Raw genomic sequence first — 120270 nt, forward strand, 5'->3', positions numbered from 1 at the left:
CCCGACCCCTAGGTCGAGAAACACCCGACTAAAACGAATAAAGTATTTAAGACTCACTACAACGTGACCCACTACAGCAGCAAATCATTGCATCAGCATCAGTATTAACCATCTAAAAATCAATCTAATAATGTAATAAATATATCACTCACAGGGGCCATATTTCTTTTCCATACTTTAATTACATTTTGTTGATAATACTTCTCTATCTTCACTTTTACTTGAGTAAATGCTATAAATACTCCACCGCTGATTATTTTGAAGGATCTCTTGAAGTACACATGTTGTCAGAATGATATAGGTCAACACTGACACACTATCATACTAGTTCCTCCTGTTGTCTGTTTGAAAAGGGCAGCTGACGAGGAACGAAAGAAGATAACACTCACACCCGCCAACTCTCTTGTGAATTCCCTTCCTTAATTAGAAGGCTGGAGTTAATTGATTGTTTTGGCTTCCCATTCACGTCAAGAGAGAATAATGTTTACTGTGTAACAGACTTCACCCGAGCTATGCTACTTTAAAGTCTACCTCATCATCCCACCTAAACCCGCCGAGCCCTCCTCCACCTCCCTCTTTCCTTTCCCAACCTCAAACCACACCCGAGTGAAAATCCATATAACAGCAGAAATTGCAGGGAAAAATGCCTTTGAGCCATACTGATTAAAAGACCCAACAGCCCAATTTCAAAGAGAATGTAAACAATGTTATGAGCACACTGCCTGCAGTGACTCACCCCAAACTGTTATTACATCTACCTTATGAAGCTGTGCAGCGTTTCATCTTTATGCGGTTTTCAGCAATGAGATAAGCCTGAGATCGCTGAGGTAAGCTAAGTGGCCTTAAAAGCATCCCTAAGCGGTTAATAAGTATGTACTAATGACCCCCAAACACATCTTATCAACATGAAAAAGCCTGATAAAGCTGTAAGATATCCAAAGGGTGAAATGTGTTTTTTTCTCTGCAGCTGTCAGAAAAATGAGAGTAGGTTTTCAGGATGGCTGCAACAGGCAGGTATTGAGCTAGCTGCTTAACAAAACACATCAGTCCTCTAATCTTCTTGTCACTTCGCCGGTAGCCCTAATTAGCAAATGCTAGCATGCTAAACTAAAATGGTGAATATAGTCAACGTTACACCTGCAAAGTATTGTAAAGCATGTTAGCATGCCGACCTTAGTGAGTAGCGTGTAAATGCCATTGAAGAATTCTGTCCATTCAGTCCACGCCGACTCTTTCTGTCTGTCAGCACAGCATCCAATCAGACTGTCTTGACAGAAAAGAAAGAAAGAAATCAGCATTGTTTTTATTACTTAATTCACTGATTTTTATTTCCCACTGTGGACTGACACATAAAGAGGTACCTGTTCCCTGAGTTGGGCAAATGATGGATTGGCCTTTGTTCTGTATTAAATCAAGACCTTGATCTTTCCCGAACTTTAACCAAGTGCTGTGAATGTCTTAACATAACCATAAAACATTTTAATACTGCTGTAATTGCTAGGAGTGATTGTTGAAGGAAAACAAATCAAATATGTTATACATATACTTTCCATATCAACATCCTCTCATTGGGCAAGTAAAAAGAGTAATCCCGGTGGAATAAGGTGTTCCACAAAGCATATTTACTGACAAAGGTAATTTCTAGGAGACGGGGTTGTTCTTGTCAAGAGTTAGATAATATTATTGATACCACTCTCGTGTTTGTACAGTAAATATTGAACTACAGCCAGTTAGCCTAGCTTAGCACAAAGACTGACAACAAAGCTGCAGCTTAATATTTACTGTACAGACAGGACAGTGGTATCAATCTTCTCCTTCAGAAAGAAAGCGAATGAGAAAATTTCCTAAAATGTTGAACTGCCCCTTTTTAAGTTTAACTCTGTTCCCTTTAAAGGTCTGTGGAGTTTTCCCCAAATCAGTCAAGAGGAAAGCAGCCAAGGTCAGTCACGTATTTGTTGCTCCCCAGTGCTCCATTAATTACAGCGCTTTTCCAAATGTCCTCATCTGATGGGAAATCACTTCAGGTGATGTTCAAGCAGTAAATTAGCTTGTGGCTGCAAAGCAACCCAATCAGCAGGGTATCTTTCGTGCGATAGCCACAAATTTTAAGGATGGGGTCAGCGGGATAGTCCAGGGAGGAGGCTCAAGTAATGACACAAGTGAGAGACAAAGGCACAGGCAAAAAGTGAAAGAGAAAGAAGAGAGGAGCCATTGTGTATCCGAGGAGACCTCCTCAGACTTAATTACCTCTCATCCATTTTCATTCAGCCTTCTCACGATAACGCAGGGGGAAGGGCACATGCTGTGGAGGATAAACAGAGGACTAATGAAGTCATGCATAATTGAAATGAAATAAAAAAACTTACTTAAAAATATTATAAGAGCTACGACAGGTTAAATGGAGGCTCTGATAAGGGAGGGATTTGAAAATGTGTGATTTGAGCCTTGCGTGACTCTCTCTATTCAGCAGATGCCATTTCTTTCCTCAGTAGGTTATCTCTTGAGTCTGCCTTTTGGTTCAGATAAGCAGGATCAGCTGCAGGGCTTTTGAAAGGACAGTAAACTTTCTTTAAAGCAGGCGGCACTTTACCTTTACAAATTACCTCCAGTTTGAAACACATTTGATGTTGTGAGAAATATGTAGAAATAGGAGGTAGCGTCAAAGACTGACAAGACATTTCAGCTCTGAAATTTAAAGTTAAAGAAGTTAACTTTTCCATAAGAATATTTTTGCTTTAATTTCCTTTTCAAGACATTTGACAGCAACACACTGGCCTCTGACACAGTCCCCTTGCCTGAGGCGGATTGGTCCTCAGCTGCCTGCCTGAATGCTGATGCAACTCAGAGGTCAGACTGAGCACAGCCCAGTGGATGGCTCTCTCATTTTGAAAACATCCCTGACATGATCACAGTGTCTGTGCTTGTGTGTCTGGAATGGTTTAAACCAGCTCCACCCTGCATAGTATGAATATTTTTTTTATGGGTGGGCGAAAGCTTAGGAGCTCACAGGGCTTCTTCAACTTTGTATCAACCTACCTGCACCTCCACCCTGCTGATGAAATCCTCAGAAATCCACAGGGAAAAGGTTGGATCTGTATGATCTTTTTTGTACACAATCTAATGACAAATATGTAGTATTTTCTTTCTGCGTTCTTTATTATTCTTATTGTCAACAAATCCTAGGAAAAGACCAAAATCAAAGATGAATTGGTCTTGCTTGTGTATTGTGCAAGAACAGAGTGTAGGGCCACAAATCTGAGATTTTGAGTCTTAATGTCAGAATATAACATTCATAACATTTTGAGTATAAAGTGGTAATTTACAAGAAAAACGCGAAAATAATGTTATAGTAATATATAAATAATATGTCTGGGCTGTCTCATCCACTGTATTACAATAACAATTAAAAATATTTTGACTTTATTTGCTGAATCTTATTTTTCTGGACAGTGGCCCTAAGATACTCGTAGCAAAAGCCTGAAAGCTATAGCTTGTTGTTGGTGCCATTGTTGTCTTAAGAGTACTAAAAACACATCTATGTTCCTTCTTTAGCATTTAAACAAGCACTGTAATACATGTTTGGTTCAATCCCTTATTCACTGTCCTGAAGCTGGAAATACCTATTAGAGCACCAATTATGTATTAATCCACTGTCGAAAATAGTCCCCAACAAATTCATTACATTCCCCCTGTTTCATTAATGTTTGCTAAAACCTACAATGCCGACCATGGGAAGTATTTCTTTTTAGAAAAATCTATTTTTAAAGATTTACTTCAGGGGGTAACCAATGGGCTTGGTGCTGAGTGCCATAGACAGAGGCATTATGTATTGAGAGATGGACCAACACATTGTTGGAATTGGTCTTTTCATGGGATTTGTTGACAGTAAGAAAAACATTTAACAACATATTCATCCTTCAAGACTTGTTCTTGAAAACATTATTGTTCAGGGATACCATTAATGTTCTCCACATTCAAAGTTGTTAAATAAAATACTAAAAACACAAAAAATGTATTGTTTAATATTTTGTAATTTATCTTATTATACATAGCAATTCATGTTTGGCCCTACTTTTTCCTGTATCTTTATACTTCTTCTAAATCTAGACATAAATAACTGTGACTAGATATCTGCTGACACTGCTGTGGTTTAGTGTAAGGACATATAAAACTGAAATTTATTGTAAAACATCTCAGTCTCTATGTGTACGTGTGTGCGTGCGTGCATGCGTGCGTGCGTGCTTGCATTACTGAGTCGCGGCAAATGCCTATGTTGCCAGGCGACAGTGACATGTAGGTACATTGTTTTTATCACACTCGGCCACACATACAGACTGCCCACACAAAATACTAGACTTTAGTCCATTCAGCCAAGCTCTGCATAAGCTAACAGCACCCAAAGGATTCACAGTGTTGAAGGGTTGAGCCATCAGTGGTATGTTCTGGATCGGGGGGGTAATAAGACTCACTTCCTGGTGGACAGGAAATTCAACTTCCTGTCTTGATTAATGGGGGGACTGTTGGATCACACAGGGGGCACTGAGGGGCCTCCCACACACAGACCTCCTACCTTTCACCTTGAATATCAATCCTTTTTTCTTTGCTTTTTCTCAGCCAGAGAAAGCTTGAGAACTCCTTAAATATCTTGAAATAGTGTAGATAAGATTTTAACAACTCATTCCAACTTGTCAGCACATATTGTGAAAGAAACAATGCTTTATTTCTCAAGCTACCCCCTTCCCCCATTTTGTTTGTGAATGCATGAGGGTCAGGATCCAGAAAAACTGGTGTTTCTCAACCTCTGTCACCGGTCAGGGGTTGTGTCAGGGCGAAGAATGTAAATAGTGAACAGAGCTGGACTCTTCAGAGCTGGAGGAATGCAGCAGAGAGGCAGTGTTCTCTGCAGTCACTCACTAATGGGATGTTAGACTTGTTACAAACCAGGGAATGTCAACTGCCACAACTAGCGAGCCGCTTTGCAATGCATTTCACTGATGAAAAGTGTGAGAGGAAGGGAGAGGGGAGGCAGACCAGGGAGGGAGGGAGGAGGGGAATAGAGAGAGGTGTTTTTTAAGATTTCATGTTCTCCTCCAGCCCCCACAGTTTGCAGATAAAGGTTGCCGTTGCCAAGGTGACTTGACAGAGAAAGGGAAAGTATCTGGCTGTGTTTCGCCTGTTCTTGTGCAGGAAGCTTAGAAGCCAGAGGCATAGATAAGATGATTCCAGTCCCTCCTCCACAGAACAAAAGCTGTACGCATGATATACTGCCTTAAATACCTCAGGACACTTTGGCTGCTGCATTCACTCCAAAGCTGCCTAAATATGCCAAACATGCAGTAATGAGAAAGCACCCTATGCTGTGCCGAAGCTGCTTTTCTCTTCTAAATCTACACTATTATATTAATACATGTAGCCAGACAAATTATCTCCACACTGAAGACAAAGACACAATGTTTTACAGTCAAGAGGAAAAAACTCTTATGTTTATTAGCCATGAATTTCACATTGTGAAAAAAATCACATGTACAAAATAATGCCATAAAAAATAGAAATAAACTCTTACATGACAAAAGAAATGAAACTGATGCACACTGACAGTGGGGGGGGGGTTCTGTCTAATTTACAACATTATGCGAAGCAAGATACTGTGCTCCAATCTGAGCCAGCTGGATTTCCAGATAAAATAGGGGGATAAGAGGAGGGCAAGAGTAGAAATGGGAAATGCCACTCAGCAATTAGGAGCAAATTGAAGGGGGCATTCATTACTTGCTGTTGCCAGGGAAACTTGGGTTCTCTGGGAAAGAAACGCTCTTATCAGATTGGTGGGGCCAGAGCCTCTGTGTTCAGTGGTCGGAGGAGGTCAACATTACAGAGCCACAAGGGTCTCCATAGAAGTCTTGAAATTGCCAATAAAAGGATGGACTTTTGGGTGGCTTAAGGAGCTGAGCAGGAATTTACAGAGCGGTTTACCAATTGATCCCCACAGATTTGATTTGTTTCATGAATCCACAAGAAATGACAACTGAAAAAAATATATACATATCCCACCAAAACATTACCTCTTACATTGAAATTCAATGATTCCATTAATATTCAATTGCAAAACGTCAATGCTCAGGTCACCTAGACAGACATAGAGACAAAAACACTGATTAGAGTTACCAAGTATGTCATATGCTGCGTTTAAGACATTCTCTCTTTTTGGTCTTTAGGAGCTTGCTTGTTTTTTTCTTTTTTTATGTGCATCATTGACACTATGGTAAAAAGCACTGCGGTGTCTGCCCTTATCAATGCACAGCTTACTGGAGTCAACTCTTTCTCAACCTAATGGTGAAGAAGACTGTGGGTTAACGCCCCGAGGAGCCAAGTTAGCACATGTGACAGTCCTCCAGCTGTCCCAAGGACAGCTGCAAAGACGGTCGCATTCTTAACCATGTCAGGGGTTATTCCGTGACGTCCCTGATAGTTACTGGGTCACATACTGCATCATTCCAATAGCCTTATCTGTTTTGTGGTTTGTATCTTCTTGTTTTGTTGGTACAGTTTGAGCCCTGACATGGTGATTTAAGACAGGTTTGGATCCAGGTTAGAGCTTAAAGAGAATCTATCAGAAGTAAAAATTAATATTTCCTTCAACCCCATTCAGTCTTCTTTTTTGGACAACGACTCTGTGGTCTAAACTGCTTCACACCATCAGTAATCCAAGCCATTCTTCCTCTTCCATTCATACACTGATATAAATGAAAAGCCTGGGAGATCTGCACCTCTGTCTCTTTTAAAAGAACAAGCTCCTCCTGGGAAAGACTGAACTGTGCAAAATGCAGCCCAACTAAATTCAAATAATACACAACACCTGGCCATGCATGACATAACCCAAACATACATTCACATCAGAATGCAGGCAGAGAAGAAATAAATAGGATTAAACATATTAACATAACAGAGTAATCATTGTCATATAAATTAAGACTACATTGCAGCAAGTTTTAAAAAAAAACAACTGATTAATTCTCAGTTTAGGTTAAGGTGACAAGATTTCTGTGACCACAGAGAAGAGTTCATGCCAGTTTTACTGAATCACTATAAGTGGACGTGCTCTAAAAAGGGTTCAGCTATGACTCAGCAAGCGAGCTTTACTTTTATCAGAATAACAGAAGCACAGCCGGTCTTTTACAGCATTAAGTGTACAGCTGAATGCGACAGCGTTGAATCCAAACACTGAATACCGCCCCTGTGTGCAGTTGGTTAGTTAACCGGCGCTCAGCGGGCGTTAATGCGTAGCTGCAAAACAGCAAACATGTAAGGTCGTGACCTCGAGGCACCTCGACACCCACTGGCCATGCACAGATCCCCTCTATCCTCCTCAACCTCAGCTGGTGTTGCTCATCAACACCTCGTGGCTTGCAGTGACAGCAAACTGCCAAAGCCTTCATAAGAGGAACACTCAAAGGTTTGTTTCTGTGTCCGAGCTGTTAGACGCATGTCTTTGAAAGAATAAGGGAAAAAAAGATACAAGGGGTCAAACAAAAGAGCTTATTAGAGGAGAGAGGGGGGAGGTTTGCTCCTTCATTGTGCCTTTTATAAATCAGCTATACTCAGTTAAACTGAGTTGCGTTCTGTTCTTTAGCACACCAATCACTGCATTCTCCCTCCCTCAATCTAAATAGAACATCCATCATGCTATACATTGCAGTTTCATGAAAAGAGCATTTTTTTTCTTATTATTATTTATCACAGAGAAAAACATCAATACAGATCCTCACAAGCCTGTCATGACTAAATGAGAAAAATGCAGGTTGTGTGATATGTTTGCATTCCTCATATGGCAGCATGAAAGCACTGAAATGCCAGATGTACACAAGGTTGGAGTTTGTGCCTCATATAACATGCAGCAGTTTGTTTGGTTTGTTTGCGATTGTACTGCATGTCTCAGCTTCCTTCTCAGAAAAGAGATGACATAATTCCAGTAAAGTGTCCAGCTGTATGTGGTTCTGGATCTGCCTCTTTGCAACATCAAGATGAATGCGGGTGTCTGTACATCACTGGTCGGTGTCTCTTTTTAGAGGAAGATGATGTGTGCTTCTTCACAGCTGGAGTCCAGTAGATGATGCAAAACAGGGATATCTGAGGAGGAAGAATAGAATAACTCGTTAAACAGGCTAATAAGATGTGTGAAGATGCCTGAAAGCAAGGAACACTCAACAGTTTAAAGGTGACTTTTTAATTATTCAAAGTACAAAGGAAGCTTCAAAACAGAGAATGATAAAAACAAGGCTCATGCATAAAGCTCTTGGATGACCTCACAACCTTGAAGAATCTTTTGTTCCTGCGATGTTTTTGTCTCTTTAAAGAGTTGGGGTTGGACAGAGGGGATATGAAATAAAATAAATACCTGTACAATGTAATACAATGCAATGCAACAGCGCTGTGATTCTATCAGAGTGCCGATAGAAGATTTAACACTCTTGAAGCTCTTATTTGCCGTAATGTTGACTTGGACTGCATTTTATTTACTCCCTGTGATCTAATACAACACCAGCACAGCCTGCAGCCTCAGTAATCACCATAGAAATAAACTTACACCTCTCTGACACAGTCTGAACAAGAAAAGCTACACTATTACATTACATTGTAAAAGTATTGCTGATATAGCCACTCTGTATTTCCTGCTAGACTGATAGATTTGGTAAATCCACCCACTCTGTTTCCTTAGTACAGTCTGGCCTTCGTCAAGCTTCTTCTCTCCCCCTCAGCCTACTACACTTTTCACATCTGAGTGTGTTTTACTCTCAGAATTTCACTTTGACCTTTCCATTTTTAAAGCTATTACTTAATATCTACTTAGGCCTATCTGTGCAGCACAGATGGTTACAGCCTTGGCAGCCCTCTATGTGTATAATGTGAATGTAATATCATCAGCTATCTCTGTTGGTGGAGGTGGGTCTTTCCCTTGCTGCTGAGTGAATAAGAACACCCTGAAGATCACATTCTACCCCATAGAAATGTGGCTGGGAGAAAAATTTCTTGTTGCTGATGAAGCCTCAATCTGCCTTAAGGTTACATTGATCATCTCTTGTTAATTCACTTGAAATCCAGAAAACTTGCTAAGCACTGGATTCTAGTTTGTTTCATGTCAGCATTTAGAGAAATACATTTATGAATTTATTAATCAAAGTAGTTTGAACAGCAGAGCGGGATACTGCTCACTTGTGCATTTTAACTACATGCTCTCACGCTTACCCAAAAATGAAAGAGGATTCTGGGATGCTTACTCTCTCGGAGAGTTAGTTTGATACCACTCTTATCGATCCATCAATTGGTTAAATTGCATAAAGGATTATGGTTATTTTGACCTTTTTTAACTTATATATTTGTTTGTCATCACATAAACATTTCTCTTAATATTTTGTGTGCCAAATCTAATATTTAAAACCAGTCAACCTGAAAACATGGCTACATTAGCAACATCGAGGAAGTCAGTCAAAAACAATGCTTTATTTGATTTTCTCAGTACAATTCGCCCCTACTAAAAGCTTTCCCAGGAAAGAAAACTAAAAAGGAGGAATCTCAGACAAGTTAGAATTGTTCCCCTGGGAAAAACTGAGAGAGAACTTCTTTTTTCTCTCACAGCTACAATCTCCTTCTGTGAGGTCTAACTTACTTCCTTCCCCTTTCATTCCTAAACAGTCAGCCTTCTTTTCCGTTCCTCCACATTTTGTCTTTTCACCAAGTTCAGTGACTGTCAGTTGCCATGACAGGCAGGCGCAGCAAAAACAAATTCTGTATTAAATTAGTGGCAGGATTATATCCTTCACTGAGCACTGTGTTGCATTGGCTTAGAGATAGTTAAAACCTTCAGTCTAGTCTCTCCTTTTCAGAGATGAGTCACTAAAAAGAAAGGGAATAATAAGTCTTAAAAAATATTTCATCCTGTGGAGAGGAAGAACATCACAGTGTCACAGCATGTGAAGCTGCTCTGAGCTGCTTCCTGGTATTATCAGATAGGAGACGGTGCTGCGCTGGACAGCTGGGGAGTCACTCTACTTCGTTCCTTCACTTTCTCAGGAGTTGAGGGCCCACAGCCATTTCAACAAATACAGCTAAATGAAAAGGACTGCCTTCATGGGTATGCGTGGGGGCATCAGTGTAGGGTGTAGGGATTGTGTGATCTGATGTGATTGTGAGCCTGCAGCATGCAGAAAGATCAGGTTTGCCAGCTGACTACCCATGCTCTACATACGTCTGGCCTGTTTATCATCAGACCAGGAGAGCAGGGTTAGATCGAGGCCAGGAAGACATAGATGGAAGCAGAAGAGACTGTCGAGTTCAACAGTAAATTTTCAGAGCAAGACCTCTACTATCAAGGATGATGTGTGTCTGACTGGGGTGAGGGGAGGGGAGTGCTGCCACTCTGTAGCCCTACAGTTCTCCCTATTCACTTCCCCTGCTGCCACTTCTCTCAGTCACCTCTACTTGTAACTGATGATGAATGGTTTCCGACACTGCGTGAGTCGCCGGCTGCCTCCCTCTCACCCAGCATTTAAGACCATAACCTCATCAAAGGAAGGCGACTGAGAGTGGATTAGCCTCGCCAGGGTGTTGTAGCCTGCTGGTGTGTGGTTGTCTAATTGGCAGACCCCCTTTTTCCTCTTAGAGGGATTTCCCCCACAGGAGCAATAAAAGTATCCTATTCTCTTTCAATTACCCTCTCTGTCCTTCGGCCCATCCCCACAGCCACATAACTCACTTAACTAACGCACACAAGCCCCTATCAATCCCCCCACAGGCCCACTCTCCCTCCTCTAAAGCTCCTAGAGCTCCTGCTTCTCTTCTTCTGAATCTTTTTCTTAATTCAAGTAAAGGAATCATTTTGTTGTATTTTCTTATACATTTTTAACTTTATCTGAAGTCATTTTATTTACTGTACTTATTTGATAATAATGTTTTTTAGTTCAACTCTAAAATGTGCTGCTTCAAGATGTATCTTTGTGAATCTCCGCCAGTTTTGAAGTATCACTGCCAAAATGATTGTTGATGTTTTTGTGTTTGTGTGAAAATGGAATATCAGCCAATTTATCATTCTGAAGTCTTTATATTGGTCTCCACCACTGATATTCAGATAGACAAAGAGATATAAGAGGTCAAACTCACCTCATGGAAAGGGTGCAGGTATAGGGTTTGGGGTTCAGGCAGGCAGATGTTTCCAGGTGCTGACGAAAGCAGTGGGAATGAGCGAGTATGGCACAGTAGTGATGCTGTTCCAAGCATCCAGTGTGGGATCATAGCAGTCCAGAGTTTTACACCGCTGTGTGCCAAAGTAACCACCCACTACATAGAGTTTGTTCCCCGATGCCACAGCCTGGCAGCTCATCCGCTTGGCCGTCACATCGCCCACTTTAGTCCACTGGTAGCTCTCACTGCTGAACTTATAAGCCGAGCATGCAGAGAACTCAGTATCCCCACCCATGACAAAGATCTGGTTTCCCAGTACGGCAGCAGCAGTGTAGCGCCACGGCTGCGGGCAGGAGGCGGGCACAGTCCATCGATTCTCCTGCGGATCGTAGCACTGCACCTTGGGCAGCTTGTCGTGGGTGACGCTGGTTCCTCCAAAGGCAAAGAGCTTGAGCTTGACGCTGACCACTGCTGCATTGCTCACACCTTCTCTCAAAGGCGCCACCATGGTCCACTTGTTCGCCACTGGGTCAAACTGCTCTACCTGTTTGAGAGATACGGACGGAGAGGCTGGGAGGCAGCCAGTTGCTGCGGTGTGACCTCCTACTACGTACAGGCAGTGCTTCAGCTCTGCAGAGCCATGGCCAAACCTGGCAATGAGCATGGGTGCCGCCTTCGACCATTCCTCATGGACGGTGTCATAGACCCATACATCTTTGGACACACCATTCTCTGAGCCTCTTCCACCGGTGATGTACACCTTACAGCCGATGGCGCAGGCGCTGAACTCCTTCCTGGGGCTGGGAATGTCTGCCTTGGGGATTATCTCTTTGGCTTTCTGATCCACCAGATACAACTTGTCACACATGAAAGTCTGCCCACCCAGAAGAAAGAGGGCGTGGCTGGTTTTTCTTGGTCGAGCACACGGGCTGTTAACAACGCCATCATTCTGCAGGATCTTCAGCTTACAGCGGATAGCTTCATCCACCAGCTCCTTGCTCTTGGCCTGGGCGTTGATCAACTCTTCTGTAGAAACGTTCTCCATGAGAAAGATGGCAGGCAGTAGGGCCAGACGGACTGTTCTCAGGAGGTCTGGAAGGTGACAGTGCCTCTTTTCTAGGTCATAGTTGATCCAGTTGAGGGCAGCTTCATAAACCAGTCTCTCATCTTCTGTCTCTAGCTCCTCATGTGACAAAAGCTGCACAACCATATCTTTGGGCAGTTGGAGGAAGTCCTCTGTCTTGCAAATAGCAGGAAAGTTGCTGAGGCACATGCCCCAGGAGAGCTCTGACAGCTTGGTACACTGGTGGGCATCAGACAGCAACAGCATACCAAGACAGTTAGATGGGTGAAGGTTTCTCTCTAAGAATTCAGCACAGGCATCCCGGATGTCCTGAAACTCCAGCATGTCCCCAGCCTCTAATAGTGACTCTGCATTCTCCTCGTTGATGACCACACGTGACGAGTAAGCGTAATCCAGCAGGAGCTCTAAAACCTCCGGATGGATGGAGTCACGGAAGTCAACCTCGCTGGCCTGGCTCTCCCTTAACCCGCCACTGAACATGGCCTCAAAGTAGCGGCTGCAGGCAGCCAGCACGGCACGATGGCAGGGGAAGGAGCGGCTACCGGCATGAAGAAGGACATCTGTGAAAAGCCGTTGCTGCCGCAATGAGTTGAGGTGCATGAGGACACTATCGGCATATGAGGACTTGTGGAACAGGTAGATGTTCATAGAGCCAGTGCTGGCTCTAGATTTCCGGTTCTCATGGACGCACACGGACATTTTCATTGAATCCTGAAAAAGAAAAAAAAAGAAAATCTCTCTTAATGCATTTCATATTTAAGGTCTTTTTTTTGGCTGATGGTTGGTGTCAAAGTGCATGTTTTAGGTTTATTTCAGTCTTTGTAGAGAATCCACAATTATCTTTTAAACAAAATCTATGAGGTTACTACGATCATAAAGCCGACACAGCCAATAGAAGGGGCAGTAATGATATAGGAATTTGTCGCTGTCAAGACACAGCATTAGGAAAGAAATGCGATCATCAGAGTGTGCTATTATTCACTCTCCATCTAAATTCACTGAAGGTCTCCTCTTCCAGCATCGATGTCTCCATCTTTCAAGTGTTCTTTCTGCCACTAATTAGCCCTGCCATTTCCCACAGGAACTTATACTCATATTAACTTATGCATTAAGTAAATTTTTTCAATTTACATTGTGATATGTTTACAAAACAAAGCATTCAGCAAATGCATGCAGCTTTTAGTTTTTGTAATGGAAAGAGAGTAAGTGTTTTTGGTGATCTTTTTCAAAATAAATAATTATTATGTTCTAATACATTTCAATAAGCATACAATAACCATTTTAAAAATGACCATGTACACTAATTTTAAAGTTAAATGCAAAATATGCATGAGACACTTGTTAGCTGATATGCAAAAGCAGTGTGTACTCACTGTAAATCAGACAAAATTATGTTGTTTATCGGAGAGCCTAGACTGTTTGCCTGTAAGATTAGTCATGAAAAAGCAGATTGCTGCAGTTTTAGTTTTTAGTCAGATATTCAAGTGGGCCTAATTTTCCTTCTTAATTTGTATTCTCAGACATAACTATATATGCACACACTTTGATGCATGCACTACGCAGCCCTAATATGATGAATGATGTGTATTTTTGAACAGTATTGCAAACATTCCCAAGAGATAGAGACATTTAGCAAAACATTCAGTGATTACAAGTTGCAAAACAGCATACGTCTGGCAGTTACGAAGGTCAAGTAGATAACACTTGTCTTCTTTCAGAAAAGCCTACCGGTCAGCTTTTCCATTTCCAACTCCAAGCAGTACTAATCCCCCTCTTTTCTTTCTCTTTAAGAAAAGAGGAAAGAATGAGACAGCAGGACTCTTTTGAGCCTCTGAGAAATGCACAGAATTTACTCCACTCCCCTCCAGAAAGTCACAGTTCCCATCTTCACTGTCCTTGCCCTGTCCTCACTTTCATTCCACCCAATTTCCAGACATACCAAGTGCCTCCTTAACTCTGTTCACAGAGGCACTGAGTCCCTGTCTGACCTAGTAAATCCACAGCTGTCTTTGACCAGACTTACTCTTTTCCAGGTCACTCCAAATAATTTAAGGAGTGACAGAAGACTGCTTAATCTTAAGAGTGAATCTTGAGACCAATTATACTCCACCCAAATTTGGCATTTTTGTATCAAAACAGGCATGAGGTGGTTGCATGTTTGTAGTTTTCCTATTGACAGCAAACAGCTGCGGCTGTGGTCAGCTTGAATTCTGTCGGTTAAAATTTATTCCAATGATGACAAGCTTTCAAGACAAGACAAAAAAGTATGAAAAAAAATCCATAAAACTTCAAAACATTTCAGAGCTTTGAAGAGAGTGACTACATGATATTGAGTTTTTATTCCAGAGGAACTACGGACGTTTTGGTACTGTTTTTTCCAGCATGAAAGCTTGTCACAATTGTGATCTATTGCCAGTGACTGTAGTCAAGCGGACCACAGCTGCCGTTGTTTTTCTGTCAGTGAAAATTTTTTTTATAATCCTACAGGTGGTCAGTGTTTGATTCTCAAAAGATAGATTTTTGGTAAACAATCAATTTAAGACTTATGGAGCTGAAAGGTTTCAAGGTACCATAAATGATTCCACTACAACCCAGCTGCAGGGGCAAGTTTCCATTTTCTTTCAGTTGCATCATCTACTCCAAAATCCTCCGAATGCTGTCTCGTGAATAGGCAATCAGGAATGAACCCTGCAAATACAAATGAAAGTCCAATGGGGCTTTCTGGTGAGCAGTGTCACTCATACCTCTGGCTTCAAACGAACTGTATTGTTCCATGTCATTCTAACTAACTCACCAAACCAGCTGCTGTATGTAAGGTTATTGTTTTCACCCAGGTTGGCTGTTTTGGTGCAGCTGTCACTGGGGAAAACACAACCGGCAGCCTGTTTTACCATAATGTATTCTGTGTGCACAACTGTGTACACTTGTTTTCAGGTATCTTGTGCCTCTCAGCCAATCTGATAGCACAGGTTTCATGTTTTAGATATGCTAGCAGCATTGCTGTAGGGATGGCAATGTCAGTCAATGCTCCACTTTGGCGCAGACTCAAATATCTCACAGGTTGGTTGTGAAAGCAGCTTATTACAATCCACATTTACCTTTATGGTTTTCCTAAACAAACAACATTAACCACACGTTGACGATGGTCGGCCTGTCGCTGGCACTCTCCAAGTCAACCTATTTGGTCATTTTGGTGAGGACATGTTGGCCTCAGGGCTGCTAACATGACTGTAGACTCTTAGTCTTGTTATTCTATTCTTAATGACTTACCAAAGAAAAATCTGGTTTAATACTGAAACTAAATGACTCATATAACTGTGACCACAAGAATAAACAGTCTGCGAAACATTTCTTAAGGGAATAAAACAATGGTAAATGTTTCACAGGTGTTCTCACAGCTAATACATGTCTTAAGGAATGTATTGCATAATATGTGGGGGGGGAAATCAATTTAAAAAAAATATAAAACCTTCCAAGTCATATTTCATAATAATAATATGAGGAAGAATAACATTTATCACAACTTAATGACATTCAAAACCAACTGTAGCTTTGGTTCAACAGGATTTATTGCATTCCAGCACTGACAAAAGTGGCAACCTGTCATCTTCTGCCCTATGGCTCAGCTATAATGAGAATATCCTAACCTGCTCTCTCACCTGCACAACACCTCCTACACACACAAACACACAGACACTCAGTACCGATACTGCAGCTCATGTTTTCTAATTGGAACTTGTAAGTGGCTTGATTTGAATAAGTGGTCCTAATAAATCATGCACTAAATTGGAGAGGTTTTGCATATACTAATAATTAGCATGTTAATGAATGTAACCTTCAGTAGTCCAGGTCTGAGGCACAGTCAGTAGCTGAATGGCAGATCAACATTTAGATTAGTCCATCAGGAGCTCGGTAGAACAATTGAGAACAAATGAACAGTTGTGATTATTTTAAATGATACAGTATGGTAATTGTCTGCTCATAGGAGAGATAGTGAAAATACAATTCTGTATCACTAACGGCAGTGACCTGCAATCACGATAAGAGGTGAATGCCACTGTTGCAGCCTTTTCCCAAACATATCTGTTGTTTCTGTGCCAATGTTGTTCTGACTTCCAAATTATAATCATTTTCTCTCTGAAATGTCTCAACAAGCTACTTTCTCATCTTGATAATGGCAAGGCATGACAGGGCCTTGCTCTTGGAAATGCCAAATATTTTGGTCTGTTGTCCAAATGAGAGTTTGTGTCACGAAAAAAAAATCTTGCTCAACTTTCTACTTATCCACTCACTCATTTACTCTTGTTAAAATTTTACTTAATTTGCCTTTGATGATGCATTCAATGCTAAAATTATGATAATCACAGTTTGTACATTCCTGTTTTATTCCCCTACCAACATCCCATTAAATTACACACTCAAGGTGTTTTGCTTGTGTAATCTAAGTTTTGCATTTTATCAAACAAAGTTTTGGTGGATGGATGAGGTGACTCACAGGAGAGGTGAATAAAGAAATCACATACTTATTCCATTTGCATATTACAGGATAAAGCCTGGATTACCAAGTAGCCTACAGGTCCTGAAAACCCTCTGTTCATATATTTGTAATTTAAATGGTAAATTTGTCCATTGTTTCAAATTTGCTTGCCCCCCAACATCCGTCCAGTAATAAAGTTTTATTATTGTATGCCAAACCTACAGAATCTAAGAAGACCTGGGATGGTTTTCAGACTTATATTTCCATATGTGGGTTCTTGTAAATGTTTGTATTCCAGTTCTCCTTTATCAGAGGAATCAATTTCACAAACAGTCTGTCAAATGTTTTCTGCAAACAACATGCACACATCCCTCCGGACATTAACCCAACACGTGTAAACACAGATTATTGGGGAAATCCGATTACCACAACCCCATTTAACCTCTCAAAATCAGATTACTACTTTAATCTGGATGTTACAGTAAACAGGTTACATAGTGTGTATAAACATCCTGAAGGTTAACAAGTTGCCCTGAAATTCCTGATGACTGTCTGGCATTAACGTCTCATGTCTCAAAACTGTCTTTACTTGAGAGAATGCAGACTAGAGCTGAAACTATGGATCGATTTGTTGATCGCCAGCTACCGTATAACTGATAAAAACAAAAACGACCAACATTACAGCTTCTAAAATGTGAGGCTTTGCTGCTTCTGTGATTGCAATCTGAATATCTTTGAATTCTAGACTGTTAGTTGGATAAAACAAACTCGGAAGACGGCACTTTAAGAAACTGTGATGGACATTTTGCTTTTTCTGCCATTTTATAGACCAAACAATTACATGGTCAACTGAAAAAAGGTTTGGCCAATTAATATAAAATGGAAAATAATTGTTTGCTGGAGACCGATCGCTGTTAATTATATGGATGTTATTTGTGAACCATCGAGGAAAATGTTTTAAAATGTTGTGAAAATCTTGATAACACTGGCCAATAAGAACAAACTGTTTGTCACAAGCTGTGACAGAGCAAGACAGCGCACACAAACGGCTTTTTTTAAAACCAAAACCACACCACAAGTTTTTAATCTTAGCAGAGGAAAGGTAAAACATTTTAGCTGCCTCACCTTGGTTTAAAGGTGACTTTAGGATTCATTTTACTACACAACAAGTGACAATTTGTATATCATTTACATAACCTGTATGAGGAAATAAAGCATTTTTTTCTAATAAGCTTATGTAATCACTTTGACTTCCGCTGGTTAAAGTTAAGGGGATGGGTTGTTACATGACTGTTTATGTAGCACCACTTGTGAACAACCTCACTGAAACATCAAATAAAAATATGAAAGTCTCTACTTTCAGCGTAAACCAACTGAATTACTGATCAATTAGTTGATCAACTGTTTTGATAATCATTTCATTCATTTTTTAAGCAAAAATAGTGAAACAATGCGACTTTCTTTGCTTCAGCTTCTCAAATTTGCTGCTTTTCTTTGTCACCTATAATTGCAACCTGGCTGTGTTTAAGGTTTTGGACTGTTGGTCAGACAAAGCAAGCACTGTGAAGACGTCATTGTGGGCATTTCAGACTATTTTTTTAACATTACACAACTGACCATTTCCTCGAAAATAAAAGAAAGAAAATAATGTATAAATTATATATATATATAGGCTACTATTGATCTCGATAGTTGCAGCACTAAAAGCAAAAACTATTAATATGCGATACCATCAGTGCTCATGGTATTGACTTCTCTTTGGTCTCACAGGCTATTTTCTGTTACAGTAATAGAGACAGTACATTCACACCAGCGAGCCCTGAGAGGAGGAAAATATGCCAGCAGTGTGAGAATGAGCGGTTGGCTGGATGTCTGGCAGAGTTGTCATCCTCATCCCCTCACAGAAAACAGATCCACAGGCACAAAACCGGAAAGCACATACATGCCACACTCACAAAGCACACAGTAAAAAGGCATGCACACGCACAGCCTCTGGTCTCTATCTGAGGCCTGGCAGGGCTGCAGTCTGTTTTAAAATCATTGCCAGGTGTTCACAGTCAACCATGGACTCAGGAAGAAGGATGGGAGGGAGAGACTTCAAAAGTAAACACGAGGCTTATATGGGCCAGCTCTATATACATCTGCTACTTGGTGGGGGGAAGAAAAAAAAAATGAAACAAGCTGCAAAACAAGAGGACGCACCAGCAGCTATTGATCTGTATGTCTGCATCAATCTTAATCTGACAGAATCAGACCTGTAGTCTTAAACCAGCTGTCCACACACATCTGAGAGAGCTTAACTGTGTTTCAACCAAAAGCCCCGCCACTTAAGAAAACACGGTTTAATCAGTTTATAACAGCAAGAAGAGCACACATCCCACCTGATGTCGCCTTTAAAAACATCTTGAGCGTGCATTCAAGGGAACAAGACGCAGGAAGAGAGCACAAAGGACCGAGAGGAGAGCTGTTTTGCATATTTCATGATAATAAGGAAACAGTGCAATCAGCCGTGCCTCGGTGAATATACATAAAATTGACATCATCATTGAACGGTAACAACAATCTTTTGTCCGTCAGCCTGTTCGCTGTTGCGCTTTCTCTGTCACAGCGCGGAGGTTTCCATCATCAGGTGATCAGAAAAAGAGGGGGGGTGCATCAGTTGTTGCAATAACAATCATCCACGTTTAGAAGCTATGATGAAGATTTACAGTCAAACCTACCTCTTTGGGTGAAAGCAGGAGTTCAATTGCGTCCGCAGTATCCCTCGAACATGCCACTTCTGAAAGAGCCACGATGCAAGCCTTGCGCTCGGGGAGTGGAACAACTCCTTTGGTTATTTCCGAAATACTGGCGGACTACTCGGTTAGAATGAGGCCGTTTCTCCTCAGATAAAGCACTAAACTTCCGAACTCTGGAAGTTATGTATATATATATATATATATACGTACAGCCTATGTATCTGAAAACAGACGGGCTTTAGAGTAAAGGATGAGCTGAGATGTTCGGAGGCGTTCCTCCAGCGCTGCCGCTCCGCTTGTGAGTGTCTGTCCTCCTCCTGCGCTCCCAGTCCTCTCTCACTGAAATCAATGGGTGTGTTTACAGAGAGAGGGGGGAGGACCGTCTCCTCGTGCAGGAAATGAAGTGAGATGTGGGGGGAGCGGGCGACACACACACACACACACACACACACACACTCATAGGCTTACAAAGACCATTTGAATTAGTAGAAGTTGTTTTATTTACTGCTCAACTTTTTAGTCGAACTCCTTATTTTTTTTTAGGTCCCAGGTGAGTGCTCCACTACATTTCAGAGAGGGATATTGTACTTTCTAGCAATACAACAATGTGCAAATACTCCACAACAAGTGAAAATCCTGCATATAAATTCCTAGAAGCAAAATGTAGTAAAAGTATCAAAGTTAAAGTACTGTTCCGGATAACTGATACATTATTATGTGACAGATTGTTACTGATGCAACAATGTGAAAGACATGCTGTTTCTGGTCAAAGGGGTTTTTTTTAACTACTTTTATACAGCTCAATAGTTTTGTCCAGTGTTTCCCAACCCAGGGGGTCGGGCCCCCTCCAAAGGGTCACAAGATAAATCTGAGGGGTCGTGAGAAGAAACAACAGTTCTCCTTCTGCTAGGAAAATCTCTATAGATTTTTTTTTGGATGGACTTTTCTAACAACTTATAGATGTCTGAAACTATACAAGGGGTCATAAGCTGAAAAGGTTGAGAACCACTTGTACGTAACAGAAAAAGATCATCTCATAGCCCATGTTTTTTTTCTAGATTCCATTATGTGTATAGCTCTAATAACTATGTTTTGGTGCATGTGTAGGCTATACCTGTAGTGTTACTGACTGACACTGTATTTGCGTGTGTGTTTTTGCATTACTGTTGGGTTATTTACCCAAATGACCAAGACAAGTTTTACCTTAACTGTCATAAATTGATTGTTAGTTGTAAAAGTGTTCATATAACATTGAATGCACATGTTGTTAAAAATAAAAAGAGCTAGAATATATTATAACAGTTTGCAACCATATACTATATATTTTTAGTCCAAATAACGCAACAAAAATATTAAAAATAATAACACTCGGCCAAAGTTCCATGGTACTGGGTAAAGCTAACACAGTGTATGCTGGGTCAGTTTTGTAAATTTGGAATTTTGCTGAAATTGTTATTTTTAATAAGAAGATTTTTTTAAGATTAAAAAAGAAGTCTGGTAGATATTACAGCAAAACACCTGATGGACCATTTGCCACGGTACAGGAGCTGATAACTCTATTATAGTCCAAGCTTGTTTCCCAGTGTGGATTAACGACTAAACAAGATCCAGCATTGTGAATGGAGCCAGAGAAAATGTGCTTTTGTGGAGTCAAAAACTTGACTAACTGCTAAAAAACAATACTTTCTGAACAATATCATATAGAAAATACCATAATGTCTGACTGAGTCACAGCAAGCTCACCGCTGAACGCCATAGACACATGTAAATCCTATAGGATTATAAAGACATTGTGGTTTTCGGTCGGGGTAGTTGGGAACGGGAAGTCCAATTTTATCCCTGGACATCTTGTCTGAGTCACATCTGTGGGGCTTGTTGACAGTACTTTTGGCTGTGACTAAACTCTTCAGTGGACCCTTGAGGCTGTAATCTTATTATTTTGTTTGTTTTTATGTGTAGTGCACTTGTGTTGTGGTGATCAGGGCTGTTACACACTCGCATCCTGTTTCTTTTCCCATCAACTGTTTTAATGAAGACAGAAATTACACAATTACTGTAGCTTCATATTAAGGATAATACAGAACAGTGTTCCTTAGAGAAGTGTGATTAGTTGGAAAGAAAAACTCATTATGGTGCTTCATAGGTATGACAGGAGAGACATCTAGTGGACAAAATGTGGCTTGGACTAATAGTACTGAAGACTGAAAGCTGAAGCTGAAGGGGCAATAGATAGGAGCAGAAAAAGAAAACAGACAGATTATTCATCTAATTATTAACTCTTGTGTCTGGTTGACTTTGGCTTTACTTCCTCACTGTTGTATGTGCTGAAATAACAATAATATCTGCAAAATCAACCATTTGTTTTTCTTTTTTCTTTTATTCTGACCTTATTAAAAACCATCTCTGTGCCCCAAACCACACTTAACGTAACTTTTGTTACCAAAATCATTCTGTTTCACCAAATCAGGAAATATGTCATGTTATATGGGTCATGCATGTACAAATAGATGTTCCTTTTGTTTGGCAAGAAGTCATCACAGATAGTATGTATTCTACAGATAGTAGAAGTATGTTTAAAGTTGTTTTGTAGCCTCCCTGTTAGGAAATTGTTGTGATTTGAATTGATTGTTTCATATATACAGACAGTTAATAAATAAATGATAGAGGTGCAAGAAAAGAAAAGTTTTATGGGAGTAAATGCTTCATATATACCACAGGAGAGACATCTAGTGGACAAAATATTCCTGGGATGATTGACACAGTTTGGGTAGATCTGGAAAGACAACATACCATTAGATGGTTTATTTGCTTAGACTTAGAGTAATTTAGAAGAAATGTATAAAACAATTGAGAAGCTAAAATTATTCTTGTAGTATGTATTAATTTTTGAAACTCACCATTTTATCTTTGTCCATATTTATTGTTTATATAAATATATTTATATATTATTATTTATAGACAGACTCTTTGAATATGCAAATGTTTTCATTTCAAACGTTTTCCCGATGGACACAAGATGTCTCCTACTCAGCAGTAAAGTCCATTCTCAGTGTCTGTGCACTGGTGGCTTCAAGTTTTTATACATCACACTTATATAAGTGAAAAATAGTGGAATAAATGGACTTCCAAACTATTTGTGATGTAAAAAATCATTCCAGCAGGCCTCGTCATTTAAAGGACCAGTGTGTAGGATTTAGTGGTATCTGGCGGTGAAGTTACAAATTGCAACTAACTGCACACTGCTCACATCTGTATTTGACAACCTGGGAATGAGAATTACAGTGGCTAGTCCCTATCTACAGCCACTGTTTGGTTTGTCTGCTATGGGCTACTTTAAAAACATCATGGTTCATCATGGCGTATTCCATGGGAGGCAACCTACTGCATCCGTAACGAAAACACAATGATTCATATATTCAGGTGATTATACACTAATGAAAACATACCTACGAATATTATATTCCATTTCTGCCAATAGATCCTCCTAAATGTAACACACTGGACCAATAAAATCAGATTTGAGAGAAACTTTCCACTTCGCACTTCCGCAGATTCATGTGAAAACATCCTTCTAGTGTCAAACTCTGCACATACATCATTCTGCAGTGAAGTTCAAACATCCAACTGTAGGAACAAGAAGAACAACATATTTTTGAGAGGAGTTTGTGTTCTTTAAGAGTTTAAAGTCTTATTTTAATTTATATTTATCTCATGTTGTGGTTTATTCCAACTCATGGATAGAAAAGGTCACTAATCACTATTTGTTGTGGGCCAAATATAGGCCAAGACATAAAATATGGGCAGCCATGAAGGGTCACACATGCTGACAGAACATCACAAATGAAAAATAATTGGGCTAGTCGATGCTTGTTATATAATATCTCTTATGTCAGGCTGTTTATAGCTTTCACATGGTGGTTTGAATGTGGATCAGACATGATTCCAGAAAGTCATATTGTTGTGTGTAAGCTGCATCTTTTTCTGTAATTCTGATAGATGTATAAAAAAGTTTTAAAAAAAAGATAAGTTGATTGTCTGGTTGGTTTAACAATATTAGTGGAAAAGAATTAATATAGACACAGCTTGTTTCATACTGATATAAAACACTACGATATACAGTCACAACATTATAAAGATCCATAACTGCATTACATTCTGTTGCTTTGCATTCTTTGCACACTACATTTCACTTCATGTCTTCAAGGACGGGTAAAGAAATACTTAATGTATTACTTTACAGCAGTAGGCCACAGACACAGAACAGGTTGGTTCCCCTTTAAATCTTTGCACAACATTGACTTCTGCGTGTGAAGCCCCGCCCAGGTCACTCAAACATAATGCTGCTGCGTGACAACCAGGTCTTGTGACTCCACTGTCTTCTGTCAACATGAGCACTACTCTGAAGTTCACTGCACTATTGCTGGCCCTTAGCCTCTGCCGGGGGCTGAGGCACGACTACATCGACAACTACATCGACAACTACATTGACGAGGTGACGGAGGAAGAGGCCGAGCTCGTCGCACAGCCTTCGAAATATGGCTCTCTGTGGCCTCTGCCGCAGAAAGTGCAGCTCTCAGAGGTTTCATTCAAGTTAACCAGCTCCAGCTTCAGAATTGTCGACGCCAAAGACTCAACCGCCGGGCCGAGCTGCAGCCTCCTGCAGGACGCGTACAGGAGGTAAGGAGCTGCATTTGATTTATCTTTACTTTCTCTTTCTATGTTTCTAATGAGGGAGATAAAAAGCGCTGTGCTGCGTTCAGGGACTCGCCGCCGCCGCCGCCGCATGACAAGCAATGTTTCCACTTTCTCCCTCTCTCAACAGGTATTATGAATACATGTTCGGCATTGCAAAAAGGCAGCAGCTGAACAAAGGCAGGCGAACAGGCCCCTCTGAGCTGACGGAGCTGCAGGTGTGGATCACATCACCTGACTCTGAATGTGACAGTTACCCCAGTTTGACTTCTGACGAGTCATGTGAGTCTCTTCCTCATTCATATCATCTGCACAGGGTTGCTGGAATGTGAGAAGTACAAATGTGAAATCCTTTACTTGGGTATTTCCATTTTATGCTTCTTTATGTACTTTTCACTTCTCTACATGTATTTAACAGTTTAAAGAACAGATAAAACATATGATGAGCCTATAACATATGATGCACGGTCCAATTGTATGTAAAGTGTGTACTTCAGTGACATTTTCATTCTGGGTCTTGGAGTATTTTTATATTGAAGCTGCTTTCACTTAAGTAGATGATCTGAATATTTTCTCCATGGACTGCTTCTGCAGAGATCAAGGTTGCTAACTGTTATCTGCAGACTGACTAATCTGGATATTTATCTCTAGCTATTGGTGTTACATTCTGCTTTTCTTTTCTTTTCTTCAAATACAGTGGTGGAAATGACCAGGAAGTACATTTACTCGAGTACCTCAGTACAAGATGCTACTTTATACGTCTATGTCACTTAACTTCAGTGGGAAATGTCGTTCTTTTTAGTCTACTTTATGTATTTAACAGAGACATTTCCCCTCTAGACTTCTCAGATTGTTTGATTCCAATTTAATTTGAAACTGTTGAAGGCCCAAAGAGGTAAAATTGTCAAATATCTTACTTAAAACCATTAAAAATAATAAAGAAATAGATAAAAAATATTGTTTGTAGGGGGCCTGAAACCTAGGGTGGGAAACACTGGGCTAAACTACCAAACCGTATATAAAGCAGTTTAAACTAACTCTACCTGGACCAGCTACAACAGTAAATTCTTTTATAGTAAACAATAATTCTTCTGGGGATTCTTCATGCTACATTTTACAACCAGATAGAGGGCCTATGCTTATGACTTGCCTGTAGAATTAGATATTACCTGGATGGTAGATACTAGGATTAAAATGGTTAGTAGAGACCAAATGTCTAAAGCCCACCTAAGTGCTTAAGACCCTGACTTTAGCACAATAATAACATCCTGCCAAGCTTTAACAACCCTGACGTTGCACATGCAATGTTTGTGTCCACAGATGAGCTGTCAGTGAATCAGCCGTATGCTGTCCTCAAAGCACCGAAGGTCTGGGGAGCCCTGCACGGTAGGTTTTTTTTTTTTTTTTGCTTGTTATTGCACCACTTCAAAGTTAACTCTGCATTAGAGCTGCAACTAACAATTATTCCCTTTTTAATAATTAATCAATAGATCACAATTTCTCAGAGCCAAAGATCATATCATCTTTCATCTTTTAAAGTGCTCGTTTTGTTGTACCAGTATTAGAGAATCCAAATACATTCAATTTACAATTATATAAAAACAGAGAAGGGCAGAAAGTCCTCTAATCTAATAAACTGCACATTTTTGACATTTTGCTTGATTAAAAAAAAACTTACAGCAATACGTTTTCACTCTCTTGCTCAAAGTTAGATTAGAAGATCACTACCACTCTCATGTGTGTCTGTTAAATATGAAGCTACAGTCAAGAGACAATTAGTTTATCTTAGCACAAAGTTATAAATATGTACCGGATTATCACTTGGCCAGGAGCAGTGACCACACAATGACGACAACACAAGGCTATTTAGCGAGTTCCAGTTTTTATGCTAAGCTAATGTCTCCTGCAGCTTCGTATTTAACGGACAGACTTGAGTGGTATCGATCTTCTAATCTAACACACAGCAACAGAACGCAAATAAAAGTATTTCCCGAAATGTCAAACTGCTATTTTAAATGATAATCAATTATCAAAACTGGTGTTGGTTTTCATATGATCTTAATCACACACCATTACAAACACATGATCACAAATAAAAAATGCATGTGTAAGCTATATCTCTGTGCATGTATGTCCTGCGTGCGTTGAAAAGCTGTTGTGTTGATAAAATGCTGAGTCAGATGTGGTGTTACACTTTGTGTGGTACTGTGGTGCAAACTTGGTCACTCATTTCAAGATAAAGTTACAGTGTGTGTTTGTTACTGTGAAACTTTGCTCACAGATCTATAATAGGGTGTGTTATCAAGTGACATTAACTTTTATACTTTTATTGCAATAATTTCATGATTTAATACATCCACAAAGAAATGGTCTTCTAAACGCCCAGTGATACAAGCAAAGAGAAAGAAGCTATAACTTCAAATTCACCCATTTATGTACACATGCATAGACACATATGTATTTGTACGCACATGCATACATTCGTCCGTACTGATGTGCCAGAAGAAAGATAAATATAGTAAATTTGAAAAAAATAAGCAATAAGCAAATGTTGTAAATGAATTGACAGTAACTTAATTGTATGTTATCATAAAACGTCCGGGAACTTTACATGATTTACGTGCAATGTGTTAATTTGTTTCCATTGTTTTTAGGTCTGGAAACTTTCAGCCAGTTGGTGTATGAAGATGAATATGGAGCTGTAAGTGAAGGACAATATGATTTGTTTCAAAATGTTTATTCTTAACGAAGACATTTTGTTGAATGGGTCAGGCTGATTTTTAACTTTGTATTCTTTCAGAAAAGCATCAATTCAACAACAATCAGTGATTTCCCCAGATTTGCACATAGGGGCATCTTACTGGACAGCTCTAGGCATTTCCTGCCCATCAAAGTCATCTTGGCCAATCTGGTGCGTCAGTAAGACTTTCTTATCTTGTATTGTCATTTTTAATTTTATTTACTGTTTAATTGTTTTACTTTCTTCCTTCATACAGGAAACAATGGCCATGAATAAAATTAATGTCTTTCACTGGCACATTGTGGATGATCAATCCTTCCCTTACCTGAGCCGAACGTTCCCGCAGCTGAGCCAGCAGGTCAGTGAGACTGAGTATTGGCGTTAAACTGCAGCAAAGACAGATTAGGACAATGTATTTGTCCCAGTCCACCAGAAGAGCTTGTTCATTGTTGTCATCTTGTTCGCAGGGAGCTTACCACCCATACACACATGTGTATACACCTGCTGATGTGAAGATGGTGATCGAGTTTGCCCGTCTGAGAGGCATTCGCGTCATCCCAGAGTTTGACACTCCAGGGCACACACAGTCTTGGGGCAAAGGTGAGTCACCACCATTTTTTCCCCCTGTTTTCTTTTAAAAGAAATTAGATTTTCTTTCTTTTTTTTTAATACTACCTGGAAGCATTCAGCAAGGACATATAAAACAATAAAGCATACAAAATGTAATCTATTCTTCTCAGGCCAGCCAGATCTGCTTACACCCTGTTACTCTGGATCCAAACCCTCTGGCACCTTCGGACCAGTGAACCCCATCCTGAACACCACATACGACTTTATGAGCCAGTTCTTCAAGGAGATCAGCGCTGTGTTCCCTGATGCCTATGTTCACCTGGGAGGTGATGAGGTGGACTTCACCTGCTGGTAAGACTGTGTACAAAATGTTAAAAAAAAACTTCAAAGACCAAAGATTGGACAACAGTTAATGTTGCCGTGTTTGCCCTGCAGGAAGTCCAACCCAGACATTCAGAAGTTCATGGATCAGCAAGGCTTCGGACAAGACTACAGCAAACTGGAATCATTCTATATCCAAAAGTGTGTTGCTCATTTTATTCTAATTTGGTTGCTTCTTCTCTTTTCCTTATACATAACATGATTTTGGCCTTTTTTGATCTGATAGACTCTTGGATATTGTCACCACTACCGAGAAGGGCTACACGATCTGGCAGGAGGTCTTTGACAATGGTGTAAAGGTAACTGAAGGAAAATGGCCTGTGCCATATCAGAAGGTTATTTCCATGTTAAAGTTAAGAATGTAAGACATGTTTATATGCTAACTACACCAAGATGTTTGGTCAAGATTTTATTGATGAGTACTTTATTACCATTTATAAGTCATTTATGTGTTTTGTTTTTCATTAGAAATTGTTTTACATTTTAGGAAATAAGCTTATTTGCTTTCTTGTCGAAGGTAGCATGAAAAGATCGATACCACTGTCATGTCTGAACAATATGAAGCTACCGCCAGCAGCCAGTTAGCTTAGCATAAACTGGAAACCGCTAGCCTGGCTCTGTCCAAAGGTAACACATTCCTCCTCCCAGCACCCCCTGAAATCTAATTACTATATTATTATCTATATATTTATTATCTATATATTTTATTCAAATTACATGTTGTTTTAAAGAGTGGAGTTACTCCAGCCAGCTAACTAGCCAAGACCTGTCATTGTTGGTGGGCAACTAGCTGAAACACCCAGAAGTTACCGCTCCCAGTCAAGAAATTGTCTTTTTTAAGTTTTTGTTACCTTTGGACAGACCCAAGCCAGCTGTTTCTACCCGTTTCCAGTTGTTATGCTAAGTTTAGCTAATTGGCCGCTTATGGTATATTCATACAGAGCATACAGACATGAGAGTGGCATCAATCTTCTCATCTAAAACTCAGCTGGGAAGCGAATAAACACATTTCCCAAAATGTGAGACTATTCCTTTAACCAAAACCAACCACTCATGTAGTATCTAATCTAAGTACAGTAGCGTGGTCTGTAACTATTCCAGCTAAAGCCAGACACAGTAGTGCATGTGTGGATCGGCGGTGGGTCTAATGAAGAGATGGGCAAAGTGACAGCGGCAGGGTACACCACCATCCTCTCCGCCCCATGGTACCTAGATTACATTAGCTACGCACAGGACTGGCAGAAGTACTACAAGGTTGAGCCACTCAACTTCAACGGTCAGTTTTCTTAAACATTGCTCTCAGTCATCTGAAAAATCAATTCATTTGGTGGAGGAAAACTCTGATTTAGGCCTGGTGTATTGGGGCAAAATAGAATTCTGGATTTTGTTCAACAGGCTTACGCTTGGAAACTGCACAGTTGTGACAAGGAGAGAGTCCGAGACAGTGAACATGGGGCTGTGTGGTTGGTGGTTTTTGTAGAATGATTCACCGTTCACCACTGTGGAGGACCAATCCTGGTGTATTTTAGACAGTGAAGTGAAGAATGTGGCATAGTAAGGTATGGTACACCCCTTGTCTTGGGTGTCCTGGGTTCAAATCCACCAGCCAGGGCAAAATAAGTCAGGTTTGGTCCTTCATAAACCTGGATCGAGACGAAAGTTAGACTGAACCTTTTTTGATTTCCAGACAGTTTGGGACCTTTTCGTCTTCGTTCCACAGCCCCTCCCCTCATTTTTCCATTTCATCTTGCTAATACTGATACTATATGTGTGTGTGCTGTGTAGCTGAAACCAGACACACTTATCCACGTTTGGAAAGGAAACCAGCAGCAATACCAGAATGAGATGGCAAATGTTACATCATCAGGGTACCGGACCCTGCTGTCCACTCCCTGGTACCTGAACCGTATCTCCTACGGCCAGGACTGGCAGGGCCATTACAAGGCAGACCCGCAGGATTTCAAGGGTTTGTGTCTGCATGATTGATTTCTATAGCAAGACATTTTCCCTTTATGACTTTTAAAAAAATAATATTTTTTTTTTGTATTTACATAGGGTGTCAGGACTTTGCTCATATGATTCAGTTTTATTGTTCTGTTGTTGGTCTGACTTGGATTTTATTAGCTCTATTGTTTGACTCTTGACACAGATCTGAAATGTCATGAGGATATTTGTCACTGCTGTGCAAATACGTGTAAGCCTGTTGAATGAACAGAGGGAAAATATCTTAATAGTTCACCACATAATTGTAATTCCATTAAATTAAACATTGTTTCATTTATCACTCTAGTTCAGTGGAGTGTTTAGATTCCCTGGACGCTGCTTGAGTCACCTGATCTCATCAGATTATACATTTTACAACAGGAACTGAAGCACAAAAGAAGCTTGTGATTGGTGGAGAAGCCTGCTTGTGGGGAGAGTATGTGGACGCCACCAACCTGACACCCAGACTCTGGTACTGTATGGCTCATGTGATTCTTTCATAAACTCTTATCAGAACATAAATGTATTTTGAACCTTGACACATCACATGACTTTAGACGGGTTTTTCTTGCTTTGCGTTACTCACAGGCCTCGTGCAAGTGCAGTGGCAGAGCGACTGTGGAGTGCCAAAGATGTGACAGACATCAACGATGCCTTCAGCAGACTGTCTGTGCACCGCTGTCGCATGGTGGAGTAAGTATCTGACATGTCTATTATATTCAATTGCATCAGCCTCAGTCTCCAAATGTCTTAACAGACACACTCCTGTTAGAAAGGCTACCAATTTTAAACTAAAACATACTGTAAGAAGCATATTCATAAAAACAATTTTTTTTTTTTCCCTTTTCTAAGCCGCGGAATCCCAGCTGAGCCGTTGTTTTCCAGCTACTGTCCCCATGAGTACAAGGGTATATGAAAACAACTGAGAGGATGCCAAGTGGGAGCAAGAAAAGGGAAGCAATTCCATGCAATCAATTCCATGCTTTTATTTCAAACCGAGAAATCAAATGCTGAACTGCCATTGAAGAGATGTCACTGTACTGATGCTGAGACACATCATCCTTTCTAAATCTCCAGACCTACAAAACTCTTAATCACATCCTATGTCATAAACATCTTGGATTTATGAATGCACTTTTTGTTTTTTATCAATGTTTGTATAACTTCTGAATAAAATCTTTACATTTTATCTTCTAATTTGGTGTTTCTATTTATAAAAAAAAAAAACAAGGGTATGAAATACTTTGCTGCAGATTTATTTTGCATCAAATATTGTCCTCTTTTCTGCAGTGGGTATTCCTACTATAAATAGCATTTTACTCAAGTCCTAAAAGTCTTTTTGCGTATTAGCCATGCCTCTATCCCAGAGGGCCATTGGTCCCATTGCTGAACAGTTGCACAGTGTTGTTGAGAACAGGATCAAAGCAGACCAGACATTCTTTTAAGTAGGATGCTCTGGTCCTGGGGGTTCATGGCCTCATAGGTGTCCAGCGCCAGGGAGAAGGTGGCAGTGCCAGATGTCAGAGTTCGCAGGACGGTGGAATAGCCCTTTAAAAATCGAACAGGTATGAATAGTAAATAATTGTTATGGTGACCCGTTAAACTAAAAACTACGGTCAAAATATTTGAATTGGATGTCATCTCACCATCATCTCAGCCAACGGCACGGTTGCAAGCAGCACCTTGTTGTCGTGTCGACTCTGGATATCTTGGACGGTTCCTCGTCTTTGGGCCAAGTCCCCCAGCACAGAGCTAAGGTGATTCTCCCCGACAGTCACTTCCAGGGACATCAATGGCTCCAGGACCTGAACTCCTGCTAGCCTCAGGGCCTGCGTCCAAAGAAACAGAACCGTGGTTTATTAACAATCCTGTAGTCTACAGGTGTGACATAGGAAGTCATAATGGTTTACCTTAAGCATGCAGCGGGACACACAGGCCGACACCATGACGGGAACAGTTCCTGGTTCCACTTTGACACTTTTGATCAGTGTGGACACACCCAGTAAAGGATAACCAAGTAATGGACCTGAAGGTGAAATCATTGAAAACATTACATCTTAAATCTGGCTGTACAAAAAAAAAAAAGGTAGCACAGATTTGCGAGAAGAGTTTCGTTCAATGATACCTTGAAGATTTGAGGTGTGTACTCCGTTCTCCACTGCTGCTTTCATTTCTGGTGATAGCTGCCCCTCCACTTCCTCTGTGAAATCTAATTCACACAAGCCACCTGAAGAGAAGATGTCCACAGGTCTGACGGCCAGGTCCACTGTGGCAACATGTCGTCTCTCCCCAACAGTACGGTCCAGCGTATCTGTTACAAGTAAAGTAAGAATAATTTCTCCTCCACCCGTAATCTAATGCACTGATTAAGAAATGAGTGTTTGTTGCACCTGTAGTAGAGGCCTCGTGGAGAATAGTCTCCCTGTAAGCCACCTGTAGTGGTCCAAGGTGAGTCTCGATGCCATATTCTCTCCTGATTCGATCGTGGATGATCTCAATGTGTAGCTCTCCCATCCCACACAAAATGGTCTGAGGATGGAGAGTGATATGTATTTGACTCGTTAGTGGCAGATGATCTGACTAAAGGAAATCCTGGCTAATCCAATGATGGTATTACCTGGCCAGAATCAGGGTCAACCCTGACTTTAAGACTGGGGTCTTCTCTCTGGAGGCAGTTGAGTGCATTAGCAAGATCTTTTAGGGAAAAAAATTACAATGTGTGAGTCACCACAAGCTTTCTGGAGCATGTGTAGCAAGGCTATAATCACTGTCAACTGACCAGCCTGTTTAGACATGGTGGGCGGTTCTATGGTGCAGAAGAAGACAGGATCAGGGACCTCCACCCCTGAAAGGACCATGTTGGCATCTTCCCCACGTTTCTTTCTTGCCCCGCCATCATTTTGGGCTCGACGGGCTGCAGCTGTTGCTGAAGCTTTCGATGAAACGATGGTGTCCCCTGTGACAGCCTTAAGTGAAAGTGAAAAACTTTTTTGAGGGGAAAGTCCTCAAAATACCAAATAAGGAATGTGATGAATGAATGTCTGATGCTCTACCTGCTTCAGTCCCACAGTCAGAGCGATGTTTCCCGCTGTAATCGAGGGGGTTTCCACATGCTGATCAGCAAACGGCACTAGCAGCCTGCTAACCCTCTCACTACACACAACATGATACAAAAAATAGAAGTTTTATATTCATAATAATGATTTTGGTCAAAATCGATTGGTAGGTCAGAGCTTGATCATGGTTGCGAGGCTGTAATGAAAACTACGTACATGCTGTTCCGGTTGATGTTGTGGACAGCAGTCTGTGGTTTCAGAGTACCGGAGTAAATCCTAAGAAATACCAGAGGACCACGCTGCTTGTCATGGAGAACCTTGAAGGCCAGAGCACATAGGTCGTCCTTGTACCACCGTCTGAAGGATGATAAACACAGGTTAGACAACAAACAAATGTACATCGAAACATATTTTAATAATAGCATGGGATATTCACAGAAGGACAGTTCAGCATGATTTCCATTTTGGTTCCATTTTGTATCCAGGTTCCATCCATTCTACATTAATTGTGACAGTTTACATGTGTGCATCACAATCGCAGATATTTGTAAATCAGTTCTGAACAATTTCTCAGGCTCAGACCCTATTGACCCATTCGATTCCATTTGATGGAAGGACTACTACTCCACAGACCTCAAATTAAGTCACTACAGATGGGAAGCAGGTAATCACGTTTAACAGTGTTGTCTTAAAGGTCCCGTGTGTAACATTTAGGAGGATCTATTGGCAGAAATGGAATAAAACATTCATAGGTATGTTTTCATTAGTGTTACACGCAGGAAAGGCCACAGGTCAGATTCGAACCCTGGGTAGCTGCAGCAAGGATTCAGCCTCGGTACATGGGTGAGCTATCCGACTTGTGTGTTTTCATCTGGAATAAAACTTCCTATTGACAGCTGACTTTCCGCTGCAATAAAATAAAATTAAAGCAGAAAATAAAGCCTGACTTTACCCAGTCGAGGCTCTCATCCTCTTCCCAACTAGGAGAGTTTCATAGCTGTGGTTGTTTCAATACTTTTTTTTTTTTAAAACAAAAAACAGTATTGAAATGTAAAACCTAAAAGGTTCCAATCATGCTAGTCCTTAACTCAGTATCAGGTGTTAGTTAGTAATAGCTTCTTTACTCACACCAGGTCATGGTGCCGTTCATTGGGGGCAGGCAGGTAGGCGGTGATGGCATCTAAAAGAGGCTGAACGCCTTTGTTTTTCAAAGAGCTCCCACAGAGTACCGGAACGCCTTTACGGGCCAGAGTCACCCGCCGCACAGCCTCCTGTAGCTGGGGACACATTGGCACTACTTACTCTATGTTCACAAGTAACACTGCTACTTTATAGGCTCATATTATGGTACCATGCAACACAACGCTTACTTTGACGGAGGGAACGGCATCAAAATTGTCACCAAAATCAGTCAGCAGCAGTTCAGCAAACTCATCATCCAGATCAGCAACCTGTGTTTGAGAACAGAAATACAAACTGGAGAAGAAATCTGGAACATCTTGACATTTTTTTTCAATATTTAAAACGATCAACATTGCTAAAATGTTACGACGTGTACCTGCTCAATTAAAGCCGTCCTGGCCTCACTCGCCTCCTGCAGGAGCTCTGGCTCATCCGACTGGTCAAGAGGTTTGCTTTCAAACACTCGCCCGTCATCTCCCAGTTCAGTTCTTATCTTCCATATGAGCTTCTGGTTGGTTAACAAGTCAACCACACCTGAGAAGCTTTTGCCACTGCCGACCGGAATCTATGAAACAGGATAGGCTCTCCATGAGACAACTCAATGACGTGGTGACATACTCCCTTTGGGTTTTTAGGTATACCTTATATAGTTTTTCCAATTGTGTGATTACAAATTATACTGTAATAAAAATAGTTTAGACTTAGTGGGCTTCTTATTAATAAGCCTGCTTGTTGCAAAACCACTTGTAATAATCACACTTATTTACCTGCATTCTTATCAGTAGTTGCTGCTTGAATGCTACTTGTAATGTTATAGTTACCCTTCATTTATTCTTACTGTTACTGTTTTTCTTAAAGACCTACCTGCAGGAGGACTGGATTGGCTTTCAACTTCTGTCTGATGCTCTCAATGGAAAAACTTAAGCTGAGAGGAAGAATGGAAGGTTTCCAGTCAAATTTTGAAAAATAAGAAAATAAAAACTTGTATATGGTCAGATTCACTCACTTTGCTGCAGGCTTATCCATCTTATTCAGGAAACAAACACAGGGAACATGGTGCTTCTCTGCTTGTCTCCACACAGTTAGAGTCTGAGCCTGTGTTTTCAAGGTAACAGAGGTTGTTCAGAGTGCACGCAGTTATATATATATTATATAACACAACAAATGTTTAAATGAAAAGAGCAGTTTGAAAGCAGTGGGTTAACCTCAACACCAGCAGAAGCATCAAACACAGCAACGGCGCCATCAAGAACGCGAAGTGCCCGCTCTACCTCAAGTGTAAAGTCAACATGTCCTGTAATCACACGCAGATATCATCATATTTCAGTGGCTGCTCCTTCTCGTTTCCACTGGAATTTTGTTCTCACAAGGATGCCCATCTACCTGGGGTGTCTATAAGGTTTATTCTATAACTTTTCCAATCAAACGTGACTGCTGCCGACTGTATGGTAATGCCACGCTCCCTCTCTTGAGCCATAAAATCTGTGACTGTATCCCCATCGTCCACATCTGAAAGCAACCAAGTAACAGAAATAAATTAAAGAGACGGGAACAAACAGGAAATCCATGGGTAAGAAACGGTAACTATGACCACATCTTGTTTTCACCATCCTACACACCTCCTAGTGCTCTCGTATAGCCGGAGTAATAGAGCATCCTTTCTGTGGTAGTTGTCTTTCCTGCGTCAATGTGGGCCATGATGCCAATGTTTCGGATCCTGCAGATATAGTGCGAAGGTTAAGACAGAGTCTGGAACAAGGTTGAATCAGAGAAAGAGCAGAGACTGCAGAATGCATTTACTTACTTGGATATATCAGGATTAACCACAGCCCGCAATGATTTGACATCATCTATGACAGGGAACATTCAGTATGATGATCTGACTGAATCAGTGATGTTATGTATAGCTTTCTATATTGACTATGTTTTCCATTATCTTACTGATCTGACTGAAATAATAACAAATACACATTACAATTTACAACAGTCCAAAGTAACATATTAAAACTGTAGTTGTGTAGTTCAAACACACCCAAAAAAAAGCACATGTAAACCTATACCAACCCAGTAACTGATTACCAACACTGGAATCTACTAGTTTCCTGCTGCTTATCAATTTATCAACTAATAAAAGAGCTGAGTCAGCAATTGACAATCATCAACAGATCAAATTAAGAAAAAAATAAACCCACCTGGGAGAAAGCTGTAATGTCTTATCACATGACAGCTCACTCTACATCTGCAGCACTGGAGCCCAGCAGTTAATAAATACCTTCCCTGTGAATGACAACGACCCTGTGAGGAAGTCAACATCATACTAACACTATGTATCTCTGACAGCTCTTATTTTGGCGGATTATATCTTACCCCAATCATCTTGCTTAACGTCCGAAAGTCTCCAGCACGAATCTTTGATGTCTGCTTCGCTTTCAAGCTTTTCCCTCAAGAGTCAGTCAGAGGTTTCAGACGGACCATTGTGGAGCAACACCGCAGTCAAACGCAGACTGTCCGCCCACCTGCGATGGCTACAACATTAACAATATATACTGCTACGAAGAGCAGATATAGAACATATTTATTTATGTCCTACAAAACAAACACAACCGCTGTCAAATGTCACGCTTTCATAAGGTACAGCTCCAAAATAAGTCCCGAAGAACAAGAAGCGTGTGTGGCTGATATTTCCGGGCACGAAAAACAAAATTGTTCCAGTCAATATCAACAAATGTATTTTTTTTTATATATATATATACGTACATAACGTTATCCATATGCTATTTAGTTAAATGTATACGAAGAAAAACCATGTATTTTGTTGGCGTTTGAAGCCGTACGTATTAAACCAACGGACAACCCGCAACGTCAGGGTGACGTAGTTCCTCTAAGTGTCGGCTCCGGGGAGAACAACACCTAAAGGACCCCAGCCCCAAACAAAAACACCGAATACTCTGCGTCTTTACCGACTGTTACCACCCGCGACGTATTCTCTGTGACACCGAACCACGCACACACAGAATGGTAAGAAGACACTCCGCTTTTGTTGCGTTGTTTGACTTTTATCGGGTCGTTTGACAGGGTAGCGCACTGTGCTAGCGTTAGCTTAAGTTCACATGTGGCCGGGTGACGTGCGGCTCTGCTCTGCTGGTGTGTTTGTTGTTTGTTGTTTGTTGTTTGTGTCATATAGACAGTGTGTGGTTCATATTTAAAACCAGTCGACCTCCACTGACATGAGGCACAGGTGAAATTACAGGTATATGAGAACGAAAGTTAGATTTTTGTGAATGTTGGCTAACTTGTTTACCATCCATATGGTGTGTGTACGTTTGGACCAAGTTGTGTTTCTTAAAATGTCATGGCCTTTTAAATGTTGTGCTTGTTGGCATGTGTCCTTCCACCCTAATAAACAAGGAATGGAAAGATTTTTCTGCAATTATCAATATTTTTGATAATGGATTAAAAGATAATTGAAGTCCAAAGGGACATCTTCAGATTGCTTGTTTGTCCAACAACAATCCCAAAACGCAAATGTATTACATTTACAAGGATTTACAGATAAACACAGTTGTCCAAATGGCAATTTAGCTGTAATTCGACTGAAGAAACCAAACCAATTCTGTGCATTTATTATACTTTGTAATCAGTGACCTAAATTGCATCTTTTGCTTCTTTTTTTGTAGCCCCAGAACGAGCACATTGAGTTACACCGCAAGCGGCATGGCCAGCGCTTGGACCACCATGAAAGGAAAAGGAAGAAGGAGAGCCGTGAGGTTCATGAGCGGTCCCACAAAGCCAAGAAGTTGATCGGTCTGAAGGCCAAACTGTACCACAAACAGAGACATGCAGAGAAGATCCAGATGAAGAAGACGTGAGTATAGACAGAGAAAAAATGTGCTGATCTGTTTTAAAAAGCTTGAAAACTACACCCAACGAACAGTCAAACAATTCTGACTTCTATATTTGCAGGCTCAAAATGCATGAACAGAGGAAGACCAAGCAGAAGAACGATGATAAGACCCCAGAGGGAGCTGTGCCAGCCTACCTGTTGGACAGAGAGGGACAGTCTAGAGCCAAGGTCCTCTCCAACATGATCAAACAGAAGAGGAAAGAGAAGGCTGTAAGTACCTGAGCTGAAATATGTTCATCTGCACTAGTTGTCCAGTAACATGCCACAGTGATTTCCTGTCTTTGGGCAAAATATATTTCTTATTTGTTAACTTTATAGTAATTATATATATATATGTGTGTGTGTGTGTGTGTGTGTGTGGAAATAACTTGATTGGTTTCTAAACACGAATGTGTAATGTTTTCTGTAGGGCAAATGGGAGGTGCCCCTGCCAAAGGTGCGTGCCCAGGGAGAAACAGAGGTGCTTAAAGTCATCAAAACTGGAAAGAGGCAAAAGAAGGCCTGGAAGAGAATGGTCACCAAAGTTTGCTTTGTCGGTGACGGCTTCACCCGCAAACCGCCAAAATACGAGCGTTTCATCAGACCCATGGTAAGATCGCAGTATAGTGGAAAGTTTTTAAATGTCAAGGTACATTTTTACGCTTGAACTAATCTGCAACACCTTTTGTTTTTTACGTGCATTCAGGATTAATGTTAAAGTTGAAGTCTGTTTTAAATTGACTGACCTCCTCTTTATTCTGCTTTAGGGTTTGCGTTTTAAGAAAGCTCATGTGACACATCCAGAGCTGAAAGCAACATTCTGCCTCCCCATCCTCGGAGTGAAGAAGAACCCCTCCTCACCTCTCTACACCTCTCTGGGGGTCATCACAAAAGGAACAGTCGTAGAGGTCAATGTCAGCGAGCTGGGTTTGGTTACACAAGGAGGAAAAGTTATCTGGGGTGAGTGCCCTTAAATTACATGCTCCACAGTAATGTGGCAATCGCCTACTTATGGAAATAATTCTGAAACATCAGTGTATACAATAAATCTATCTTCAGTTCTAAAGGTTAAACTTTTTCTGTCAAAATGCAAATAGTTGGAAATAAGATCAAGATAAATGTGATAAAAGTCTAATGAGAACCATTTCAGGTGTGACACTCAAATATATATATATACACGTAAATATTGTATTTACTGTATGTCAGTGAGGTATGTGATAATGTAACCAAAATCTTTCTTTTCCTTCCCAGGTAAATATGCCCAGGTGACAAATAACCCAGAGAACGACGGCTGCATTAATGCAGTTCTGCTGGTTTAAGACTCTTGACCTTTTTTATACAGACTGTGCCTGGTTACCCTGAATTTACACGAAATGTGTTGACTACAACAAAGAACACGAAGATACAACATGCAGTGGGCTTCCAATCACAGGACCACCAGGAAGACCGCTGATGCTGCACTTGGCAACGTAACTGTTGTTGTAACAGATGGACGCTCGAAAGAAAAGAAAGTGGGTTGATTACTGTGTTAAATGTGACACAAATAAAGAAATAAGAAAATAATAGTTGAGCCATTATTTGCCCATGAAAACAGTAGCACAGAACTTTGTTGATATTCTTGATGGTTCAGAGATGTGTTTAATAAAGGATGCTCAGGAAACCAGGGCTGATTGGGAAGAACATGGGTCGAGTGATCCTAATGAAGTGAACCAGGATAAATGTATTCCATAAAATCAAGCATGTACAGTATGTAACAAGCAGCGCAACGCATTAAAACTGACCAATGAAATGGCAAAATAAAAAGGACAGAACCACCATAAGTAAAGCAAAAGGAAACCCTGTTTATGTTCTAGACAAACAACAATATATTGACCCTGCAATAAATATGACCGTATCTGTTCAGACTTTGCCACGTTGTATAATTTTGTGCTGTGTTGTATTAAGTTGAATGAAAACATCCAGTGTGCTTGTAATATAGATCCTAACAATCTCTTATGTTATAAGTTGAGTGACTTTTTAATATTGTACAGAGGCACAAAGAGGCCAGAGGGGCACAGTATCACTTTGTACAATATGAAGATATTTACACAGCGGTCACCTTATACATAAAAGCAGTAGACTGATCCCATGATAGTTATCTGAAGTAATACCTGGGCAGTCATTGAATATTTGAATGTTGTTCTTTAAATATGGAAGCAGACAAAGGGGGTGTAATTAAAACATGGACAAGTATAAAGAATATTCTTCAAGTGAGCTGACTCCCCTGCATACAGTGTGAGCTACCAGGTGTCCAGAACTAAAGGAAACTAGTTGAGCCTAACCTCTGCTGAGAAAGTCTGACATTAAAAAATGGCCCAGCTTATGATTTAGCCTGTTTAATAAAAGGTGGATGCCCAACAGGGGTGAGTGGAAACGCAGTGTAGCAGTGTTTTATCAGCATTACTGTAATAATCTTCTAAACTGTTTACTGTAATCTATTATTTTCATAGAAAGTCGCAGCCCACGAGGGAGTGAAACAGTGATTGTCTTTACTAACAAGGTTCTTCCCTTTCCTTCCCGTGTCATTGTGTGGCACTGTACTATGTTGTTTGAGGGTGGAAAGGGCAGGAAGTAGTGTGCAATACATTTATAGCTTCTAAAAACACACAAGATCAGGAGCAGCAGGACAAATTTCAGACTTAGGCCCAGGCTGAGCACACATCTGTGCATTCTGGACCAGATATGTGTTGGAAGCATACTGTCAAATTAATGATAAACCTATGACTGGGGAAAGTCTTATAGGGTGGCATCATTCATCTGGTTAACTACGATAATTTATCCAACTAACTATAATAAATGCACTACAACATGAGAGCTTAATAGGTACAGTAAATATGCAAACATAAAATCTAACTTAGTTTTCATAAACATGCTCTTTCACTGTCTGCAACATGTACAAGTATCTACCAAATGATGTCACAACTTAATGTCTCTTCTTTATTTTAGCCCTGGGCACAGAGCTGCACTTTGCACAGCAGTGTTTTGCAAGCGGTTTGAGTATTACATAACTTCTCCTCAGTCCCAAGTGTTCAGCTGCTACTTTAGACTTCATGTTCATCCGTTCAGTAAATAGATGAGAGTCAAATCTGAATTATTCGAGTTCAAAAGGAAAGAGAAATAATTGTGGGATTAATAAAGTTTGGTTCTTTGAATAAGACACCAACAGAAGGCACATGAACATGATTGCAACTTGTGTAAATGTGATGTAAAAACGTGAAGCAGCCAGTGCACATACACTGATAATGGACTTCACAGTGAAATAGGAGACATCTTGTGTCCACCAGGTAAGCCATTTGTATAGTCATAGATTCTGGTATTTTTAATGAGGTAGAAGGAGTAGATGTAATCTTAATGTGGAAATTATGCTTTTTTTGTAGTAAAAACATAGCAGAACATTTGTATAGGTCTTAATACATGTCTGGAGGGGATCTCTTAACATTTTTATAAATTCAAATTGTAGTGTAACACTTAGGAGGCTCTATTGGCAGAAATGGAAATTAATATTCACAGGAAACTTCACATCTAGATGTCACTAAGTCCTACACACCGGTCCTTTAAAGGTTTTACCTTAAACATAATTTCAGCCTGATGTGAAGCGTGCATCAGAAACATTGACACAAAGAAAATTTCAGATTTTATTTTTGATTTGTCTGCCTGGTGTTTTACAGCAGAGAAGTTTGCTAGTCTTTGCTTTCCATCCACACCAACAATGTTCCATCACAGTTCACTAAAACATCCTTCAACTACAGGTAACTGGGGTCAACTACATAGAAGAAGCTTCCTAACATTTTTTTTTTTTTAATGGTTTTAAAGAAATTTTGAGAAACCAACAGAACATTTCCTTCCACAACAAAGTTATGTATGACTTAACTTGACCTCTCTTTAAGGACATATTATAGTACAGGGTATTGTGTTTTGAGAGAAACCCTTTGGCTTTGACATTTTAAATCAAACTTATTTGATAATCAGCCACTCTGTTAAATACATTACCATTTGTTTTGTATTCTGAACAGTTTAACATTTTTAAAAATACAAAAATCAAGTTTGTTCAAAAGAAATTTGAATTTGTGAAAATTCTATCCTGAGTTCTTACAGTGTAAGGCCAAATTACATCTGGGAATATTTCACTATGGACACATCCAAATCAATTACAGTGTATACTACTCTTATATAACAGAATCTATTTGTGATGTATCATATCAATCAAATTAGATATTAAAAGTGTGTGGCTGCACTGTATAAAACACATCTCGCTAATGCTGATTCTTATATGATACATATAAACAGTACACTTAAAAGTTTTCTGCATTACGTGTGTCTGTATTTGAATGGTGAGACTTTGCTCTAAGCAGCTCTGCTGTGTCCAGTGGACATGTGTGTGAAATAACTCAGTAGATAAAAAAAAAAAAAAAATGAGTGGGAATTTAAAAGAATTAAGGCAGGAGTTTCCAGTAATCCACATATATGGTGTACACATTAAAAAAAAAAAAAATGCACAGCAGTGACATGCCCATAGTTTCACTGACAGAAGGACACCCTGTTAGTCATTAAGAAGCTCTCAGGACAGCAAAACCGTCTGAGACTCTGACTGCTGTGACATAAAGTGGAGATCAAACCCTCTAATCAGTCACACGGGATAGCATTTCCAGTCTTATTATTTTTTCATTCAACCGTCGCTGTGTTCTTTCATCAGCCGCCGTGTTCAGTGTAAGAGAGATGCAACATTGGAGAAGGCCTGCCGAAATCCTCCATGTGGCCTCAAGGTCAGACAGAGAATCCTCCGCAGAGACCTCTGCAGAGTTCAGTCAGCTTGACTTCCTCTCTTTAGTCATTTGGCTGAGAGCGTTTTTTTTTTTTTTTTTAAAAAGTGCACATAGTGATCCGACGTACTGTCCATCAGATGTTAGCATTATGTGTAGTAGTCCAACTTGCTCTCTATTGTTTTGCAGCCTTTGACAGAGAACACTCTGTCAGATTTGGGGAAATAGACTACATCTCTGGCCACCTGGTCCGCCACATCCTGGTCAGGCTGAACTCCTCTGGCCTTCATCTCGGCCATGGCACACTGCACGACGTGCCGGTACTCCAGGGGCAGAAACGGGACGAAGAAGTCCACCAGGTTCTTGTCTATCAAGCTTGTATGCCACAGGCCACCTACAGGAAGAGATTAACAGATAGTTCAAAAATCATCAAATCTAGTGTCTGAATGATAATCACTCCAGAGTATACTATAAGTTTATACTCACTTTTCTTGTTGTTGAAAACTGACAGAGAGAGCGATGTTTCCAGGTCTTTGAGCTCGATTTCTTCTCGATCTCGTCCTGCTCTCCAGAAATCTAAAGCCGTCTGTATGATGCTCTCCCCTCCAGCGTTGCTAAAAAGGAAGATCAGAAACAGGAAACATGTTAGATTTGCCTCTGATTATCTGTTGTTACCTCTATTTTAGAGTAAATTGTTGGTATTAGTTGCCATTATAGCAGTACATTAATGTAGTTCTATATCATTATTAAAGGAATTTCAGCAAACGTTGAAAGTGAAGGGTTAAATACATTTACCACGATCAATAGTAAAGATTCTGCTTTAATTACAATAAATATCACTGACGTGCACATACAGTTAGGTGTTTAAGTGAAAGAAGTAGCAGAAAATGCTCCAATTTTATACGTACATCTCTCCTTACTTACTGCATTATTGCATACAACTGTTCTGAACTGGGGCTTTTCCCTTTATAGTACATGCCATTAACCCTATAAACATACAAGATACACTTCTGTTCCCATGACCGACACCTTTCAGCTTTCTACCTGAGGAAGATGAAGATGGCTTTCCGATAAGAGACTCCATCCAGCTTGTCATAGTAGTCCAGGTACGGCTTTATGCTGTCAATCAAGCCAGGCTGCATCTTGTCCATCTCATCAAAGACGAACATGGAGCGTCCACAGTTGGAGACATTGCCTTTGATCCACTGCTGCAACTGAGTCTGAGGAAAAAAAACAATAGTACATTCATATATAAGAAAGGCAGAACAAAAGCCACTGTGTTTCAATTCAAAGTAATTGGATTTTATACATTTGTCATCATACCTTGTAAGTATCAAATTGGCTCGAATGTGGGAAGTGGAGCTCGGATGTGAAAATGTGAACAAAGCTGCTGTCCATCCCCTCCTTGTAAACGTTTTCAGCGATCAGCTGACTAACAAAGTTCTTCCCTGTGCCGGTCCATCCGTGCAGAGAGAGCACCAGGGGCTTCTTCGGGTTGTCGTTGCTCATGAATCCAGTCACAGCTTTCAGGATGATGCGGGACGCGATGTGCTGCCCGAACAGCTTGCTTTCCAGGTCAGCTTCGAGACCTAGAGAGTACACAGCAGGAAAACGAAAGGATCAGTGGCTGCAAACACCCGACTGAAACACCTTTTCCAACATTTCTGCCACGGAGTTGTTTAGCTGAGGTGGCAATTCACAAAAATCTTGCATCCTCTTGTGTCACGAATGTTCCATTTAGTTATTAGGTGACTGTTTAAACAATAGCACTCACTAAATATAACCAATTTGTATAGCAGAATTTACAGCAGGTAATATCTGACAATAAGACATAAAACTAGAAATGGTAACATTTAAATAATGAAAACAATAAAACAGAGGATTATAAAATGTAAATAGAAAAACAATGTTCATACAACATTCATATGAAAAGCCAGGCTGACGACACGGCTTTTAAGTTTATGTGTATGTTTAAAGACAAACACTTTTAGCTGCCCTCAGATCTGAGATCTATAAAGCCTTATCTCATCCTCAAACAACTAAAAGTCTTATGAGAGCACCCGAACAGCTGTCCCTAGTTCATACAAAAGCATGCAAGCCTATGTAACACTTCAAATGGGCATTTGTGGCATCCTAAAGATTCAGGTTTTATTTTACAAAGAATATTCATTTTAGAGATAAAATCAGTAGTTGGTAAAGGGATTCATTTTAAAAGATCTGCACATATTTTAATAAGCGACATTTTAAGCACAAATCCAGATTGTCTATTGTGCTGGTCGAGCAAAACAAGAATTAAAGAGACCACCCAAGGTTTTAACGAACTGTGAGGGTGTTTATGGTTGAAAAGCCAGTTCAGAATATAACGTTATTCCTCTCCTCGTCAGGTTCCGGTTGTAAAACTCTGGACTTTTCATTGTTATCCAGACCACACGGGTTAATATTTAAAATAAAATCCAGCTGTTTTCTCCCTTTAGTCGCGTTAGAAACCTCCTCCATTACACCGTGTGCGCCTGAAACAACCCATGTGCGCAGTTGAACCCGCTGCCCGCTGAAGTGCCGCACACACTCACTGGTTGCATTGAAGGCTATCCATTTTGAATCACAACTTTCGTGTAAATAATTGTAGATCGTTCGCCCAAGAGTCGCACCGAGTCCCACAACCACTGTTGTTGTGATCGGGTCAAACGCGTTAACCAGCACACTGGCGGTCGACAAAACGTGCAACAGCAAATACAAGTGTGCCGGTTTCATCGTCGAACCCGTTTAAATCCGGACATTAATCGTATATTACTGGTAAAAAAACAAAAAACACACACACAGCCATGTAAAACCGCGCTGAAACTGCTAGCCTGCTAACACTAGCTTCGTTACAACGGGGAACTTCCTGGCACGTCATGAAGACGCGACAAAGCGCAGGAATGTTTGGGTAACGTGTGAGCTGGGCCCTAACCTGTCCTGTTGAATGAAATCCACTCGGGTCGACAGCACTCGTGGAAGTAGTAGAGGATGTTCTGGTAGCTGGCCAAAAAGCCGGTCAGAGCCGCGGCCATCCCGACCGCTATGCTGGTGCTGATGGGTTCGATCGCCTCCGTCGTGCCCGAGCAGACGAGCATCCACAGCAGCAGGACGAGGCGCCCCCTCGGTCTCATGTCGGCACACAGGGGTCACCGCCTCATTAAAGTTACACCGGGAGAGCAAAAAAGTGAGAGATAGAAGGGTTTTGCCAAAGCGGATTGAGTCAGTACAGTGGAGAGTGGGTGGTGGGAGGAGGAGGAGGAGGAGGAAGAGGAGGAGGAGTTGTTGTCTGTCTGTCGTTGTCATGCGCACCCGGAGCTGATATGACGTCAGGGTCCAAAGGTGAGGTTCACCTGGGGGCTAGATCGAGTCCCACCATGGTGCCCACGTTTTTGATACTTTTTGGAAAGGTGGGATGAAACAAACTGAAACCAAAAGTTCAGGTTTCATCAACAGGTTCTTAAAGCAACAAAGTAATGCTTTATCCACAATTTCTCTCCCCGCAGAGCTGTTAACGTAACCAGAAAGAATAAATCACTATATTTGCAATGTTGGATTGACAGGAATGTGATTTTTCTTTCAGACGTACAAAATGACGAAGCTCATCTTCTCAGTTATGAGAAATTTCCCAAATTCTACAAGCTTTCCTGTGGAATCAGTCAGCTGATGAAATGCACTCTGCAGCTGCCGTATACCAATATGCTTTCTACCACATGAGTGCTTCACATTGAATACAGCTGAAAATTATTTTTTTTGGAAGAGTAGATAATGTGTGATAACGAGGCAATCAAGTTATTTATTCTGTAAGTCACCCACTCTCATACAATTATACCAGCAAGGCATACCACCTTGGATCAAAGGTAAAGATTTCCTATTAATAAATCACACAACAAACAATATATTTATTATATAGAGACTCATTACACCTCCTTTTAAAAATCCTACCTTGGACCATCTTCTGAACTGGGCATACAAGAGGAAACATCCATCTCATTAGGGTACAGATTAGCAAAATAAGAAATGTGGTGAGAAAAAATTAAAACTGTTGTTTGGGTGAATACATAAATAATTAAAAGTGTGCCATGACCAAGTAGAGGAGTAAAATAAATCAATTTTTAATGTATTTTATAAACTGATTGGCTGATTGGAATTGGCTTTTGATGAACACTATTCAACATACAGCATTTAATTATTTATTTTTGACTTACCTAATAGCCTTTTACTAAAATGTCTTAGTTGTGAGACTCCATAATCAATGCTTCACAGTTACAGACTAAGGTAAAGGTAAAAAGAGAATCAGGAACACCTGAAAGCCGCAGAGACCAACTAGCACACATGCAGTGGCGGACTCAGGCTGTCTGAAGGGCAGGGGCATAAAAATAAAAGGGCAACACAAGAGCAGAAAGTCGTGATGCATTTAAGGTTTTTGTCACTGAAATAGCACGCAGAGGACACTTGATCAAGTTTTCTTGGAAGAACGATATTTGAGTTGTAGTCATAATTTTCTTTTGACGATCTTATAAAAGAGTTGAATCCAAGGATAACACATCCTGTACTGCGCAGAAGTTGACTCAAGTCCTCACAATGTAGACACAACATACATATTATCATTTAAACATTACAGGTTACAAGTTGTACATTTAAAGGAAACATTATTCCAGTTGACCAATACTAGGATGAGAGATATATAATAATTTATTTGCAATATTTAGCCCACTTTCTACTTCTTATTTAGCTGAAAGTATTTCTCCTTGTTAAAAAAGTACATCTAATAATTATATCAGATTCTGAGATTATATGTAGAAGTCCAGCCTGCTTTCTATCGTCTTGCAGCCTCTGTTAGAGAACACTCTCTCTTCTTTGGGGAAATATTCAAAATCTTTGGCCAACTGGTCCGCCACATTCTGATCTGGCTTAAGTCCTCTGGCTTTCATCTCGGCCATGACACACTGGATGACATGGCGGTACTCTAGAGGCAGAAAGGGGACGAAGAAGTTCACAAGGTTCTTGGAGATCAAACGTGATTGCCACCAGCCACCTATAGGAAGAGATGGAGAGATACTGCCAGTATTAAAAAAAATCACCCAGGTTTATCAATCTTTTTTGGTATGAAGACCAAGAATAGAAGAAATAGGCTGTGTCCGAAATGATCCACTCATTCACTACTACTACTCACTACCTAGGGACTTGTATATAGTAGATTATGTAGTGGGGTAGTGAGCGTTTTTGGGCACAGCGATAGTCTACTCACCATCATCATTAAAAGCTGATGTAGAGAGTGACATTTCCAGATCTCTGAGTTTAATCTCTTCTCGTTCTCGTCCTTCTTTCCAGAAATTTAAAACTGTCTCTGAGATGGCGTTCCCTCCTGTGTTGCTAGGAAGATCAGAAACAGGAAACGTGTTCAAATTGGCCACTGATTATTGGTTGTTGCCACTATTTTTGGACAAACCAGTGAGGGAAGCAGAATAAGTTGTTGCTATTGCAGCAGTAAGGGAATTTCAGCAAACATAGAAGATAAACGTTTTTTGCATTGGAGGTAGATCCAAAATAGGCAACATATTAGAATTAGCTTCTGATTGTTATCACATTTATATTTACCAAATATAAAACAAAACATAAAAATCCTTTACATTTTTGTTGCTGGTATTTTATACTTAACCAGGGTTGTGTAGTATAAAATTTTTTTTTATAGAAAAATAAAAAAAAAAAAAAAAAAAAAAAAAAAAAAAAAAAAAAAAAAAAAAAAAAAAAAATAAAAAAAAAAAAAAAAAAAAAAAAAAAAAAAAAAAAAAAAAAAAAAAAAAAAAAAAAAAAAAAAAAAAAAATAAACATCCACGTGGCACCATTAAATGCAAAAGATACCAGCAAGTGAATAACCTAAGTGCTAGTGAATAAACTGGATCAAATAAAAGGATGGTTCTGGTCTCCACGTCATCAAGACTGTTTTCACTAATTGCGCTATTGTGTTAGAGTTAAATATGTTTATTCTTTCACCTGAGGAAGATGAAGATGGCTTTCTGATAAGAAACTCCATCTAACTTGTTGTATGAGTCCAGGTACGGCTTTATGCTGTCAATCAAGCCAGGATGGATCTTGTCCATCTCATCAAAGATGAACATGGAGCGTCCACAGTTGGTGACATTGCCTTGGATCCACTGCTGTAACTGAGTCTGAGGAGAAAAAGAAACATACTTAATTCATACAGTATGTCAAACAGATAATGTCACTGTATTTGAATTGTGTCTACTTTTTTTATCATACCTTGTAGGTCTCAATTTTACTTAATATGTGGAAAGTGGAAATCAGCTATGAAAATGTGAACAAACTTGCTTTCCATTCCTTGTTTGTAAATGTTTTCAGCGATCAGCTGACTAACAAAGTTCTTCCCTGTGCCGGTCAATCCGTGCAGAGAGAGCACCAGGGGCTTCTTCGGGTTGTCGTTGCTCATGAATCCATTCACAGACTTCAGGATGATGCGTGACGCGATGTGCTGTCCGAACAGCTTGCTTTCCAGGTCAGCTTTGAAACCTAGAGAGTACACAGCAGATAGTTAGTCAGGACCACTTTGTAAAATATATTTTATTCCAAAGAGAATATTACATTTTGGCGGTATGGCTCTGTTCTGGGACCTCCTTGTCCTTCCACGTGCTTACGTGGAAAACCTTAAGGCAGGGAGAGCACACCTCCCTGCCCTCTCATGTGCATACATGGAAAACTTTAAGACAAGGAGAGCGGCAGCAGTGACCCCCCAAGGGTACAGAACAGAGCAAGCATCAATAGCAATCAGAAAGGTGGGTTGCAAAGGCTTGTAGAGGAGCAGCAGAGATAGGCAGGCTAAAGAGCTTAAATAAGGGCCATGAATGATATTTGCCAATTGGATGCTTGAGGCAATGGGTGAGCTGTCGTGACTGTGTATGGTTTCAATAGGAAGCTTAGAGGAATGCTGATCCGTCGCTGATGTATGTTTATGACAGCTGTGATCATTGTATAGCTGTACTGGGCTGGCTACTTCTTGCTATTTTTAACAAGAACTGTACAGTTGACACCCAGGGGTTCAGAGACAGAAATCATACATTACAATGCACAAAAACATTAAATAGAAAAGATCTAATAACACATAAATGCAGTATTTTAAAAGCTGAAGGGTCAAAGGTTTATTATTCAACCTGTCTTACCCTCCACACCAAAATACTGGTTTTCAGAAGACTATGCCAAAATCATATTAAAGTCTATATGTTCATCCACATTTCATTGTCATATTTTATAATATGACAAGAGTCATAATATTGACAATGATGATCTTGGTCAATATTTTGTTTTTTAGTTGTTTTTCCCTTTATCTGTTAGTCTGACTGTTTGTATAGTTAGCCGTTTACTGGGGGTAGTATTTGTGTTTGTAACATGAAATAAAATTTTTGAAAAGGGTATATTGGTTTAAACTGAAGGTAACTATAACTAGTCAGATAACCATATTTTTTGCTTTAATCTCCTAGACCAGCAGTACTCAAATACAAGTTATCACAGGTCCACCTCTCCTTTCTTTAGATGGCTACTTTTGAGCATGTTGTTTCACTCTTTTATCCCGAGGTTCCTCCCTCAAGCTTGCTAAATGTGACGGAAGGCATCTGAAAAACTCACCAGTGACCTGAGACAGGTTACTTTGAAATTTTGTTAAGGGTCCAGATCTTGGTCTGGATTTGGACCAGAGTCTGCCTATTGAGTATGTGGGCTCTAGACTATACATAAAATATGTTTTTAAAAGAAGAATTACAGATGTTTGTCCCTCAACTAACTCTATAAACACAATGCAACTGTCTTCCCATTTACACACCACACATACTCACCTTCTGCGTTGAAGGAAATCCATTCCGAATCACAACTTTCACCTAGGTCAAACAATTCACACGCAAAATGTTACATAAGCGCAATTGGAATGGATTAAATGTGTGTACCAAGACACTGGCTGTTAAAATAATATGTAACAATAAATATATTTGTACTGCTTTCATCGTTGAAACCACTTAATTCCTAAAGTCAGCAGCTCTTTACCGGTAAAACAACAGTTAGACCTCACTGATTCAGAGTAATAGCTCCTTAATGGCGGTAACTTCTAGCAAGGCAAACTACTAAACCACATTTTTGTGAGCTGTTGTCTATGTGTTACTATAAATACAAAACTTGCCAAACAAGTTGAATTACCCAACTGATCACGTACCTATCACAAGTCTGTAAACCTGATGTTGAGATCATGTCTTATCCATCAAAATCTGTCTAGAAGAACAAAATACTTTGCTTAATTAGAGCATACTCCTAAATTAATATGAGTTTAAAATGAAATGGCCACACAGCATACAGGGAGCTATGAAATATTCCAGCATGTGAATACTGAGTGGGGGAGGGACAAGGAGTTAATAGGTGCCCAGTTAACACATTTTTCCCCCCCTGGGCCTCTTAGCAGGTCAAATCAGCCACATCTTTAAGTTCAGCATCCACACTCATATGCAGGAGATGTCACATAGGCTAAGTTTGGAGAAAGGAAATTGTAATTGAACATCACCTGCCAGTAGAGGGCAGTTGCACACTGCAAATGGAGGATTATATGGGCTCAATAAATGAGTTTGGTCATTCATCTCTTTTAAGAATTTGAATACTAATTGTTAATTATAGTAAATGCAGTTTAGATGTGCAATGCCCTGCAATAAAATGCAACATCAGTTTAACTAAAAAAAAAGCTTATCTTGTTGTATCCTGGTGCAAGAGACACAGTACAGTGCAATACAGCACTTCCGCCAAAGAGGATAAACAAAACAGTTGTAGGGATGCAGCTTAAATAGTAATACTAGCTAAAAACCACTGTATACTGCACCTCAGTAGTGGCAAATTATTAAAAAAAATATTGATAAAGGATGCATTAGGCGCTTAGTAGGTAAGGCAGGGCCTAAGTAAACCTGCTTAATTTAACTTTTACACTTATAGCACTCCTTTCACACAAAAGAACCCTGAGAGTTATTTGGTATTGGTATTGGTAATAAGCTGAAGTTCAGTTGAGTTTGTGACTTTACTGACAATTAATGTCATTTCTTGGGCCCAATTTTCATTACGATATTAGAGTTATTTGATAGGATTCATATGTAGAAAAAAAACTCTCTGAAGAAGGTATATATGAAATGGTGTATACATGACACATTTTTAAACAAAGGTATGGCCCACTGAACCAGAGCTTTTAAAGCCACACAAAGAACAGGGAAATGTATTTTGTTGTGACATTTCTAATTCAGTACTGACTAAGTAGAACCCTTGACCTAGTTTGTATTTAGGGAGTTTGTCTTCGTCGAGGGCTTGGGCTGGGTCAGGAACCGTTGCTGCTGTGGCCTTTAAAGCCCACTGAGACAATATGTGCAACGCTAGGCTATAAATACCCTCATCTTGACATGATTTGATTTATATCTGAAATGGCAGACTCAAACGTTTTTGTAGTTATTTTGACAATATAAGGTAATGGCCTCTTTTTGCTTTTGGATCATACGGTCAAACTCTCCGGGAACCCTTTGACTTCATGTTTATTATTTTTTTCTCTATGAATCAGACTTGTCTATTATAGAAAAATATTGTAGATACCAAATGTTTTCTCCAGTACCTCACCCTCAAGCCTCTGTAGCCCCAGGCTCTGCTAGGGTTTTGGAGCGCTTTGAGGACACGGTGCCGACGGTGACAGTGTAACCAACAACAGGTTTGAAGCTGATCTTGCACCTCACCCATGTTTTAGATAAACTCAGAAAGTGAAGTAAAGAGCAGTGATGAACTCACATCAGGCTCTAGATACTAGACTCTAGATCTTCCTCCATAGCACTCCGACTCCCAGCACAAACTCCTGATCAGGATGGTGATCATAAATCTGCCAACACAAACTGTCTCATGAGGCACAAGGCAAACAAAGGACCTTCATTTTCTGCTGCTGCTGGTGTTTTTCCTTCCTCTCCTCCAGCCTGTCATTGTGCCGGCGTGTCCTTCCTGGTGTGGACAGGGTTAGATTGTGTTCCTTATGTTCCAGGATCAGGGCTCTTCCTCGAGTTCCTTGGGGTGGGGAAAGAGTGCCGCAAGGGGACCGTGACACATGATGAAACCCAGACTGAGAAAATTCTGACGGAAGAGGGATTTGAGCTTTCTTTGATAATGCTGTGAAAGCTATGGTGTAAAAACAGGTTGAAGGTGGCACAACACCCGCTCTGTTATCCCCGTTCTAAGCAGTTTCTTGTGTTATCTGCAAGCACTCCGGAAAACAAAGTACTCAGATTTCTTATTGTTTCCCAAAAAATTAACAAACTTTTGAAATGAGAATGAGATTACTGCACAGTATTAAATATATTTACTTATTAAACATTAACAGTATAAGGGGCACCGTTCATTCTGGACTTGATATTTGTTATATGTTATAATAATCAAATCCAGGTTCACCTATTAAGCTATTCCCAAAATGTTCGGTCATAAGGATACACAGAAAAGATGTTTTGTCTGACATTTATTAAATTATATGACAATACTTGCTTTGAAAGTTGGAACTGCTTTTGGAAACAATGTCAAACAGCTGTTCAGTTAACCTTCCAGTGGAGAAAGAGCCCTCTGGAATACCAATCCTAACCCTGACTAAGCTGTTTTGCCATAAATGCATCACAACTTTCAGCCCTTCTTATTTTACCTCTTGTGATGCCCGTAGAGAAAAAGTCATCCTCTGGGAACCATGAATGTCTGTACCTAAAATCACCCATCCAACTGTTGTCGACATATTTCACTACCATCTCTCTCCCTGTTGCATGTCCACAAGTGCATGAAGTGTGTATTTCAGCCTGTGTGTTTGTGTGTATAATTTTTTTTTTAAAAAGAGTGAAAGGAACAATTTCCCCTAGGGGATTAATAAAGTATATCTTCTTCTTCTTCTTCTTCTTCTTCTTCTTCTTCTTCTTCTTCTTCTAAAACCCCAAAAATGTTCACTGCATATTGATGCCAGAGGAAACATCACAGGAGGCAATAATTATTGAGATATTTCAGACTTGGCATGGCTTAAAAAGAATGGTCAAAATTAAAGCACCAAAGCCCAATATTTAACTTTTATTCTTACAAGTCAGGCCGCAAAAAGTCTATAAAACAATTCCCATACCACGACCAGGTAGCTAGGTAGACCTTACCTGATTGATAAACACCTACGTCCTTGAAACCCCATTCCAAGTGTGCATTGCAGGTTTTTTGTTCAACATTAGTCTGGTTGAGTCCCCCTTTAGGGAGCCATATAAATATTAACACCTAAAAGTTACTTGTGAAAATAAGCTGCATCATTACATGGACAGACATGGCCTTCGTTAACAGTGAATGGAGTCTATTACTTTTGTTTTTCTAAAATATGAGTGTAGTGTTATGCAACAGCCCCCCCCATCCTCTAACTCAAGGACCTGAGAAGTCTGGGCATCTTCTCAATGGTCATCAAGTGGGAAAGAATAACTTCGCCTGCAGAGTAAAAATGTCCATTCACTGTGGATGTTGGAAAATGATTTGATAACTCTACGGAGCAAAATATTTAGCTTGTCTTAAGATGTTTAACTCTTAATTTACCAGGTGGGAAACACAGACCTTCAGTGCCTGATCTAAGGGAACTTTCTTCTCTTTTATTCCCACTAATTTCTCCAGTGCCGGATCATTCAGCGGATAAATAATGGACGAGGGCTCTTGTGGAGGTGTCAGAGCTTTGAGGGGACAGGTCAACCTCTAATCTCACTAGAAACAGAGGGCACTGCCACCACACATTGACCCCCCACTCCCCCTCTGTTCACCTCATCTAACCCTTGCTTCAACCCCCACCCTGTGGCAGCTAGGGCTGGATGGCCACTTAAAGAATCAAACCAGGGCCAAACAACATTCCTGTGAAGTCAACAATGAGAGGACCTGCAGAGAGAAGATTAGGAGGAGATCTCAGAGAACTGATTGGGAGGAGAGATAAGAGTTAGATATACAGAAAGATGAATCCTGTGGTGAATGCTATATATTAAGCAGGTGTGTGCAGTGCAGTTAATTATTTGTATATGCATCGTTATACCCATTACCACCACCAGGAGGGGCTCACTGCTTTTGTCTTTTGTCTGCCAGCTGGTTTGTTTTCCCTTTACAGTGCAAAATTGATGTCTTTTGGGAAGTGCAGAACACACAAATAACTGAATTACATTAACTACCAAAGCTTTCACCATTGTGGTAATGGAAAAAAATAAGAAACAACTCAATATTTGGGCTACCAAGGATACTGAATTATGCACAATGGTCACTTAGAAACATATTTATTACTTCATTTTATAATAAAATAAGGCTGTGGTCTAAAAATCTATTTTTCTGTCAGCACCCCTCCCCTCTATTTTCCTGTCTTTCTCACTGTTAGTTTTCCCTCCAAAATGCATCAGCCTATGTTGCATTTACAGTGGAGGAGGAGGTATTTAGATCTTGTACTTCAGTACTAAAATCACACTGTAAAAATATTGTGTTGTAAATGTTACTTCAAAAAAAAAAAAGTAAGTATAATCAGAAAAGGGAATTAAAGTATTAAAAGTAAAAGTACTCAATGTAGATACATTCCTGCTCCTTTTTTGCTCTGTGCTCAAATAACGGTTGAGCGAGCCTCAGTCATCTTTCTCCTTTCCTGTACTTAGATATGCCTCGTCTATGTTGAAAAGACAACCACATTTTGAAGATGGTTAAAGCATAAACACATATACAGTACAGCCGGCTTAGGAAGGGTCAATACCCTGCTTGTCTGGTAATGTTTCTAAGAGTTAGAGATTTGTTAGATTATAACTTTATCTATAAACAATTTTATTGTAAATATGTTGCCTATGTAATTTTCATATTGTGCAAGAGATGCAATCCAATATAGATATGGATTGCTGGATTGCTGTGAGGAGAATCAACAGTCAATTGTTCAAAAGGTTCAGAAAGAGTTCTGAAGAGACAGATGTAGTAAGTCCAAGTCCGAAATCCGAGCTGTCTTTGATAGTAGGGAGCAAGATCAAAACCGTTATGCAAAAAGATTTGCTTGGTTATAAATACTTAGCTAATAACTACATAAAAATTGCTAAATCTATATGTTATCTTTTTATCTCTCTTATCATTTTCTGTCAAAACTGTAAATATTCAACTCAGACCGAATTTCTGCAGATTGAGTTTCACTCATGAATTTCACTTCTGTAGAAAATTCAAAGAAAACACTGTTCTTCTGCAACAATGTTTTTTCATGTAAAAACCATTTGCATCAGCATTAAAGTTATGACCCAAAATACCCGGTAGATAACTTAAGGATTTGGGTGTTTAAACTAACATATGTTTGCAATACTTATTTGCATCAACCAATTCATTTTTACGTACCTTACCAATTAACCTTGCTCTAATATTATCGCTTTATTGTTTAATACAGTTAAATACACCAGTTACAAGTTATGAAAATCTACATTCACAGATTTCTAATGTGCACCATTCCACTTCTCTTTGTCTCCTATTTACAATGAGCACCTTACAGTCATTCATCATTCGTTTTAAATAACACTGTTAGTGTAAACCCAGAACAAATAATATAGTGTAGTCATGTCTCGCCCTTGTGACAAGGACACACCCCTTAAGTGGGCAAGGAAAGACTTTAAACAGGTGAAACTGAAGGAAACCTTGGGCGGGACCACACAAGAGGAAATCCCCTTCCTGGACTGTTAGGGCATGTATTTATCAAACAACTCAGGATTATTCCAAAGGAATTCCTAGAACTAGTTCCAGTAGGACAAATTTGAATATGATGATTTTCCCATACATTGGCTATAGATAGGGCCTTTCACCTTTTTCACAAGTTTCGTGGCAACCATAGGTTCATGCTTGGAAGAGGAAGGTGAGTCAAGAGGTATTCAGTTGGCTGCAATCTGCAACCCCACCACCAGATCCCACTAAATCCTACATACTGGTCATACTTGTAATGTATGTATTTTTCAGACTGTTTAACTGGTACTTTTACTTAAATAAATGATATGAGTACTTATGCCACTTGAAAATGACTATGTGCAATGTGAATCCACAAGGAATTATGACCTGACTCCCCTCAGAGTTTTTTTTAGCATCTTTGAGCTTTTTGTTTTGGTTTTATAGCCAACTTTATAGTTCCGATTTTTTTTCAAAGCTCTCCTAAGCATCGTTTTCAGCTGCAGGCAGCTGTTTTCTGAAGAAAAGCTTCGATAAACCAGCTCTAAGCTTTATGTCCGGCACTAAGCCAGTAGAGCATGATGCAGCATATACTATTGCAACTAAAGAGCCAGATATTTCCCTTAGGAGTTGGTGGAGAGCAAAACAGATCTAAAAGAAGAGTGAATTTTGAACTTAACATTCATTAGGGCGACACAAACACAACACAAGTGAAGGCTAATGTTGCAACGTGCTGCACTACCTCAAATGTTAATGCAGTTTTAAGATCTAAGTGTTTTATGTGAAGTCAGGGTAAGTGAACACAAGTTATATTACTTATTTTCATAAAAGTGTTCTTACACATTTCTTGTCTGTCATCTGAAATGGATAGTGGTCTGGTCACTGAGGGGTCTTGTTTTGCTTACCAATGGATCGTCACCACAGGGTAGACAAGTTAACTCATCTAAAATATGGCAAGAATCGCCCAAAACACTGGAGAAAATCTTAGCTCAGAGAACCAACTGTGTGTGTGTGTGTTATGTCCTCAGCTTTCTACTCCTTTATGGACAGTGGCTCAGGAGAGCGAAAGAGTCCATCAAACAGACCGAGACACGGCTCAGAGAGGAAGGAAGAGTCCATTTGAAACAGATAACCAGAAACACCTGCTCCCAGGTCTATATGACTGTATCCGCCTGGAAAGTAATTCAAAAACTGTTTTCAAATGTTTGAGAGTCTAGATTATTGTCTGCTCTCAGCAGGAGTAAGTTGTGGTTTCTGTTGGCTGCCAAATAAATGTCAAGGCAATGCTCGTCCTCCAAGTGGTTTCCTGCAGCACCCTGCAGAAAGCTCCCCAGTAGAATAGGAACACAGATATCCCAGCATGCAACAGGACAATACAGAGTAACAAAGGGCTATCTGGAGCTCTACTTGGAGACTGGAGAGAGAGAGAGAGAGAGAGAGAGAGAGAGAGAGAGAGAGAGAGAGAATACATTTCTACAGTACAATGCTTGCCGTCATCCAACAAACATGCCCTGGGCTGTCCCTATTGTGTCAGGAGCCCCTGTAGTCCGCTATGTAAACATCCCCTCTGTACCCCATCATGACTATATTCAGACCCTGAGCAGGAAGTGATTTCATATCCAACATCTGCCTCAGTCTTCCTCTCTCAGGTAGTGAACGTTCCCGGCAGCCAACCTCCCAGACCAAGGGAGGGGTTGCTGAAGAGAGTGCAAAGAGGGGGTTAGGTTGGAATTTTTGGTACGGTACTTTAATGGCACGGCGAACAAACGTTGTTACTTCAGCATTGTTATTCAGTGCTTTCCTCCAGATTAATTTTTTATATCCTGAAAACATGTATACAGTACGTGAGGTACTGCGTGTTATTACAGGACCATTTGTTTTTGTTTCTACAGCGTATTGTTTTCAACTCTTACTAAAGCAGCTATAATAGATATTTTTATAATAACAATATATCATGACAATGTGAAAACCATGTGAAACAACAACAATTGAAATAATGAACCTGTAGAGAGTTATCACCTGAATCTGTCCCCTCAGCTTTATGGAGCTTTATAGTGAGGCTTTACTGTTTTGGTTCACTGTCACAGCTCTCATAGTGTCTCAAGTGTCTCTGTATTAAAAGACATATCAATCAACTTTAAAACAATAGCAGATTCCAGAAATGTTTTGAATTTTGGTGGTGGGGTTTTAGTTTTTGCCAACATTTGGATCACATTTGGATGTACATTTATATCAAACACAGTAAAACCAAAATGATCCAAGAATTCAAGAACATTTCAACCACAATTTATTCTTTTTTGAAGGTGTAGGTACAAAAATTTTTTTGTATTTTTTGTATATTCATAAATTATTCCTTCATGTTTTTACATTTAATGGCAAAAGCCATTGACCAGGATTCTGTGTTGCGTACATGAGAGGTTATTAGTGTAAAATCAAACTCTCATTTATTGTTTTCCCAGTTCATACAATAACAATATAAATAATCTAAACGTCTCTTGGCTTTATATTTTAAATTATTAACCTTAACATAATATCCACTGTGGACCTGTCTTGTTGGCAAACACATTCAACTTCACTGATTACAACAGAACGAGTATGAAGCTGAGCCAAGTAACCTGCAGGGAGCTAAGAAGCTGACGAAAAGGACCGACAGGCCTGGCTGACAGTCATAAAACCTTATGAGGGAGCAATAAGGTTCAAGCTGGGCCAAAGCCAAAAAACTTTTATCGTATTGTATTAGAACATACTTATCCACGTAGACAACTGTGTAACAGGAGGTCTGTACACACACAGTCGGTAATCTGTGCATGGCAATCAGGGATGATAAGATCAGTCAGAGGTACAGTAGGAGTAAAGAAATAACTTGAAGGAGACATAAGGGTTTGACTGATTTAAGTGACATTACAGTCGAGTATAATTCTAACTTTTATTATTTTTTTAAAAACACAAATACCCATTTTTTGGGACATAATATGTTTGTGGAAGAAAATGAATCTCCCCTCCATTCCCAGGTCGTGAGGCCAAGCTCCAAAACAAGCCTTAAATGGGTGCGAGCTAATCAATCCGGCACGTTTACAAAAGCACTGAAGCTGAACAGTGGTATTATTTATTATTTCTAAATAGTCTGAAAACATGACAAATTTGACTTAAAATCCTCGAGCTGTGACCACTATGAAAATAAACTATGAAGAAAGGCATTACAAGCACATAAAATGTGATTAATAGCTCATTTTATGGCAAGGAAATATAATAGAGATTATGAATGTCTTTGATTTCTTTGAATGACTCCAGCCTGTGAGGAGCCATAAGGTCACATGACCAAAACCAAACAAAGGGCGCTGAGTGTTTCAAGGTGACAGCTGAGACAAAGAGGCTGTTTCACATGAGTAGAAAGAGTGAAAGGACAGGGACAGCCAAACACACCTGTGGTGACCTTCAAGGTAACTGGCCCTTTCAGTCTTGTTTGCTCGGGTGTGTGTGTGTGCATGAGTTAGAAGCTAAATAAACACACACTGAATTGGGGTCACAGATTCTTCAAACAGGTGTCTTGAGGGCAACTTGAGTACTAGAGCTGGTTCTGTTAAAACGAAGCCACATAAAGAAAACAGAAATAAATTTTAATTCACAATCCAGTCAAACCAGGTGATCAAAGGGTGTGGTTTTTATCATCGTGTGATCAGAGCGCTACCGAACTTACACTGAACAGGATCAGAAGAGGAGTGACCTATCTATCTACCATCTGTGGATCCCTGCTGGGACGGGGGGCTTGGGAACAACCTGCAGCAGACAGAGAAGTGAAGGATGAAATAAGGAAACCCAAAATAAATGAAAAGAGGAAGCGACAGCAGGTGGGGGGGTGAGAAACAAACAAACACAGGGCTTGCTTTACACCCACCTGTTCCACCGGCTGTCCTTCATCAGCTACCGACAGAACAGACCAGATTCTGACAACTGGGAAGTGGACTGAATTACTAATTTATCTGTTTATCATTTCCCTTTGTTTGAGCGTACCAGTTGTGGAGGAAGTATGTATTATTTTAACCGTGCTGCAGCAATATCGAGAAAATACTTTTAAAACTAACCTTATTATTGCTCATTTCTAATATTTACATTCTTAATTTCATTACTCATTACTACTATTATCAATAATGATTTTATTTCAATGATTTTATCTTACCCGCTTGCAATGAATTGACCATTAGAATCAGAAAATGTTCCAATATCCAAATAGCTGAGGTTTAAACTTTTCTTCATTCTGTACACATTTCAGTATAATTTTCTGCTGTAATAATTAATGGCTTTATCAATGGTTAAAGAAAATATACATTAATGCTGTATAGATCAGTAAGAATCCATTTATAACAACAACTTTTGGGCAGCCAGTGAAAACCATCTGACTGGTGTATCCCTCTCCAGCCTCATTTCTTTTGTTTTGTCTTAAAAATTAAGATTAAATTGAAGGGGGAAAAAAAGAAATATTACAACAAGTACCAAAACCAAAGAGGATTTTCATGCTGTCTGCCCAGGTGGAGGAACTGTCTCAAACAGATAAGTACCCTCGGCACACACACAGTGCATCACTCTCCCAGAAAAAGCTGTGAAGTGACACTGAGGGATTTAATAGACGGTATAAAGGCTCAGCTGTGAGATAAGAGTTAATTGCTTTAAGTTTACTGACGAAGATGGAGAGCGAGAGGTCGCTAAAGCCATCTGCAACCTTCATACCTCGCAACTCTCGGAATCCTTTTCATTTACCCTCCCTCCATGGCACTTTGACCCCCCCCCTCCCCTTCACACACACACACACACACACACACACACACACACACACACACACACACACACACACACACACACACACAGATAATAAATGCTGTTACAGAGAGAAGGAGTCACAATCACAGATTGGTGATTGAACTGTGAAAGTGACTCAGTGCAGACAGCCAATGGACCAAGCTGCTGATAAGAGCTGTTAGTGAGGCTGGTGATCAGTGGTCAAACACCATCTGTATAAGTGTGTGTCTGGATGTTTTGTGCTCCATCCCCTTTACTGCTATGATAAACTGCAACCCACGTGAATAGAAACTAAATGAACAATTCTGTATGCATATCAAAACTTTGTCTTCACAGTTAAGTTTGCTTTACAGACTTTTTTTTCCTTTAGTTTAATGGTTTGTAATTTTTTTTTCTTTTAGGCATTTCTCAACAAGTGATCACTTATTTTGTATTTCAATATTTTCTGTCACATATTACAGGTGTTCCATCACTATATTTATATGTTTCTGTTGTCACATCATTGCTCCCAGTAACATTTCTAAATATTATAAATGCAACAGCAGGTTTCTTTCATAAGAACTGAAATGCCATCTGAAATATGAAAAGCCTATCAAGATAATGAGGAAATATTGTTGCAGAACGTAACTGCCAAGTTGCAAAAATGCAATGTTGATCAAGTGCAGTATTTGATTTGCTTTCTCTGCAATTTTTCAGTTTTGCAACTAAAGCATGGTTTCTTTAGACATCCACAGCACTTCAGGTTCATGAAAGATTTAATATCGAAGCAGGTACAACAAAACTAGTATAATCCAGATAACCTTATTAGTAGCATATAAATAAAATTTTTAGTAGACAGGTTTGTCAGAAAACTGCCCAATCATTTGTTATTTGAACCATTAACATGTTAACAATGGTTAATAAGGCTAAAAACGATCACTAGCAAGGATGGAAAGCAACAGTAGCACATTTCCATATGCATTAGTGTGGTTATGGTTTAGTTCAATGGAAACAGAGTTAACCAGCAGCTGAGCGGCAGCTCTGTGACGGCGACATCCAAAATCATGTTAGGCCCCTTTGTGCCCGGTAGCCTCACATGGCGCCTTTTCATGTGAGCGCCGGTTCATTTTTCAACCTGATAAATCCCTGAGCACAGACTGACAGGCTCTCTGGGAAGACGGATGGGCCTGCAGAGACTTGTTAAAAGGGGGAACTTCACTGCGCTCCTTTGGCCAGGAGCAGGAGGGGGAGCTGCTCTGTAGGTCATCGCCCCACACATTAGTGGCCTTTAAATCTTACCACCAGTCACAAAGCGCAACATGCATTCATATAGTTTCTGAGAACGAAACCTGAACTCACATTAATGTGTGTGCATGTGTGGCATACGTGATTGAACTGACAGGGGTTTTTCCCTGTATGGGATGTCAGCACTTCATTACGTTTTTCATTGAGGGTTTTGCTGCTTGGGAGATGTGTTTTTCTGTGTATACATTACATGCTGGGAAATGGTACAGATGGTGCCAATGACAGAGACCCAAGAGGATGATTAAGAGGTGGAGAGACAGAAACATGAATATCTGCATCCGTGGAGCCGGAAACCCGGTCATCAGGCTTGTTTTGTGTCCTTGAATGCAACCCAATCCAGACCCGGTGTGGTCGGGGAAGAATTGAATTTATTTGTTATTTTCAAAAATAAACTGGCAGCAGGGTTGACCAGCATGTCCACGTACCTCCTGCGGTGAATCATCGTACATATCAGCTCTCTTTCAATCTCTGAGGCCTTCGCTCTACATGGCACATACACAATCCTATGTACACAAGTTTCCCCCTGCAGAAATCACAACAGAAGGTATCTCTTCAACACCCTTTCACTGTTAGTAGAACAGCTACAGATCACCAGGCAATGTTACTGCCCAAACAGACCACCCTCTCTGCCTATCTGCTCTTTTACATCACAGATTTATAATTCCACTGCTGCTGCTGCACAGCGTGGTTTTGTACGGCTTTTATCCCCGTCTCAGTCCGCCCTTCCCTCCTGTTCATCTCCTCATCTATCCGCCCGCTCTGTGACTCATATATTATTGTAGCGTTAACGCAGGGAAGCACCCGTCAACCGGAAGATCTGCTTCTGGAGATTGAGCCAGTAACTAAACGATGCTTCCTGTCTCCCACCCCTTATTCCCCCCTTCTAATGTTGCCTACAGAACCATTACATCAACATTAAAAGCCTCATGCTATAGCCTTGCTAAAGGTTTTTTTTTATCCATTTCAACTGCAGATTAGAGGCCGTAAGCTCATATAACCAACACTGAAAAACAATCATGCCATTCATGCTGTGGCAAAATGTATTATACAGTCAACCAACTGTACCTGTACAGGAAGAAATACTAATATTTTCCATTATGGGAACAGCTAAGGCTTGCATACTTAACTAAAAAAAAAATTAATTTGCATGATGAAAATTTGTCACATTCAAATGAATCGTGACAAAGTAAACAGCTGAGGGGGAAAGTACAGACATTGTGAATAGCAAACCTGATGTGAGACGCCCTCCTTCAGCTCTGCCAAAGACATTGTGCTTACTGCCATTGCCCACCACTGTCCCTGCAGCAGAATGCCATATGAATCAGAGGTCGCGGGTCACAGCAGGTTTGCATTGAATCAAGCGCAAAATACGCCCTGACACGTTACAGATGTATCCTCCACTTCTCACCACCAATACATCTACATTTACGTCAAGGGATCGAGGAGAAATTCAAGTTTAGGCCAAACAGGGCGGATAATCACAACCAGGCCGGTTTTAGCTGAAAGACAGAGCGACGGCTCATACGATGGGGGATCAAAGAAGGGGAACAATTGGAAGATGTTGCTTGCATGATGTTAAACGGCGGGGTTAACAGAACTGATGTGCATGGATAAAAGGCCGGGGCAGCAAATCTGCCCCGCTCCTCTGAGCGTTCGTCAGGGTGGGGCTGCGAGCGGGAGGCGCGGGTGAGCAAGTCTGCAGGATTGAGATAAATTCAGAAGGGAGTTGATAGGAAGTGCTCTCACATCACTTCCTCTCTTTGTTTTAGCCACTATTTTCAAGGCTTGGAATGTAGTTCCTGTCAAGAGGTGAAGGAATTCAAAACAAGTTCATTAACCTCTGCGTAGGGGAGCATCGAGGTGGGAAAGGACACTGGGTGTGTGTGTGTGTGTGTGTGTGTGTGTGTGTGTGTGTGTGTGTGTGTGCGTGTGTGCGCGCTGTTGTGTTTATCAATGAATTAATTTATGAAGAGGGCATCAACGAGAATGCATGTTTTCACCATCTCTGGCACTAAAGGTACATTTTCTATAGTCAGACTTTAATAATACAATCACATGCAACTGGATTCTTACCAACTGTGTGTGTTGTATGTCCTGTGTCCCAGGGTCTGTGGGAGAATGACAAAACTCAAGCACCACACCCTCCTCACATCCTGTGGCAGGCCTGTCCTTGTGTGTCTCAGACCGAGGACATACCAAAGCCCTGCAGTCCCACCACACTGACATAAACACTGACCCTTAAAAGGAAGTCTGTGTGTATGTGTATTTGTGTGTGTACATGTGGACCTGTAGAGTTGCCTTATTGCAGTACAATAAACTACTATAAACCTCATATGTAAAAATGTAGTTAAACATTAATCTAAACTTCATTTGGCTCAACAAGCACGATTCCACAGCTCCGACCACCTGGCACTTCCATTGTGTTGCATCGGTGAAGGCAGGATGTCAGTCACACTGTGCTCACCAACAGTATGTCTACAGGCTTTTATTAGTAAGTGGGTATATCTCTCAGGGGACATCTCAATGATGCCCAGTTCTCTGCACACAGACATCCGGAAATCCACCACTTTTCTCCAGCAAAGACCTCAGGCTCACTAATGACTCTCTAGGAAACTACAGTCAGCAGCAGAGGGATTTGAAGTCGAACACAGCAAACTTTTTCCAAATCCAGTCTGACGGCCTCTCAGAAATTTGCACATTAATTCCCAACCTTTTGGGCTCGCTACCCCATTAACATGAAGCGATGTGTACTTGCAACCTATTGTCACATGCTGTATAAGACTGTGTGTTTTCCCCATCTCAGATACTTTAATTTTAAGTTTTAAAACTAGTATCTTACAACAAAAAAAGCAATCTGCTACTATATATAAATATATATTCTCCATATATATTCATCTTAAAGACTCCCAGGTTGGGATGTAAATGAACCAGAAAAGGAATAGTTTGACATTTCACTGTCTTAGTTAGATGAGACGTTTTTGAATGCATAAACATATAGTGTGTTAATTAGTGAGCGTCAGGGGTTCTAGATTAGTTACCTTTGGACAGAGCCAGGCGAGCTGTTTACGCCTGCTTTCAGTCTTTATTCCAAGTTAAGCTAATTGGCTGCTACCTAAACCTTTATCTTTAACCTACAGGCATGAGAGTGGCGCCGGTCCAAATCCTCAGAACTCTCAGCAAGAAAGCAAATCATTTCCCACAATATCTAACTATTCCTTTAAGAGACAAAATGACAGAGAAAAAGAATAAACACAGGTATGCTGTGCACCACTACATGTGGCTGCTGTTAGTCTGGCAGCGTTAGATGCACCAAGGGTTTGTACTAAAATCTATTTTACGACAGAGGAACCCACTTCCACATTCAACCAAACAATTGTTTTGCTGATGGCTTGTTTATCTTGCATGCGAGCTCAGCCTGCCTTCCCTTGTTTTATCACCATCCCTTGCCTTCATTTATTTCTCATCGCGTGCCGTTCTTACTTTCCCTTCATGCTCGTCTCCTCGGTGCCATCAGTACTGTGAAACTGTGGATGGTTTGTTGATTGGGCAATGCCAGTCGCACTTTGTGGGCACATTAGGGCCCCACTGCTAATATCTTTGACATAGCTATGAGAGTGTTTTTGCTTCATGAAGCCTATGTGCAGTAGCTGTAAACCCCATCACAGAGAGGCCCATTTGTCAGGCTTGTTTATTGAAGCATTTTGCTGCATGCTGGGCTCATCGTAGGTCGTAAGGTCATGATTTCTGTTTTCATGCTCTCTCATAACAATGATTGACACCGTTAGGCGAGAAGCAAAAAACTATAGGTACATTTTTTGAGTGTTTCCAGTCTGTGGAGATACAGTTTCTGATGCCCCTTGTGTTACCCCTCAGTTCAACAGACACATTTATAGAAATGCTGAACAAACTGTCAGTTTTGATTTGCCTTGATTTGCTCTCCATAGCTATAGTGAATAATCGCATTTATACTAAATGGATGTCAAGGACAGTAAAGCCTTGGATCTCGTGTAAAACCGGAGACAGACAGGAGATCAAATAGCTGTAATGTTGAGACTGCTGCACAAGGTTCCCGGGGTTTGGCTGTGGTTTGACATAAATCTCCTCCAGTGTCTCTGTCTGATATACCATTACTGCTTCTTGGCCATCTGTGCTTAGTTAGTGAGCTAGATACCTTTTTAATGAACCCATCATTAAGACTTTAGGAGAAAGTAACAGCATTGGGTTGGTATTCTCTGTCTGTGGTCCAGCTCCTCTGAATACAACAATTCAAACAGTACTGTACTTCATTATAGAGTTGCGCTGCAAGACTGAGCTCTCCAGACAAGCTGTGTTAGTCGCCACTAAGGGGAAAAAAATCAATTCACCACATCAATGAGAGTTGTGTTATAACCTGGCAGAAAGAGCGGGGTGGGGTCTCATACACACATACACAAGAGCTGGATTCTCATAAAGGTCTCATCAGCACAAGGAGTCATGCTGCTCCACTGACAGCAGTTTCACTATTTACTTAAACTATATGTATATCTGAGAGGAAGCTGAAACAGATCTGCTGCTTGCTGTAGGAAAAGTGTTAAAGTTGAGTGGGAGAAATGCCTTCTTTTCAAAAGTCTACTCTAAAATGAACTATGAATTTTAATATTTTGGTTATAAGAAGTTGCAGGTTGTGTAATACCAGAAGTCACTGCTATGAAATAGCAAAATCCTCAGGCTGCTTTTGACATTCTATTTTACTAAAATTGTTCCATAAATCTATTTATCAGTGTGTATTTCACCATGATGTTAATTATATTTGAGATATGTAAAATTACATGTCATGTAATTTACTGTTGCAACAACTAACTGCTTAATCAATTAGTGAATGAAATAATGTATGTTAAATTCAAGGGTAATAGTCAATAACGTTTGTAGAAATATATTGGCAGAAATTGAATACAATATTAACAAGTATGTTTTCATTAGTGTATAATCACCTGAAAAATAAGAATCGTTAAGTTTCTGTTACCTTATGACTCGTTTGTATCTACAGAGGGAGAGGGTCCTCTTCCGTGGAGACCGCCATATTGAGCCACCATGTTTCTACAGTAGCCCAGAATGGTCAAACCAATGGCTCTAGATAGGGTCTGTCATTTTTTGTTTAGGTTTTTTGTGGCCACCACTACACACCTGTCATAGGAAGTTGAGACAAGGACATTTTGTAAATTGACAGTAAACATGTGAATGCTATTAGTTTTACATGTATTTGGATATAAACAAAAGTGTTTAAAAATATGGGGAGGGATCATCAGAGTTAGTAGGAAAGATTTTGATGGGCATTTTTCCCAATTTTCTGACATCTAATAGAGTAACAAATTTAAAACAGAAACCAAAAAACAATTTAGATTCAAATATGTTGTCAATTGCAAATATCTGTTCTACTGCAAGTTAGCAAGAGCTCTGGTCTTACTTCTTGGGAAGAAGCTGTTCATGTGTTGGGTGGTCTTGGTCTTAATGGACCGGTACTCTCTCTCCCAGAGGACAGCTCTGGAACAGATGGCTGAACAGAAACCTTCCTGCTCTCTGCTCCACCCTGATGTTACTCCCTTTTGATGTAGTATCCCTCTCAACGTGGACAACATACTTGTGGCTGTCATCAGAGCTGCTCCGGCCTGGGATGCATCAACAATCTATAAAATTGACCGGTTGAGATTCTTCAGCTGTTGCAGAAAGAGAATCCCTCATAATGAGCCTTAACAAAGTCCTTGCAGGACAGACGAGTTTACAGGTCAGTTTTGAAGCAAGGGTTGAGGACGAGGGGATGAATCTGTGGTTAAAAGGGTCATGTGGGGATCTATGAGCTTCTTGTCTCGTCTCCTGCTATGGTTTACCAGTCAAAAAAGCCTTCACTTCCGATCTTTCCTCTTCTTTCATTGAAGAAATACTCTCCAGTTCTGACATAACTGATGCTAGAAGCATTTTATTTTAGTAGCCACCACTGTTCTCAAGTGAACAGTCACTTACACAGGTTGTCACACACTCCTAGCGTTAAACCAGGCCCGTAGCTAATGCCATAACTGCCAGTATTTCCTCATAGGACACTGACTGAAACAAGTGCGTAGCCTGAAGCCTGGCAAGATGGATTCTCGTGCGATCTTGTGATTTCATGATCTCGAGAAGTCCAGCTGCCTTGCACAGTTAGTGAAATATCTACACGACTGCTATAGTACATGAATGAGGACAAAACGTGGCCTCAACATTCATGGTTCCAATATGATATACCCTAATGACTCTGGCAATCCCCTGACATTTCCTCTAGCAAGACCAGAAAGCTGAAGCCTTTTAAAATGTCTAGCTATCAGCTCAGTACTTTTATATTTATATTTAACACATTTGATTAGACATTAACCAGAATTATCATTTATGAACCATACATTTGTTTATCTTTCTAACCATTCTTGAAACGGAATAATTCTCATGCCACCATGACTTCCCCATTTAGTCTATTTCTGCCAAAGTTGGATAATAATCCACAGATTAGATCTAAGGATACCTTTATGGAAACGACACACAAGATAGTAGAATGCCAAATACTCCTTCCGACAAGCCATCATCAAAGTTGGCAACACTGCAGCGAATTTACAGCCAAGAAATATCATTTTTCTCTTCATGTAACAGCGCTCCTTTCTGTGACACCTCAGCATCTCTGGCAATGCATATTTCTGCGGCAACAGAACATTAAATCATTTTCGGAACAGGCTGGAGAAAATATTTCAGGATTAGTGTGGCAGCGCGGTGAGTGTCCACACTTAACACTCCTGCAGCCTCAAAAGAAGAAAACTTGGGAGACGGTGAGCTGCAGTCGACACAGCCACTGTTCCAAACATTAGCCTCAGAGTGGGGGAATTTGATTACTATGGTAAAAAAGCCAATCAGACTCACATGTGTTTCTGAGATGCAGAGTTTGTTGGAATGTGTATAAACTCCCTAATCTCTCCACACTGTTGATGACAGACTGACAAGGAGAGCTGGCAGCAGGAGGATGGAAATAGGAGAGAGAAAACGAAGGAGAGGCCATTAAAAGGGACATGACAGCATGCGCTAGAATAGTAAACATGCACATAGGACAAAATTAGTCAAGGATATTTTTTGGTATTGGTAAGAATTCTACAGAATCAGTTTTGAATTATGTATTTTGAAACTACCTCTGGCTGTTTATGTGGAGAACAGGAAGTTCCAGGACCACCAGCACAAAGTCTTCGGATGAGGGCATGCCTCGGCTTTGTCTAATGCAGAGGGTGACAGGGGAGTGATGGTATTGGTGGCAGGCCTTGGATATCAGGATGTCCTGTTTGGCTGCTCAGCATGGATATCCTACAGAGCAGAGACGCATGTCTCGTTCTCAGGTCACTTGTGAATCAGCAGAGTTGATAAAATCTGTTGAGACAAAGTCTAAGCCATAACAGTTCGACTTAATATGAATTCCAAAAATGAAGGAATCATAGAGGAAATGTAGGAATGTTGTTGCACTGCTGCAGCCAGTCTCCATATCGTCATGCCCATCTCAGCCATCACAGTAAACCACAAACACGATCACAGAACATTAAGTCTGACTTCACGTCTTTAGGCAGCAGTGCATGCTATAACCGTATTAAAGTATCAAATCTCTAAAAGCTGCAGTTACATAAAACACAGTTCTTTCTGCTGACGTACAGCCCTCCATTAGTGGTGCTGACTAAGTTTTGGCTGTAAAACACTGGCACACAACACTGATTCAAAACTTAAAAGAGGGAGATGAACGGAAAGAACAACATCGTTAAAAGTGGAATTGAAACTTCAATTGTCATCACTTTTTTTGTGGAAGAAAAGATAAACTGTAATGATACCACGGCTATTTGGCATATCTTTGCATTTTTCAAAAGAAGATAAAAACGTTTTTGGACATGTGGAAACAGCATGCAAGCTTAAAACCTCTGGGTGGGCGTTTCCAATGGCAACTGCTGAGTGACATCTTAAAGTTGCTAGGAGACATCCTGTCAACTTCTGTGTATCTCCCAAAAACGTTGATCCAAGGAGACTCCCCCCCCTTTTTCAAGAAATCCACATAACCATTAGCTCTCGCTGAAGGCACGAGGGTTTATTGAGTGGCTCGACATGATGACATGAATCATATCGATGGGCTTCACAGATCCCAGTCCAGCTGACCACAGAAGGGAGATTTTGGAGCATCCAAATGAGGGACTATATTTTGGAAGAATGGTGTTCACTCCCCGATTAAAGCTTGAGAAACTTGTAGAATCAGTAGAAAGAAGCTGATGGCTCCTGCCGGTGCGAGACATGATCAATCAGAGCATCCAGGCGCAGACGTATCAGTGCACGCATGGACACACAGACACACTCGCACATGCTTGTACAAATTAACACAAAAGCGTACCAACAGACTGAAGAAAGCAACGAAAGCCCTGCTTCATGTACACATTGACCATTGTGCATGCAGACATTAAAAAACATTTAATCTATATTATATCCTCTACCTTTCCCTCTGCCATTATTTCTGCAGTTATTATTCCTCTTGTCATTTACTGCATTTATTTAAAGGTTTGGGCGTCACTCGTCTTCTTTGCATTTGCAGAGACGCAAGCCTTGTGCATGCACCTATCTACACAGTGCTGACGTGAAATCTATGCGTAAAAATGCATTGAATGTACTCAAAATTGAAAGAATTGTTGTTGGGCACAGCTGCCCTCTTGTTCATGCCCCATCCAGGGTCACTGCTACTGCCCTTTAGCAAAATCTGTCAGGCCCTCTTTGACGCAGATCCGTTTCCTGTCAAAGTGAGATTTTTATTGTTCCAAGGGAGCAGGCTCCAGAATCTTGCTCCCACAGCCTTTTCCTGTTTCCTTTCAAAGAGGAAGTGCTGCTTTGCTTCAGTTTTTTTCCCTCCCTCCCGCATCTTCTCTGGGACAAATCTGGAACACCGACTGCAACACTTTGCTTGTGTCGGCCAAGTCTTGATTTCAAAGAATGAAAAGAGTTCCTTAAAAAGAGATGCCCTCCCACTTCGGCCTCTCTTACACAAGCTTACACACACACACACACACACACACACACACACACACACACACACACACACACACACACACAGCACATTCACAAACAAGCCCACACTGATTTTGCATCCTATATTCTAATGTGCGCCCTCTGAGCGATCAGCCTTGATGGTGTGTGTTGGTGTGTGGTCACCTGCGACCCCGAAGTGAAGCGTTCCCATGGTGCCTCAGCACGTAGCCTCTTTTGTTATCGCAGAGAAATAGTTCTTTGTATGCAGGGAGTGTCAGATCATATGTTTAGTCAGTGTAGGCCCTTAAATGATCACTGACACAACACCAAACACCAAGTACTCTTCAGCGCCATCAGTGCATAACAAAGAGACGCAAATTTGGGTGTAAATCAAGTCATTTCTTATGATAAATTTAAGTAGCGAAGCAGTCCATGCGCTGTTCCATCTGAGTGATGTTCTGGTTCATGAACCCAGCCACCCAACCATAAAACACACACACACACACACACACACACACACACACACACACACACAGAAAACAAACTGTGTGTGTGGGTGTGCAGTGCACGCTTAATTGTGTGAGCATGCAGTCCGGTTTTGCAAATACTTAGAATGACAAATGAGTCCTGGTTGCCAGACTGATCTCAGTCAAGCTCAGTTTCAGAGGCAGAGGAGGAGCAGCATGGCCGTCTTTAATACATGTCAACTACCACTAAGCCAAAGCTCACATAAGATACCCCATCTGAACCCGGGCACGACCCCAATCCGAACAAACTCCAGACCCTCTTAGATTGCCTGGGAAACATGAAAACAGGTCTCATAGGAGGTTATTTCGGATCATACACTCCGACTGCCAAAAAAAATCCTGCACATGGCGAGGGTCTGAGGACCGAACTGTGAATAGAGTAAGAGCGAACAACAGTCATTTTTTTGGTTCTTCGATCACTAAAATGCTCAAATTCTGCAGTCTTTTTTTGGGGGGGGGGGGGTCACAGTGAGGAATATACACCTAAAATATGACGTTTTAAGTTAATTGTTGAAACAGCAGTTGAGAAAACATCCTCACCCCAAGACCCAAGGTTCATTTAACAGCCGTTCTGTTTGAAAGCTCCAGAACAATACTGACTGGACCTCGCTGTGAGATTGATTGCATAAAATCAGGATCGACACACGAGCACATTTTAAAGCTCCAACGTGGCTTTTACAGTTCACCAAACTGTCTCATGGCATTTAAAATGGTGTGAAGAGGAGGGTCAAAATTTACACTAGATAAGTCTTTACCTTTCCTCTCACTGAGCTTGCACTGAGCTACAACAGAAGCACACCAGCGGAAGGAGGAAAACTTCATTCTTATCGTGCAACAGTTTGGCCTTAACAAGCTGCAATTTGCCAGATTTGATCTCACAGTGACCTTAACCACTGTAAACATGAGCCTATATGAGCTCCCAATGTGCCACCAGCTAACACATTTCAAATGCCAGCAAGTGGTGTTACATTAAACCTGAATGTAAGCTTCAGTAAATACAAAGAACCATTCCAGTACTGGTGATTCCTGTGTTTTCCTCTGGACTGTAAAGGCAGCAGAAGGCCACGGGGTGAGAAGGCTGAAGGCTCTTGCCCCCTTCAAGATGTCTGCGCCACAATGGGGACAGAAAAATGCTTCAAAATCAGATTCGCGAAGCGGTTTGAGCAGGATGGAGAGTGTTTGTGCAGGAGAGGGGTTTTATCAGCGGCAAACACACACAGGAATTCCGGTTTGGGATTGTCCATCCAATTCCTGCGTTCCACAGGAAGCCCAGCATAAAAAGCAACTGAAAAACGCCTTTAGACATTTCATTTGTCGCCAGTCGACTCACAGTGAGCACCTCGAGTTGACCGCACAAGGTTTTTTATTTGAAAACCACCAACCCCAGCTTTAAAAGAAACTGGCACCATGGAAGACTCCTCTAATGCACCGGACCGGCGGCTCGTGCCCATGGCCGCCGCTCAGTTTGCGCGCGCACACGCACCTGATGACCCCATACTGCGAGGGTAAGTTTTTTTTTTTTTTTTACACATTTAAAAAAAAAAAAGGCCTGTGTTTACCTTCCTGTGCAACTGTGTGTGTGTTTTTAAACTGATATTTCGTTTTATTTTCATTTTTCAAAAATTCCAAATAAGGTCAAAATCCACTTTATTGGCAAATGGCGTAGCTCTCAGTATACTTATACAGATTTAAATGCAGTCATAGAGCCAAACAAAGATAACAAGCTTTACCAAACGTAAGAAAATGTGATCATCTATAACTATACAGACAAGAAGTGGACATGCTGTAATAAATAGTGTATGGATAATACAGAGTTGGTTTAATTTGCATGCATTGAGAGTGCATGTACAGTACAGTCAGACATATATATATATATATATGACCTATTACACTTTAACATGGAGGCTACAGTGGAAGAATGTATTACAGCTCCTTTCATTTTGGGAACTATACTACTAAAAATCTGTAAATTGACAATAAAATATAGGGTTCAAGGCCCTTATCTAATAATTACTTAATGGGAATAATGGTCATTTAGCATAGGTAGTACAGGAATAATTCATCTATGTCCTAATATTATCTTTATTCACCATGTTAGGCAGGTCAAACATTGATCTTATATAGGAGATAGCTTCAGAGGAAAGGGTTTGGCACAATAGTGTTGACAGAAAAAGGAAAAAAAAACAATTAAAGCTCATCATTACTATGATTTCAAGTTAAAACATTTGTTTCTTTTGGACATTCAGTGAGGTTTTATATGTCTAAAATGTTATATAATTATTTTTATTATTTGATTTAGTTATTCTTTTTGCGAAAGCCACTCGGCTGAATGATTTAGAATTCACTAGACTGGAAAACTGGACCTCAATCAACATTTTTGTTTTCCTTATAACTTCCTGCTGTTTTCCTTTTTACAGCGAATTAAAGGACAGGTTCACTATTTTTAATAGTAGTTTTGAGTAAATCGTCAGGTGTAGATTAAATGAATACTGACACTGGTTTTGCGTGCTGTAATAATTCTTCTTGTCCATGCTGGCCATTATGAGCTCCTTAGGAATGAATGCGTGTAAGTGATGGGGGACAAGAATCCACAGTCCTCCTTCTGTGCACATAGTCCAGAGGAAATCCTTCCAAAGTTGCAGTCTTTTGTAGTACAAAATTCCCCACTTAGTGTTAAAATCCTTCCGCTGTAGCCTCAGATTTTGGAACCACATGAGGAAGGTATCTCTTAGTGATCACAGTATGGACAGGAGTATGACTGCAGCACCCATACAGGCACCTGAATATTATTTTAAGACAAACTTGAGAAAAAGTGTCCTTTAATTATCATAGCTGCCACCTTCAGACACCAGAACAGGGTCTTTTTTTTTTTTTACCCATGAGCCAGCTTGTATCAGTAGGTTATGAATGAAGAATGAAGTGTGTGTAGTTGATAGCCTTGCAGTGACGTCACTCACGGTAACCCAGCGCAGGCAGTCTGAGCTCCGGGACACCCAGCTGGAGGAGTGGGAGGAGGTCCTACCATCACCCCCCATGCTCTCTGACAGTCTGTCTGAGGAGAAACCTGACTAGTAGCGGAGTTTTTTATCACTGGACTTTGAACTCACCAGCGGAATATAACGGGACTTACTTTTGTTCCAGACGCGGGCGTTCCTCTTCAGTTCCTGCAGCTGTGTGTGTGGTTTTTTTTTTTTTTGTCGGGGGGGTTGATTTATTTTAGGAAAGCTGATAGCTCATTGCACGGTTTGTGATTATTTTTTGATCCATGCATGCGCCCTTGATATTGGCTTGTGCGTGCGCGCTCGTTCGGTGCGGGGAATGCGGGGTTTTCTTTGCGTTTGTTTCTTTATTTGTGGAGTCATCCGTTCAATGCGTGTAACTCTGCGTGCTTGTGCATGTGCGCGTGTGTGTCTGTATGAGTTATTATTCCAGAGATGGTGCTCTGATTGAAGGATGTTGCTCTCCGGAGCTGTACAGTGCTGTAAAACAGCGCCCTCTCTTGGCGAATGTTAAGAAATGTGCTGCAGTTGCTCCTAATGTGTCAGTAGGTCAGAACTTAATACGGTTTGAAAATTACACACAAAAACACAGCAGATGCAGATACAAACACGTGGTCTGAGCCTTGTGATCACACGTGTGCAGCTGCATCATTTTGTATCAGTTGTATTTTATTCAAATTGCTGCTTTTTGCAAAACTACAATGGGATACATTTATAATAATCTTTAGGAAATGTAAGTCTTGCTTCCATAATTGAGCTTTCTACCACTTCCATCTTTGCAGAGAGGCTTTTACATCACTTATGTACACGTTGGTAATGTGCTGTAAGCAGCCAAAAGGATGAATCTTAAATATTTTAACATCCTTCCCTAATAATAAGCCATTATCCAGTCACAGGGACACTGCTATACCACACCAAACTAGTAAACTTTCTGGACATGCATTTTGCCCTGCAGCACCTTCCTCGTTCTCTTCAAAGTGGCCCCCTGCTGCGCTGCGAGTCACACTCGCTGCCGTGATTTGTGAATGAAACACAGGCTTCAGATGTGCGTGTCCTGTCTCCGGGCATCAAGCCAGCGGGGGGATCAGAGAGACATGCAAGCTGTGGACCGAGGCTTAAAGAGTCACCTCCAGGATAAGTGAAGGCTCTCTCGCAGGCTACAGTCCTGTAACCTGCCATCAAACCCGGCTGGCTTTAACGCCCTGTTAGAGATTTCCCAAGGGTTTAGTATCTGGTCTGTTAAAATACATAGCATCGCAGCAGGAGCAGGTCTAAGCTGACTGCCGTGCACTCTGGAACTGCTGCACCTTTCTTCCTTACAAACGGATGGCTCAGGCCTTCTTTTAATCCTGTGCAGTATGTAATAATCCAAAATAGTGTGAAGGGATAAGTGAACATTTCTGTGAAGGGAGAGTTCTTGGTCCTTTTGCCCTGTCCTTTGTCTTATAGTGTCAGAGTTTAGGTGCAGCTGAGAGCTAGTTCAACCTGCTTTGTCCACAGGAAATCCAGACTGTATGCAGTAAATGAATGCACAATGCATAGATGCTTATATATAGGGCTGTGTGTGTGCTTGTGTGGGCTCTATGTGGTTCTGTGAGGTCAGAAGTTCAGCCAGAGAACACACAGGCTGGCTTCACTTCACACTTGTCAGGCCCATGGACGCATCCAGGCATCTGCCTAGCAACAAGTTATGCACTGTTTCCAATCCGACGTCTCTTAAAAAGGTGCTGCAGGGAACATTAACTTCGTATAAATTGTCGAGCGTGTACACTTGAGATTTGCTCGCAGATTCAAATCAACCCTAGAGTTTAAAGCACAGGCAATACATAAGTTTGCCTTTACTGCTGGTCATAAAAACGCTTTAGACTTATTGTACCTATAAATGCTTTCTGACCTTTACAGTCACTCACTGGGGGACTACAAAAATAATAGTTGTTGTTGAATGTTAATAATAAACATTTCATTATCTTTTATGAAAATGACCCAATAAAAATGTCCCCCACAACTATCATATAATTAATTTGTTGGCTGATATTTTAACAATCTCTCCTTTTTACAGACCCATATTGCTCAGTAACAGTGCCGAATCTCTGTTTTAATGCATAATTATATCAAATCTCCCCTCTGTTCCAGATAGCTGGAGTCGTCCTCCTGGAGGAAAACGTACACATTCAGCGTGAGGAGGACTTTGGCTACAATCCACGACCCCCACCCTTCCCTCCCCCTCTCCTCCTCCCCTCCCGACTGGCACAGAGAAGAGTGTGAGAGACCGAGCGAGGGAAACGTGGGAAAGAGGAAGACAATGTACCAAACCCTGCTTCTTTCCTCCTCCCTTTTCATCCTTCACGTGATGGGCACGCCGCAGTTCTTCGCTCACCACGGGTAACAGCTCACTTAATGCTCTTCCTGTGTTTATTACGGTCTGTCGATTGGTCAGCGTGGTCCCTCAGTGGAGCACAGATCTCGCCCTTCAGCTGTCAGTCAGACCTGTTTGTTTTAGCGACCTCTTCGACATTCCTGCCCACCGTGAATGTATACAAATTGGTCGAATGACATTTAAACATTTAGGAGTGCGCTCTCGAGGGGCCGAAGCTCTACCCTTCTGTCCCAGGCTATTAGGCGCACAGCATTAGGGGGGAGTCTGCAGGCTCATCTTGTCATTTTCAGTTGATTTGCACAAAGACCAAAATAAACTGAAAGCCAAACTAAAAGGTCAAACGGAGCCATAAGAGGTCAAAGAGCAACTCTCGACTCTGACACATTCAGGAGTAATCACACGGGTCAGTCAGGAGCAATTAGGCTGCACGCCAACTTTTGGTGACAAACAGAAAGCATGAGGCTCAAATCTGGAGTTTTTCAAGCTTTCTGAACCAGATGGGAGCCACTCAGGGCTAAGTACTTAAACTTCTCATCTAAAACTAGCAGAGCTTCCGGTGCTGACGCTCTTTGAAGCCAAAAGTCTGCATTTCAAGTTTTAATGTCCAATCGCCTGTCTTCCTTTTTTTTGCAGGAGGAGGGTGTGTGGCCGAGACCTCCGTCACAGCGTTGTCATGGCAACAGAGTCATACGTCCAGCCGGTGCACAAGCCCTACATCACCCTGTGTCAGGGGCATCGCCTCTGCAGCACATACAAGTGAGTCTGCCGGCGCACAACAACACGCTCCTCAGCGAATAACAACGAAATCTGGACGTCGCCGGCTTTTGGTTTTTTTGGGGGGGGTGCGAACCCGAGCTGAACTGCACAGCTCAGGGATTTATATCAGGACTCGGGTCACAGCAGTGTCAGAAACGTGTTCTAATTAAGCCGCCACAAAATGTTTATTTAATGAAGAGGTAAACAATGCTCGACATGTTTAGGAAGGGAAAGGGTTCGACGTAAATAGCTTAAATAGACATTCTCCACACACACACACACACACACACACACACACACATGTTTTACACAGAATTGGGTCATGGTGGCACATATTTGGGTGGAATATAAATATCGAGTACTTTGTGTAACTACGGGAAATGAACTGCCTGCCCACAGAGACCGCGGTCATGTTTATTTTGGACTGCGTCTCCCCCCCATACTTACGCACTCTCGATCTCTCTCTCCAGCTCCGATGCTTTCGAGTCCCCCCTTACATTCCCTCCGTTTTAATCTTTTCCTTTAACTCTTCCCTCACCACCAAAATTCACTTTCTTTCTTTTTCATTCTCGTGCTCATTATGTGGGCAGGCCTCAGACAATTACAGGCTTCTCAGCCCTTGGTGATTCCCCTGACTTTGATTACATTTTTTTGTTTTCCGAAAACCCATCTCTCATTGCTTTTTGTTTTTAGCCCTTGCCTCAGTTTACCACCTTGTATCTCTTGCAAAGCAAACATACCAGAGTCTCAGCAGGCTGCAGCGAGATCTCAGAATTTAGATCTGACTTTGCATCTCTTCTCCTGCCCCTTTCTCCCTCCCTCCATCCCTATCTCATCTCTGACACACTCTTGGACGTCAGTGGTCCGCGGTTTCAATATTCCACAAAATTCCCATTCTCTCATCAGCTTTCTCTCGGTTTGACAGAACATGGAAAAGGCTGGACGGGCTCAACCACACACACACACACACGCGCGGGCGATGACAGCATTATGACCAGGAAAACCCTGTGTTTTGTCTCCACAGGACTGTGTACTCAGTGGCGTACCGGCAGGTGACCAGAGCAGCACCTCCTTCGCAATTCTACCCAGAGTGCTGCCCAGGCTGGCAGAGATTTCACTCTCACAACTGCAACCAAGGTAACCTGGAGGGAGGAGGGAGGGGTTTATGTGTTGAGCCGTACCTGCATTACCTGCATCTATTGTGAGGAAAAGTGGAAAAGTGATAGTTTATTTTGGAAAACATGCATATTCATGTTCTTGTCCCTCATCCCTGTGTGGTAAACATGAAGTGACAGCCAAGAGACTTAGCTTTGCTTAGCATAAACACTAGAAGCAGAGGGAAACAGCTTCTGTCTAAAGGTTATTATCTATACAATGCATCCATGTAAAACCAAAACAAGTTATGGGTTAATGGCGGTTATGTGCTGGACTATTTCTTCTTCAGGAAGTCACGGTTTCCAGCCAAGAAGTAGTCCCGCACATACACTCCATAAAACTACAAATTGTCGCTTTTACGCTTTGGATTTTGTACACCATAAACCAATGAGATATAATGTGTTTCCAGTCTTTATCCTAGGATAAACTAACTGTCTCCTGGCTGTAGCTTCCTATTAGCTTTCAGATAGTGGTACTTATCCCCTCATCTCTCAGCAAGAAAGCAAATTAATGTGCATCGGGCACATTTTCCACAGATCAAACAAAGTAGATTTAATGACTGAATTAGAGAGCTTTATGGCGCGGGTAGGCAGATTTTAGGTTAGCTGTTTCCCCTTGCCGCTGGTCCCTATGCTAGACTAAGCTAAGCTAACCGTCTCCTGGCTGTAGCTTCACATTTAGCACACAGACATGACTCGTCTAACTCTTGGCAAGAAAGGTGCATTTCCCCAAATGTTGAAGAATTCCTGTAAATGTGTCTCTTGCAGCGGTGTGTGGACAACCCTGTGTGAATGGAGGTACCTGCTTAAGACCCAACCAGTGTGCCTGTCCGCTTGGCTGGACGGGGCCCCAATGCCAAACAGGTAAACACACGCACACATCTACCTGCACAGCCACACAAGTCTCTGCGAGCATACACACACATATAGACCTTTTTCTTTGTCCTTCCTGTCTGTCAGATGTGGATGAGTGTAGCGAGCAGCGGCCATGCGCCCAGGAGTGCGTGAACACAGCTGGCAGCTATCGATGTGCGTGCAGAGGAGGCTTCAAGCTTGCCGGAGACGGCCGTTCCTGTCAAAGCCTTCCTCCTCCTCCTCCTCCTCCTCCTCCTCCTACCAATCCTCCTCCTCCCACCCAGACCAGCCAGGCAACAGTGGGTGGTCACACAGATGCGGGTAAATGAGCAGCACAGGAGTGTGCGTGCATTCACATGGTATAATTTTGTGTCTTGCAGCAGCAAAGTGTCTGGAGAACAGAAGAAAAGAGCATAGCCAGCTTCGCGGTCCATTATTACTTTTGGTACGCGCTATGCCACTCTCAACTCGTACCGTGAGTAATAATGCACTGCGACTGGTGCCGACTCCAGATAGATGTCTTGTGGTCTGGCCCCGTGCGGTGAGACTGGGACCAGTTGGTCTTTGATAATGACTCGGTTTACTCCTTTGAGTCCTGTGAGTATAGCAAACATCTGAGTCTAATAGAACTCCCATGCTAATACAGACATATTTTTATCCCGCACACTCCATTAGTTCGCTTAAAAAAATGTTGCAATGTTGTCTCTTACCATGAAAAAGTCGATTTTCGTTTGTGTGTGCTTCCTGTATCGTAGCAACAAAATAATACAACCCCCCTCCATGTCTGCAGACATAGTAGTTGACCCCACAACATTCCTTTTCTGTGTCAGCGTTATTGCTTTTTTGGGAATTCATGCAACATGAGACCTTAAAGAAGACCTCCCTTTTCTGAATTCTCCCAAATGTTTCCACCTATGGGGATTTTTTTGTGAGTCACAAAACTGTAAATCTAAAGGGGATACTGTCTCCTGTCCCACTGTCAGAAAAAGAAATAGCTCTATGTATATGTGAGATTGCCAAATTTCTCAGGCTCTGCTCCAAACTCCCTCCGATTTATCAGCATTTCTGTCGAGAAGAAAGACCAAATTCACACGAAATGGAACCCCTCCGCTAAAATGAGACCATTCACTCCCACGACTCCACACAAGAGTCTTTACAAGTATCGCCGAGTCATCAAAAAGACAGAAAAACACACAAAGAAACGTGGATGAAAAGCCAAAATATGACAGATCTGTCTACATGGTGAGAGCGACGGAGGGATTATTTGTGGGAGCGTGTTGAGTTTCACCGCTCAAGCTCTCGGATGCAAAAATGCAAGGCCAGCAGAGATGTTTTGCTTGAGACTGCATTCCATTATCTGTTCATATGCACACGTCAGAGGGATGTTTGTGAAGATCACACAGGTTTAAATGCTCGAAAAGTAGACCCTCGCTCCGACTCTCTTCCAGGCTGCTGTGGAGGAGTGTTGGACTACATCTCCATCTCACTCCTTTTTTCCCCTTCCATGACTCTTTTTTCACTGTGCTCTTGGCCAACACTTGTGTTCTCATTCCAGCTCCATCAACCCTGTCTGCTGGGGGTCATCGCCAGATCGCCCCCCCCCTTCCTTTTCCTCCCCTCTCCTCTCTTCCTCCTCCTCACCCTGTTTCTCAACTCATTCTTGTCTCGATAATGGACCACATCTGGGAGACATTGAGCCGCTCTGGGTATGTCTGCCAGAAAGCAGGGGGTCCCTACTTTTTGCATCCCGATCTGGGTCCTGCCTGCTCCAGGGACATTCCCCTCGGGTGGAGCCAAGCGGGCACTTCCCCCGTAACCGATGCTTTTTCACAAGAGGGATGAATGAGCGCTCGTCTATTTCTGGTGACCTCTCTTTCAGATTGTGTGTCGGCTTTTTCCGGCCGTTCCCATATCCATGATTCCCCCTCCGTGCCCTAAATTCCCCCGGCCTCCCCACAGCTCTGCCATCCTCTTCCTGGTTTGTAGTTTGGAGACGACGCTGTGGCCATGAATCATTCAAGAAGAGGGACTGATGAGGGCAGGCTGCTCGAGAGAATCTTCTAAGATATAAACTTTAGATCTGAGGGAGAGGTTTAAACCCAATTCTTTGATCTGTGCCTTAACCCTTCTCTCCACCCCTCTTCACTTAGTTCGTCACCATCCTCTGATATATATGTGTGCATTTGTCTGGTTTCCACAGGTGGAAGGTTCGAGGTGGTGGAGAATGTGACGGAGGAGGTACAGAGCCTGAGGAACAGAGTAGAACTCCTGGAAAAGGTACATGAGAAAAAACACATGTACACATGTTCAAACCCAAATAAAAGCCACCTACACTGATACCTCCCTGCCTCGCACACCAGGAACACCTGTGGTCCTTGTATGGTGGTATGATATAAAATCCACAAATGAAAGATTCTTTGAAATACCAGACCTACAGTGGCTTTTTAAAATTTGTATGGGTTTTATTAGAACCCGTGAACTTGTGTTTAGTGAAAGCAGCAGAAAGGGTAAATGAAGATTAGCTGTTTAAGTATAATTAGGTCACATTGATTTTTTTTGTTTAAGAGGTGAGTAATAGTCTCTTTTTTTCTGGAGCAATTTTCTCTTTTCCCTCATTTCCTCTCCTCTTTCTCCCTCGGTGCAGAAGTTGCAGTTGGTGTTGGCCCCCTTCAGCAGCTATTTCCCACTGTCGCTGGACGAGGGCTTGTCGGAGAAAACCACCTTACTGTCCCACTCCTTCCAGCAACTGGACCGCATCGACTCCCTCAGCGAGCAGATTGGCTTCCTGGAGGAGCGCCTCGGCACATGTGAGTGAAAAGAGCACTTAGAGGAGGGAAAATCCAATTTTTAGCTCAGGACCACTTGAACTTCTTATTAAAGATCAGAGACCGTATAAAAGCCCAAATGTAACAATTGTCCATAATGTAATAAAATAAAAGGTATTACAGCCCATATGAATAAAAATCAAATAACATAATAAAATCTTGGGTCTGTAACGTAATAACCTTTTTGGCTATGATATAAGTTTAATGATACTTTTCAAATTTGATCAAACTATAAGTGAATTTCTAACGTAATTAAGACATTAGTGATTAGCTAACAAGAGTCTACAGCCACGCTAGCAGCCGTACTTAACCGCTGCGGCACTATGGACTAAATGCTAACCTTGGCATACTAACAACAAGCCCAAAATGAGCACGCTGACATTCACTAATTAGCACTAAACACAAAGTACAGCTGAGGCTGATGGGAATGTTGTTGGTTTTGCAGGTATTTGGTCATAAACCATAGTATTGGATATTTTTTTAATAGTTTGACCTGATGATGTGATCGCCAGAGTTATTACAGTTCACCCTGAGGGAAACACGAAGTCTCTACTAAATTTCATGGCATTCAATCTAGTAGCTTGACAAGACAGTTTGACTCAATACCAGAAATGTCATCCTCAAAGTGGTCCTGGAGGGAAAGTCAAGTCAGCTGGGAACCATGAACGTCTGTACAAAATCTTGGCAATGGCAATCCATCCAGTAGTGGATATTTCAATCCGGAACCTGGACCAAAGTGGACCGACATTCCCATTCCTACAGAGACGTGCTGCTAAAACAATCCTGGTTTGATCAACATCTTTAAAATCACATCTCTGTGCACCATTTATTATTGAAGTCAGCGGTACATGAGGTTACAATTTACACATTTTAATAAAAGCGGGTGCAACAAATGATTATTTTATAAGGATTTTCTTTTTTTGCCTCTGTCAACAAACTTTCAAGTCCCTGTGAAAGTGCTGACTGCAGCACAAACTTGCAGCCTCTTGCACATGCCCAGTTGTGCAGCGGCCTTGGAGGTCACTCAGGGCATGGCCTTTGATTGACACCCTGCCCAGTACTTAATAGTGACTGCTTATTCCAGTGAAACTGATGAATAAAAAGTAGGATGTACAGTATAAAGAACAGTAAAGGTGTCTATCAAACCAAGCTTGTTTTCTTTTTTCATTTTAATTCATGTCTATAAAATCAGATTACAGTTTTAATGCACATTAATTCATGCAATTATATCTTTATTAACTTTGTTTTTAAATTTAAGGGCAAATGTATTCATTCAGTTTTACTCTCCTATTTGCATATCAGGCATCGCCACATGGAATCCTGACCAAGAAACTCCACGTTGGAGATTTTTATTATGTTATGAGCTTTATCACATTTGGTTTTATTACATTATGGTCAATTATTAAATTTTGGGACTTCAGATCATGAAGCTCCAGCTATGAAAATCTTAAACCAACAATCTTTCATTTGCAAATTCCCCTCAGTTACAGTGGATACAATGATATAAAAGTATGGTCAAATGGTATAGAACTGATTTCAGTGTTACAATCACTACCATAAACCTGTGGGCAGTAGGCAATGCATTGTCGTAACTCTTGTCACTCTTCTCCCCTGCAGGTTCTTGCCAGGAGAATTAGCCACCGAACACCCCCCCAACATTTCCAGACATCTCCCATGAAGTGAATAATGCCAGAGATTGTACGCACCATGATGGCCGGCTATGACGTGACACAATCATCGCACAAATCGTCTGTGATTTTCACTCTTCCCCAACAGCTTCATTTACTTTTCATGTTGGATTACTGTCAAATTCTTGATAATGTAACAGTACCTGTGGCAGGGTCACTTTTAGCATTACGTCATCCCTTTGACAGCTGAATCAAAACCCCCTGAGGGTCAAAGGTCAAATTATCCACTTTTGTTTCTGTATTTGTTTTGCATCAGTGCAGCTGTGTCCTGGACATCTGTATTTATCTATTTAAATTATGATTACTTTTAGTTATTTCTCAGTGCTCCAATACATTTTTACCTAGTTTTGTAACATTTTGTAATAAAAGAAATCTTAATCAAAACCACTATGTGTGCTCACTAATATAAAGAGATTACTGAGTAATGTTTGCAAATACACTGCCCTCTATTGACTGCTGATACAAGATAGAACAAACTCTCCATTAAGCTAACACAACACTGGATGTCTCCTGTTGACCTCTCCTATATGTGTACTGGAATCACTGTGGAGGAGGTTTTACAAGAGTAAAAGCACCAATACTTCATTGTGAAAATACTGTTTTAAGTTTTACTTAAGAGTCAAAACATTTTCAGCAGTTTTCAGATTGTTTTAATATATAGCATCAACTTCACTTTAAGAAAATAAGACTTTTAGGACACTTTTACTTAGTAAGATGAAGATTTTTGAAGTGTTTGCACTATTTAAAATTCAAATCTACAAATAAGCAGTCAGATAAATATAATGGAGTAAAACGTCTGAAATGAAGTGACATAGAGGTATACAGTTGCAGAAAATGGAAATACACAAGTACCTCTAAATTGTACCAATGTATAGTATTTGAGTAAATTAACTTAGTTACTGTCCACTACTGACTGTAATGTAAATCACAGAGGAGACGTGTCAGTGCAAAACCATTTAAGAAAAAAAGAATGAATTTTTATTTATTCTTTTGCAAGGCATTCACATTTACCCAGAATAGGTGAAATCAAGAACACTACATCATCAATATTAACCGGGTACTAGAATGGGCATTTATACCATGTGTGCATGTTCACACACACGCACACACACACATATACATACATACAGTAAGGGACCACACACATACAAGACTCTGCAGGATGTCAGCTCTGTTTCTCGTATCCATCTAAAAGCTACCACCAATTACACTTTAATAGCTTCGGTGAAAATCAGAGAAAACTTGAAGTCCTTTTTATTTTTCCACCCAAACTCAGCATGAAAAGTGCTTTATTAAGGTTCAGAATACTTTGAATCTTTTCCAATATCTTAGGAGTTCGTAAACAACTGCCTAAAGAAATAAAAAATAAAAAATAAAAAAACCAGCAGAGTTGCTGCAGAGCCTGTGAGCCACCAGTTCAAGCTCATGACACAAAGCTTACAAATCACACATTTGTATTACAAAATAACCCGAGAACTGAACTGGAAATAAATGGATAAACACACTCCATTAGCAAAATGTATATGGTATAGTTCATATTTTGGAAGTTATCAATTTGGTACTTTATAACATTCAATTCAATTTCAGTCAAATCTGCTCTTACAGATAAAAAAAGTCAATAAATATATTCAAACTACGAAAAAAATATATAGAATTTGATTAATTAGAATAAGTAGGGGCATATATTTCATAGTGGCCTTTAATATAAATGAAACCTTGACCATCACATGTAAAGCCAAAGCCCAGCATGTATCACTAAAACTACTGTGTACAGGCTTAGTACCTAAGTATAGATAAATCCATACACAAGATGATCTCCTCAGGTTTGTGTGCACAACAAGTCAGTCTAAATTTAACATTTAATTGTCAAATGATGAATACATTTCCTGGATTTGTTGCCAACTGTATGCAAGACAACATCCCACTGTAATACAACAACTTCGTAAAAATAAAATAAGATGCAATTAGTAGTACACAACTGCTGAAATACATTCTCAGATGGTGTTTGACGGGCTGAAGCGGCAAAATGAGTGATTTTGCATACAGTAAAGGCAGTGAGCAATGTGAAATTTCAGACCTGGATGTAAACTAAAAAACAGTTCTATCTGGTTAGAGGTTGTCATCAGTACATATTACAAAACAGAAATTGATCATTGATCGATAGCAACAACAACCTAATCAAACTTAAGGCCAAAAATTTCCACAACTTTTTAAATAATCTAATATTCTGCTAAGAGGTTAAGTAACAACTGAATCAGAATGTCACAACTAAAAACAATGTTATTCACTTTCATATTGATGGAAAAAAAAAAAAAAAAAAACAGGGACAACCCTTAAACTCTTCTGTGATGTAGACTTGAGTATGTCAGGTTTGTTAGTAATTAGAAATTCTTCAAGTTAATCAGAACAAATAAAATCATTCACAATTCTACACAAGTTTAACCTTCTTCCCTACAGCAAGGACTGCCTTACATCATTGGTAAAGGGACATTATATCATTGGTAAAGTGAAATCAGTCAGCGGATGACGGGCTTACATTGGAGACCTCCCAAAAACACTCAGTCATGGCACAGCAGGTAGCTTGCACTTTGGAACAGTAATGCGAATAAAACAGTTGACATTGCACAATATGAAATCACCTTTTTGACACGTCTTAAATAGGTTCACTTGCAAGTTCCGTCCGAGGAGTTAAAAAAAAAAAAAAAAAACCCCAACAGAAACTATATAATCCGATGTAGAAATAAATAAAAATAGCAAAAATACAGAACACGGCGAGAAGACTTGCTGCTCAGTGCTGCACGCAGGGAGTTTCTAATCTTTTGGGGTGGAGAACTGAAAGAATGAACAATGATACACCAACAATGCACAACACTGAAAACTGATCAGTCCGCTCAAGTCCATTAAATCAGTACAGATGGGTGCTATTGTTATGCACTGTATCTCGTAACCTTGAATTCCTTCCATTCTGACATCATAAAATATGTCGTGGAGCTATTGGTTATTGAGTTGAAGAGCCAATGTGGATATAGAGTTGAATTCATAGCGACAGAACCAAAGAAGTCCATGGTCGACCAGTGCCGACCTCTCACCTCCACGCACTCCACCGCTCTTGGGAGACCCCGCTCTTTTTGTCTTTTAGGCAAGAGACTGGAATACAGAAAGGGGGAGAACAGACTAAAAGGGAAGCAAGGAAGGAAATGGGGTACTTTGAATGTGTGCGTCTGTGCAGTATGTGTGTGTGTGTGTGTGTGTGTGTGTGTGTGTGTGCGCGCACAAGAGCGTCCAAAGATAACTAAAACAAAGGCAGCATGAGAGGATCACATGAATATCCACTGACATTTATGAGCAGAAAAGAAAAATGCCAAGGTTTATCTGCTAAACAGAAGGCAGACAGAGAGAAAAAAAATAAAATAAGAGGCCAAAAAAAGTACAAAATGGTGATAAAGTAAGACAATAATAAAGCTAGGCTTCCAAAGCCAGAGCACGAAGCAACGATGAAGGTGGACAGAGCCATCCAAAAAGGCATGCATGAAGAACAACACACATCCATACTGTTCGGCTTGCCGTCCGTCACTCCGCTCACGGCGTGCAGAGCAGCGCTGCTGCCGGTGCTGCTGCAGACACAGTGAGGGTCGGGACTGACTGTGCTGTATGGTCAGGCCAGAGGCGGACTGGACCAGGCGTCAACTAGACAAGAAGAGATTTCATGACAAGAGACCTGTGTCATGTTGTTTCCTGGCCAGGTAATGGGACAACCTGGGGAGAGTGGGGAGGTCTGGGGGAGGAATGGGTCTTAGACAGGGACATAGGAGAAAAAGAGGTGGGAGTATGGTAAATGTTCAGTGCCTCAGCGGCCCGTTGCTCTGGGTTACGGACTCAGAGATGTTTAAGAAGGCAGAGCGCATCACGTTGAAGCATTTGTCAGAGAGAGATGATATATCCTCTGACGTCATCCCCTTTGTCTCGATCTTTGGAAGGATCTTCAATGTGATGGTCCCTGCGGAAGAAGAAAAAAAAAACTTGAGTTACAAGTCCCACAGAACATCAAGTAGCTTTTTGTACGGAGATACAAAAAAATAAATAAGGGAAAATCAAGCTAAGTTACCCGAGTTAAACTGCTTTTCTTTCCGTAGGTAGAAGCTGCTGTAGGAGGAGAAAACAACGGGTATGATGGGTACCTGAAACACAAGAGGAAGCAAACAAGAGAGGAAACATCAAACAACCTATCCCAAGCTATTATCACCTATAATGTTCATGTTAAGCACACAAATCTAAAGTAATCTAACTTCACATTTGATCTTCTTAATTCTCCGAAGCAAACCAAAAGATGAGAACAGAAATGCCCGACTGAACCAACATCACATTCTCACACACACACACACACACACACACACACACACACACACACACACACACACACACACACACACACACACACACACACACACACACACACACACAATCAGAACGACAATAGCTATCTACATCTCTTCCACTCCTGTTAATAGAGGCCGAGTTGCTCTCCCGAGGCCCCCCCGAGTGGCCCTTCAAGAGGACTGGCTGAGCCAAACGTGGCTCCCCCTGGGGGCTGTCCCGCTTCTACTCAATCTGGCTGGCTGGGTACAAATGGAGAGGCTGCGCTGTAACTCAGCAGAAGCAAACACGGAGAGATAGAAATAGTCTACGTTCACACAGGAATAGTCTCAAGTGTAAAGCAAAGCCAACAGGGACAACCCAAACACAGATTGTATTCTCCAGACCTCAGATGAAGCTATTCCACCACCTCACGCCAACACACACACACACACACACCTCCAACTCGAGTACGTCTGTTATGATCCAAAACTATTTGTGTGACATAAGGAGCCACTGAACTGTAGAGCACCTTTAATATGAATGTGTTTGTTAATAAGGAGCAGCAGGGCTATATTTTTGTAGCCTTTCAGCCTCAATGCATATCTGAACCTAACTGATAGTAATCTTTAGCAGCAAGAAATAAAAAATGGACACACACACACACACACACACACACACACACACACACACACACACACACACACACACACACACACACACACACACACACACACACACACACACACACACACACACACACACACACACACACACACACACACACACACACACACTTTTGGCCTAGGGTGAAGTTGTGGTTTCTTGCCAGATCTCATTCAACAACAATGTTTTTTAATTCATTCCACCTGTCTGACCCCGAGTGTGTGCTACGAAACATCAGCTCAAGAACGGAGACCTCCCACCTGCATGCACGCAGAGATAAAGCTCATAAAACGCACACAGCTGAGCTGCCGATTACTCTGGAGTCACTCTGTGTCGGGTGCTGTGTCTGCCCTCCCTCTAACAACTTTTGTTTGTGGGGGTGGGGAGTTGCATCATTCACAACAAAACGAGACCGAAACAGAAATATCGCAAAGTTCTGATGTGTAAACAGACCGAACTATTCTGACAATTTCAAAGCATTCCTTTGCTAATAACTCTGGCTGATTTGGGGCTGTCTGCGCAATGCCGTCATCTGTGTATCAAATCACAATGTTGCCTAATGCCAGATAAGGTTGCTAGCTCCCCCTTGTGTCTAGAATCAGCACACTGATGGCAGCATTACCCCTCTCTCTTTTAGGACACAAACGTTGGCAGAAATCCCCTGGAACACAGCTAGTATCATCACAGTCTCCCCCCCCAACAGCATTAGGTTAATGAGCAGGATGAGGGTGTACATTACAGTACCTGAAATGTTGACTTAATTCACATGTATAGATAGGATAAATAGCATAGCATACGCTTTCTCTACTCAGGAAAGTGGATTTAATGAGATAGATAGATAGTCCCTCACTTGTGCCTGCACTGCCAGGTGGAAAGCTCCTTTTTTGAAGGGCAGCAGGTCGCCTTTCTGGTTTCGCGTTCCCTCTGGGAACACCCATAGACGAATCTGTGGAGGTCAAAGGACAACGGTTGGGAGGAATAACGGCAATTTAATCATCCCATGTCATCTCCAATGTGTCAAAAATCTGAACTTTGTGACAGACTAAATGCAAAGAAAATCACAAATACCTAAGAGTAAACTTGAGGTATACTATGACACATGAGCTACTTTTAAAAACAAAAAAGCATTGAAGTACTAGTTCTTCAGCAAAGTTAACACCATTTTGATTAAACTCCTTCCGTCATCGCAGGTAAAACCGTATCCTGTGTCGACAATGGCCGGTTTACCTGTTCGTCCAGCATGGTTTTGGCAGCGTCAGCCATGACACTCTTGGCATCGCTCGTCTTCTTGCGGTTGATAAAGACGATGCCCCCCAGCCAGCAAATGAGGCCAACCGTGCCGGCGTAGATCAGCTCCTTCTTGGCAATCATGGTGCAGCGGTCTGGTAAGATCTCCATCAGGCCTGGGAGACAAAGGATAAGGAGCTCACATTAGTATACAAGGTTTTATTTTTTAACAGTGTCTCAATAAGAAGCACAAATACTTCTGAAGTAAAATGTGTTCCAATACATTATCTCCAAGTAAAGTCACGTCTGTCACTCATGTCTGAGTAAGTAAGGTATGGGACCACGAACATGAGAAATAAAACTAATAGCTTAGTTTTCTAGTATATGAATTAAAATTAGCAGGTAAAGGAAAGACACAGGGGTTGTTGGTGTTTGTAGATAATACAAAACTTCATGCAAAAAATCCTAAACACTAAGTAGTGACTAAAATTTGTTACTTTAAACATCCAAACGGGATTCAGCTTTTTTTTTTTTTTTTGGAGATGACCTCTAAAAAGTGTGAATAGAATAAAAGAAACTTAAATTATAACTTTTGGAATTTCTAAAGCAAACCAAAGCACTTAGAAAATCAATAGATGAATGAAAAAAAATCTATAATTTTGGGTAAGCAGTATTACTCGTTCAAAGTTTGAGAAGTTTGTTTTATTTATTCTTCTAAATTTGAAGCATTTTCCACTTAAAACTGAAACATCCATCCTGGTAAAGTGCATGACAACAATGAGCAAACAACTGATACCTTGATATATGATATGGTTAGGGGGTGTGCTAAAAAGAAGTTACTTCCAAGAAGTGCAACTTCCATGGGAACAGCTTGGGATGAGCTTTGGATCTTTGCATCTTATCTCTCCATGCCATTGTCAAAACCCGGATTTCATCATCAGGTATAACGCCTGATGATGTTGGACAGTAATTTCACTTTTGATGGGAGGTGTCTCCATGAATAGCTCTTACATTATATGTCAAACACACACAATATTAGAGGAAAAAAAGAGAACAAGAGAGAAAGTAGGTGCGTCTATATTGAAGGGAGAAAAACCGAGCAGCAGGAGCAAAATTACATCAGAGAGAGAGAGTGCTTGACACCTTGCACTAGCTGTGGAGGTGAGGGATCTTAGTTTGTTATCGTATCACATCAGCTCCAGGATGAGCCGCTGTTAACGGCTGGGTAGATCAGTTGGCATGGCAACTTGGACGCCAAATCAGGCTCATGCTGAGTTTTCTCAGCACTAATTAGACGCCTAGCTCTCCCCCTGCTGTCACTACTCTGGCCTCGAGCCTGCCCTCATCACTCACCGTCACTGAAAAACACTCTCTCCTAGGCGCTGATGGAGAGAAAACATACCTCTGCTAAATGAGTGTCCTCAACACTCAAATTAGGACCAAGAAGAATGAGGCGATGCTAAAAAGACACACACGCATGTGCCAAATCCTCAGACAAGAAGACCAGAAATTGAACCAGAAGATAAGGTGGATGAAACGAGAATCAAAACCTTTCTACAACGTGCTCTTAACTCAATCTATACCCACTTTAAACAGTATCCTGTAAATGTATGCTTTTAATTCAGAGTGGGTCCTGTGAGGCCGATGATGTATGAATGTTTTATTACTGTATGTATTGATCAATGTGTTCTATGATCACCTAAGCCAAATCAAAGAAAATATGGTAAAATTACCTCTGCGGTCTGTCTTTTATCAGACAACCTTTGTCACCACAAAGCTGATATAATCTTACATTTGTCCCAGTTTATCAGGACTATTACACAGCAATCCATCTCAGCAATCGAGACCAGGAAAGGTAGTTAATCCTAGATGAAGAAGTTTAAAGTTTGGATGTTATATTACGTCCTGAAGGGCAGGTAGGGCGGCACCAATTATGTCTTTGGCGGTCCTGATGTTTGGTGGCCAATCCAAACCAGAAAGTAAATCTGCGTCTTTTTTTAAATGATGGACTGTTGTTGGTAGATTGCAGAACCCTGATGGAGGTTTGCTAACTTCAACACAAATCCCTGTCACATGTAAACTGTGTTTTTCCACTTCATGAGGAAACAGTCTGAATTAGAGCGAAAAAGGTGTGTGTGTGTGTGTGTGTGTGTGTGTGTGTGTGTGCGCCTGTGTGCGCCTATCTGCCCTACAGTAAAATACATTCAGATCATCAACCAGTTGTTAATTGTGTACAGTGTGAGGGGACGGTTTCCTGTGTCATGGTGTCAATGAGCTCATCCAGGTCAGCAGTCAGTGCTGCACACAAAGCAGGTACAGTATATCAGCAGTTGACGGTTGAGGCTGTCTCCATTAAAATCCAGGATCGTGATGAGGGAGTGTACACGTGCTCCGTGCTGATTATGTGGTCAGCCACGTGTTGTAGCATCTTGCACACACAAGCTTGAGGGGTGATGTAAACACTGACCAGAATAAAAGTCAGCTGACTTCTCAACCTCAATCCGGAGGTGATTAGAAACTTTAAAAAAAACATCTCTGTGACATCCAACAACATTCATTCATATAAAAAGCAGATTCTGCATCCTCTTGTTTTCCCTGAAAGAATACTGTGCAGGTTTTAATGGCGCACAGCGCAGCAGAGATGTATTAATGCTTGTACGTCCTTTGAGCAGTAGCACCATGTCTATTTTATTGACCAGGAAAAGGAGATTTGCCACATGCATACTCAGGAGCCGATTCAGAAATCCCCACTGTCGGAGCTTAGATCAGATCATTGACGGTGGAAGGTTTTGTTTCCTTTTTGTGATTCTTTTTTTTCTGTAGTGGCAGTTATCCCTCCAGTGCAGCATGACAATAATAAGGTCAAAGTACACACCATATAGATGTTAACACCCTCAAATGAAAGCTGAAAGTCAGCATCCGAGTCATTGTTTCATTTCAGATCCTATGTATCACTGTCCTAATGGACTGAATGCAACGCAAGGTCTCTGCAAACTGAAGAGAGGAAAAATTACATCTGTCGTTTTAAGAGTGGACGCAATGTCAAAGCTATTTATCTTCATACATACAGGGACAGGGTCAGCACTCACCCAAAACATCCAGGGAGCTCTGGTGGTTGGAGATGATGACATAGGGTCCCTCCGTCTGCAGATGCTCCCAACCGGTCACTTCAAATCGAAGACCCAGGAAATACTTCACGTGACGTACCATGGAGCGGATAATCCTGAGGGGGAAAAGGTTAATTACAGTCCTGAATAAGTATAGGTTACCGTTCACAGTCATGTAAAGTGCAGTACGTAGGTTGCATATTGTTAACCAGAACCTAAGCTGAAAGGTGGGAGGTGGAATGTAGAAAGCCTGTTAAATACTAGGGTATTACAACACATTGTAAGAATGCCAGCGCAGATATTTAAAATGGGTCCTAAATAAGACAATATAGTCATGAGTGTCTTTAAATAACAAGGGATCTGGCAGATTTAACATGTACAACATCCCCATTAGCGTTGTCTGTTTATTGGTTGGTTAAATAATTGCCTGTAGTAAGTACAACGCTCCAATAAGCTTTGAGAAAGAATGTCCTACCATCTGCCTGTGTGCCTCTGGAAAAAAAAGGAAAAAAAAGAAAAGAAAAAAAAAGAGAAAACACATAAAATCAAAAGTTATGACTTACAAATGTTATTTCATGCTGCAAATCTGGGGATTTATCAAAGCAATACTATGATTTGTCTGGAACTATACTCTTTAACGATTCCCATATTAATTGTGTGGGGAAAAAAGTAGAGCCTGAACACAGAGTAAAGAGAGTAGAAAAGAGGTATGAATGCGAGTCTGCTTAATTTAGAACTGGTCCTCAACTGGAACCAGTTCTCGATTCCCTTTCCCTAATATTTGTACAGCATTTGTTTTCATTCAGGTTTTATTAGTCAAATAAAAAAAAATCTGCTAAGCCTGTCTGCGTGGCACTGATGTTATTACAACATAGCACATCTGTTCCCCTCAGCAAGTGGCAGTGTGTAGGAAGTTTTTTTCCACGCTGACGTTTCCTGTTTATACCCTTTCTGTTCTTTTGGGACTTATAAAACTCAACCTTTGTCGGGACAGAGAAGATAACAGTTCTGAACTCTGTTAAGACATGTCCAAAGTGACCTCTGCCCTGACTTGGAAAAGTTTCAGTTGTGATTCTGAACAACCGGCTCCAGGCTGAGACCTGTGTCACAGCGTGATAACACAGGTTCACATGCTTTTACTTCCATAAAATACGATAATTTTTCACCAAGCACTCACATCCATGCTATTTTCTGTGTGTTCTTAGCCCCCTATAACACTTTCAAAAGCCAGACTTGTCAGGAGCAACTTGTCTTGTCTGGTCTTGAAAATAAACTACAAAAATGAGAACAAGCATAGCAGAGGTTTGGCTCTCCTGTTTATAGGAAAAAAGGAAGCGATTCAGTCAGAGTGAGTTTGATCTCTCTAGTAAGAATCAGAGCTTAATTCTAAATTTATAGAACTAGAATGAATTATTATTTAAATGGACCATGTCAAAGCTGCCTCCTGGCTTTAAAGAAAAATGAATTTTATTCTAATATCGTGTCAGTTTCTTCTGAACAAAAAAATGCTGACTAAGCCTAAAGAAATACATTCTGCTCCTTCTATTCTAAACTCTGTAAGTTTGAAACATATCTGGACAAAGCTAAATGTGAATCCTTTTTGAAGGAAGATTCTAGATAAACCTCTGACTGAATTGAGAAAGGCATGAGTCGTTTTGAAGAAAGGGAAGCCACCAGGATGGGATCCTCCACGTAATATAGCTATATGGTACGGTATATAAACGTCTGACAAAACAGCATTATAATGAAGTACTGTAGTGTTACAGAGATCCGCCGACGTACAGAGCTTGATTTCCGGATGTAAGAAACGCCTCCAATTAGCTCCCAACTTCATCAAATACATTCAACTGTTATGTAATAATCCTTCTGCAATAATGAAACACAAATGATATTAGATCTCAAAGTCTTGTTCCTGCCATCAGGGCTGCCTCTTAAGCTGCTTCCTTTTTTATTTTATCATTAGCGCCTCTTGTACAAACAATCTGTCAACACTCGTCTATCACAGACATCAGTAGCACCACTCACTCCGTATCTCTTTATGCGGATGACATTTTGACGTTTTTCCAAGAAGGCAGCTGTTTCAATTCAATGCGTTTCTTTTTTGCTATGTTTACACAACAGTAGTAAAACAAGTTATGTTTGCAATCAGCATCTAATTAATGCATGAATTGCCTAAAGCAGCAGCTAATTACAGATTCCATTACTGCGACTGCCTTATGTATTATGTGAGTGTAGGGATAAGGCACAGTTTGAATGTGCAACTTTTCTAAGCTTAGAAAAGTAGAGATGAACATGTGATCCTGAAATAAACATTTTCTTTTAAAAAAAAATTACTTTTTGGGATGCTCCAGTAGCCTGATGATTAAAGCACACACCACATAACCCATAGTAATATACCCATAGTAATACCATACAGCCACGACTCACTGTCCACACGCACGTGCTTTTTAGAGGCAAGAATTTTCCTATGCAAAACTGGACCAAAAACTTTGAATGGCAAACAAACTATTTATCCTGTGCAACACACCAAAGTGGGCTTCTGTTACACCATCAACTTGAATGACCTTCCCTCTCAGGGAAAACGACAGAGTCACTCCCCATCTTCAGTCTCAGCTGGAGAAATCATCCTTCAAAAAAAATACCTCATGTCTCTTCGTCATCAGTGAATCATGTGCCCTCTCAAACATCTTCCTCCTTTTATTGTCCTAATATGCCCTCACTTTACAAAATACTATCTACCAATCACCTTGTAATTTAGGGTCCAAGGTTTCAGACTTTGCTTTTATGTTTTTTTTTTATATCCAGGATCCCACGCCTTGCAACCTTGGACTAATCTGAAGTTAGAGCATCCTGCCAGTACCAAGAAAGATACATGCTTTAAATTGTAAATTAAATATCAAAGCCACTATGCGAAAATGTTCAAAATGTCCAGCTTTAGCACACAATCCATGCCTCTATCCCGACACTAAATGTTAGAAATAATGGGCTCCATGTTTATTGACAGTGTACAATAGTAAATGGATACAATAATCAAACATTTCCAATCACCATTTCCAATATTCGGTTCCAAAGGGAAGGAAATTAAATGATCATGGCTCTTGTTGTAATTCTCTGTGGTTATGCTCACTATAATTATGGGATTGAAAACAGCAAAACCACTTAGTGCAATATAATAGTCCTTATTTCACCCTGATGCTAGAGCTGATTATGTTTTTTTACCCATTCACTTGTGGATGGAAACCAAAGAGAACATTTACTGGACATAAACACTCTTTTGGAAAGGCAGCCGAACTGCTGTTAGCTGTAAATGAGGGGAACAGGGATTTGCAGTTTTATCTGCCACTGTTTGGTCACAGAAGTCTGATTTGTCACAAATGAACAAATCCCACTCTTCTTGTACTTGTTGTTTTCATGTTTCTAAAACTGTGCCCCATGAAGGTGATGTTTTAGGGATTACTACTATTACTATTTCTACTACTTCGAAGAGCTAACAGAGATGATACTAAGGTCTATGCACCAGAATTGTTCATTAGAGTACAGTAAGCATGGCAGGTAAAGGTTGAACAAGGGAGTTCAATGTCAGTTTACCAAAGCCATTTTGGGTTGGGTAAAAAAAAAAAAAAGATACATGTGTTAATTTTCCCTCCAAATATAGTGAGTAGTTTTGATAAAATGGCTTTGGATGCGTCTGATTGTTTTTTGTTTACAATGCCCAATGGAGTGTATAGCTGAAGCTGTGTTCAGTGGAGTCCCAACAACTGGGATTGCGTAGTTAATCACAGTATTATTGAAAACACAATATGACCAAGTGCAATATGCAAATCCCAAAAAAAAAAAGCTGTGACAAACAGCATTATAATGAAGTACTGTTGTTCTGAAGAGATGCCCTGGCCTACAAATCTTGTAATCCAGATTTAAGAAAACATGTTTGTTTGGTACAGACCCCAACAAAATTTCACAGCATTGTGATTTGTAATCGTTTTTTTTAAGTCAAAATTAAATTTGTGATGCAAAAAGTATAAATTGCACATGAGATGTAAGATGTCGTCATAACTGATAATCAAAATTCAAAACTAAAAAAAGAAAATGAGACTCAGGTTGAAAAATAAGAAAATTTATTTAGAAAACATTTTGTTAAGGAGTGTCACTTAACTTATAATTTTCTAATTAGCCTTTATATGACATACTGTACATTAATCTTTTTTTATGTACCAACTCTCCAAGTTTTAGTTTCTTTCACTATTTGTAAGATGGGCTGGGTAATGACGAACCATTTGCCTTCCATTTGTGGTAATCAAATCAAAGTGATTTCCATTACTATATCAAAGGGTAAAGCTCACAATGTAATAATGATCAAAGACACGAGAAAGCTCTTGAACTCATCACTTGCTTTCATTATCTTGTCAGTCTACCTAATGCAATCATCTCTCACTAATGGCTCACTTAATGTTAAGGTTGCTTCACACATACAATATAAGTTTGAGTAGTTTACTATGGTAAATTTGCTTTAACCTTTAAACCAGAATACATTCTTTGGGTTATCTTTCAACACAGCAGTACAGTGATAACACACTCAGTCTTGTGCAAAAGTAACTGGTTATGCAATAACTCAGTCAGTGTTGCACCAATTGTAAGACTGTTCAAGGGGAATGAAATGGCCTTGGTTGGATTCTTTTTATGGCCAATTCACGAAGCCTGTCCTCTAGTTTATTTAATTATCAGTCTCTAAATAAGTTTTATTTGTACTTAAAGGGAATAACAACCTTTAGGCTGATCAGTTACGAGCATAGATTCAATACAATCTGGCCGCTCACAGATAAAAGGTGAACCTGACCGGTTATCCCTACAAATATTGTGCCAACAAACAAAGATAGCAGTTCTGAAGCTAATTCAGATGCTACAGGTCAGAGGGCTGTTCAAGACAGGGACGTGGTCACAGGATCGGAATTACATAGCAGAGGATTCATTCATTCAGGAAGGCAAGGACAAGAAAATGAGTAGTTTAAACTATGTAGGCTTTAAGTGACAACATTAGTGCTTAGTCAAACAGACAGCAACACTAGTAGTCTGATGATAAAAGCCATTACATAGCACGGAACCTGAGCTCAAGCGATTGTGAGAGAGAAAACTAAGCCTCTCTGCCCTTTATCTGTTGTCATGAGATCCTACCTGATAATTAAACTCCGAGCCGTAGCCAAAAGTAGCCATTCACATGTGTGACAGGACAGCTCACTGTCTGTCAGTAGACATAAACACTAACAATAAATTGAGAAACCAGCAAGAGTGTTTCAGGAAATCCAAGCACAGCATTATCGGTGACTCGAGTTCTATGGATGCCTTTGACTGTGGAGGCCTGTTCTGGCTCACCATAGTTTACTGTGTTACATTCAAGTCCCCTAAGTCAGCTGTGAAGCAGGCAGTCAACCCCAGGATTCAGGCCTTTGTGTACCCGTCTGACAGCAAATGTCTGTGACAGACTGCTCTGTCCTTGATGAATCACAGAGCCTTTTCTGCCAGAGAGCTGGTGTGTAAATTGTGCATCCAAAACTCTATTCACTCACTGTGCCAGGTCTGACCCTGATTCAGTCGCTTTGACACAGGTCAACAGGTCCAGATAACCTTTGAGCTGACAGAATGGTACACTGGTGTAACATGACACCCCGACCATGGCTAACATGACTGTGAAACAGTTATTCCCAGAGCAGCCAGGCAGTGAGGTGTACTGTTATAACTGACAGGACTGCTGTCAGATCAAGGCCAAGTGAGGTTGCATTGAAGATGGGCCTCATACCTATTCAGTAAGCCAACTCTAATCAGCAGGAAACTTGCCATCTGGCATCTGTCTCTTCAGGGTAATTACTGGAATGCAGTCATTTGTGTCCAGCAATCCATCGTTACCATCAACCACAACATAAAATCGCCCTGCTACAAAGTGGACCAAGACACTAAAGGTGTACTATATTCATACCCAAACAGGTATCAGTTGACCCGGTCAGTGTGTCCAGTATAAAATAACATATTTCCTCCAGAGGTAAGGACAAGCGGTCATTCCTACAGAACACACCGTTAGAGAGTTGTTGTAGTTGTTGATGGTGGTGCTGTATGAGACTGCATTACATTGGAAGGTGTTTGTAATATTCAGTCCCTAACATATATGTTAATATAAGAGGACAAGATGCGAGAAACAACTGAATCAACACACTTACACTACACTTTTAACAACAACTGCACATTGAGCTACATAAAGATAGGATTTATTGCACATGTAAACCTTTTTAAAAAAAAAAAAGACACACTGACAACAAACTAATATTTATAGATATTCATACACTTTTATCAAAACTGTTAAACCGATTTAGCTTCACCCAAAACAGCTCTAATCCTATAGCTAGCAATACAATGACAGCCTTGTGAGACTCGTACTTGCTCCCCTCATGTTACACTAATGTCAGGCATTGGACTGGAGGGAAAGGAAGTTAGCTTCTGACATTCTTGCTGAAAATATGACCGCGATAATTACCGTTATCAGAGGCTGCCATTGTTTAACCCACAGCGAGAGCAGTCACAAACATGTCCTGACTTTCGCTAACGTTAATGCTAGCATTGTTGTGGTTTCCAGCTAACAGTTAACACAGGAGGAAATAGGGGGGCTAATGTTAGCATATGTGATTAAAAATGCAGCATGTATTTATTTCTCCATTTGTTTTCGTTTTTTTTTTTAAAAAAAGACACATGAGCAGACTAGAAGCTCCCTCGAGTGCTGTTGTGTTAGCGTATCCCTTCGCCGGGAATGAGACCGGTAACGTTGCTAGCGGGCGTCATCTGAATGTTTAACATCAACAACTGGCTGCCGCTAGCCGCAGCCAGTTAGCATGCTAACGTGGGGCTAGCTGTCAGACGGGCGCTATGCGAGCGACATTTATTATGCAAACAAACTCACCTCATGTTCTCAACGTCTCTGCCTCCGCTTTTCAGTATGCACAGAGGGATCGTAATCAGGGCCAGGCACATCATCCAGGCGACGTAAAAGAACTTTTTGAAATAAAAAACAAACGTGCTGCTGGTCCACATCAGGAGTGGGAAGAGCAGCAGCGGTATCATCCACAGCACATCCATAGCGATTCCGCCACAGAAGAAACTCACTGGCTGCTATATAACACACGCGGTTTTTTTTTTTTCTTTTCTTTTTTGATGAGGGAGCCGCTTAAAAACGGCCAAAGCTGCTACGGTGCGAGACAGAAAGGAAGCACCGCGACCCTGACAAACATTACACAGCCTGGGTGGGATCCTTTAGGGTACTCTGGCGATGGCAATGCGTTGCTCTGGCTGCCCAAAATGAACATACAACGTTGCTCATCTGTTGCTAAATGGCATCATGAGGTGGAGTCAAGTCGTCATCGAGTTGTTTTTTTTCTGTTTCCGGTTGCTGGACCACTACATGTCTGATGTCACAAGCAACAAACTAACAGTTCTGTCAGTGCACGTTTATTTTATATCCTGTATGAGATTCAGTTGAATAAGTATTAACTGTCAGCATTAGTTTTAATCTTTTTTTTTTTTTTTTAAATCCACAATCTGAGCTCTTTTGTTTGTTTTTTTTTATGGCCAGCACATCCAAATTTCAGTGTGCTTTAATAGGCCCTATGTGGATTCACTCTCTCCACAGGGTGATCTGAGAATGAGACCAGTTTGACAGCCGATTGCGGAGCAACATGTATAATTGGATTAGCAGTGATAATCCAGTCCTTGGCTATAATCTGACACTGTCCTGTAGCCTTGACTATGAAGTTGCAGCCATGTCAGAGAGCTCTACTTGACATGATTTGGAAGATTAGGTAGAATCAGTCATTAATCCTGATTTAATATGCACAGTGATCCTAATCATTGGCAGACTCTAAACTTGGCCTCAGTCTTCTCATTCTGAAGCTGGAATGAGACGGTCTAATTTGCACTTTATGCAAAGGACAATGTTCAGTAAGTGTGAGGTTATCAAAACTGTGGTAAAGAAAACTCAGACATATTATCTAGCTTGCTCTTGATTAATGCCTATTTCTCTATGGCTTGAATACAGAAAGGTGGACAGATTACAGTGATAGCAAAGGGAGAAAATATGAACACCAGGCTTTTCTTAGCACCAGTGCTGCACCATTGTATACATCAGACTGATATTATGCTTTTGTGTGTCTATGTGATCTAATTTAATTGCAAATTTAACTAAGATTCAAGATGTATGGTTGCGGGTGGGGATATTTAACCCTGGTGGTCTTAATTCAGCACTGTTCATTCTATACTGTTGTGATTCATTATTTAAAAATAAAATGTACTGGTGCACTTATGAATGATTGTGAGATATGTAGTGAAACTATATTTCTTTCTGTTTAAAAATCGTTTTTATTCAAGTTAAAAGTTTCTGCAGTGGTAGCTAATTCATAACTGGGCTTCTATTCCAGACATACAATAACCTTCCTGCAGAAGTCAAACCTTTTTGTCATAACAGCCTTTAGTTGAGTTTAGCTTCAAGTTGCATCGACTGCAAGACCAATAAAACCTTATCCAGGACAAACTGTCCTCCTTTAATCAGGAATGGGTCAACATCAAGTTGGGAAAGTTTGCCTTAGAACCAGTATGGCACAATGGTGTCTAAGGTTGAGTTTAAGTCAACAAACTGAAGTCATGGGTGTTTGAAATATTTAGCACAGCCCAGTTCAGTATTTACTGGCCTGGTACACTATAAGAGAGGCTGGTACCAAGTATACAGATATCTGCTCTCATTTATATAAAAGGCGAAATATATGTTTTCTAATTAAGTTCAGTTTACTTCAGCTCCCTCCTCCGGGAGTAAATGACCCATGACTCGTCGTCGACAGTTCTGCATAATCTTTTTCCATCTCTCTCTAAACTGTGACTTTTGTGGGTGGCACGCTGTCAGGACTAGCAATTTCCTAAACTTTTAGCCGACTAAAGTGTTTACTTTTGAATAAAACAAATGCAAATGGCATGTTTATGGGTTCTGCTGTCTACAAAAGCTGAGGGCTGTTGCTGGGGAGTTGGAAGATGTCATGCAAGTAGAAGCAAGAACAGTGTTTGCTGATATTGGACAACCTTAAAATGCCTTCTTTTATAGCCACTAACATCAAAAATGAATTGTGTACACCTTTAAAATACATTTTTGCTTGGGTCATATTGGAGGCCCACTGACACTGGGCTTTCAGGCCACATTTGTATTACTTGCAACTTATTGTCAGAAATAATACCAGACCTCTCTCTGCTTTATTGAAGACAGATGGGTAGAAATAGATGGTAAAGCTGCTGTTCTGCTGCTTTGCCAAGGAAAACAACATGGTTTCACACATTCTCTCGTTGGTATCAAATGCAGCCTGACACAAATGACTGTGCCCGATTATGCAGGTACACAGTTAACACCCATTTGTTTACTTAGCAACTCAAGTGTCATGACAAGATGTGATGCATGGAAAAAGGAAGAGACACGTCATACATACAGTGCACCGAGTTCTAACAACCAGTGCCGGAGATCTTCTATTGTTTGCGTGAGCGTGTTATTGTTCGACATGTGGGTGTGTTTTTTTAATAATTACAGTATGTGTGGCTGTGGTATATGAATGTGTTTGCAAATTTAGAGAATAATGCACCCACTTGGTCTATTGTGTATATTTTTATGTAATTTTTAGAGTGACTCACAAAAAGGCATCAGGTCAAACTGTAATATTACAGAAATACATCCACCTGATGATGTAGCAACAAATACAGCTGTCAGATTTATAGAAAATCTGATCCAAGTTGCTATTTCCTTTTCTTTTATTGTCCCACCACAAATGCAATCTGCTGTCGCACTGTTTCACTTCTGCTTATTAGGAGCAAAACCACTACTAGCAAAAAACTGAAAGCTATTCAGGGAAAGTCTCTGGAAGAAATTAAGAGGACACATTAAAGATGACTGTAAACTCTACATTTGTGATGTTATCAAGTGATTACATCTCTCTTCACCACTCATGAGTCATTATCAGACAGCTTTGGGTTCCCATTAATTAAGTATACATGTACAATTCATCTGGTACAACTGAAATCCAATTCGTCTCAGCTGCACATCCTCATCAAACCAATATAGACCAAAGATTTTCTTGCAAGGCCGTGTAGGAATAAGCAACCTGAATTTAGAAAATTGAAACAGGAACCGCTCTGCATCCTGGCCCTGACTCACTTCACACTTCTGAAGCCACATGAAGCTTTGAGGTGAGAGGTAGCAGTGAGGGTACAGTGCTTATTGGGAAACTGGCAATGTGGATTTGAACCCCTATTGGGTGAAAGGATCCACATCTTGAACGGGAGACTGAGAAAAAACAAGCAATTTGAGCGCTCTGCAGCCTGTAATTCCCCTGTGGGAAACTACTAAGAAACCTTGAGAAGACTGAGTAAGAGAAACTGAGATTCAGTCGTTGTGACTGGACAAACATCACATTGAAACACAAGAGGGTTCAAAAATGTGCATTTTATCAGAGAGGTTGGGGCCAGTGGATGATGTCGAATTTGGAGCTGTTTTATCAGACCTGTGCACTTGAATGAATAAAGACCCTGAGCTGTGATCACCATCTGGTGATGTGTTAGATCAGAGGAGAAGCGGAAACTCATGATCTCATCTGGTAAAAGCTGTAGATAAGACCAAAAGGCTGCACTTAGATCTCAGAAGTCACTGCTCGTCCTACAATGAGAGGAGCCAGTCAAAGTTTTTATGTTTGATATTTGGAAAGGATTGAATGCATTAATATTTCAAGGGCTTTAATCTAAAAAAAAAAAAAAGGATTTCAGTAGTCTGTGGGTTTCTGTACCCAGACTGTTGTCAGTGAAGGTCCTTGGGCGCCCCCTGTTGGACAACCTGCTATCAAACGTGATATATTTTTTGCATCTCTTCATTATCCATCATCCAAATGTAAACAAAAAAGTCCCCATCCACTTAAAAAATATGTTTGAGCTTCACTTTGCAGAATGATCTACGTGCAGAGTTTGAAACTGGAAGGATGTTTTTACATTCATCGTGCTCATTCAAAAATCCTACTGCCATGATTTGGACATCCCGGTCCAGTATGCAACTGACTCCACCAGTACCCTGAGAATGGACTTTACAGTGAAGCATAGGGGACATCTTGTGTCCAGCAGGAAAACTTCAGAAATGAACTAAATTTGCATTTTCTTGTCATTTTTAATAAGGTAACAGCACTAAGCGCCTTTTTAAGGCTTTTTAAATAATGCATTTTTTTAGTGGAAACAACTTATCAAACACATATATATACAATTTAGATTTGTCGTAATAAATCTTAACTTAAAACACAAGAATGGAAACTGCTATGACTCCCAAGTTGATTTACAGGTCTTTTCATACAATCAACTAATACTTGACAGCAAATTCAAAGTTATAAATTGTTATTAGTAGTTATTAATCATTATTGTAGTGTTTTTAATAATGTTCAATAGCACAATAATAAAACATGCATTTTAAATCATGAACAGACAACAGAATGTTTATCCTTCATCATGAAATTAAAAACCTAAATTGTATACACCTGCAGTGTATATCATCCAATCCAAAAAAACATACAAATATAAATACAGATTGAGCCTTTAATGAACATTATTCATATGAAACATTTTGTTTTACATGCACTGCACATGCATGTCTGAAGAAACTAACAGTAGGTCTTACAGTTTGATAAAAAGTCAGCTCTGAACTAAAACCACTGCCATTTAGAAATGCTACCAACAGATAAACTCCTGAATTTGTCGTGTCATAGCTGACTATAGACCTTTATCACAGCAAACATTATCAAAGTAGGAAAAGCACAGGTGTAACTAATTAAAGTGTCTCAGTTAGTCATGGAAAGTCCCAGGGCCATGGATCTGGCACACCTGAAAAGAACATCCACATAATTAATGCTATTTATTCCACCTGTGTTAGACAGGTAAAACATTCAGTTACAGTTGAAATTCACTGAAAGGCCTTTGCATGCTTTACTTTCCTCTGCACTTAGTGAGTGGGCCTCCAGTGGTGTCACTCCATTTTGTAAACATTAACACTAGATGGTAGTGTTGTTGCAGCAATACTGGCCATAGCCCCAACAATGAATCAATCACTTCATCATTTCCAGCGTAACACAAGGGAATTATTTTCATAAAACTGAATATTCATGTAATGATTCACACAATTAATCGCAATGATCATGATAATGATGCTGATACAGTGAATGTCTTGTCTGGGAGAGATGTATAATCAGAATAACTTGCAGTAGGCTATATTGACCTACTTCGTTTGCCACAAAAATAAGATTTTATGTCTTTTTACAACAACCCTTAACAGTTAATAGGATTATTGGTGTCTTTAATTTTGTCTAATGCAGTTATTCACCTATTTAGGTCTATTTTTGAGCATCTCTGTAAAGCATTTGTCAGCAGTTTTTAAATGTCTTCTATACAAAAATTTAAAATGTCATTTTATTTTCATTTTCTGTTATTTAACAAGGGAAAAGTCTCTTTGAGATATAAATCTCCTTTTCAATAGAATCCATGGTCTACAGGGCAGCTTAAAAACACTGTTACAACAATAAATACAAACAACATAAACATATTATGACAACTGTCACACACTGCAAAAGAGAATACACAATGTCCGGAGTCAGGAAAGAAACACCATCACTAGGAACAAGATGGAGCAACTATAAGACAGCAGGGATCAGGGATTGTTGTTGATCGTTAATCATGGGGATGATGGGTGCCTCAAATGTATCCACTAGCTGTCCATACAGATTTATAGCAGAGGTCATAATTATGTTAACAGTGGTTCAGTCTGCAGACAAAGGTCACCAGTTGGGGCTCAGAGTTTTGAATAAAAGCTTGTGCAAAGGACAGAAATGAAGCTTCTTTTTTTTTTTTTATGAAGCTACAGGAGATTTTTAAGCGGCCCTGATTCTTGTTGCATCACAGTTTCTTAACTTTGCATCTTCAGTGCACAACCCTGTGCCAAGTGGAAGCTTGTGGCCACTGTGGGTTAAGTGTTAAATCTAGGGTGTTGTCCAAGGTATGCATGATTACTTCAGGTCTTATCAGAGGGAGAAAGGCAAAGGCAGAAAGGGAAAGTAGTGTTGGTTAGTGTTAAACCCTCTGGGGGTATTCAATGAAACATCTGCCATGGGTGGTGACCTTTTTGACCCCCCCCAGTCAACCCCTCCCACCACCATGTTCCCTCTGCATTCATCCGCATTTCAAAACGATTCTTCTCATCAGTTCAAAGGCTACAAGAAGCAGTAGTGAGTGAGCACCGATATTTATAGAAGGCTTTACGGACAACCCTGCAGGGACACCCCCGCCCCCCCCATCGACACCACCAACCTTTTTGGGTTTTTTCTGCGTGTGCGCGCGCAGGAGCAGCTGTCATTGGGTGCCCGCGCGCTGCATATAGCGAGACTATCCTGTTTGAAGATTATGCTGCAGCTCCTGGCCATCTTGTATCAGACAGGATGAGACACTGAAAAAAAAAACCCCCACGAGTGATAGGAGTCCACTTATTTCTTCAGCATACGGTCGTTGACGGGCGAATACTACAAAGGCTTAAAAAAAAAAAAAAATCATATCTGCTGCTGTGTGTGCTGAAAACACCTCATACGAGTTGTGGATTATTCCGAGGACATCGTACTGAAACCATGAGCTGGGGGTCAGAGCTATGGGTGAGTCTCGGTGCACTTGTATCGTTTGTTGTTGTTATTATTATTTTTTTTCTTCTATGGAGCCTTTGTGGACATAACGGTTCTCAGACTAAATAAACGTGCGTGCGACAAGCCGCGGCATGGCTCCGTGTTTGCCGATAAAACGACGTTTCGTATGCGCTGCTTTGCGGTCGTTCAGCCTCTGTGACGCTTAGCCAACTAATTTGTAGCGCTAATCACTGAAGCTTATATTTATTGTGTTAACATGTCGCCTCAGTATCAGAGTAACGTGAATGCGTGTTGGCGAGTTGGCAAGGAGGCTTTTACGTGATGATAGGAGCTAGCTAGCCATCCATTTTACGTTACATTTTGAGCGTTGTAAACCACGCTTTGCACACACACACACACACACACACACACACACACCCCCTCACAATGTAACATAGCTTATACGCGCGGTGCCAGGTTGTGTGAGGCTGCGTGTTCAGGTAGCAGTGACACTTGTTTTTGTTTTTTTTCTGTTTCGTAACGTTTTCATAAACGTGTAACAACAAGCAGGTGAAGTTAGGTGCATTTCACACGCTATAATGTCACGTTCAGGAGAGGAAGTAGTTTATCTGCATACAAAATGGTACTGAAAGCACTGCTGTTTAATCACAAGCAGGGGTGAAGAGTACCTGGGTCACTCATTAAGACGGTTAATAACGGCATACACATCTTGCTAAACTGCATGAGGCACACATCTTGTATTCTTTTTAATTTAATTCACAACCCATGAACTGTAGCACCCTAAATCTGGGTTGGAATAAACTATTTGCATCTACAAACGGAAATGTCTAATAGGTTATTCTTGGGTTTGACCACAACTTGCATTTCATTTGACTGAGTAACCAGAACCTCCAGTTTTATCCTCCACATTTGTCACAGAATCTGGGGTGGGTATGTGTGTGTGTGTGTGTGTGTGTGGGGGGGGGGCTAGGATGACCTAATATCCTAATAATGTTTGATTTGGTTCATCACTCCTTGTGAACAACAACAAAAGGCAAAGTAGAAGCCCAGTGACCTTACTACTACACATTCCTGTGCAATGATTTCATCCCACTTAAATTCACTTTTAAGAAGTGAACTTCTTGCAACCCGGTAGTAGCCCTTATCAAGCCAACTACTGTATCAGTGGTATTTCCCCATATTCAGACTCACAGATGTCCACATATTAAGGGGCAGTGTGCTGTCTACTACAGAATGGGAATAATAAAGATTACAGGATCGTGTCGAACTATTTTTATGAGTTGATAATAAGCAGTCGTGACAAGAGGAATTCCTGTTGTCTGGGTTTTGTTTCAGTGGCTCGTGTTGTTATTTTGCTGTGGAAATGATCCACTGGAAATACAATCATTCTGCTGTCTGTGTGCTGACAAACTGCCTGGCAGAAGTGCTGGCTTGTTGTTACAGGATTCACTGCCTGTTTAACATGAATGTGGAATGTTTTCAGTACATGTGTGCTTGTGTGTGTACAAAAGATGCATGAGTGTGTGTATGCTTGCAAGTTACTACATTGAGTTTCCATTTTAACCTGTAAGAAGGGGTCACATTGTGTTGTCTTAAACTCATGTTGCATCCCGTATGACAACAATAACCATTTTTTATACGGGTTGTTCAATTTAATGCATCTTTTTTGCTAATTCAGCACCTGATCATAATACTTGCCGTGTGGAGCATTTTTTTTTTGTTGCTTTGATAAAACTGCAGTTTTAGCAAAGTCAATATTATGAGTTGGATTTTTTCCCCTTTCTGTACCAAGCAGCAAAGGGGCCTGGAGATAGTTAAATCAGGGATGTGTTTTCCTTTCTAAGAAAAAAGGAAGGGGGGCACTCCTCTGAATTCTCCAGTAATTTACCTGGCCCAAAGTTCACAGACAAAAGTGCTCCACATTCTTTGCGTTTTCCCAGTGATGTCAGTGTATTTCTGCTTTACTACTGCAACGCTTGACCGAGAAACTCTGCTGCCCAGGTAGTCATGCAAAGCGAACATAGCCTGAAGGTATTCTACAAGCTTTCATGAGTACCTTAAGTCTGGAAAACATTTGAAAGTTTTTTAAACAAGAGTCTGAGCTTTTGCAGAGAATAACATATTACAACCAGATGCTTGCTTTTTTTTTTCTTCCCCTAAGCGGGCTGAATGGAATCCAGACACTTGTTCCTTTAATCTTAGTCCCTCCAATGGGGCAGAAGACAGAGCACAGCAATACTCTACAGGTGGCTGCAGCCACTGGGGGAATGCACGCAGCTTATTTTCTTGTCGTCCCAAACCAGATCAAACAGCAAAACATACAGTAACACAGGCGCTGTTGCTAAGGCAGCACCTATACTTTTATGTAGAGCAAGGGCAGGATGTTGTGTGTTTGGCTACTTGTTGTTAATCTTCCAAAGTGACATATTTCAAATGTCTTGTTTTATCCAACTTACAGTCCAAACCCAAAGATTTAAATTGATTTAAACAGGGATGAGCGTCAAATTCTAACATTTGAAGAGCTGAAATGTTTAGCATTTTTGCTTGATAAATGACAAGCTATGAATGAATCAGTGATAATCATAATCCTAAATTACCTGGCATATCTGATTAGTCAAAGTAAAATTAAACTAGTTACCAGCTATTCTGGATTCCTGTAATGTTACTTTCGAGGGTAAGATCCAGTATTTTGGACATCAAATTGATATTTTTTTTGTGTTTTTAGTCCCTGTCTTTTAGGTTATTTAGCATAAAAAAATAGATGGTGCAACATGACAGATGAAGGTTGAGGCACCACACGCACCACACATTTTATCACGTTCATCCTGTTGTCCCTTGTCGTGAACAGGAAAGCAAGTGATATTTCAGGAAATGAAGTCACAGTCGATTTCTCAACCTCACGAACATAACTGCTTCGTTGAGCTAGTGCTAGAAGTGTACTGAATCAAGTTATATTGATCACATTGTTTACTTGATTTGAAATTGTGTTGAGCAGTTTAGGGCTGGAATGGCTGTTTGTCTAGGCTTTGTGAGTCACCATGAGTAAAGCACCACAGTCAGTTGATGGACTCTAGACTAAAATGTCGAATGCCTTTGGTGCAACATCATAGCACTGATTATAGTCTTCACCATCCACTTCAAGACAGACTCTGGGAATGTTTGCTGCAATGAAAACTATGACCATCACAGGCCTGTCCTTGTAACATTATCAACAAGGTAACAAGCCCATCGACCTGCAGGATTTTAAACCTCACTATATTTTGTTGTAGCATGCTGAATGTGCTGAAAGATGGTAAAGTGTGTGTCAAGTCCTTAGGAAATACCAGTTTCCTTTTTGTGCAAACAGAGGATGACGTAAATGGATCAGTATGCATGCACTGTAAGGACCCCAAAACCCTTCCAAAAGAGGCACTGTGTGCAAACGCAACCAAGGAAGAAGGAAGTCAAATGTGGTGAAACATGTGACTTTTTCTCAGCGGAACAGGGGGTCAGAAAAAAATGAAAGAGATCTTAAGTGACTATTTTATAACTAAAGTAGAAGCATTACACTGTAAATAATCATTCTAAATCAAGTTAGATGTGCTCGTCGAAAGTTCTAAGAAAGGGGAGACCGCAGCGTCTTCGCATTTCCTCTTGGGGGCTCGGGTGTTAAAGCTGGTACTTAAGGCAGCAGAGGTGCCACTAACCAGGCCAAAGGTATCTTGTCTAGGCAGATCAAACACACCAGTGGTTGTACCACACACAAAACACTTGGAGAGACTAGATATTAGCACATTGTGTGGTAGCTTAGAATGAAAAAAGAAGTTGAATCTTGTCCTCTGCCTTGACATGCGAAAAAGTGACAACTGACCTTTCCACTATGACACACCTAGAACGTTTCACTTCTCTCCTGTGGTTGATTTGGGAGCTGGACGTGAAGTACTTTTCTCACAGGAGTTCACTATCTTCATAGTCCTTAGATGTAGTATAAATATATTTTCCTGTCACAACTTACTGATGAGGTAACATGGACAAGGTTGAAACTCTACTCAAAGAGCAGCAGCTTAAGGTGAGTTGAACTACACAGGGGTCATTGTCATTGCGTTTAGACTAGTTGGCAAATTGGCCCCATGGGTGGTCCCCTGACTGAATTCTGGTTTGCCAGTTACACTGTTCAAATGGTGCGTTGCTTTGTTTGTTCAGTCGAGGTGTGAATATCTGTAGCTGTCCTGCTAGAGGGGACAGCTTGGGACGAAAAAGTCTTTCTGGTACTTTTAATTGTAGGCACACGCCTGTCTGTTAGCCATCGCCCCCAATTTAATTGAGACAGGAAAGCGGTATTGTCTGGAGAGGTTCACTCGTTTTCCCTCTTGTTGTTAAGTGGTGCTCCAGACTTTGCCAGAGGGGCAGGGATAGGTTCAATCAAATTCTCATGGTCTTGTTTTTGTGGATTTAAGTCATGCATTCAGAGCAGTGAGACAGCAGGGCTGGTCTCCTGGTATTGTTATTTTGAGTTTGGAACAACCTGGTGTCAGAGTGAGATTTCCTCAGTGTTTTCTGCTGTTGTATCTCATCTTGACTCAGACTCACCCAGGGTCCAGCCTCATCCCCTGCTGTTCACTTGACATTCAAGGCACTTCCAGGCTTGAAACTTGAGCTCGTTTGTTTCCTTCTGCCAGTGTGCTGGAGGCGGGGGGGGGGTCAGAGACTGAAACCTTCGGCAGACTACGACTGACATCCCTGCAACCCCCCCATTAAATCTTACACTGATTGCCACCCACCTGCTGACTCAGTGATACCAGCTCGAGCCCATTTTCTCTTCACCTCTTTCTTTGAACCCCCATGACGGTAAAGTAGTGATGAATGGATCTACATCTGATCTGTAGGCCCCGGACTGCACCCCAGGGAGTGAGTAGCAGAAAGAAAGGAGTCCAAGGGGGGGTAGGTGAGGGAGTATTCACACAGAGTAGGTGTCACATTGACATATGTAAGACATGCAGATGAGTTCAAATAAATGGGCATTTCTACTTTGTTTGATCCTTTGTGTATAATGACAATACATATATCATATAATGATAATGTAAGACTTCCTCTGCCTTTCATTTAGGCTAGTTTGACAGTTTGGTATATACCTGTGTTTTTTTTTCAAATGTGGGCATTATCTGCTTTTTGTTCTCTGTAACATTAGAGTAAATTGAATATCTTTAGGTTTCTGACGGACTATCACTGTTTTTTTTGTTTGTTTTAAATGCCAAATAATGAATTGAGATGTTCTGTTTCTGGCATTTTCTGACCACAGGCATTGTCCTTCTGCTTCCTCAGATCTGAATAGCAGAGGTCTAAGCTATTTTGTCATCTTGTTCATGAAAAGGTGACTCAATCCTCCCCACCCCAAACTATTGCACCCTCTAATCTTTAGTCACTGTCTCTTCTGTTATTTGTATAGCCAGCCTCTAATCACTGCTGTGACAGTGGAAATCATACCACCGATGGGTCTTAGTCTCATGAGCTCTGACATATTGTCACCTGAGCCTCGCACAGTAGCCTTCCATGTTCTCCTAATTACCGCTATATTGTACTACATACTGTAAGTGTCATTTGTTCTGTGGCTGTGACAGCATTGAGTTTCCCTCAACACAGTAACACTAGCACAGAGGCATTGCCTGCACTGTTAGCTGTTTTACGACTATGCAAGGCGAAGGATGGCGAACAAAGGGCTACAGCCTTTTATCTCTGCAACATCTCCATTGAAATTACAAATGCTTTCAAGCCTGAGTGTTCCTCATTTAAGGGAAAACAATGCTGCATATAAACAGGTAGTGGTAGCAGGGATAACACGCATAGAAACACAGAAGTATCCACTGTCCACCTACCCCAAACGAACCTTAGCAGGTGGCACATATTCAGAGGAGGTCATTTTATTCATACAGTGTAAAAATTGGCAATAAGAAATATTTCTTGGTTTGAAATTAGTACATATTTACTTGTACAAAACCACTAATAAACAATAGACATTAAAGTGTGTTAAAGGATATGATAAAATATATTTTGGGACAGAATGCAAATCGAATTTTCATTTTTCTTTTATTCCTGCAAGTTTCACCCCTGGAGTGTTTTCTCAGTCTGTGTTTATGAGCCCCGAAAAGCAAATAGATGTGACAGTACAGATGTTTATTGCAGCATGTGTATGCGCTAAACTGCTAAAGATGCTACTCTACATTTTATTGTCCCTGTTATCTCAATTCTCCTTCTGTCCTCGTCTGTGATCACGTCGTAAGGGGGGTGTTTCTGAGGCCAAGAAACAGTGGGTTCGCTGCTCCTGTGACAGTAGTGGTCTGTTATTGTGCTTCCTGAAATCTTTTGATTCTCTGATTTTTAAAGGATACCAGATGTGGTCAGTAGACACGGCCGGTACCATGTAAGTCTTTTTAGTATTTAACTTTATGGCTGCTTAATGTTAAATGATTCAAAGCCGTAATGGCTCGTGCAGCCATGCAGTTACCACACAATTCGTCTCCCACTGCTGGAGATAGGTCCAGCTTTCACTCCAGCCCACTCTTGGCTTTCTTTACGTTTCCTCATTTGCTCTGTTTTTCTTTTCTCCTTTCTGCTTTCATCACACTGACTCATTGGCTTTCCCCTCTCCTATAATTGCCTTTGTGAGGCTGATGTTAATGGATACATACTTGTGTGTTACTTCAAAATAAAGCTTGTTTGCAATGCAGGAGGCTTCTTGGCAAGGTAGTACATCATTGTGGTCTTTTACTGGTCTCGACTCTCCAGGATTCTGTATCAGAACCTGTTTGCTTTAGCTGGAATATCTTAATTTAGGATTTATTCATAATGGGGGTGCATGTGGGGCATGTGGACATTTATTAATAGTAAATGTAGTAAATTACATTTGAAATGATATCCATCACTTCCTCTAGCATGGTCTGAGCAGGGTATCTTCCTGAGTAGGTGTTACAACTCAGTATATTGTACATTAGCATAGGAAACACGGGATGCATCATGCATACATGTGTGTTAAACACACTGATTCTGAGTCTTTACAAGATGATGATTGCCACGTTTATTCATATCTGGAGATGTTACATGTCAGGGTGGAGTGAAAGTGCTGCCACACCTGAATACTGTTAGTGATGCCAACCACAAAGAGGACCACCTGGAGATTTCTCATTTTGATGATACAGTGAAAGTACTTTTGTATTGTAACTCCTATGAGGCCTTTATTCCCCCCCCAAGAAAAAGGATTGTAAATCAGCATAAAACCTTTTGTTGTTTGCAAGAGAGAATAAAGCTACAGTCTCAAAGTCCTTGTGGGCTGTTAGCAGGTTAAAGTGTTGACTTCTCATACAGTAGAATACAAACAGCTGAGGAACTCAAACAGCAGACTCTGTGTGTGGTGTAAGAGGAGGAGATGTAGTAGGAGATCTGCCATCTCTAGAGCCTCTCAGGCAGTCATTTGTGGTAAAGTGTATTCTTCTCCTACAAAATCATTTTGTTTGATGAAGTCCATGCCATCAACCACATCGGCTATATGTTTATCCGTGTTAACATCAGCAGACCATTCCAGTGAAATATAACCCTTTGGTTTAAAATAGCAACCCCGCTCTTGGCTGTACTAGCCATACTTGCCTGCATGACTTTTATCCTGTCTTATGTTATTCTGCAAGTTAAGGTGAAGTGTGTAACATTTAGGTGGACCTATTGGCAAAAATGGAATAATAACACAAACAAGCGTACCACACATTCTTGTTTACCTGGAGAGTGTAATACATGGTGGGCACATAGCCAATAGTACTGGGAGTCCTGCCGCACTATGATTTGATCCCTTAGGGAGATATTTGACTCTTGTCACCTGAAGCTAAGTTATTAACATGTAGCTGTAGTGAGTAAAGAGCCATTGCAAGAAGAGAAGCCTTATACGACACTGACAGAAAAAGGCACACAGATCTATTTATGAACTGAAACTGTAAGAAAGACTGACAGTTGGGTGTAAATGTAAAACACATAAAATACAAACATGTTTAATGCAGTCTCTCATTTGCTACCATCATGTTTGCCAGCAGACTTAATTACACAGTATGCTAGTGCTGTTTGTAGACATCTACAGTATCATTAAATTCAAAGACTGACACCTATTGGCAAGGAAGTACAGTAATCATGAAGGTATCATTTTGACCCCCTTCAAGAGAACATGTAGTTATGTCCAAATCATGGTTGTTCTTCAACGGAAAATGTCTACATGAGACATGTCATGGCAACACATAGCTTGAGTGCCTTAGCAAAGAGATTCATTCACCTGAACGTATGGCATGTATACGATTAGTAGACAGCTGAGCAGGGGTGTCATTTACAGTAAAATTGAAGTTTTAACTGACCTCTTTTGCCTCTTAACTGTGTCTTGTTTACTGATTGGACAACATGGTTTAGCCTGGCCTGTTTTCTGGCCAAAATACGTATAGAGCGGGAGGTTTTACAGTTGAAAAATAAACTTGTTTCTCAATGACAACAACCCCAGCGAGTCGACATTAGCATGGATTTGAAAACTAATTGTAGCTTACTTTTAAGTGTACAAACACTCGCGGTCAGTCAGTGCCATTGTATTGATATTGATTATTTTCTCCATTAATACCATACTTGCTCCAGCTGTATAATGTTAACAAAGTAAGAGACAAATCTGGATTGCTTCCAACTCTGTTTGCTGGATGAATCCGGGATTTAATTCAGCTGAAGCTTGCTATGTTGTAGCAGTTTAGTATACATAAAGTGTCATTATGGTTCTCTCATGTCAGGCAAATTATAAAGTTCAAAGTTTTCCTTAATTCTAGAGAATGTGTTATATAAGAGTTAAAGAGCTTTGCCCCCCAAAAAGAACAAAAACAGCTCAACAAGAACAATGGCTAATGTGTCTTTGCTGGCCTAACAGGAATAATCCCCTGAACGACGACATCCTATTGGGTGGTTAAGGTAGTTAGAAGGGAGGTGTAGTAATCAGATTAATAACGTCATTTAATCAAGTTGTACTGGTTACAGCATTTCTGTTGTTCCCTCTCATTATACTTGTGTTCAGCCTGCATTCGGTGTGTTTCGATTGATCAATATGTTCTTGGATTAGGCGTTACCAGGATATATGATCTGTCTGGATTTCATCCTAGCATTTCTATATGCAGGATCTTAAATCTGTTCTGCTTGACCGAGACTCGTTCTCTCTGTTTTACTCCTCTGAGATGGATTAACTCCCTTCGGGGCTCCTTATTTCTACTTTGTTGTTGCCTGAAAACCGTTGACCATGTTGCGTAGAAAAAGCGAGTTTTTCGTTTTCTTGAAACCAGAAAAAGAAGAGCCAAAGGAAGAGCCCCCGCCATGTCCTTACGAAGAGTATCTGCAGGTCCTACTGCAGATGAAGATTACAAGTGCTGTAAGTGAGCAGAAATAATTCTTGCTGTTCTTTCTCTTCAAACATACAGTAGCATTAGTCAAGCAAGAGCAACAAAAGCTGCGTGCACCGGTCATTGAATGCCTGTGGTGTACCATTGTACAATATGACAATAAAAGAGCTTCCGCTTTGTGAAAAGTAAGAACTCATTAGACACCAGCATGTTGAACTTTTACAGGCTGCTGCAGTTAAAGTTTCTTTTTGATATCCAAGAATGAGTTGACCACCCTTCCAGTTAGCATGACTCAGAACCGAGTGGCAGCAATTTCCTGTTGCTTAACCGTCGCAATAAGGGTGGGTATTTCTTATCCAGGGAACCGACTACTCATACGTAATACCGTTCACGACTGCTTAGTGACATGGACCCGAGGTGGAGTGATTAAATAGCAACTGGGGTCGCGCACAGGCAGGCACAGAGAAGAAATGTTTTATGGGTGCAGAAGCATGATACACGTGTGCATACGCCAACACACATTCTTAAACTTCAGACTGGCAGAGGCGTTGTTTCTATAAATATCTACATGGCATGCAAACAAGAGCTCTTACACGTAAGGTCACCCACTGCGCCAAACAGCTGTTCATATTTTGCAGAAAGTGGGTGCGCGCGAGTCTGTACATTTGTGTATTTTCCGGTGGATGTGTGTCGGTTTTCTTTTGTTTTGTTGTTCTTTTAGGGAAAATGTTTTGCATAGATATCACCTAACATCAGGCAGTTGATGACTAGACCTAATTCATAATAGTGATAGTGAGAGTCTCTTTGCAAATGTCAGTTCAGTTATGAGTGATGGGTCTGTATCCAGCGAAATGATAGTAATACAGTGTAATCAAAGTATGCGACAAAAGGAAAAAAAAATCTAAAAATCCTATCCTAGCAAGATAGATCAATGCCTGTTTGCTGTATTGGCTTATCTTGACACTAGTGTCTGAGCCTGTCACATGAAGAAATCATTTGTTCGCATTCATGTGTTAAATCCTCATTTAGGGTGGGTGGGGAGGGGGGCGCGACAACCCCTTCTCAACCTTTAATAACCCAAATAGAAATAGCTGAGGGAAGCTATTCAGTGGTCAAGCACATGATCATCAGTCTTTGTTTATGTGTGTGCACAAGCGTGTTTGTGTGTGTGTGAGGCCACTGTCTAATTTTCCTGCGACTCCTCTCTGACACCGGGGTTCCGCCAGGCTATGAATGCATTGTTCCGCCCCGCTTTCTTGAACAAAGCGCGGTGTGTGTTTGAGAGAGGGTTCGGCATCTCCCCCCCTAAATATTTGTTCTTGCTGCTGGACGCCCACAGCCGCGAGACACAGTGAAGCGCCGCATTGACCAACTCCTGGACGACAGTAGACTTCAGTGGCTCTTCTCTGCTGAGCACATTGCTTCTCTGAGTCTCTGAATGTCTCTGGTGCGTCTCGTCTGCTATGGTCAGTAAGTAGTAAGGAGACAGCTACCAGAAGAACAACTCCCAAGCATCAGGCGTTTTCTGCCACTTTGCTAGATTCGATGCGGCAGGGCTAGTTTGGCTCGAACAATTGGGCTGTTTGTTTATTATTTGAATAGGCAGGACCCTCGCAACCTAATGAACAGTTCTGGATGAATGCAGTTTCTTCTATTCTCACTGCAGTTTATAGTTAGTTAGCTAATGAGGCTCCTGAAATAACTCACTCATGTTTAACCAATGGCAAGAACATAAAAAGTCCACTGAAATCAATCGCTTTTTATTCAACAAAAAGGGGGGTATTACACGATCACTACTTCCATCATAGTTTCTAATGCACCACTTTTTCTACAGTCTAAAACAATTAATTATTATGGACTCCTGGTCAGATCATGGTCTCTATGGGACAGTGAGGTATGTGGGGTTTCAGTCAGTCCACTCAACCACCAACAACCTATACTGTCCTTGCTCCTTACTCAACACACTGAACCATAAAAAAAAAGACAAAAGCACCTATAAGCCTCTTGTCCCATTGTCTTCCTTCCAGCAGAACATCTGTCCCCTTAGCCTTTGTGGATTCCCCTTAACTTTGGTGTGACGTCTGCTTTCCTTTGTTCCTACAGGTTTCTTGTCAGACTTAATATAGAAACCACTGACACAATCTGAAAGTTTGAAGCTAAGTTTGTGTAGTATAAAGTTTAGTTGTGAAAGCTTTAACGCCCAGTGTTGGAAAGTTAAAGAAAGGTTTTGCTGCAGGACTTAATTCATACTACTGCGTCCAGTTTCATAGTTGTAATAAAACTTTGCACACTGGATTTGAAAGGATTTTGATGGAAATGCTTGTAGGTTAACAGTTAGGGTAATCTGATTATTGCTTTCATGAAAGTAAAGCCACAAATGCGATTTCTTTCAGTTATATGCTTGGGGTCAGTTCATTTCAGGCGATGCAGAAACTAATCAGGAACACTGCGCACTCATTGGTGAAAGCCTCCATAAAAACATCCATCTTGAAATCTGTACACTGTTACACCACCAATTAAATGAATGAGAGATTTAACATTTGTACAACTAGACAGACAATGAAAAGCTATAACATTTCTGATTTCATTTACAGAGGTTGCCTAGGCATCTTTTAGTATGGGGTTTAAATTTATTTAAAACACTACACATGTTTTAGTTTTTTTGTTAATGGCTGACTCACGCCGCATTTACATCTTATTAGGTTATAAGTCAGCGATTTCCTGTTTGTTCATTCCCCTTACTCGACCAATGAAACGGCTTCCTTTTTCCTCTTCTCTTGTGTTTTTAATGGCGTATTGATTTTTTGCTGTGATCATCAGAGCATCAACCGACCTCTGCAGTGTTAAGGCTGCGATGAAACAAGAAGTGTCTCCACGAGCATTTATTCAGAGATGTTATCACCAACCTTGTTGCAAACTACTCGTCTATCAAACTTGGCTGCTCACTTCCTTTCTGTCTGGCAACCCTAACACTTGAGCTGTCTGTTCTAGAAATTCATGACCCGTAATCTCATTGTCTTTTTATCTTCCTGAAAAACAGAGATG

At 40.7% G+C, this 120270-nt stretch overlaps 7 protein-coding genes, 2 long non-coding RNA genes and 1 pseudogene across 12 annotated transcripts; 4 read left to right on the forward strand and 6 right to left on the reverse strand.

Annotated features, from left to right (window-relative positions):
• Positions 1-5453: 5453 nt before the first annotated feature.
• enc1 (ectodermal-neural cortex 1) lies at positions 5454-19792 on the reverse strand. The gene is made up of 3 exons (XM_051411722.1): positions 19454-19792; positions 11152-12967; positions 5454-8124 (listed from the first exon to the last, which is right to left on the reverse strand). The coding sequence occupies exon 2, from the start codon at positions 12959-12961 to the stop codon at positions 11186-11188; it is 1776 nt and encodes a 591-aa protein (XP_051267682.1). The 5' UTR covers positions 12962-12967; positions 19454-19792; the 3' UTR covers positions 5454-8124; positions 11152-11185.
• A 4007-nt stretch (positions 19793-23799) lies between these two features.
• hexb (hexosaminidase B (beta polypeptide)) lies at positions 23800-31026 on the forward strand. 2 transcript variants are annotated; one of them, XM_051411723.1, is made up of 14 exons: positions 23800-24148; positions 24294-24445; positions 25484-25549; positions 26818-26864; positions 26964-27074; positions 27160-27261; positions 27371-27503; positions 27644-27824; positions 27909-27995; positions 28081-28153; positions 29640-29820; positions 30219-30309; positions 30426-30530; positions 30690-31026. In XM_051411723.1, the coding sequence occupies exons 1-14, from the start codon at positions 23859-23861 to the stop codon at positions 30751-30753; spliced, it is 1683 nt and encodes a 560-aa protein (XP_051267683.1). In that variant the 5' UTR covers positions 23800-23858; the 3' UTR covers positions 30754-31026. The 2 variants fall into 2 exon arrangements, with proteins under 2 accessions (XP_051267683.1, XP_051267684.1); XM_051411724.1 differs by lacking the exon at positions 29640-29820 and adding an exon at positions 28956-29130 and having other exon boundaries at positions 23802-24148.
• Positions 30809-36734, reverse strand: gfm2 (GTP dependent ribosome recycling factor mitochondrial 2). Of its 2 annotated transcripts, none has more exons than XM_051411718.1 (20): positions 36443-36734; positions 36268-36352; positions 35880-35925; positions 35695-35792; positions 35459-35584; positions 35281-35369; positions 35082-35170; positions 34940-35000; positions 34452-34640; positions 34264-34344; positions 34022-34170; positions 33110-33250; positions 32891-32990; positions 32617-32803; positions 32455-32531; positions 32228-32366; positions 31963-32148; positions 31748-31863; positions 31484-31666; positions 30809-31385 (listed from the first exon to the last, which is right to left on the reverse strand). In XM_051411718.1, exons 1-20 carry the CDS (start codon positions 36449-36451, stop codon positions 31257-31259), a joined length of 2280 nt encoding a protein of 759 aa, XP_051267678.1. In that variant the 5' UTR covers positions 36452-36734; the 3' UTR covers positions 30809-31256. The 2 variants fall into 2 exon arrangements, with proteins under 2 accessions (XP_051267678.1, XP_051267677.1); XM_051411717.1 differs by having other exon boundaries at positions 36268-36370.
• A 194-nt stretch (positions 36735-36928) lies between these two features.
• Positions 36929-39521, forward strand: nsa2 (NSA2 ribosome biogenesis homolog (S. cerevisiae)). The gene is made up of 6 exons (XM_051411740.1): positions 36929-37093; positions 37753-37940; positions 38039-38189; positions 38389-38568; positions 38726-38918; positions 39210-39521. The coding sequence occupies exons 1-6, from the start codon at positions 37091-37093 to the stop codon at positions 39275-39277; spliced, it is 783 nt and encodes a 260-aa protein (XP_051267700.1). The 5' UTR covers positions 36929-37090; the 3' UTR covers positions 39278-39521.
• A 2098-nt stretch (positions 39522-41619) lies between these two features.
• tor1 (torsin family 1) lies at positions 41620-46036 on the reverse strand. Of its 2 annotated transcripts, none has more exons than XM_051411733.1 (5): positions 45708-46036; positions 44081-44346; positions 43802-43977; positions 43244-43371; positions 41620-43151 (listed from the first exon to the last, which is right to left on the reverse strand). In XM_051411733.1, the coding sequence occupies exons 1-5, from the start codon at positions 45904-45906 to the stop codon at positions 42907-42909; spliced, it is 1014 nt and encodes a 337-aa protein (XP_051267693.1). In that variant the 5' UTR covers positions 45907-46036; the 3' UTR covers positions 41620-42906. The 2 variants fall into 2 exon arrangements, with proteins under 2 accessions (XP_051267693.1, XP_051267694.1); XM_051411734.1 differs by lacking the exon at positions 45708-46036 and adding an exon at positions 45328-45636.
• Positions 46037-46044: 8 nt separating this feature from the next.
• Positions 46045-46777, forward strand: LOC127370055 (uncharacterized). Its single transcript, XR_007886137.1, has 2 exons — positions 46045-46114; positions 46356-46777. It is a non-coding gene; the product is annotated as an uncharacterized LOC127370055 (long non-coding RNA).
• Positions 46549-50913, reverse strand: LOC127370051 (torsin-1A-like; annotated as a pseudogene).
• Positions 50914-59369: 8456 nt separating this feature from the next.
• LOC127370052 (uncharacterized) lies at positions 59370-71298 on the reverse strand. Its single transcript, XR_007886134.1, has 6 exons — positions 71074-71298; positions 69745-69913; positions 68010-68229; positions 67569-67729; positions 60186-60265; positions 59370-60065 (listed from the first exon to the last, which is right to left on the reverse strand). It is a non-coding gene; the product is annotated as an uncharacterized LOC127370052 (long non-coding RNA).
• A 2123-nt stretch (positions 71299-73421) lies between these two features.
• egfl7 (EGF-like-domain, multiple 7) lies at positions 73422-85164 on the forward strand. Its single transcript, XM_051411737.1, has 9 exons — positions 73422-73631; positions 77259-77507; positions 78136-78258; positions 79283-79395; positions 80181-80276; positions 80373-80588; positions 82468-82544; positions 82912-83074; positions 84710-85164. The coding sequence occupies exons 2-9, from the start codon at positions 77428-77430 to the stop codon at positions 84727-84729; spliced, it is 888 nt and encodes a 295-aa protein (XP_051267697.1). The 5' UTR covers positions 73422-73631; positions 77259-77427; the 3' UTR covers positions 84730-85164.
• A 571-nt stretch (positions 85165-85735) lies between these two features.
• Positions 85736-101557, reverse strand: agpat2 (1-acylglycerol-3-phosphate O-acyltransferase 2 (lysophosphatidic acid acyltransferase, beta)). Its single transcript, XM_051411738.1, has 6 exons — positions 101074-101557; positions 94116-94249; positions 91027-91202; positions 90650-90745; positions 88886-88958; positions 85736-88777 (listed from the first exon to the last, which is right to left on the reverse strand). The coding sequence occupies exons 1-6, from the start codon at positions 101247-101249 to the stop codon at positions 88620-88622; spliced, it is 813 nt and encodes a 270-aa protein (XP_051267698.1). The 5' UTR covers positions 101250-101557; the 3' UTR covers positions 85736-88619.
• Positions 101558-120270: the final 18713 nt, after the last annotated feature.

The sequence above is a fragment of the Dicentrarchus labrax genome, unplaced genomic scaffold, assembly GCF_905237075.1.
Source record: "Dicentrarchus labrax unplaced genomic scaffold, dlabrax2021, whole genome shotgun sequence".
Taxonomy (NCBI): domain Eukaryota; kingdom Metazoa; phylum Chordata; class Actinopteri; family Moronidae; genus Dicentrarchus; species Dicentrarchus labrax.

What these genes read in the sequence shown, in the direction of transcription:
- egfl7 (XM_051411737.1), top strand. Translation starts at nt 77,428, where the DNA reads ATGTACCAAACCCTGCTTCTTTCCTCCTCCCTTTTCATCCTTCACGTG. An exon ending in CGCCTCTGCAGCACATACAA is followed by an intron (nt 78,259 to 79,282) that starts GTGAGTCTGCCG and finishes TTGTCTCCACAG; the next exon opens with GACTGTGTACTCAGTGGCGT. An exon ending in GGGGCCCCAATGCCAAACAG is followed by an intron (nt 80,277 to 80,372) that starts GTAAACACACGC and finishes CCTGTCTGTCAG; the next exon opens with ATGTGGATGAGTGTAGCGAG.
- tor1 (XM_051411733.1), bottom strand. Translation starts at nt 45,906, where the DNA reads ATGAGACCGAGGGGGCGCCTCGTCCTGCTGCTGTGGATGCTCGTCTGC. An exon ending in GCCATCTTCATCTTCCTCAG is followed by an intron (nt 43,372 to 43,801) that starts GTAGAAAGCTGA and finishes CTTCCTTTTTAG; the next exon opens with CAACGCTGGAGGGGAGAGCA. An exon ending in AGTTTTCAACAACAAGAAAA is followed by an intron (nt 43,152 to 43,243) that starts GTGAGTATAAAC and finishes CTCTTCCTGTAG; the next exon opens with GTGGCCTGTGGCATACAAGC.
- hexb (XM_051411723.1), top strand. Translation starts at nt 23,859, where the DNA reads ATGAGCACTACTCTGAAGTTCACTGCACTATTGCTGGCCCTTAGCCTC. An exon ending in TTTGACTTCTGACGAGTCAT is followed by an intron (nt 24,446 to 25,483) that starts GTGAGTCTCTTC and finishes TTGTGTCCACAG; the next exon opens with ATGAGCTGTCAGTGAATCAG. An exon ending in GGTCTGGGGAGCCCTGCACG is followed by an intron (nt 25,550 to 26,817) that starts GTAGGTTTTTTT and finishes CATTGTTTTTAG; the next exon opens with GTCTGGAAACTTTCAGCCAG.
- gfm2 (XM_051411717.1), bottom strand. An exon ending in ATGCTTCTGCTGGTGTTGAG is followed by an intron (nt 35,171 to 35,280) that starts GTTAACCCACTG and finishes TTGAAAACACAG; the next exon opens with GCTCAGACTCTAACTGTGTG. An exon ending in CACCATGTCTAAACAGGCTG is followed by an intron (nt 32,532 to 32,616) that starts GTCAGTTGACAG and finishes TTTCCCTAAAAG; the next exon opens with ATCTTGCTAATGCACTCAAC.
- agpat2 (XM_051411738.1), bottom strand. Translation starts at nt 101,249, where the DNA reads ATGGATGTGCTGTGGATGATACCGCTGCTGCTCTTCCCACTCCTGATG. An exon ending in AGAGACGTTGAGAACATGAG is followed by an intron (nt 94,250 to 101,073) that starts GTGAGTTTGTTT and finishes TTTCCCCCTCAG; the next exon opens with GATTATCCGCTCCATGGTAC. An exon ending in AAACCATGCTGGACGAACAG is followed by an intron (nt 90,746 to 91,026) that starts GTAAACCGGCCA and finishes TGACCTCCACAG; the next exon opens with ATTCGTCTATGGGTGTTCCC.
- enc1 (XM_051411722.1), bottom strand. Translation starts at nt 12,961, where the DNA reads ATGAAAATGTCCGTGTGCGTCCATGAGAACCGGAAATCTAGAGCCAGC.
- nsa2 (XM_051411740.1), top strand. An exon ending in AGAAGAGGAAAGAGAAGGCT is followed by an intron (nt 38,190 to 38,388) that starts GTAAGTACCTGA and finishes TGTTTTCTGTAG; the next exon opens with GGCAAATGGGAGGTGCCCCT. An exon ending in AGGAGGAAAAGTTATCTGGG is followed by an intron (nt 38,919 to 39,209) that starts GTGAGTGCCCTT and finishes TTTCCTTCCCAG; the next exon opens with GTAAATATGCCCAGGTGACA.